The 144,179-nt window shown below is 45.9% G+C and overlaps 1 protein-coding gene across 4 annotated transcripts; it reads left to right on the top strand.

Moving 5' to 3' along the window:
• The first annotated feature begins 36,442 nt into the window (after positions 1–36,442).
• On the top strand, positions 36,443–122,018 carry Bcl9 (BCL9 transcription coactivator). Of its 4 annotated transcripts, none has more exons than XM_036190230.1 (10): positions 36,443–36,721; positions 101,419–101,549; positions 103,535–103,616; positions 108,821–109,133; positions 110,009–110,103; positions 112,551–112,740; positions 113,503–113,602; positions 115,754–117,992; positions 119,144–119,404; positions 120,503–122,018. In XM_036190230.1, the coding sequence occupies exons 4-10, from the start codon at positions 109,081–109,083 to the stop codon at positions 121,618–121,620; spliced, it is 4,056 nt and encodes a 1,351-aa protein (XP_036046123.1). In that variant the 5' UTR covers positions 36,443–36,721; positions 101,419–101,549; positions 103,535–103,616; positions 108,821–109,080; the 3' UTR covers positions 121,621–122,018. The 4 variants fall into 4 exon arrangements, with proteins under 4 accessions (XP_036046123.1, XP_036046122.1, XP_036046120.1 ...); XM_036190229.1 differs by having other exon boundaries at positions 110,009–110,325; positions 120,539–122,018; XM_036190227.1 differs by having other exon boundaries at positions 110,009–110,325.
• The last annotated feature ends 22,161 nt before the right edge of the window (positions 122,019–144,179 follow it).

Below are 144,179 nucleotides of genomic sequence, written 5' to 3'. Positions count from 1 at the left end.
TGTGTTCAATTTCCCTGAATGGGGCTTTTCATCTTTAACATGTCACACTTGGAACTATCGTCTCATTTATACCGGTAGGTCGCACAGAAAAAACGGGCACAGCTAAATTAAGATATAGAAGCAAGGGGGAAATATTTTCTAAAACTAACAAATGTCTGTGTGCTGAGTTTTAAAAAAAAATGGCAGTCTAGGGAGGGAAATGAAGTGGAAAGATGTAGAGAGAGGAAGAAAGGGTGAAATGGGATGGCGAGGCAGTGAGGCAGGGAGACCGAGGAAGACTGTTTGGGGTAACAGGAGAGGTAGAAAAGGAGCTTCTCATGGTCACCATGATGAAAACTTAGACTAGGATGGAGGGGATCGTCAGCCAACATGTCAGCCAGGCGGCAGCATCTGCCCGGTGCCCAGCGTATGCAGAAACGTTGTTGCTGCTAAGAGCTGTAAGGGAAGTAGGGAGGCTATGAAAGACCTACCACCATGAGCTTGAAGACTAGTGGAGACCACTGCAAACAACACCTCGGTGAGCTGACTAGGAAAGCAGAAGCATATTGGATAATGAGAATACCTGGCACCCACACAGGCATCAATACAGCCCTAAGCACGAAAGCTGACTTATGCAATCCAGATAGCACAGGTTTAATATATATACATATACAAATGTCAGAGTTAACACTTCCTGAGTGCTCACTGTGTAGCAGGCCTCGTATGAAGTACTTTATATACATTACGTCTTATATATGGGAAATGTGGATGAGCCTAGAAAGTCTAAACATCAAGTAATACAGCTGTTCATTTTGGTATGGAATGAAATAAATGAACAGAGATGAAGTAGAGGCATTAACAACAGAATCCAGCAGTCTAGAATTTTTCATAACTTAGTTTGTGACTAGCAGCCCATACAGGGTAAGACATGGCTCATTTTCCCAGACTCAAGACTGACTTACGGTGGGCAATGACTCTCTCTCAGTTTTAGGAGAAAATTATTTGTTGCCTGTCATTGACTCTCAATACGCCTTTATTATCCATTGACTTGGTAGTCAGTCCTTTGAAATCCTGCTTTATTTCATTGCTGGGTGGATAATGAGGAAACTCACTGTAGCTCAGGCTACCCTAGAACTTTCTGTGTAGCCCAGGCTGGTCTCAACCTGGTGATGGCCTGCCTGTTCTCACATGCTTAGATTATGAGCTCAAGCTACCATGCCATGGTGTAAAAACTCTTGGGCTTGGTTGTTTTGCAAACATGAGGAACAGAGTTTCAGGTCCCTAGGACCCACAGAAATGCCAGTTGTTTGTAGCAGTCTGCCTGTAATTCCATCCTCAGGAGGTGGAGGCAAAGGGTCTCCCAAGCAAGCTGCCAGCAAGACTACTCATACCCTTGAGCACCGAGTCTGCCTGGGGGACCCTCGATAAATAAGGTGGAAGAACGGTAGAGGATGAGTCCCACCATCAACCTCAGGCCTCCACGTGCATGCACACGCACTCCCAAACATGCAAACGTACACACCACATACATACGTAAAACAAAACAAAACACCCTCCTGTTTAACAGAGAGTTTGAAGGCTTGCAAATATCATCAGAAGGAAGCTTCACAAAGACCAAGGGTCCCCTGTCTTCAGAGAATGGTGAAGGCACCCAGCTGCTCTGAGCAGGTTTTCCAACATCTCCCTTTGGTCTTATTCTAAGACAGAATTAGAGTTGGGAGGGCTTGTCCCCATGGTTCCGTTTCCCATGTGCTGTGGCAGCCAGCCTTACAGCTCCCATCTCCCAGAGAGCGGTCTCCAGGGAGTAGTCCAAGTTTGCAAATAGCGACTTGTAAACGGTATTCTGGACCCATTTTTTTCCCCCAAAAGCTCTCTTCAAAGGCAGACTCACACTGGCCGCTTCCTTCCATTGTCTGCTGTGCTGACAGCACAATCTCACAGTTGTTCCTTGCAGGAAGGAGGCCCTTTCTCTACCACACAAGCCTGCTCTCTACCCTCTGGCTGGGCACACAGTCAACCCCTGGCCTGCAAGCATCCCATCGGAATTGCAGCAGGTAACCCTTGTACACCACAACCTGCATATCAGAATCGATGGTTAAGGCAAGCAATGATGTCCTCTCGCAGATGGGAAGAGGGGAGAGAAACAGGCAGATGAAACAATACTCTTGGGCACATGAAGATTAGCACAGGAGGATGGCTTGAGAGGTTGGTGAGATGACTCGGCTAGCATAGCGCTTGCCGCGCAGACAGCTGAGTTTGGCCCTGCTGCCTGTACACACATACACACAAGCCAGGCGTGGCTGCTGACACCTGTGCCCTTAGCACTGGGGATGTGGGAGCAAGAGGGTTCCTGGGGCTTGCTGGCTAGCCAGTCTAGTTCATTGGAAGAGTTCTAGGTTCAGGGGCAGATCAAGGAAGATGCCTGATGTCAACCTCTGCTCTGCCCCCCACCCCCCATGCATACCTGCAAAAGAAGAGCAGCCCGAGAGAACAGCCTGATGATCATGCTTTAGGCAAACAGTACAGGGCTGAAAGACGATTCCTAACATCCCTGTACTGTCAGCATTGGTTGGGGCCCTAGGGGTCATCTAGTCAGGGATACTTGAAAGTGTGGTCCAAGAAGCAGTGGATCTACCACCGTTTCAGTGTGGGAGGAACTAAATATAGACTCTGAGAATGGGCATTTGCAAACATTCAAATAGAAATGAGATATGGCGGCGGGGTGGGGGCGGGACAGGCAGCTCAGCTGTTAAAGGCACATACTGCTCTTTCAGAGAACTAAAGTTTGGTCTCTAGCACCCACATCAGGCAGCTCACAAACACCTGCAACTCCAGGGGATCTGATGCCTCTGGCATCCTCATGCATTCACACCTGCAATTTAAAATAAAATCAATCTTTTTCTTAAAAAAAAAAAGGAAATATGACATTGCCTCTACATCCAATTTTATGTCTAGTTGATCTAATAAGAAAAAAAATTGAACTCACATTTTGTAAGTCTGTTGGAGCTTTTCCCCTTCATTTTTGTAGTAATTTATTTTTATGTTTTAGAAAGTATCAATCAGTATATGAAAAACTTGAAGTGATAGAATATTTCAAAGCTGGTACTTCCCCACAGACAGACTGAGGAACATTGACCTTGTCCCTTGCTTTCAAACGAGAATCCTTGATCATTAGTGGGTAGCAATGCATCAGTGAGTTGCAAAATTAGGTCAGGCAAGATGGCCCAGTGGGTAAAGCTGCCTGTTAAGCAAGCTGACCTGAGTTCAATCCCTAGAACACATGGTGGAAGGAGAGAACCAATTCCCAAATATTGTCTTCTGACCTCTACACACTAGCTTTGGCACTCACATGACCCCCCTCCCCATGATAAATATTTTTTTATTTATAACGACTTCCAAAATTAATTTTAGTAGATACAAAACTTGAGTAGTAAAAGCTGGGCTTGGTGGTGCACACCTTTAATCCCAACACTCAAGAGGCAGAAGCAGGTGGATCTCTGTGAGTTCAAAGCCAGCCTGGTCTACAGAGTAAGTTCCAGGACAGCCAGAGAAACCCTGTCTTGAAAAACAAACAAACAAACAAATTATGCATTAACAAAAGGACAAAAGAGTATCACTTGTAGTAAACTGAGTCCTGTTTTATTAAACCTTCATTTGGAACAGGGTATGTAACACATGCATAAGCATACTTTGTGTATCTTGGTATATGTAGCAGGAAGGGGGCCTGAGAGCCTCCTGTTTCATTTGTCAAGTTTATCTCTGCTTTCCTAGCCGATGCAGGTAGAAATGTGTGCATCTTTAGGAAACTGTATTCTGTCTGGGGTGTGCTTTATCCACAGTATCTGAGTTAGCTTCCACGCAAGCTATTTTACTACTCCGTAAATTGTAGATCACTGGTAACTTTGCAGAATAATTCTTGTCTGCAGACATGCAAACCATGCTCCTTGTGGTACAGTTACAATCGGCTGCCCCGTGGAAGACTCTAGTTTTACCCTTTTGTGTACATTCATTTCAGTACTTCTGACTGCCAATGAGTCCGTTCCTTGGCTCTTCCTTGAATCAGTTATAGTACCTGCTTAGTTCCCTCATGGATTGAGTTAAATCAATTTTCAGACCTGTTCGTTTAAATCTGTATGAGTTGAGTTTTTTTTTTTTTTTTAATTCCCTTTTAACATAGATGGTGGTGGAGCATTCCAGCATGGGTGGTAGTGTCTGTTCAGACTTAGGTCAAGGGTAATGAAACAGGGCCCTTCACAGAAAGGCAAGCCTAGGGGTTAGCAAACCTGAAGGGCTTCTCTCAGGGTCAACTTTCTGCCTGCTTGTTAAGGAATCAAAAGGAGGGAAGGATGTCATTGGGTAATGACTTGAATTCCTGTTCCATGACAGATCTTTGCTTCTGTGACACTGGCGAGTGCGTATCTCTCTTTTACTACAGTTCAGAAAAATCTGAAGATAGAAACATCAACCACACAAATTAAAAGTACACGTTCTCAGCCACAGCAAGAAAGAGTACCGGCCCAAGGATCAGAGCCTTAAGTGTGGACCCAGCCTGATCCCTAATTAGCAGGACCATCTTTACCAAGTCACTTGGCATCTCTGGGCTCAGATTCTTTCCCTTCACATTTACCTTAAGTCAATACCTTTCTTTCTCTCTCTCTCTTTTTAAAGAAAGCATGCACACAGTCCCAATTTGCAAAGGAAGTCAGACCCTCTGGTCTAGTGAGGCATCTGCTTAGTTTCCACCCTCCCCACTAAGGTGGCCTCCAATTATAAGGACCCCTTGGAATTCTGACAATTCCATGTAACACAGCTTGAGCGGCATAGAACCCACGGCACTCAGCCTCCCCCTGACGTTATGATGTTACAGTCAGGCCTCCTCTTGATGTTATGATGTTACAGTCAATGATTTTGTCTCTGGGTTAAGAGTCATTAAAAAGAAAAGTTCTTTCCAGTTGCACTGAGGCAGGGGGACTTCATGCTCAAGGTAAACCTGGGCTATACAATGAGATCCTGGCTCATCAATTCAAAAACCAAAAAAAGCAAGCAAGACATCCTTTCCCCTTTCCCAGCTGGTCCACCCTTCTCTTCCTTGCCCCTCCCCACCCTGCAGGCTATCTCTATTCATCTCTGATCTTCTGAGTCTTTGTCTACCCTGGGTTCCCTCAATTTCTGTGATTCACAGGATAGCTTCAGTGCAAACATATCCACTGTATTCTAATAATCTAATTATCTGCTTTCTCTAACAAGGCTGAGTTCCCTGGGACAGAGAGGTACATCCCATCACCGCCTTTGCTCTCTGGGTCTAACGCAGCTCCGCTGGTCTTTTCTGAGTTCAGTACACTCTGCATGGATTCTCTCATTCATGCTTCCCTGCTCTGCCCTACTCAGACCTCTGGAACTTTGGGCTCACACACACACAATCCCTTGCCAGACAGTGCTACTCTTGGTACCTCACAGGCTCTTCAACATCAACAGGTCAGAAACCAAAGTCAGTCATCCTCACGTCTTCCTTGCAAAGTCTCAATTTATCCGATGCCAAGACAGAAATCCCTGATGCTTCTCTGCCCCCTATTTCCACCTCAGCCAGTCATCACATCCTTTTAATTCCGCTTCTGACAATCCCTGACTCCGTCTACGGTTTTCCATTTCCGTAACTGTTGCTCAACTTCACATCACATGGATAACATCATTCCGTCGGTGCCCCCGGCATGCCAAGTGTTGCAAAAAACAGCAAAGCCCTCTTGGCCCACTAGCTCCTCTGGTGATCACACCTACTCTAGTTCTGACCTAGCGAGTCTGTTAGTAACCCCATTCACAGTTAGGGAAGCTAAAGTTTAGAGAGAGCTTGCCCAGGCTGGCCAGCCTCGGAGCTGACATTTAGCCTGTATCTCTCTACTGACGACATGGTAGCTCTTAGCGTGACATCACTCTGGGGACATTAACCAGGGCTGCGTCCTTACATCAGCCTTTACTTTTGACTCCTTTCTGCATATGACACCCGGGATTTTTTTTTTCTAATTAAAGTCTTATTTTGTAATGTCCACTTAAAACTCTTCATTATGTTTCCTTTGCTTGGTGATCCAGTGCAAGCCTGTGACTCGGTCCCTCAGCCTTTCGTAACCTTCACAGCATTGGGCCTCCTTTTCCCTGCCACTGCCACCCTTAGCTTCATTATGCAATTTGAGGGTGGTACCTTAGTAGCATCCATCTAGACTTGGATTGGTCCTTTTCCCTCTGCCCGGTGAATCCTTTCCCTCACCTCTTCCCCTAGCCAGTCCCTAATCACATTTCAGTTCTCACCTCCAACGAGCACACAGCGAACCACTCCCATCCCAGAGCACAGTGTGTCTTCAGTCTGAACCGCTATTGCTGGACGCTGTAAATCCCTGTGGGCTTGTCTGTATCTACTTCGGAAAAGCCTCAGGGAGGAGGCTGCCTGATTGATTCAGCGATGCCTTGGGGATACTCAACAGTGATTTATTAGGGGGACACTCAAAGATAGAGCGGGTAGAAGTAAGGGATATAGGAGTGGGCAAGGGTCCAGCCCCATCTTCATCCCAGGAGGGGCTCTCAAGCTCAAATCATCCTAAATGTGACCTAGTTGAAGTCAGAGGAATGACGTTTTGTTTCCTCCAGTTCCAGCCATCGGTCACTGGACTGGCTGCAGGGTGACCTGACAAAGTGAGTGTGGAAGACAGGGAACTCAAGTATCACTTCAGTGGGGACTGAAGAGTTCTTATCTTCAGCAAGCTCTATCGAAGGGAGCTGTTGCAGAATACTACTTTAAGCTATGTTACTGTTGTTTATGATGCATTTGTTTAACTCTGTGAAGCTGTGTTACTGTGCCTGTCTAAAACACCTGATGGTCTAATAAAGAGCTGAATGGACAATAGCAAGGTAGGAGAAAGGGCAGGCGGGGCTGGCAGGCAGAGTGTGTGTGTGTGTGTGTGTGTGTGTGTGTGTGTGTGTGTGTAAATTTGTGAGATCAAGGAAAGAAGGAGCCAGAGAAGGAGGAGGACTCCAGGGGCCAGCCACTCAACTACACAGCATGCCCGCCACAGAGTAAGAGTAAGATTTACAGAAGTAAGAGAGTGGGAAAAGCCCAGAGACAAAAGATAGACAGGATAATTTAAGATAAGAAAAGCTGGCAAGAAACAAGCTAAGCTAAGGCTGGGCGTTTATAATTAAGAATAAGCTTCCATGTGTGATTTATTTGGGAGTTGGGTGGTAGGCCCCCCAAAAGAGCATAAACAACCAACAACAGGGAGCAGCTTAGTGTCCTTAGCGAGCAGAATGGATGCCGCCAGGTAATGGGAATAATCTACACATGGGCAGTCAGAATGCTTTTGGCCACATCACCCTCAATAGATGCCAAAGGAACAAAGAGCATGGATTCTTCATCCACACTCTAGCTCTCCTTTATATCCAGCTTAATGATTTCTCTAGTCGATCAAATTCCCTCATTTTCCCAATCTTGACTTTTTTGGGGGGCCTTTTGATTTTCTTCAACCTTCCCAAACTCTAAACACTTTTGAGGGTTTCCAATCAAGGTGACTCTAACTTCTTATCTCTTATGTTTTGCTAGACAAAGCTGGGCAGTGGTGATGCATGCCTTTAATCCCAGTACTCTGGACACAAAGGCAGGTGGATCTCTGAGTTCAAGGCCAGCCTGGTCTACAAAGCAGGTTCCAGGACAGCCAGGGATACAGAGAGAAATCCTGTCTCAAACCCACCCCTACGCCCACCAAAAAAAAAAAAAAAGAAAGAACTAGATTAACGTGACCATGGTTATTAGCATTTCTACAACATAATTCATTTTTTAAAGATTATTACTATTTTGTATTTGCATGTGTGTGAATCTGTATGTGCATGAATGTATGACCTTGGAATTGGAAAGGGGTATTAGATCCTCTGGAGCTGGGGTTACAGGTGATTGTCAGCCACCCAACAATTGAACTCTGGTCCTTTGGGAGAGCAGTAAATACTCTTGACTGCTGAGCCATCTCAATTCAGTTAAAGATCTGACTAGTCCCAAGCTTTGAAGCTTCTCAGATAGAGTGAGATTGCTGGGGCCAATTCAGATTATTATTATTATTATTATTATTATTATTATTATTATTAAAATTATTATTATTTTGTGTGTGGATGTGGGTGCATGTGTGTCACAGTTTGAGTGAGGAGTTCTGAGGACAACTTGTGAGATTCACTTCTCTCCTTCCACCATCTGGATTCTGGGGCTTAAACTCAGGTTGTCAGACACAGTACCAAGCCTCTTTACACACTAAGCTATCTCCCTGGTCCCATTTTAATCTTTCAAACCATTTGACTAGAACAAATTTCCTCCACCAAAATCTCCATACACTTGGGTCCACACTAAGATATCTTTCAATTCTTCATTAATTTTAGATCCAGGCGTCCTTATTCATGGATTCAACTACTCGTGACTCAAATGTATTCAGAAAAATAACTCTCAGTGCTGAACATGTACAGACTTCCATCAGTATTCCGTAAATAATGTAGCAGAGCATCAACTTGCATCGGATCTACTTTGTATTGGGTGTTACAAAGAATCTAGAGACGAATCAACAAACATAACAGGGTGTGCATACTTCATACACAAATACTATGCTTTAGGTAAGGGCCTTCAAAGATGTTGGCGTCTGAAGGGAGTCCTAGAAGCAACTTCCCTGTGCTGGTTCATATAGGCTGTTAACAGGATGTAGAATCTCCTGGAGCACAAACTTCTAAGCACATCTGTAAGGGCATTATTAGGTTGAATCAATTCCAGGGGGAAGACTCACCCTAAATGCGAGTGGCACCATTCCATGGACTGGAGAGAGTGAGCTGATCAGCAGCACCGATCTCTCTGCCTCGCAACTGCAGATGCAATGTGACCAGAGGCCTCACGAAACTTTCTCTCCACCACAGACATGAGCCAAAATAAACCTTTCTTTTTTTCAAGTTGCGTTTGTGGGGTATCTTGTGGCAACAGTGAGAAAAGTGGCAATTAGCCTGCACCCCTCCAACACCACACAAGCACTGGATACACTTTCCTTTGTCAAACGCTTGCCTGGAAGGGTTGGGGGCCGCTGCTCAGAGTCTTCACTGGGAAGCTCCATGGAGCCACGTGGAGTGAAGGAAATGATTTCACAAGGAGGTTCTCTTCTCCAGTGAGTGTGTGCTCTCAGCTCACTTGTTTCTAACTTTTGTTTTCTGAGACAGAGCTTCAGGTATCTCAGGCTGAAGTCAAGCTTCCTATGTAGCAGAGAATGACCTTGAACTCCCGATCTTACCTCCGGAGTGCTGGGGTTACAGGTGTGCTCCATCTACCTGGCTTATGCAGTGCCAGCATTTGATCTCAGGGCTTCCTGCCTGCTAGGCAAGCGATCTACCAATTTAGCAGCATCCTCAGCTTATTCCCCAGTGACATTTTCTTTTTCTTTTTTTATTTTATTTATTTATTTATTCATTTTTATTTTTTTTCTTTATTATTATGTGTTTTAAATTTTATATATCAGCCATGGGTTCCCCTGTCCTCCCCCCTCCAGCCCCACCCCCACCTTCCCCCCAGGCCCTCCCCTCCATTCCCATCTCCTCCAGGACCAAGGCACCCCTGGGGATTCATTTAAACCTGGTGGATCACTACAGGCAGGTCCAGTCCCCTCCTTCCAGACTGGGCAAAGTGTCCCTGTGTAAGCCCAAGGTTCCAAACAGCCAGCTCATGCACTAAGGACAGATCCTGGTCCCACAGACTGGGTGCCTCCCAAACAGATCAAGCTATTCAATTGTCTCACTTATCCAGAGGGCCTGCTCCAGCTAGGGGCTCCACAGCCTTTGGTTCATAATTCATGTGCTTCCATTCATTTGGCTATTTGTCCCTATGCTTTTTACAATCTTGGATTCAACAATTCATGCTCTTGCAGACCCTCCTCTTTCTCTACAGTTGGACACCTGGAGCTCCACCTGGGGCCTGGCTGAGGATCTCTGCATCCACTTCCATCAGTTATTGGATGAGAGTTCCAAGACAACTGTTAGGGTGTTTAGTCATCTGATCACCAGACTAGGTCAGATCAGGCTTTCTCTCGACCATTGCCAGCAGACTACAGAGGATATATCATTGTGGATTTCTGGGGACCTCTCGAGCACTCTGCCTATTCCTGGTCTCATGTGGTCTTCATTTATCATGATCTGTTATTCCTAGTTCTCCCTTTCTGTTCTTGATCCAGCTGGGATCTCCTGCTCCCCTAAGCTTTCTTTCCCTCAAACCTTGCCCTTCATTACTCCCACTGTCGTCCAGGTTGTTCATGTAGATCTCATCCATTTCTCTGTCATTGTGTGATCCTTGGGTCTTTCCTAGGGTCCTGTTTTCTACATAGCCTCCCTGGAGTTGTGTAGTAGTCTAGTCATCTTTGTTTTACATCTAGTATCCTCCTATGAGTTAGTACTTACCGTGTTTGTCCTTCTGAGTCTGGGTTAGCTCACTCAGGATGATTTTTTCTAGATCCATCCATTTGCCTGCAAACCTCATGATGTCATTGTTTTTCTCTGCTGAGTAGTACTCCAATGTGTATATGTACCATATTTTCTTTATCCATTCTTCAGTTGAAGGGCATCTAGGTTGTTTCCAGGTTCTGGATATTACAAACAAAGCTGATACGAACATAGCTGAGCAAATGCCCTGGTGGTATGATTGAGCATTCCTTGGGTATATGCCCAAGAGTGCTATAGCTGGGTCTTGGGGGAGATGGATTCCCAATTTTCTAAGGAAGCGCCATATTGATTTCCAAAGTGGCTGTACAAGCTTGCATTCCCACCAGCAGTGGAGGAGAGTTCCCCTTGCTCCACATCCTCTCCAGCATAAGCTGTCTTCTGTGCTTTTGATCTTAGCCATTCTGACAGGTGTAAGGTGGTATCTCAGAGTCGTTTTGATTTGCATTTCCCGGATAATTAGGGATGTTGAGCAATTCCTTAAATGTCTTTCAGCCATTTGAACTTCCTCTGTGGAGAATTCTCTGTTTAGTTCTATAGCCCATTTCTTAATTGGACTGTTGGGCATTTTGATGTCTAATTTCTTGAGTTCTTTATATATTCTGGATATCAGCCCTCTGTCAGATGTGGGGTTGGTGAAGACCTTTTCCCATTCTGTAGGCTGTCGCTTTGTCTTGTTGACTGTGTCCTTTGCTCTACAAAAGCTTTTCAGTTTCAACAGGTCCCATTGATTGATTGTTTCTCTCAGTGTCTGTGCTACTAGTGTTATATTTAGAAAGTGATCTCCGGTGCCAACGCGTTCAAGAGTACTTCCTACTTTCTCTACTATCATGTTCAGAGCAGCTGGATTTATGTTGAGGTCTTTGATCCACTTGGATTTAAGTTTTGTGCACAGTGACAGATATGGATCTATTTGCAGCCTTCTACACATTGACATCCAGTTATGCCAGCACCATTTGTTGAAGATGCTTTATTTTTTTCCATTGTACATTTTTGGCTTCTTTGTCAAAAATTATATGTTCATAGGTATGTGGGTTAATGTCAGGCTCTTCAATTCGATTCCATTGGTCCACATGTTGGTTTTTATGCCAGTACCAAGCTGTTTTTATTACAGTAGCTCTATAATAGAGCTTGAGGTTGGGGATTGTGATGCCTCCAGAGGTTGTTTTATTGTACAGGACTCTTTAGGCTATCCTGGGTTTTTTGTTTTTCCATATGAAGTTGAGTACTATTCTTGCCAGATCTGTGAAGAATTGTGTTGGTAATTTGATGGGAATTGTGTTGAATCTGTAGATTGCTTTTGGTAAGATCGCCATTTTTACTATGTTAATCCTGCCTATCCATGAGCATGGGAGATCTTTCCATTTTCTGACATCTTCTTCAATTTCTTTTTTCAGGGACTTAAAGTTCTTGTCATATAGGTCCTTCACATGCTTAGTTAGCATAACCCCAAGGTATTTTATATCACTTGTGGCTATTGTAAAGGGTGATATATCTCTGATTTCCTTCTCAGCCTGTTTGTCTACTGTATATAGAAGGGCTACTGATTTTTTTGAGTTGATCTTGTATCCTGCAATGTTGCTGAAGGTTTTTGATTAGCTGTATCAGTTCCTTGGTTGAATTTTTGGGGTCACTCATGTATACTAACATGTCATCTGCAAATAGGGAGATCTTGACTTCTTCCTTTCCAATTTGTATCCACTTAATCTCTTTATGTTGTCTTATAGCTCTGGCTAGAACTTCAAGTACTATATTTAATAAGTAGGGGGAGAGGGGAGAGAGGCCTTGCCTTGTTCCTGATTTTAGTGGTATTGCTTTGAGTTTCTCTCCATTTAATTTGATGTTGGCTGTTAGCTTGCTGTAGATTGCCTTTATTATGTTTAGGTATGTTGCCTGTATTCCTGATCGCTCCAAGACCTTTATCATGAAGGGGTGTTGGATTTTGTCAAATGCCTTTTCTGCATCTAGTGAGATGATCATGTGGTTTTTTCCTCTGAGATTTTTGTATGGTGTATTACATTGACGGACTTTCGTATGTTGAACCACCCTTGCATCCCTGGGATGAAGCCTACTTGATCATGGTGGATAATTGTTTTGATGTGTTCTTGGAGTCTGTTTGCCAGAATTTTATTGAGTATTTTTGCATCAATGTTCATGAGGGAGATTGGTCTGTAGTTCTCTTTCTTTGTTGCATCTTTGTTTGGTTTAGGAATCAGGGTAATTGTAGCCTCATAGAAGGAGTTTGGTAATATACCTTCTGCTTCTATTGCGTGGAACAATTTAAAGACTATTGGTATTAAGTCTTCTTTGAAGATCTGGTAGAATTCTGCAGTGAAACCATCAGATCCAGGGCTTTTTTTGGTTGGGAGACTTTTAATGACTGATTCTATTTCCTTAGGGGTTATTGGACTATTTAAATGGTTTATCTGGTCTTGATTTAACTTAGGTATGTGGTACCTATCCAGAAAATTATCCATTTCTTTTAGATTTTCCAGTTTTGTGGAGTAGAGGTTTTTGAAGTATGATCTGATGATTCTCTGGATTTCCTCATTGTTGTTATGTCCCCCTTTTCATTTCTGATTTTGTTAATTTGTATGCTTTCTCTCTGTCTTTTGGTTAGTTTGGATAAGGGCTTGTCTATCTTGTTGATCTTCTCAAAGAACCAAGTCTTTGTTTCATTAATCCTTTGTATTGTTCTCTTTATTTCTATTTTATTGATTTCAGCTCTCAATTTGATAATTTCCTGGCATCTGTTCCTCCTGGGATACTTTGCTTCTTCCTGTTCAAGGGCTTTCAGGTGTACTGTCAAGTCACTAGCATGAGATTCCTTAATAGGTGAATTAAGTCCATTGATATTAAGGGATATTAATGACCAGTGATTGTTCGTTCCTGTTGTTATTTTTATTTTTTGGTGGTAGTGTGTGTGTGTACTTCTCTTCTTTGGGGTTTACTGCTGTGGTGTTATCTATTGCCTGTGTTTTCATGGGTGTATCTACCTTCCTTAGGTTGGAATTTTCCTTCTAGTGCTTTCTGTAGGGCTGGGTTTGTGGATAAGTATTGTTTAAATCTGGTTTTGTCTTGGAAGGTCTTGTTCACTCCATCTATAATGATTGAAAGTTTTGCTGGGTATATTAGTCTAGGCTGGCATCCATGGTCTCTTAGTGTCTGCATTATATCTGTCCAGGTCCTTCTGGCTTTCAAAGTCTCCATAGAGAAATCGGGTGTTATTCTGATGGGTTTGCCTTTATAAGTCACTTGGCCTTTTTCCTTTGCTGCCCTTAATATTCTTTCTTTATTCTGTACATTTAGTTGTTTAATTATTATGTGGCGAGGGGACTTTTTGGGGGGGTCTAGTCTGTTTGGTGTTCTATAGGCTTCTTGTATCTTCATAGGCATTTCCTTCTTTAAGTTGGGAAAGTTTTCTTCTATGATCTTGTTAAATATATTTTCTGTGCCTTTGAGTTCATATTCTTCTCCTTCCTCTATCCCTATTATTCGTAGTTTTGGTCTTTTCATGGTGTCCCAAATTTCTTGGACATTTTGGGTCATGATTTTGTTGGTTTTAGTGTTTTCTTTGACTGATGAATCTATTTCTTCTACCGTATCTTCAACACCAGAGATCCTCTCTTCCTTCTCTTGCATTCTGTTGGTTATACTTGCTTCTGAAGTTCCTGTTTGTTTACTCAGATTTTCTATTTCCAACATTCCTTCTGCTGGTGTCTTCTTCATTTTTTCTATTTCCCTCTTCAGGTCTTGGATTGTCTCCCTTGCTTTTTCATGATTTTCATTCAAGGATTTATTGTTTTCTTCTGCTTTAATTGTCCTTTCCTCTAGTTTTTTATAGTGTTCTTCCCATTTTTTGTTTGTCTGTTCCTCTACTTTATTTTTGATTTCTTCTATACAAGGCTCTAGCCTCTTCATGATGTTACTTATAAGATTGTTTTCTTCTTCTTCTTCTTCTTCTTCTTCTTCTTCTTCTTCTTCTTCTTCTTCTTCTTCTTCCATTGCGTGATGTTCAGGTCTAGCTGTTGGAGAAGGGCTAGGTTCTGGTGATGCTATATTGCTCTTTCTTTTGTTGTATGTACTTCTGCCTTGATGTCTACCCATCTCTCCTCTTGTGTTCGTTCTTGGTCTTATCAGTGTACTTGGTCCAGAGAGAGCTGACAGATTTAGGGAGCCTCTCTCTGGTCCAGATGGAAGCTCTGGGCCAGATGGGAACACTGGTCCATATGAGAGTGCTGGCTGGATAGGAGCTGCAGGGCTGGACTCTGAGTCTCGGGAAGTCCCTGGGGTCTCCTTATTTTGTCCAGATGGGAGCTCCTCTTGTCCAGATGGGAGTTCCTCTGGTCTCTGGTCCAGATGGGAGTTTCAGGGCAGAATGGAAGCTTGGGGCTGGTCTCTGATTCTCAGGAATTGGCTGGGGTCTCCAGCAGTTGGGTGTGGAGGCAGGGTGTGGAGACTGCAGTGTCTGCCTGCAGTCTTGGAAAAGGGGAGCCTTCCTGCAGGGCCCGCCAATTGGCAGGAAACTGGGGCCAAGTTGGTCAGGTCCTCCAGAGTGGCCTGTGTCCAGCGGTGGGACCCAGGTGCAGTTGCCTCTCTGACTATAACCCCAGGCACTCCCCAGTGACATTTTCTTTCTGGGGAAAATCCAGATCAACCAGACTCAGTCAATTGTTGAGCCCCTGGGATTGGTTAAGAGCACATTCTGCTCCTCCAGAGGACCAGAGTCCCAGCTTAGGCTGCTCACAACTGCCTGTGACTCCAGCTCCTGAAGAACTGAGGCTCTCTTCTGGCCCACGTGGACACCCCATACATACATACATACATACATACATACATACATACATACATACACACACACACACACACACACACACACACACACACACAGAGAGAGAGAGAGAGAGAGAGAGAGAGAGAGAGAGAGAAAAAGATCTTTAATTTTTCTAAGTTATTTTTTGAAGTTGTAAGGTCGTTGTTGGGTCTTGTTCATCTTTACATAAAACTAGTAATATCTCACACTCAACTGTTACAAGTGTTTTCACATACAGTATCTCATTTGAATCTTGTGTGTGTACACACACACACACACACACACACACACACCGCGCACACACACACACCCTTTATTTAAAATGGAAATTGAATACCTGTTCTCATTTTGCAGAGAAGGAAACAGATGTCTGGAGATCAAGGAACTCCCCTAGGGCTACACAGCTAACAAATGACAGGTCCATCACTTGAACCCAGGATTTCTGATGCCACCTAGGAGGGTGATCTAGAGAGCCCTACTGTACACATGCACCAGACTGTCATGCCATGAGTGCTCATTATCTTTTGTTGAGTTGAATTGCCCATGCCTTGTGTTACTCATGGCCAGTGCCCCCTTCTTTAGTGTAGGGAACAAGGGATAGATGATGGTCTAGGCTGTGTGAGCCACAATGCATTGTTTCAGTGAGGTCAGAGACATTGTTTTAGTTCCCCCCAAAAGTTGCTTTTTTTCTCTGGTAGCAAGCTTGGTTCTGTGACCCAGGCCATCATCTTAATAGCCAGGATAAAGATTGGGGATTGGGCCAAAAAATTTGGAAGGAGCAGGAAAAATGCATCTCCAATTCTTGGGGAAAGGAAAAGAAAATCCTTTTATTCTTGTCAAGAATTAACCTCAGGAGGCCTTAGGTGGACATTTGTGGAACTGAACTCTGTGAGTTAAGTCGATCTGGCCCAGAAAGACTTTGTTTGTTTGTTTGTTCGAGACAGGGTTTCTCTATGTAGCCCTGGCTGCCCTAGAACTCACTCTGTAGCCCAGGCTGGCCTCGAACTCACAGAGATCCGCCTGGCACTGCCTCCCGTGCTGGGAGGATTAAAGGCGTGCGCCACCACTGGGTGCAGAAAGTCTTGTGGGAGGGGATGTGCCCGACTGAAGCTGGAGCTGAGTGTAGAAGAAACAGTGGCTGGGAAGCCCAGTGCAGCAAAGACAAGAGCTGTGAACAGAAGGTATCGGGGTGCGCCTCCTGCTGGAGAACGTAAAGCCCTGGAGAGACAGGAATGTGCCACACCTCTGTCAGCCAAGTTCACATTCAGGACCCCAAACCAAACGCTCCACTGCGTTCTCATCTCCTTTGGCCTGTGGTCCTGATGAAGATGTAGACACCTGAAGACCAAAGAGCTCTTCTCATCTCTAAGAATGCTTATACCACTTCAGTCAGTGAGAGCTGAGTGACACCCCTGCTCTGCACCCTCTCATCTAAATGGCCCTGGGTGCCATTCGTGAAGTCCTTCCTCAGGTGTATGGAGTGAAGCGATTATAATATACCACAGAACCACGCAAAACATGGGAGCTATTTGGTAAGTGTCAGGGTGACTGGATGGTGACGAAGAGTCCTTTGAGGAAGATTTGTGGGAAAGTACTGAAGTGAGCTTTGAACCACGGTAGGCTTTGCATTTGAAGGCAGAGAGAGTGGAAGGAGGTTCCTCTTCCTTCAGGCCGCTTGGATTCACCTTCAGCCACTGCCACATCTACAAGTGAGAACAGAGTCACCACAGGAGCCCTGAGCATCACCCACTTTCTCTTGGGAGCAGCTCTGCCTCTGGGGCCTATGGGCATCTGCTGAGCCCCTCTGCTATATATGCAAGCCTGGAAGGGTTTGGAAATTCACACCCAAAGACAAAAGAGAATCAGCGGGCAGCAGAACTCTATAGATTCATGCTCTATTCTTCCATGCTGTGGGCTGTTGGGTCTAATACACATTCTACAGGACCTTCTCAGAGACTCTGAAGACAGACATCTCCAGGGATGATCAAGATATATAAAGTCATCATAGACCGATTTGCCCTCTTTCTTCTTTGTCCTCACAGATGCAAAGCCCATTCCTACATATGACGTCACCTCCAGAGTTGACCACTTACATGCATGCCTTTGCTCTGAAGGAAGGTGGAGGAATACTAGGAAATAACCTCTGGCTTTTTTCCCAGATCCATGAAGAGTAGCTGTTCCAAAGACAAGAGAAAGTCAAGTGATAGTCACAGGAGAAGGTGCAGGTTCTACCATAATAGGGCTCCCAGGATCTCCTGGGAGTCACAAGAAAGCTCACATCTGTGTGGTGAGGGAAAAGTGCTAATCTCCTCAGACATCTGACAAGTCCCAGGCCTAGGACTGTAGAGGGTGGCATGGGGAGGGAGAGAGGTGGTGGGAGAGGGATGGAGGGAGAGACCAGAGAGATACAGACAGAGATGGGCAGGGCATCTTTAGCCTGCCTTGTGGTGATATATTATGTACCCTAATAAAATTTGCCTAAAGATCAGAGAACAGAGCAGCCACTAGATTAAACACAGAGGCCAAGCAGTGGTGGCACACACACACCTTTAATCCTAGCACTTGGGAGGCAGAGATCGATCCATCTGGATCTCTGTGAGTTCAAAGCTATCCTGGACTACAAGAGATTGACTCAGTCTGGGGGAAAAAAAAAACAACAGAGCCAGGCAAAAGTGGTGGCACACACCTTTAATCCCAGCACTTGGGAATCACATGCCTTTAATCCCAGCATTTGAGATCTCATGCCTTTAATCCCAGTATTTGGGAAGCACACACACACACACACACACACACACACACACACACACACACACACCATTAATCCCAGCACTAGGAAGGAAGTGATGGCTGGGTGGAGAAAGGTATATAAGGCATGAGGAGACAGGAACTGAAGGCTTTTCAGGCTTAGGAAGTCCTAGAGGTGAGATGTGGCTGTGGCTTGTTCCTTTGTCTCCCTGATCTCTCATCATTTATCCCAATATCTGGCTCAGGGTTTGTTTTTGTTTTTGTTTTTGTTTTTGTTTTTGTTTTTGTTTTATTATAAGACCATTTTAGCAATTCATGTTACACTGCCTTCCACATTTTGTGGGCCTCTTGTCCACAACTGTCTTTTCAAGTCCCAATCCTAGTATTTGTTGAGGGATCTACTGCTGACAGCCAAGCTAGACAGACCACTCAGCCCTGTCCTGTCTTCCACAAATGCACCACTAAGAAGGACAAGCAGCCACCTGGCTTGATCCTGCCCACAGGACTATTACTACCCACAGACCTGGTTGAGTTTCACACCACACAAGTGAGATGTGCTCAAAAGAAACTTGGGGATTTCTACGGCAACCACGGGACTATGCGTTTGAGGAAAACTGTGGGCTGAATGCCGAAGAGAGCCAGGCCACTGAACTTAGAGAAAAAGAGAGGTGTGCAAGACATACCTCAGCCCACTGATAGGAGCAGTGCATGAGAGAGGAAGGCAAGACAGAATTTCCCCTGTGGAGAAAACGAAGGCCTTGAATATGGAAAAGAAGGGAGGGTAACTCGGCAGTTTGGGGTGGTTTTAAAAAGTGCTCAGTTGGGCTAGATAGATGGCTCAGTGTTTAAGAGCATTGGCTGCTCTTCCAGAGGACCCAGGTTCAGTTCCCAGCACCCACATGGCAGTTCACAACTGTCTGTAACCCCAGTTCCAGGGGATTTGACACCCTCTCAAAGACATGAATATAGACAAAACACCACATAAAAAATGCACATAACTTTTTTTAAGTGCACAGTTAGCTGGCAGTGATGATACATACCTTTAATCCTAGCACCTGGGTGGTAGAGGCAGGCAGATCTGTGAGTTCAAGGCCAGCCTGATCTATAGAGTAAGTTCTAGAACAGCCAAGGCTACACAGAGAAATCCTTGTTTTAAAAAAAAAAAAAAACATAGATAGATAGATAGATAGATAGATAGATAGATAGATAGATACAAATTAAAAAATGTAAAGTGCTCAGTCATTCAATAATTGGTTAAGCAATCCCCTGGGTCAGTGGTAGTAGACTTGTTCCCCTTGGCAATATTTCTGGTCCTGAGTGTCCTTTTCGGAGTGCAGAGGAAGGCGCTGGAAAAGAGAAAGGATAGAGGATGTGGGAAAGATGGGGTGATGAATGCCATCAGTAATGCGAGGCAGACCCCCACATCAGCACAATTCCCGATTCTGCCTCCAGTGTTCTCACACCTCCCCCCAGGGCCCGTCTTCACAGACAGTAGAGATCTGAGATTCAGAACATTGGCTTTGGGATGTCAGAACCAAGGGGCCCCGGGCCACTGTTTATAGGCTAGCCAATTCCTGTTGGACAAGCACTTCCCTTCTCTCCGTCCTCAGTCTCCTCAGAACTAGAACAGAACACATGAAGGCAAGGGCTTCGTCTATCTGTGGATAAATCAATATGTGTATAAAATCAGAACAGCACTCTCACTGCTCCAAAGGCAAAGAGTTACAGTGCTGAAGAGCGTGGCCCCTGGAACCTGATGCCCTGCGCTGAAGTGGGATTCAGGGACTGTGAGATGGCTCAGTGGTTGAAAGCACTTGCTTGTATCTGCATAACACACAAGTTCAGTCCCTGTCACCTGCAGTGGAAGAGGAGACTCAGCTCCCCCAAACTGCTCCCTTACCTCCACATATACCATGGCACGAGGGAGCCCATACTCACACACACATATAGTATGTTAAATTAAAAAATGGAAAAGCCAGGATTCAGCCACTTCTAGTCTCTTTTACAGGTTAGATAATCTGTTTCCTCATTGGTAAAATGAGGACCATGGCAGCTCACCAAGAGTGCTGTGTGGAGGCTTAAGACACTTTACTATAAACAAAATGCATAAAACTGTAGCTGGGCTGACTGTGGTGGCCCTTCCTGAAAAGCAGAGGCAGGCAGATCTCTGTGAGTTCAAGGTCAGCCTGGTCTGTGCAGAGAGTTCCAGGCCAGTCAGCGCTACACAGTTAAGACCCTGTCTCAAAGCAGCAGCAAGAACAAGGAATAAAAAAATTAAAAAAAAAAAAAATCTGGGGCAGAGAGATGACTCAGAAGTTAAGGGCACCCGAAGCTTTTGCAGAGGACCTGGCTTCAGTTCCCAGCATCACGTGTTGAGTCATAACCCTCAGTCCCAGGAGGTCCAATGCCAACTTCTGGCCCTTTCGGGAACAAGGCATACATGATACACAGGCATACATGCAGGCAAAATACTTACATAAATAAAAATATATACCTTGGTTCGGGAACAAGGCATACTTGATACACAGGCATACATGCAGGCAAAATACATACATGAAAATATGTACCTTGGTATGTATTTTAGCTACTGTTGCTATTAGAGAACTGCTCACCATCTCATGTTTATTCCCAATGTTCTCAACTATTACAGTTTCTCCTACTCTGGTAAACTGTAATGGAGGATTATTAGTTTTCAATAGAGAGAATACTTTTTAGCAGCCACCTCATGACCTGCTGCATGCCAGCTGACACTAAATGCCTGCCATCACCATTATGTGTGAAGTCATTGTGACCTTAGCAGCCCTGTAGGATGATGGCAAAGCCGGAGGTTTGCAGTCCAGCTCAGCTTGGGGCAGGAGCAGGCAATGGGGGGTGGAGAGAAGGAAGGATCCCCGGGAAAACTGCTGCTGGCATGGACTGAATGAGCCGAGAGGGAGCCGAGCTGGCTGTCATGTTCAGCTTAGCCGCAGGCTATAGAAACAGACTTGAGTAAGAGCAAACAGGAAAAAAGCAGTACTGTGAGGCAGGCAGCACACACACTGGCTAGAACCGGTTGTTAATACCCCAGACCAGTTTCTTCTGTACAGATACTTCCGCTCCTGCTCAGAGGGGTAGGTACCATTCTTCAAGAAGTATTTATGATTCTGCTTCGTCTTTGTTTGTTTGTTTGTTTGTTGATTTTTCAGCACTAGCGTGAGGGAAAAGGGAGAGCAGGAGGCTGCTCTTGTTCGTGGGCTCACAGCCTCTTGCTGAGAGAATTCATTAGATACTAAGGCAAGATTGTTTATGATGATACCCTCAAAGAGCCACCTGCAGCACGAGCAGTTAAAGGCAAAGGAAACATCACTTCATTTGTTCATCCTTGTATACATTCATTTACAGACTTGTGTGTGCACATGTATGTGTGTATATGTGTGCACGTGTGTCCGTGTGTGTGTGTGTGTGTCCGTGTGTGTGTGTGTGTGTGTGTGTGTGTGTGTGTGTGTGTATGTGTGTGTGTGTGTGTGTGTGTGTGTGTGTGTGTGTGTGTGTCTACAGAGCAAACCCAGGGCCTTGCACCACTATGCTATAACCCCACTGTCCTAGTTAGGGTTTCTATTGCTTCAGTGAAACACCGTAGGCAAAAAGCAAGTTGGGGAGGAGAGGGTTTATTTGGCTTACACTTCCACATCACTGTTCACCACTGAATAAGTCAGGACAGGAGCTCAAACAGGGCAGGATCCTGGAAGCAGGAGCTGATGCAGAGACCATGGAGAAGTGCTGCTTACTATCTTGTTTCCCCTAGCTTGCTCAGCCTGCTTTCTTACAGAACCCAGAACCACCACTGACCCAGGGATGGCACCCCCACATTGTGCTGGGCCCTCCCCCATTGACCACTAACTGAGAAAGTGCTTTACAGCTGGATCTCATGGAGGCATTAACGGAGGCTCCTTCCTCTCTGATGACTCTAGCTGTGTCAAACTGACACGAAACCAGCCAGGACACCCACATACCCTCTCTTTGCTTTGCTTTGCTTTCTTTCTTTCTTTCTTTTTTTTTTTTTTTTTTTTTGAGATGAGGTTTCATTTTGTGAAGGCTAGCCTTGAATTTGCCGTGTATCTCCAAGTGGCTTTGAATTCACAATCCTCCTGCCTCCACCTCCCAATTGCAGAGATCACAGTTCTGCACACCACACCTGAACAACAACAACAAAACCACCTCATTTAATTACTTGAGCTAAGTAGTGGGGCAGACCTGAGGAGCAGGGTGCTGCATCCCTGCCCTTTGGGAACCTGTCTCCCTGACATTCAGTGAGTCATTCCATGTGAGAACAGCTGTAATGTGGAACAGCATGTGATCACCTTCTATGAGGCCAGAGGCCTGCTTGGTGTTCACATTCGGAGAGTGACCTATCTGAGGAGCATCTCACTATGTATCCCCAACTGGCCTGGAACTCACCTTGTAAACCAGGCTGCATTGGACTCACAGCATCCTCCTGCCTCGGCCTTGGAGAGTTGGGAATAAAGGCAAGTACCACTATGCCCAGCTTGCATTTTCTTAACTAATGGCTGAAGGGAGAGTACTCAGCCCACTGTGGGTGATGTCATTCCTGGGCTAGTAGTGCTGGGCTGTTAAAGAAGGTAGATTGTGGGGCTGGAGAGATGGCTCAGAGGTTAAGAGCACCGACTGTTCTTCCAGAGGTCCTGAGTTCAATTCCCAGGAACCACATGGTGGCTCACAACCATCTGTAATGAGATCTGGCACCCTCTTCCATATACATAATAAATAAATAAGTCTTAAGAAGAAGAAGAAGAAGAAGAAGAAGAAGAAGAAGAAGATAGGTTGAGTAAGCCACTGGGAGCAAACCAGTGAGCAGCATTCCTCCTTGGTCTCTGCCTCAGTTCCTGCTTGAGTTCCTGCCCTGACTTCCCTTCATGGACTACTAACTGTAAGATAAAAAAAAAAAAAAAAAAAAAACTTGGGTTTTTAATTTGTGGGATAAACTCTCTTCCCAGGTTGCTTTAGTTACTGTTTCTCACAACTGTGGGGAGCAATCTAGGACAGCATGCCACTCGGAGAACGATGGCAGAGGATGAAAGAAACCTGAGAAAGTGATCGGAGGTGGGGGAGTAGAGTGGGGGTGGGGGATAGGAGTTAACATCCCGCCAAACACCACCCTGCTGTTAATAAAGATCGTATTTGGAGAACACTGCTTAACAATGTTTAATAAGGTCTGGTGACCTGCAAAGAGGAGAGTGGAACAGGGACACCCATCCAGATACTTCTGTAGTGGTAGATAGTGTACACGCTGGTAGAACCCACAATGCACTGCTCCTTTGGTCCTCACAGGACTCTGTGGCATGGTTCCATTGTGCCCATTTTACAGGTTTGGCAGCCCAGAAACGTTAGCAAACACCAACCTAAGAGATCACATTGAAAACTTGGGTCTTTGCACCCCAAAGCTCCTAAGAGAGAAAAGAATGCCTTCTGCGAGTGTGTTCACACCTTCCCCCATTCCGTAGAGGGAGATGAGATACCGCCCAGGGAATAAGGTGCTAGCAACATCAGAGCCCACAGGTGCAAGAAAGGCTCTGTCTTCAGAGGAGATTCCACAGGAAAACAGGGCTGCACCATCTGAAAGGATTCCTCTGGGCTTTGGAAGGGACTTCCCACAGAGAGCTGTTTCCAGGCACACCACACTGAGCCTTCCTTCCATCGGGTCCCTGCGTAACTTCACTGTCGGGCGCCACATAAAGCCTGCTCCAAAAAAACCATCCTCTGATTCATTCTGAATGAATTCCTGGCATACACTGTCAGAACGTAAAAGGCAGGTGTAGCTCCCCTGATGCTTTGAGTAGGTACTTGTTCAAATCATGTAGGCTCTCTAGGAACAGTTTCTCAAAGGAGGAGCATGTAATTTCTCCTCTGTAGCTGTGGTGAGGGGGTGGATTCTGAGGAGGAAATACTGATGGAGGAGGCAGGGGGAAAGATGCCATCCTGGATCAGATCTGGGGAGATCAAAGGATAGGGGTGAACCTCACTTCTGGAGATGGTTGGCTGGGGGTGGAGGGGTGGGGTGGAAGCCTGTGTGGGGAGGAGAAGCAGTTTCAGATTCCCCAGGGGACAGCTAGGAGTCCAGGCTTCCTGGCCCCCCATCATCCTCTCCAGGGAGCTCCATGTCTGAGGGGCTGCTCCTCTAGCCCCTCATCTCCCCCATCTCCAGCCCTGCAGCACCCCTGCCTTTTTACCCTTCAGGTAGCAAATGCCTTCCAGCCTCTGTGCTGGTTTAGTCTCTGGGTTACCTTCCCGCTGCCTCCTTTCTTCCACCTCACAGATGGATTGCAATCAAACGCAAGTGCCAAATGCCCCAGCAGCCCTGACCTCCAGCGCCCCCCCCCCCCCAGCATCCTTACTGCCTACAAAGGTAGATCTCAAACTTTACCATGCACCAGAATCGCTGGCGGGACGCAATGCTTGTTTGTTTTTTTGTTTAGAGACAGGGTCTCCTGTAGCCCAGGCTAGCCTCAAACTCACCTTGTAACCAAGGATGACCTTGAACTCCTGTCTCCACTTCCCCAGTGCTGGAATTACAGGCCTGTACCACCAAGTCCAGCTTATGCAGTGCTGGGGATGAAGCCCAAGGCTTCCTGCCCGTTAGGCACCCACTCTACCGACTGAGCTGTGCCCACACCCAGCGGAGGGCATCTTAAAAGAGAGCTGGGAAGTCCTCTGAGAATTTACACCGCTGGTAGACCCCAGGTGATGCTCATGATCTGAAGACGCTGGCATGTACTGTGCTCAGCCTTGGTCATGCCCCAGCCTAGGTTGAGACTGCAGCTGAGTGTTCCTGTGAAGCTGTGAGCAGTTTGAAGAAAGCATGGGTCCTAGACTGTGTCCTCCACAGTACCTAGCTTATTCAGACAGGGTGTCCAAATCCCACTGGGTGTGTCAAATAGCACAACAGGCTTATATTGATTTTTAGGTGCCGTTTATGGCGCGAGGCAGTCTGTCTTCAGGAACATTCCACCTTCTGTTCTGTCCTCCAGACCTCAACCAACTTCTGGGCTGTCCAGTCTTTCCTTTTCAATGAACATATGCCTTCCTTAAATCCTGAGACTTCCCCCATCTGTCTATCAACGCTTATAAGTAATTCTTATAAGAAGTTTGGCAGAGGAGAGAGGCAGGGTAATCAGTCCCTGCAGAAGGGTGGAAGGCCCCAGAAGGCCTAGCATTGTATTGAATTAAGAAGAGAAAGAGTTGAGCTCATTTAAATATCCATGGAGAGAAGCCAGGAAGGATGCTAATGTGGGAAAGAGAGACTGAGGCCCCTGAGGCGAGGGAAAGTGGGATCCAGAGTATGGGGGGGGGGGGCTGCCAGAGCAGAAGCATGCGTCCCACTGCAGGTGTAAAGAGAAAAAGATGGGCTTAGATGCAGGAATAATGAGGCTATAGACTTTAGGTGACTCCCAGCTCTAAGTCCACGGAATTAAATTGCCATGGTGTCACTGGCTTAATATGTCACCTCTGCTTGGCAGAGCTCTAAGCCCCAAGAAATGAATCTTCCCTGAGAATCTCTCGGGCTGGAAGACGCCAGCCAGTAGAACGGCAAGGCCTTCCCTGTGGCACACAGTAGAGATGGGAAAGGAAGGATAAATACAGCCAGCTGTGACAGCGGAAGGACCAGAGCAGGGTCACGGAGCTAATAAGTGCTGGGGCCAGATTTAGAGTCTTGCTCGGCTTAACCCTCAAACTCATCCATCTGGCCCATCCGTCCACACTCTCTGACCACCTGAAATTGCAAGGAACAGGTGGAAGGCAGGATTGAGAACAGCTCTTTCCTAACCCTTGGAATTCGAACTTGGAGTGCCGTGCCCACCCCCCATCCACAGACAGTCCAGCCTGTCTCTGGGGGTACCGGAAAGTGGCAAGGATAACAAGAGCTTTAAAATTTGCCAGATGCCTTCTTACCTGAACGGGCATGCAAAGTGCTGGGAAGAGAGCATGAGAACCCAGATCACAAATGGACACCCTCCTCTTCCTCCACTTCTCCTCCTCACTATCATTGTCTTTATTGGGTGTCAGGGACCATTCTGTCTAATAGATATTTAATTTTAATTTTTATGTGGTTGTCCTGACTCTAAAAGTAACAGATGGTCAGTACTCAAAAAGAAAAAAAAAAAAAAACTCTAATAAGAAGCACCTTCCTGTAGTGGGAAGTTTCTCAGGTCCCGCCCACCCCTGAGATCTGGACAATCTCTCACCTGAGAGCCCTCAGCCACTTATAAAATAATCACTCAGAGGCTCATATTAATTACAAGCTGTATGGCCATAGCTCCAGCTTCTTGCTAGCTAGCTCATTCATCTTAAATGAACCCATTCCTATTCATCAATATGTCCCCACATGGCCATAGTGTTACCTACCAGTCTACTGGCATCTTGTTGCTCCTTTGGCGGCGGCTGGTGTCTCTCTCAGCTTCACCCTTCTTCTCTCTGTATCTCTGCTTGGATTTCCTGCCTGGCTGTAAGCTTTCTTGCCATAGGCCAAAACAGCTTTGTTTATTATCCAATGGGAGTCACACATATTCACAGCATACAGAGAGAAATCCCACAGCACATTCCTAACCTAAGCCAAATGTGACATGGCAGGAGAGAAAACACCACACTCAGAACTGGTTGGCATTCTGGCTCCCCTGACCGTAATTGTGTGGTCTTCCCACACGGGGTTCCCATTCCTGTGTTTCCCTGTTGCTAAATGAAGACAGCAGTGGCTTTTTTTCTTTCTAAAGACTTACTTTTATTTTCAAGTTACATGCATGGGTGTATGTCTGTGCTTAGGGTCTATGTGCCCTTGAGGACTCTAGATCCCCTGGAGCTGGAGTTACAGACAGTTGTGAGCCACCCAACTTAGGAAATGAGCTTGGGTTCTCTGCAATGGGAATAACAGTTCTTGGTAATTTTAAGTAAGATGAGCTACATAAATTCCTGGGAATGACACTCTGCACATGGTCAGTAGTCAACATAGGATGGTCACTACTGCTATCATTGCTGGTATTTCACACTGTTCTACATAGCCCGAATCTCAGCAGTGAGTAACCAATGGTAAAAGCTCATGGCACACTTTTTTTCAGGCCACGTGCTGGTTAGTTTTATGTGACCTTGACACAAGCTGCAGGTATCTGAAAGGGAGAAAACTCCATTGAGAAAATGGCCTCCATAGATAAGGCTGTAGGGCATTTTCCTAATTAGTAATTGATGGGAAAGAGCCCAGCCCATTGTGGGTGGTGCCATCCCTGGGCAGGTAGTCCTTGGGTTCAATAAGAAAGCAGGCTGAGCAAGCCATGAGTGGGCAGGCCAGTCAGCAGCACTCCTCCATGGCCTGTGCATCAGCTCCTGCCTCCAGGTTCCTGCTGTGTTGGGGTTCCTGTCTTGACTCCCTTTGATGATGAACTGTGACCTGAAAGCATAAGCTGACTGAACCCTTTCCTCCCTAAGTCTCTTTGGTCATGGTGTTTCATCATAGCAATAGTAACCTGAAGACAGACTAGACTATCACACACACACACACACACACACACACACACACACACACACACACACCACACAAGTATTCACTTGCCAAACATTATGGATTACTCTCAAAATGATCCCATGGGACTGAGGGTATAGCTCTGTGGTACAATGTTTACCTAGAATGTACAAGAACTAAACTCTATCCACAAGTATGGAAAATTAAATAGATAATCCTAGAAATATAGACATGCCGTTTTGTCTTTGCCATACCTGAGATGGCCGCATCTTCACATAACAAATATTTAAAGGGGGCAGCTAAAGGCTGCTAAAGTGTGGAGCATGGATCAGCAGCTTTTTCTCTGAAAAACCAGTCAGGGAGAGTTGAGGCTCTGCAGACCATATGGTCTCTGTTGCAACTACATACCTGTGTGGTTGGCGCTGAAAGACAACCAGAGACCACACTCAGACAAAAGAAAGCAGAGGCATTCCCATCAAACCTTAGTTTGGGAGACTGAAATTTGGGTTTCATATAACTCTCCCATCATGAAACATCATTCCTTTGGCTTTCTTTTTCTTTTACAACCACTACTTAGCAGTGTATAAAATCTCTTTAGTTTTTAGGCTGTACTGTGCAATAGGCATCAGGGTGGATTTGGCCTGTGGCTCACAGGGAGCAAATTGACCTGCCATTCTGGAACCTGGTTGAGGATTAGAGGAGCAAGGGAGGTTCTATACCTCCTCAGTGGGGAGCGCAGGGTCCCCACCTCTCACAAGAGCTGCTGAAACCCCCAGACTCAACTTTTATATCCACTGCTGCAACCTCTGTGAAGGGTTTCCCAGACTTCTCTGAAGAATTAGAAGCTGGTTTCTCCCCATTTCTCTGTACTTTCTGTTCTGGTGCTAGAAATAATTGTTCTCCCAAATTCCTACCAGGCCACGGGCTCTTTGTCTACTGGGGTACTGAGCCACGCATCCGGAAGTGACATGGTACTTGGCTTGGCAACCACCGAGCTTCACCCTCACTCTGGGTGTGAGAGAAAAGATCAAGAGAATCAGACAGATGGTGGAGAGGAAGGAGGACTGTCTTAAGGAATACCTCTCTCTGTCTCTCTGTCTCTGTCTCTGTCTCTGTCTCTCTCTCTCTCTCTCTCTCTCCTGCCCTTTACTGCCCCTTCCCTCTCCCTCCCCATCTCCCTCTTCTTCTCTCTTCCCCTCTCTCCAGGACACCCCCTTAGAACAAAGACTCTACCTTAGTCATGGTAGCCCCGGCAGCAGTATATGATTCGAATATGATATGGTATAATGATTTCGAATAAGAGGGAATGGCAAACATTCAACGAATTAAATTCAAAACAATGCCTTTGGTTCAACTTTTAATGTATCTTTCATCTTTATGAATGATACACATTTCATTGCTGGGCAAAAGATGTGATATCAAAGATATATGTCCTTTTCCTGGCTTCAGACCCTTTTCTATTCGTATTAAACTGTCTTTCGCGGAGATAATTGCATGATTTCCATTTTGGGTGTCCCGAGGTCGAGCAACCTCAGGTCCAGGGGAACTAGGAACACAGTTCGAATACTTTGGGAGCTTTTATTTCCTTGCTGTTTTGTAGGGCAGAGCGACATGACCCCTTGAGCCAGGCTGGGAGGAAATCTTCCTGTAAGTACCCATCTCAGAATGATTTTAGGCTGAACTCAAGACTTTGGCAAACCACTTAGCTGGAGCTCGTGGTCTGGGTAGCTGTATCCAAACAACCCTGAGAGACCTGAAGGGCCCAGATCATCCCGCAGTCCCTTGCCTGTTCGGAGCTACTGTGAGTTCATGCTCACAGTGGCACAGATGGACCAAGAGAGGTATTCTCTGCTCTGGCTGTCTGGGAGAACTGCTGGTGCGTTCCCTCCACAACTCTTGTGCCTCCTCTCCTCTGCCCCCTTGGGGACGTCGCTTTGTTTACCAAAACCAGTCGCTCCCTCTGGTAGCTCTGCCACACCTTTCTGCTCTGCTGAGCTGTGAGCTACCCACAGAAGCAGGTCTCAGGGAAAGGACATTACAAGCCCAGCCCATGGTGAATGTGGTGTGTTCTGCTGTGCCTGCCTTGCCTCAGCTAACAGCAATAACCCTTCCTTGGGGTTTTCCATGTTACTTTTACAGCAGAGAGAAAAGAACAAAATGGCTTGTCTGACCCACCAAAACGCTCGTGGTATTATTTATTGTACATAATAACGTGTTAAGAGCTTCATATTGGGCTACTCCAGACTGTACAACTAGGTCTGGTCTTCCTCGGCAGAGGATTGTATGCATGAAAGCATGCACCTGTCTGGTGATGAAATTTGCAAAACTGCAGATTATCATTAATTCGCCTGCTCAAATAGCATTACCAGCATGAGTCAACTTCATGTGGCTCCGGCAGATCTCTCTGTCCTTCATCAGGGCTTTTGAAAGCCTTCTATAGATCTTTAGTAGGAATTAGAACTTAGCCAGAGCCTACTTGCCCAGAAAGACAGCAAGATAGTAACTGCTTAGAGAAAAATGATGTATCCAACTCTTGGGCTAGCGAACATTTTCCTTTTCTTCTGCCTGTTAACCGTGGTTCTCTAGCTCTTAACAGTCAGGAAGAGGCACACTGCAGCTCGGGTACCCAGACTCCTGGTTCTTCTCCCTTCTACACTGCCACTTAGGATGCTCTTCACTGATGCGTAGCTTAACTGAGAAGAGAAGGCGAAGTAATACTTTGCAAGGCCTAGAACATGAGTTTGAGCCTGGTGGTGATAGTAGTGGCCTTTAATGCCAGCACTCAGGAGGCAGAGGCAGGCAGACCTCTGCGTTCAAGCCCAGCTTGCTCTACAGAGCGAGTTCTAGGACAGCCAGAACGACACAGAGAAACTCTATCTTGATAAAACAGACAAACAAACAAAAAGCAAGACATACCATGAGTTTGGCACCAGGCACTTCCCAGACACTTGAAGTCTGAGAGTTACCTTACCAGGCCTTTCCACAGACTGTTGTTAAACACTGGCATCATTCCTCAAGACATTCAACACAGAAAGTAGTTTCCTTGAATATTCACTCTGCAGACTAGAATTCAAGGTGGGAGCTGAGGTCTCTCCAATCACCTGTGGTCACAGAAATCAATGACAACATAGATGATTCATTATCTCATTCCATCCTTAAAATAATCCCATAAGGAAGGTGCTATTAATATCTTCAATTCACAAATGAAAAACCCAAAGCTCAGAAAGGTTGGGCAGTTACTCCAAAATCACAAACACCAAGTTTCTGAAACAAAACAGTAGACTGTCCTTGTTGGTAGCACTCCTTTTAGAAGGGAGAGTTACAGGCTGGAGAGATGGCTCAGTGGTTAAGAGCACTGGCTATTCTTCCAAAGGTCCTGAGTTCAATTCCCAGCAACCACATGGTGGTTCACAACCATCTGTAATGAGATCTGGTGCCCTCTTCTGGCCTGCAGGCAGAACACTGTATATATAATAATAAATAAATAAATAAATCTAAAAAGAGAGAGTTGCAGTAACTAAAGGAGATAATGCATGCAAAGAATTTGTAGTGCTTATACCTATTATGTAGTGTTCACTTTTGTTTGTTTGTTTAAGACGGAGTCTCACTATGTAACCCTTGTTGACTTGGAACTTGCTCTGTAGACCAGGCTGGCTTCAAATTCACAGAGATCTACCTGTCTCTGTCTACCAGTTCTGGGATTAGAGGAATGCTCCGTCCATGCCAGGACTTACATAGCATTCTTCTTTAATACTATCTGCTAGCATTTGTACAGAGCTGTACCATTTATAAAGACCATTTACACAGTCAACCATTAGAAACTGGCTTAGGAACATGAACACACACACACACACACACACACACACACACGCACGCACGCACGCACGCACGAACGCACACACAGAGGCCAGGGAGATGGCTCAGTAGATGAAGGTACATGACACAAAAGCCTGGAGACCTTGCTGTCCGGACATAGTGGATCACACCTTTGGTCCTAGCATCAGGAGGCAGAGGCAAACAGATCTACATGAGTTTGGGGCCAGCCAGGTCTACAAAGCAAGTTCCAGGACTGCCAGGACTACACAGAGAAACTGTGTTTCTAAAAACAAAAACAAACAAACAAACAAACAAAAAAGCCTGGAGAGCTGAGTTCTATCCCCCAAACCCACCCACTTAAAAGCTGAAGGAGAGAACCAACTCCACCAAGTTGTCCTCTAACTTCCACACACGCTGTGGCATGCACAGCCCCATGAGTACATCTTGTGCACCCATACACACAAACAGGCACACTCTAATAATAAATAAATAATTAAAAACTGCAGCTTGGGTCATTTAGTTTGTAAATACTCTTTTAGTCCAGAATGCAGCAACCATGTCCAGTATTCAATCAGTGTGTATATGTGTGTGTAGGGGGTGGCTGTTTCTGTATAATATATCCATTTATTACTAGGAGACATGGCTATTTTCTTATTATGTGGACTCTAGTCCTGTCTGCCTCTAAATTGTTTCCTTAGCTTGGTAAATCTGGAGACTGTTTGTTGTTGCTAGTTTTCTGCATGTTTCTCTCCTTTTTGTGAGAGAGTTCTCCTTCCAGCGATGAGGGGGTGAAGGAAGCCTCATTTGTCTGACACCCACATTCCTTTCCACAGTTAAATATATGCGGGGAGGCAGATGTCAAATTATGAGTGGGCTTTTTTATTTTTAAAGGTTAATTTATAAGTTGCATATTTGGAAATCTGAGGATTTCCCTGTGTTTTAAGTGGGACTCCAGTCCCACAGTGATCCTGGAGGAACTCATCCTCTAAACCAGATGCAAAAATAGGAAACCAAAAATGGAGGAAGATAAAGCTGGGACTCTCCGCTTCCTGTCAATCAAGGCCCTCAGGGCTGAGCGAAGCTTCCCAAGGCTGCACCAAAGGCTGCACCAGGCACAGAGTTCAATTAACAGCACTGGGGGGGGGGGGGGGGGGGGGGGGTGGAGGTGGGATGACCATGAGTTCAAGGTCAGGGTGCCATCTCTACAGAGCAGGTTCCAAGAGATGCCCCCCACTTGCCCCCACCCTTTCAGTCTAGGTTTGTTGCAAATGAAAGACTGTCTTTACTATCCATAGCTCCTCAAAATTTGTTCCATTACATAGTGTTCTTTATCTCTCTATTGTTTTGAGCAACCCCCACATCAGACCTAGTTTTACACCAGAGGCTTCTAAACTTCCAAACTTCTGCTTGCTTTCCTGTTTTGTTCCTCTAATCTGAATGGCTATTTGTAGGAAAGGAATGAAATAATTCACACTGAAGTATGAACGGCTGACTGGCTTCACTTCCTTCACAGGTATTTGCATTTTAAAAAGACTGTTTTCAATGCAAATGAATTTGTAATTGGTGAGAATCCTCTCTGGTGAAACACAACAAAGTTGCCAATGCCCATTAGGCAGAATGCATCTTTGGAAGAAGCAGCTAAGTAGAGCAGCTGACCAGCCACCAGCTGACCCGGGGGCACTAGCATCCTGTTCTCCTGCCTAAGAGGCTAGCTAGCGCCTTTGCTTTTGCAGGATGCTTAGCATTCCGAGATCTTGTGAAAGACACTTAGGAACATTCGTGAGTTGACCTGGCTCTGCACCCTCTCGGGTTCCCTTTCTCTCTTTGGAGTTGGCAGGGGGAGCCATGGAGCTGGAGGCACTGACACTTGGAGCTGGTGCCTCCACCAACCAGTTCAGACGGGAGGCTCAGCACACTCTGTCCTCTGCCAGGAGGGACTGCGGGAGAAATGGACAATTAAGGTTTTTCCAAGGGTCCTGAAAAACGCTGCAAGATATAAAGGGACCCAAATATTAGGGTCATGATGGTTCTTCTCTCCTGCTCAGCATTGTGGTTTTCACTCCCTGTAGCTGAAGTCCAGTGTGGAGACAGTGGTACTCAAAAGATTACCTGAGCAGCATCTCAGCCACCACTTTCTCTCCCAATGACCTTAACAAGTTACAGAGCCTCCATGCCTCCGCATCTTCATCCCGAAAACAAGCAATGAGAGTTCATACCTTATGGAGTTGTTTCATGTGTGTGCATGTCTGCGGGTATGTGTGCCTATGGTTGTACATGTGTGTATGATGTGTATATATATGTGTGTGTGTTATGTGTATTGTGTGAAGATGTATATATGTGTGTGTGTGTGTGTGTGTGTTCATGTGTATGCATTATGTGTGTGAACATGTTTGTATTGTGCATGTGTGTGCATGTGTTTATAGTGTGTGTGCATGTATATGTGAGTGTGTTACCCGGTGTTATCACCACTTTTGCAGGTGTTTTTACTTTTTTTTAATTTTGAAGATACTTTTTTTGTTTAAAAATGGAAAGCTTTCCTGGTCTTAGGTGGCTTTCTCCATGGCGAGGAAGTCTGCAAACAGTCGCTGAAGGTTAAGGTGACCCTTTGTGCAATTGTTGTCTGGGCAGCCTCACGGCCAGCGGTGAGCAGTGACTCACTGCCACTCTGGTAGGCGGCAGGGTGACTCAGTACCCTGCCTGGTGGGGAGAGGTCAGAAGTTCCCCTGGATTCGAGTTAGAGGATCCAAACCCATGGTCCACAAAGAAACAGCACGCTTCTGTGCACAGCCAGTGGGCTTGGATCCTGGATATGAAGAGCCTTGGAGACTGTGGGCTTCTCCAGTGGGAGCACAGTGTGGCTGGAATGCTGGGCCTTCCGAGTCCCGTATAGCTCGGTTTGAGTTCCACTTCTGCTTTACTCTGGGGCCCCAGACACCCTTCACCTTCTTTAAGTCTCACTTTAAAACATATTTATTTTTATTATTTTAAAATAATGTAATATATGTAGGGGGTGATTTGCATATGTGTGCATGTACCCAAGGAGTCCACAAGAGGGTGTCAGATCCCCTGGAACTGGAGTTACAGACAGTCGTGAGTCGCCATGCAGGTGCTGAGAATAGAACCTTGGTCCTCTGGAAGAATAGCTCTCTCTCTCTCTCTAGCTCCATCTGTTCTCTCTCTCTCTCTCTCTCTCTCTCTCTCTCTCTCTCTCTGTGTGTGTGTGTGTGTGTGTGTGTGTAAATGATATGTTGCCTGGCACAGTAGTACCAACACATAGGAGTCAGAGACAGATGGATCTTTGTGAATTTGAGCCTTGCCTGTTCGGTCTATAAAGCAAGTTCCAGGCTAGCCAGAGCTGCATAGTAAGATTCTGTCTCAAACCAAAACCAAAACACGTATCTGTAAGTGGAAATGGTCTTAATGAAGATGACCTCATGATATAAATGCTTGGGAAAATGTTGAGAATCAGTGCAATTATTATTACTACCACCATCGTGGTTGCAAGTTGGAATTCAAGTACACGGTTCCCAGGTGTATAACAGGACGAAGCTAAGGGGGCAGTGACAGACATGAATGTCTTTGTCACTGTTTCAGGCAGTGACAAAGCCATTTAGCTAGGTTTAAGTGTAAAAAGTCATGGTTATTTTCTTACTGCATGCCTGCCAAGGGAGTAGTGATTTGTGTCCACACAACTTCCATTTTGGAGAAGATTCTGGGGAAAGAATACAAGTGACCTTCATGTAAAAACGGAGCTCACTTTAGCATTTGTGGGGGCTGAGCCTCCATTCAGGTCCTGGCTCACCAGGACAGCCATGTAGGCCTCACTCCGAGAGACACCGATGCTTGCTGGAGATATCAAAGTCCTGTAATCAGCTTGTCCCCTTCCACTGTCCACCAGGCCTCCTGAGCTCATGCCGGCTGCAGATCTCTATGTTTCTTGTTGTCCTCTCTGCTCATGGTTTGGACCTTCCTCTGCCACATCATTCACTCTGTGTTTCTGCCTATGGACTTCCTTTTTTTTTTCTTCTTTTAATTTTTTAAGCAGTCTTAGTCTCTCTCTCTCTCTCACTCTTCCTCCCTCCCTCCCTCCCTCCCTCCCTCCCTCCTCTTGCCTCCACACCAATCACATTCCTACTTCCTTCTAGCCCAGTTCATTATCCTTCCTGGGTCCCCTTCATTCCTAGAAAACAGCTCACCCAGACCCCCCCCCCCATCTCCCTCCAGCTCATGCCCACCTTCCATAAATTCCAGCAGCCTGGCACTAACTTCAGCATCACACTTCCCAGCTCCCAGAGTTTACACTACTTATGCTCCTTGCTGCTGCTCTCGAGGGTCTGGGTTGGGGGCAGGGGCTTAGCTTAAACAAAATATATATTCTGGGTACAAGTTGAACCTACAGTCAAGTTTACTACCACATTTCCACATTTCATGGTTTTATTTTAATCAGTGACTTGGATCTACACTCTGTTACATAGTGAGAGACAACTAGATCCTTCGGGAATAATAGGGAAGAACCAGAAAGAAAAAAAAAAAAAATCCAAAAAGAAACACCTACCCGGGTCCACCCACCGTGTCTCCCCCAACTCCAAGCCCACGGGCCTTGGCCTTTCCCCTTGCCGGGTGGTTTACTGAGCTCTTGCTGAGCTCAGATGGCCTGAGTCTGTCTGTGTGCACACATGTGTGGCCACTGCTGCCTTTCCACAGGCTCACCTCTCTACTGCCATTTTGCTAGGGCACGGGAGGCAGCCCCGTGGGGTCTTACTCCTCCTCTTTCTCTCCCTGCCCCCAACTCAGCCTGGGCTTTTTCCTGTCTCTTAACTCCCCACCAGTGCAGCAGCAACTAGCCGAGCTGCTGGCTGGCGTGTGAGTGAGCGAGCGAGTGTGTGTGTGTGTGTGTGTGTGTGTGTGTGTGTGTGTGTGTGTGTCTACGTGCTCAGCTAGGCCAAGCCTGCGAGCCTGCCTGGCACTGGAGAGTTTTAGTTTGCATTCAGAAGAAAGGAGGAGGGGAGACGAGAGGGAAGGAGGAAAAGGTGGAGGGGGAGGAGTGGGGGGGGGGTGCCGAGAAGGGAGGGAGAAATGTCTTGTTTGTGGCTTGTCAGCAATTGCTTGAGACAAGCTTCCATGTGTGAAAGCTACTTGGCATGAATGCCTGGGCCGTACCAAGTGTCACCGCAGCAAGGGGGGAGACAGAAGAAAAACAGATCAGACCAGAGCAGACAATAGGCCCCTAAAGTCTTCCCCCTAAGTTGCTTTGATGGTGTCCTGGTGTCTTGATACCAGGAGGCCAGGGATTGCTGGAAAAGGGTCTTTTTTGTCTTCATCCACTTCGCTCCAGTTTCTGCAATGATTCTCCAGAATCTCTGCTCCTGAAAAAGGTAAGCTTCTCTAAGGATTCCTTCTTCGGTGGCAAGCTCGCTCGCCTGTGCCTGGAAGTGGGGGTCTCATTCCTGCGCTGCTCAGGAGGAGCGCTTGGGTCCTGAGATTGGAGCTGCTTCTGTGCCCCTGAAGTCTTTGCTTAGGGCTGGGGATGGCCCCTCTTTCCAGGGAACCCCAGTAACACGATCAGTGCCTCTGGGCTGGTTGGGGGGGAGGGGTGGAAGGAGAGGGGTGGGAGGAGGATGGGAGGGTGGAGGGTGGGAGGGAAAAAAGAGAGAAGGAGAGAAGCCTGGAAGAGAGGAAGAGAAGGGCAGAACCCTGTTTCAGAGAAGCCCCAGCCCTGAGCCCAAGGAGGCCTTGCAAGCTCTGCGCTGTGCATTCGCAGGCTGAGCGAGGCTGGCTGGAGCTGTGCTGAGTGACTGCAGAGATTGCATGGCGCTTTGTGTGTGCGAGTATGCCTGTGGGTCTGGGTGTGTGTGTGGACCTCCCCACACACTGCCCTGGAGTGCCTTGTAGCGAAGGGGAGGTACCCCAGTCCTTATCACCCAGCCCAGACTCGGAGGAAGAGAGCGGCATGGCCGGCCAGAAGGGTGAGCGAGAGGACTGCCCCGAGACATCCACAAACTTTTCTAGTTTCAGGGAATTCTCTGCTCCGAGTCACTGTAAAGGAGTTGTTGGGTGCCTCGGCCCTCAGTTTACCCCATCTGTGAAAGCGGGAGAGCTGGCTGGGGATGCTGCACGCCTCCCTAGGGTGAAGCCAAACAGAGCAGCCCACTCCATGTAACTGTGTGGCGAAATCTTCAGGCTGGCCATGCTGTGGAATCACAAAGTGGAAGTGTGACCATTATTCCTGATTATCAGCGTCATGATGATAAAACCGTCGTTAAAGACACCCTGAGACAAACAGACCCGCGAGCCCAGATCAAGTGTCTGACCATTTCTAATGGAACAAAAACCCCTTCCACCTGTTGGCTTCCCTCCTTGCTGTGTCTTTTCCCTAGATTTATTGGCCGATTTGTACAGAGAATAGGGTGGGAGGGGCTGGCTTTCCCCTCTCCTCCTCCTTCGTACATATATATATATATATTTAAAGGTCAATATAAGATTCACAGAGGGAAAACGTGCCTCTTGTTAAAACCCTTTATTCAAGACCTTGTGTTTTCTGGCGCTGGCAGGGTGTGCGTGCTCATTTGTAAACTACCTTGGAGGTTAAAGATTTTTATTGTGGCTTTTAGAGATTAAATGAGATTTATTTACAATTGCCATTTATCAGAAAATAAATATCAGCGTGGAAGGGTCAGAATGTGATGGCTGCTTATTCTCTGGTGGTTTGGTGGCTAAAACCTTTTGCTTTTTAAAGTGGCGTCTGGAGAACTGGGAGGACTGAGATCGGTACCTAATATCCATCCTTCACATGTTTGTTTGAAAGAAAAAAAATGTCTGCTTATGTTTTTCAATTGTGGTTTCCTTTGCACAGTGATGGTATCAAGGCTCTTTGCTATAGCCCTCTTGAAATTCTCAGCGGGGGGCGGGGGTTGGCTTACCTGGTTTTAGGTTTTTTTTGTGACTCTGTCTTACTATTTGTCAGAAAAAAAAATCTATAGAAGCCTGGGCGACTATGACCCCTTCCATTCTAACGCAACTGTTTCTCAGACAGACTGTGATAGCCCGAGATGGAAGCAAGGAGCCACCCCTGGCTAAGAGTATTTATGTTCTTCCCATAGAGGCCTGGAAACGTAGTTGCTGGGTGTGGGAGAAGAAGGAGAGAAAGGCATTGGGGGCCTCCATCTGGCACGAAGGTCCCAGAACTTCTTCATTCTATTTTAATGTTTTACATCTTAAGACTTAATCGTCATCTGCTGTGAAGGCTGAAAAGCGCTTGCTATGATTTGTCTCTGGCAAGCTTCTGGGTCCAGACATCTTTTTCAAATGTTAGCATTTCAGAACTGGGAGGGGAAGAAGGGTTACTTGTCATATTTTAGATGAGGATGCTCGGTGAGGGTGACCGAACCACAGGGTCCCAAGCCCCATGAAGGGTGACGTGCCATCCACTCCAACCTCATCTCCACACTCGATCTTGCACACTCATGAGTAGACGTCTTTTCCAGTGCCACTCAATGCTCTGGGTTCAAGCAGCGCCCTGTGCCAGGTTCATGTCACAAGAGGACACAAACTCAGGAGACATCCATTACGCCCTTGATTTGCATCAGGCGCCGTATTGCGGATGAAGGAAAAGCAAGGTGCCCATCTTCAGGCAGGGTCCAGTCTTATTAATATGGTCCACAGAAACCACAGAGTCACACAAACCACCATGTGGCCATTACAGTGTGTCATAAAACTGTGTAAGTTTCCAGCCTCAACTCTACAACCAAATACAAACCGTCATTCTGTCTTCATGGTTGAGGTCCCATCCCAGTCTCAGAGCCCAAGGATTCTAATGACTGAAGGAAAGGCTCCCCAGCCCCGACCCCACACCCCAGACACCCAGTACAGCAGAGACACACGTAACATCTGCTAACCCTTACATTCGTACTAGTAAATAACTTCACACTTGTTGTGAGCCGGCCCATATAACAGTCATTATCCGGGTAATTCACATTGGCTGTTGTACCCCAGCAGCTTCTGGAGGACTGGAGTTAGCGAGGCCCTTGTCCCCCTTGACTTCTTCCATGGTACTCCTGGGCTGCTACTAAAAAAGATTTAGCTGCAGGAAACGCCACCATCATCACTGTCGTTTTGGAATTCCAAAGACAATATGGCAATCAAATGGTCTTTTTCACCCCCACCCCAGCCCCTCCCCCAGTAGAGCTTTCTAACTGTAAGGCAACATATTATCAAAAACTAGTTGAGCCAATCCCATTTTGGGTCAGGTGATTAAACTCTTACTGATTTGGTGATTTGAGAAGTACCCCGCAATTCCTTGTTGGAGTCTGCCTTGGAGAGAACACACACCCGCGACGCCAGTCTCTTCCAAGGAGGAACTTCGCGCTCCTACCACGGCACGTCTTCTCCGCCGTGCCTCTCTCTAGTACTCAGGGGAGTGTTGCCTTTGGCGCTGTCAATCTTCTCCTGCTTTTTAAAGATTCACTTAATGGTTTAAAAAGAAGACAGACATGCCCCCACACACCTAAATCACAGGGTTGGTGCCTACGCTCCGGGAACCCCCGCACATCGCGTGGTTAAGTCACACCACGGGCGAAATGAGAGTCTTGAATGCACACAGCATTGTCACGCAGTGACGTGCTCTAGCCCACGTCGAAGCAGCAACCTAAGTCAGGAGCTCGTCATGTCTGCCTTTGGAACCTGTGGCGTAGGCCTTCTCTCTGCAGCAGGATGCTCTTGAGTCGATGTCTTTGATCATTTCCGGACATACTCCCCCTTGATGTGTCGCTCACTGTGGTGGTACCTGTAGGGGAGGCAGCTTGAGGTGGCATTGGATAGAGTCACCCAAAGGCAGGAGGGAGTTGAAGGATGAAATAAAACAGGCCCTAGGTGGAGGAAAGATTTAACAGGAAGCCAGAGAGCAGGGATACAGGTCGTCCTTAAGTCCGGGAGAATAAAAGTGAGGGCTGTTGGGACATTTTAAAAGGTCCCGTGTGTGGATACTTGAGTACGCACCTCTAGTTCCACAACAGGCAAACCCACACTGGGCGCAGAGCATTCTCTAAACTCCCTAGTCACAAATGTTGTTTTTGCATGTAGTTTCATAGAAGGAAATGTGTGGTTTTTCTCCCCACAAGAGGTATGATACAAGATATGAAGTGGCAACTTTCATTTCTTTTAAGCTTTGGCATCTTAATGCACACTAAGACCATTGCTTAGTCCTCTCCATTAGCAGCCCTTAGAGTTAAGTACTATTGTTAACATTGGGTTCTAGTTAAGTAAGGTTCTTGACTCATCTAAGGACTCACAGGGCAACCCAGGGTGAGGTGCCTAGCCAATGAAATGGCCCTGTTAGGCCAGCGCTTCTCAACTGTGAGTCGTGACCCCTTTGGGGGTTCGAATGAACCTTTCGCAGGGGTCGTCTAAGATGGTTGGAAAACACGGATATTTACATTTTGATTCATAACAGTAGCAGCATTACAGCTGTGAAGCAGCAATGGAAATAGCTTTACGGTTGGGGGTCACCACAGCAGAAGGAAGTGTGTTAAAGGATTGAAACGTAGGAAGGTTGAGAACCACCGTGTTAGACCATCTCTTCAGGAGATGAGAAACAGAGGACCACACTGTTCAGATCAAAGGCTCTGTGCTGACAGGGCAGAAGTAGCCTTAATTTGAGCATCCCACTCCCTGCCTTTATTTTTTTTTTTCTTTAAACAAAACAAAATTCTAGAGATTTTTAAAAGTCAGTTTTAGATCATTGATCAGAGGAAGGGATTTCCAGTTCTGACTTAACAGTGACATGTTTTCTGTAAAGGACATTGCACCAGCTTTTGGCTTTGTTTTGATGGAATCCCCATTCTCCAGTTCTGGATCCCTGTTGGAGTGAAGGATTTGGAATAAGTCATCCTTCAGGTTCCTTTCAGCTTTGCTAGCCAGTTGTTTTTCTGATTCTGTGAAGAGGCTAATGTGACGCCCAATTCAAGAGCTAATGTTGCCAAATAAGAAATACAGTGGGCTTTGTGGGTATATAGGACAAATCCATACACATATGTACATACATACGAACAGTATTGACATTTTGAAGTGAAAGCACGTTAGGAAAGAGTGGGATTTTAATTTATGGATTGCAAGAGAATTTGCCAGTCAGCATGCAGGCACATGTGCAGGAGACTGAAGAACCATTTTCAAAAGAATAAGCTGTTTTGAATGCTCGTCTTCCTGTATAATAAGTATGAATTTAAAATGGACGGGCACTGGATACATCTCTTAGCTTCACTGTTCTCCTCACACGCTTTCTTGGGGTAACCGCGGTGTTCCATTTTGTATTGTGTTCACATGTTGTTTGGAGGATGCAAAGGACCAGTTTAAGCAACTGTAGTGCTGGTGATCCATGCCATGCATTTCACGCTCTGCTCTTGGGCAGGCCTATGGACAGCCTTTATCATAATGCAACTCACGAAAGGTCTTTTGGGGTACTTGCAGCTAAGTTACAGGTACGTTATGTGTGTGCCTGCATAGACTAGAGACCTAGCTTAGGGTATGAGTAACAGACTGCATGCTGACCGAGACCCAGACAGAAAGGCTGGAGAACAAATGATGTTTCCATTCATCATGTCACCTCTGTGGGTCCTTCCAAGTACTATTCATTTAGAGTTGGATAAACCTTTGAAAGATAGCATTTGAAATTTTTACATGTTAGCTTTTAATGCAATTTTTAGAACCCCAGAGTAAATTCTCCTGCCATGCTTTAGGAATATCATCTTGCTTGTAGCAGAGGAGCCTGTTTCAAGCCTGCGTTGACAGTTAGTAAACCGACGACTCTTTTAATTGGTCTTAATTTTTTTTAATCTGAAAAAAAAAATTAGTGTATAAGCTATAATTACTTTCTAGCTCAGAAAGGGGGTTTTGAAGACCATGTATAATTATGTTTTACTTACTCTTTTATTCTACGTTGTTTAAAATTCGTAACATTGGGTCTCTTGTTTATTTCATAATCATCCTAAAACATAAAAACATACATAATAACAGAAATGTATTAGTGACTTCAGAGATAAGGAAGCTGGGATGGATCTATCAGCAAGCGTTCTAGGCAGCCTGATGGTGCTCTGTAGACATGTGTAGAATGTTTAGCTGTTGATGGATGCTAATATGGTAACAAACAGAAAGCACTATGTATCACTGTTGCTCAGCCTCTTTCTGATGAACCAAGCAGTTACCAAGTGTTTTTATGTTACTCACTTGATAATTAAAAATACCTTGGAGTTTAAAGCTTTGGGAAGCTTTTATAGTTCCACAGGAAAAAAACATAATCACTCTTTTTCCTGAAAAAAAAAAAAAAACAAAAAAAAAAAACCAAACTGCCACGAACGGCATTTGGAAGAAGCCATGTCATCACCAGCTAAGAAGGAATGCTATGTCCCCTGAGGTAGCTGACAGGCTGTCTAGGTAAGCTCGACTTTGTCATGGGTGTTGGCTTGTGCAGTTAGGAGAGAGGTGTTACCGGGGATCTGTGGACACAGGACAAGCTGAATGAATGGTGAGCTTGCTTGCTCTCACAATGGCTGTTTGGTGGTTTCTCTGTATACGATGTACTCAAGTGTCTAAAGACTCAGGACTTGAACTCACATGTCAGGGCCCAGGATCTCTCTGCCTGGACTGTCTTCTGCTTTATCTTTGGCAAACTAGCTCCTGAATCATCATCAGGACTTATCCTGACATTTCTTCTAGCAAAGTTCCTAGACCCAAGCTACTGCCTCCTGTCTGTACTGCCTACGGTGGGTGGGCATGTACTCAGGCAGCCCTGAACTGGATTCACCTGCCTGCTCCTTTAGTCTGTTGTATCCTCAAGAGCTGGGACTATGTTCAGTTCCTGCACTGTAAAGCCCAGGGCAGGGCGGAACAGAAGAGGCAGCAAATCAATGCTGCTGTTGAATGAACAATTTGCGTTGGAAACAGCTTACTAAGGCACCGAGGAGATGCATCCATAGGTAAAGTGCTTGCTGTGAAAGCCTGAGAAGCAAAGGACCCAAGTTCAGATCCCCAGCCCCCAAGTGAAAAGCCAGACATTGTGACGTGTGTCTGTGACTCCAGCACTGGGCTGCGGTGTGGGTGGGAGGGGTGGGGTGTGTGGAGACAGGTAGAGCTCATAGATTCGCTGGCCCAGCAAACTCCAGGTTCATTTTCAGGTTCTGTGTGAGACCCTGCCTCAAAAACTAGGTGGGGAGTGATAAAGGAAGACCCCTGACATCCACTTCTAGCCGCTACATGCATATACATGGGGGAGTACACCCTCCCACACAGGTGCATATATATACACATTCACACGAGGAAGGAAAAGAGAATCGCTTATTAATAACTAGCTCAGTGTGGTGGCGCACGCCTTCAATCCCAGTACTGGAGAGGCAGAGCAGATGGATCTCTGTGAGTTCAAGACCAGCTAGGACTGCATAGTGACACCCTGTCTCAAAGGAAAATAATTTAATAATAATTTAAACAAATAAAAAAGATATAAAACCATGCAGTCTTGTGTATACCACATTAAAAAGGGAAACGTTTTATGTGGTATCCATTCTTTTATAAAAGAATGTTGCAAAGATTGAATTGCTCATTCGTCCTGAAGCATTGGGAATGCCCACAAATCTTTCTTTGTCTTATGCCAGACTGTTTCTCAAGTTTCTCATTCTTGAGCCTTATAATTTCTACTAAGAGTTTATTCTTTATTGTCATCAAAGAATCACAAACGTTCAATGTGTTGGTTACCTTTGCCTGCCTAACTCTTTGTAGGATCATTTATTGACATTTAGGCAGTAGCTAAAGAAGAGATGTTTTCCAAGAAAGGCTGGACAATCAGAAAAAAAAAATAAGGTGAATACCTGGCTTCCAGATACCTGGACCATCATAATGAAGAAGTAATTGTATGCTTTAATTTTCTAAACGTGGATGTAAGTGCAGAACCCTCTGGACAGGGGCTTTTAGCTGCAAAGAACTGACTCATTCAAGTTTCCTCAAGCAAAAGGGCATTCATGGTGAGGATGCTCACAGACAGGGGGGAGTCAGAAGTGATGCCTTTCCAGGATGGTGCCAGCTCCAGGGACAGCCACCCGCCATTCCCAGTGCCCCTGTCACTTTTCTGTCTCCTTTGGCCCCCTGTGGCGTTAGCCTTTTGGCTTTATTACAGGGGCATCTTCTGATTTTGTAACTTTTTGCTGACACCTGACTGTTGCTTGTTAGACTGACCTACACTCCCATGCGCAGCTTCTGCTAGCCCCCTCCGTGGTGTCTCGGTTCAGTCTTCCCTTGTACTTTTCCTTATGGCTGCTTTATTCCCTCCGAGTTCTTTTTGCCCAGTGCACATTCCTGAGAATCCAGTTAGTCTCTTTCATCTTTTCTTGGCTCTCTTATAACCCTTGGTGGAGCTGTGCTAGTAGTTGTTCAGGGTTCGAAGTTCTCACAGTGTATAGAGGAGGGGGAAGCAACGCTGTTTCCGTTTGAGGTAAGCAAGGAGGCCTTTTGGTAGAATCTACGGAAGGGCTCCCTTCCTTCCCGTGTAGCAGGCAACAGCGTATTTGACATATAAGTCCATTATGAGAGTCTAAGTTAAGAATAACCAGGTTATTAAAAATTAAAATGTTTCATCAGTGATAATTAGTATAACTGTGATAAGAAGGTCATGGGACGAATAGCAAATTCATAACCAAGGAAGAAACTGGGAGACAGAAGTGAGTTAGAGCTAGCTAGCGCTTAGATGAATGATATCGTGTTGTATGCTTGTTAAACAACATGAGTAGGTGAGTAGTGAGCATGAACATATGTTGACATGGATCCCAGAGGCTAGTTCACAAAGTAAGCAGAACCCTGGAATTGAAGACCAGGGAAACAAAGAGAAATATTAAACTCCAGAGGGAGTTTGGGCCTGGACTTTCTTCCTGCGTGTTTTTTCCTACCCTTCCCTAGTCCTTACCTTCAGCCTTCTTGATCTGAAGTTCTGAACAACCGGAACTGGACTGCTCATATGACCTTGGACTGTTTATTCTCTCTCCAACTCTCTTTATTCCCTTGTCAAATAGGGACAATAATAATGATCCCAGTACCTTGTAATCTGAATTAAATTAGATGGCACCATATATTTAAAGTGAGTAATATATTACCTGGCATTAATAGGTTCGCATTTGATTGTAGCAATTACTCTAATACCCAGAAAGGAAGGAAACCTTGATGAGATAATATGCTGAGTAAAATTTCACTTGTTACATCATTGATTCCTTAGAGCAATCCTGAGGGACTTATGCTTCTCTTTATGAATGATAAAACAATAACAATGTTGCTGGGAATGTAGCCTAGTGACAGAGCGTTTGTCTAGCATATACAAAGCCCTAACTTTGACCCCTGGCACCTCATCCCCAACTCACAAAAATATAGTGTCAACAAAAGCTCCAAGAGTGAAAGATATGCAAATTGAATATTCATCATGTGCCAAATGGACTAATCATCTCGTAGTTGAGGATGCTGGGGTCCTGGACTGTAACGTGTCCAAGGTCCTAAAACTAGGTAAATGATAGTCACAGCTTCAGTGTATATCTATTTAAACCCAGGCACTCTGACTCCAGAAGTTTCCAAAGTTATGTATAACTGAGTCAAGGTTCAGGCCTTATTAAGAGTGCTAGTTCAATTCACTCCCAGAGATGTCTGCTGGCTGGATGCTAGACTGTGGTAGGCACAACCTGAGTGTGCGCCTGAGTGATACAAAGACAAGGACGGCTTTTGGAATGGGTACAGACTATTTTTAAAAATAATTTAAATATGTCAAAAATAAGGTCTCTAAGATCTGAAGAAATGATTTAACAAACATGTGAAGGATATCTATTGTACCAGGCAATAAAAAAAAAAAATGAGTGTGACATTGTGAGGAATTCAAGACAAGTGGGGCTCGATTCCCCACCCTCTAGGTACTTTCATCCTGGTGAAGGGAGACAGATAATCACACAACTAATTATAAACCATATAGCAATGGATCAAAGAGCTGCAGCAGTCAGGGGAGAGAAAGATTAATTTGGCAGTGATGAACGTGGGAGAGGAACTGGGGAAGGCTTCATGCAAGAGATCACATTTGCAATTGTCCTTTAGGGACAACTGTGGAGGTACCAGAAGCTCCTATAATTTCCTTCTTCTTCACACTAGTGACTTTCTAAAGATAGTATCAAATGGCTAACTTTACATCACAATACAGTAAGCACATAATATGCAAGTGGTGTTTTCAGAGAGTAGGTTCTTTGAGGGAAAATGGAGAAGTATCTACTCTTAATAATCATATGACTGTAGTGGTATTTCCCTGGTCTGCACTTATGCAGTCACCTATTAGTGGGGTCAGAAAATGGAATTTTCCATTCTTTGCTGTCAAGTTTGGGACTCCAAAGCTGTGTGACAGCTGCCCAGGGCCCAAATGGTGTGTCAACCTGTTCTCCATGGCACTAAGGAAGTCCTGGAGAAATCTGGCAAATCATTTATCTCCTCCTTCTCTTTCTCCTTCTCCTCCTCCTCCTCTCCCTCCTCTTCCTCACCCCTCTTTTTCTTCTTCTCCTCCTCCTCTTTTTCTTTTAAGGTTTATTTGTGAGTGTTGTGCTTGCATGCATGTCTATGTGCTGTATGTCTGCCTGGTTCCCTTGGAGGTCAGAAGAAAGTGTTGGATTCTCTGAAACTGGAACTATGGGTGTTTGTGAGCTGCCATGTTGGTGCCGGGAATCAAACTGGGTTCTTCTTCAAGAGCAAGTGCTCTTAACCATTGAGCCATTGCTCCAAGCCCCTAATGATCTGTTCTTTGATTAGAGATTTTAGTCTGTAGTTAGAAATTCTCAGTTTTCATCATTTTTAACCCCAGGTTTTCTGGATTTTTTAAAAAGATAATACTAATTTAAGTTATTCTGTGTTGTCTCTTTAAGTATACTTGTGGTTGCCAAGTATGTTGTGGATGTTCTGATTGTTTTGGGTTGTTGATTGAATTGAGTTGCTACATCCTAATCTAGTTCAAAGCAGCTGCCATATAGACATCTGCTGCATCTAGTCTCAGTTCACTGGCATATTCAGCCTTGTACTATAAGAAAGAAATTCAAGGGAGAGCTCCTGATTGGGTTGGAGGGTCCTCTGTTCGAGTCTCCTCTCCCTGAACTTTTGCTGATGAACATTATGCTCTTTCTTTCTTCCAAAGACCCAACTCAAACACCGTTTTCCTCTATTCCTAGACATAGAGGAGTTGTGGTACCAGCACATCCATGACATCTTCTATTCGCTTTCGAGTGACCATAATATCTTCATGTCTTTACTACTGCAGGTCACTCAGGGACAGCATAGAAGGGGCTGGTGTGCTGGTTAGTTTTTGTCAAGTTGACACGGCTCCAGGAAGAAGGAAACTCAACTGAGAAAATGCCTCCATTGAGTTGTCTGTAGACAAGCCTGTGGAGCTTTTTCTTGATTAATGATTGATGCAGGAAGACACTATGGGCAATGCCATTCCTGGGCAGGTGGTCATGGGTTGCATAAGAAAGCAAACTGCTCAAGTCACAGGGAGCAAGCCATTAAGCAGCGTTTCTCCATGGCTTCCGACTCAGTTCCTATCTCCAGGTTCAACCCTCAGTGATGGACTATGACCTGGGAAATGGATGATAAATAAGCCCTTTCTTCCCCAAGTTACTTTTTGGTCATGGTGTTTATTGCAACAATAGAAAACACAGAAGGATTTTAGGGTCTGTTCTGTGTATCCCACAGACCATTAAAGGATAGCCCTGACTAGCAAATGATGCTCAAAATTGCTTACTGAGCTCAAGCAAATTGAATTTTTTGCCTTTGTGGGCTTGGTTTGGGCGCTGTAAACCAGATGTCTGGGCTTCAATTCTCTTTTAGGGGAAGGAGTATTTTCAGTGAGGCATAGTAGCTCGTGCCTCTATTACCAGCACTTGGAGGCTAAGGCACGGAAGTTACCATGATTTTGAAGCCAACCTGGGATACGTAACAAGTACCAGGCCATCCTGGGCTACAGAGTGAGACCCCAGTTACAAAGAAACAAACAAAAAGAGTCAATGATTTTAGGATAAAAGAGAGAACATGCTATAACCATTCATTGTAGTGATTAATAAGCATCAGTAAAACAGTATGACTTGGTGAAATTGCTTCCTTTGCTTGCTTTTGCAGGCAGAGTGGGAAGGCTTGATAAACTAACTGGCCCCTTCCATCTTTAATATCCATGATTCTTTGAAATTTGATGTAGACAAGTTCAAGCTAATGTGCACCGGAAGGGACAATTGGAGCAGCTCACACTCGCTGATGGGCTCTGAATTACTCTGCTTGTAAGTGCTCAGGAAAAAGATCTCAGATTCATTGTGGATTGCTCAATGGAGACATCTGCTCGCTGTGCAGCGGCAGTCAGAAGAATGAATGAGATATAATAGGCCGTATTAACTTTGAGAATGGAATAAAGAAGAATGCAGAAAATAATATAGTGCACATAATTTGGCATTGACTATTTCTGTAATTACAATAAAACATTTTAATGATATACACTGATGTTATGACTTCACCTTAGAATCAGAATTCAGCATTGGGTCCTTTCATTTCAAAGAAAACAAAGCAGAATTACAGAGGACCCAGAGAAAAACAACAGGCAATCTACAAGACGTGCCAGGGAGTCTCCTGCGTTGAGAAACGGAAAAGACAAGGACATTGTAATTTGGGTAAAGGGGGGGGGCATTGTATAAATTTATTTAAAATTAATGAAAGTTTCAGAAAATTGCTAGAGCTGGCTTCTGATTATCCTTGGTAATGGAGGTCAGAGATAGGCAGGATAATTGAAATCCCCGATTATCTCCAACCTTCATTTTAGACATTAACAGTAGCATCCTGTACTAGCACAGTCTTAGCAAATGAACAAATGGAAGGCCCAACAGCCCAGGGGCTGTGAAGTAGACAGCCCTGAGAAAGACAGCCTGGGGTAGCAGGCTACCCGTGCACTATACCAACAGGAAGCCTGAATTCTGATCCCTGCTCTCTGCCCATCATCTGCACAACCTTGAGTGATGTGCTTAACATCTGTCCCAATGCTGAGGCTTGTTGGAAGAACTAAATGAGCTGGTTGGAAATGCTGGTGAGCTACACCACTCTGTGTTGAGGAGGGCTGTGCCAGCTTCTAATTCAGTGTGCCAGTCTCAGGAGCTGGCATAGTTCCTAGCTCCTAGGTCTTACACTTCATAGCCCCATTCACTCAATATCCTGCTTCTTATGCCCTTGGAAGGAGATTTCAGAAGATGGGTGAAAAATACCCTTCATCTTCAGAAGCATCCTCCAAACTCCTATTCTCTGGACCCTGAGGAACCTGGAGAGAATTTTGCATATGTTTTTATTATTATTATTATTATTATTATTATCATTATTTTATTTTTTATTTATTTATTTTTTTTGCCAGAGCTGAGGACCGAACCCAGGGCCTTGTGCTTGCTAGGCAAGTACTCTACCACTGAGCTAAATCCCCAACCCATGTTTTCCTTTTATTTTGAGATCATCTCACATAATCTTCCCAACAACCCAAGGCAGGAAGCATTATTCTCCTCATCTTTCAAATACAGACACTGAGGTCTAGGTGACTTGCTTTAGAATGGAGAGAAGTTACAGAATAAAGAGGACACCTATGCTGCTGGCCTCTGGGTTGACTTACAGTTTAGCACATGGGGTTATGTGACTCTGACTTCCCTGCTGAAGTCATAGTTTCATAGTTTCCTTGACTCTCCTACTTTGTTCCTCAGTGCCCAGTGCAGGACTCACCTTCCCCTCAAGCCCTGAGCCTTCTCCTCCCTAAAAGACCAGCATGTCTGCCTAGGCACCCCTAGTTGTAGTTCTTAACACATTGTGTTACTAAGTGTAGACAGAAGCGTTCTTGTTCTTCAGCCACTTTTATATAAATACACAGAGACTTATATTAATTATAAATGCTCAGCCAATAGCTCAGGCTTGTTACTAGCTAACTCTTACACTTAAATTAACCCATATTTCTATCTATACTTTGCCACATGGCTAATGGATGGTTGCCTCATTTTCTACATGTCCTGCTTGCTAGGCAGCTGGCTAACATCTCTCCCGACTCTCCTGACTCTGCCCTTTCTTCCTCCCATCATTCTCTCTGTGTCAGGCTGTCTCACCCAGTCTCTTCTTGCCCTGCTATCAGCCATCAGTTTTTTACTAACAATGAGCATAATCCACAGCAGTGTAGAAGTTCCTAAACCCAATTCAAATAATAGTTAGTGATTTACTTACACAAGTTAGTTAAACCTGGAGTCATACAAGACAATGGAACCATTCCTTAAGTCTTTATTTTAACTTAAAACGTCACTTGGGGTTTTGATGTAGGCCAACCCTAATTCTTAATCCTCGTGTAAGTCACAAGAATTGTTTTCTCAATCTTTTTTCTTTCTTTCTTGTTGTCTTCAAAGTGGAGTAATATCTAAAAGACATTTGAGAAGCAATCAAGTTTTTCCAGATGTAATGATGTTTTACAGCTGGCTTTCCCACACTACTAACAGCACACCATTTATTTTTAATTTTGTGTGTGTGTGTGTGTGTGTGTGTGTGTGTGTGTGTGTGTATGTGAGAGAGAGAGAGAGAGAGAGAGAGAGAGAGAGAGAGAGAGAGAGATATGTTGGGAGGGGGTTGTGCACATCAGTACAGGTGTCCCAGGAGACCAGAGGCATCAGATCCCCTGGAACTGGAGTTTCAGGCTGTTGTGAATCATGTGACTTGGGTGCTGGGAACTGAACTCTGGTCCTCTGTAGAGTAGTATGCCCTCTTAACCACTCTTCCACCATGCTAGCCCTTTAGCAACTCACTCTAAATGCCTGACTCATGCTTAGAGTTGAAGACATGCTTTCTTTTTTGCACCTATATTTCATTATTTCAAATACATTTAATTAAACCATATAGCTATAATAATGCAAAGAACCAGTGCAAATAGTCTGTAAACATGGACTTTGGTGAGCAGACAGCTCCTGCCGCACAGGTGTCCCAGGGTAGCCTATTACTAGCAGAGGTGGCTCGGCATGCCTCGGGACTTCGATGTCTATCCATTGAAAGAGGCATTGGAGGCTACAGATGAATCAGTCATGTGTCATCACTTGAGAGTGTCTCTGCTCGGTATGGCTTCTGTCTCATGTATCTACCCTGGAAGCTGAATTCCTTGAAGGTCTAACTTTCATCCCTGTAGTAATTCCCAGAACCTAGTAAAATGATGGCTATATATTGGGCCCTTGCTGAACACTGACTAACCTACTAGCTAATGGGCCAAACCCAAACTCAATTTAGCCACTACATACCGTCTGGTAGTGATCCCAAGCTTCATGCTGCTGTGCAGAAAGAGCCAGCAAATGGATTGCTCATGTTGCTGCGAGATTGGTTCACATATATTTTTAGATAGCTAACTAATGTAAAGCAGATATTAAGTAGTGGATTCTGTGTAATATGTAATTAACCTAGGTAACTCACCAATACAAAATAACAGTGAGACAACACTTGATAACATTTTATAAGGGATTGGGTATGTTCTTACATGGGGAAAAAATCTCTACTTACAACACAGTGATTGGCTACAAAAAAGCCTCTCTGATGATTATGTTCAGGGCCAGCCAGGTCGAGAAAAAAAAATAATCTTCCCTACAGATGCATCCTTGCAGCATCCAGTTTATTATATGCTCCTGTGGCAAAGTGAAGCATCATGAATTGAGCACAGGAGAGAAAAGTCAGACCTGAAGGATATTAAACCTGACAAAGACATTCTATGGTACGTGATTGGTCGGGAAAATGGGGGTAGAGTGTTGGTGATGGCAGACAGAGCCTGTTTCCCAAAATAAAACCAGATAACACATTTCGGCTTGTATTCAACAAATGAGTTTTAATTTGTACCAAAATATACTGAGCGAGCACAGTTGGAACATTACAGAATGTTTACATGACCATAGGAAAAATGAGATGAGAAAGCATATACATAGTACATTTAAGTGTGCATACACACACACATGTCCATGCATGTAGAACAGAATAGAAATGCTTGTAAGATAGATGGATGTGACCTTTCTCATCAATTTTCCATACTAGGGATCTGCAGGCCAGTTTCACTGATTAGTTCTGGAGGACCTGTCTTTCCTTCAACAGGTTGTGAGATGGTTCTCTGGAAAGAGAAAAGTGAAATTAGCATTGTACTGAGCACTCCTTGGGTGCCAGTTGGTATGTTTAACAAGTGGTAGCATATTCCTTTGAATATAAATTGCCATCTTTTTTTTTGAGACAGGGTCTTTCTATGTAGCTGTGGCTGGCCTTGAACTCACAGAAATCCACCTGGTTCTGCCTTACAAGTGCTGAGGTTAGAGGTGTGTACCATCATGCCTGCTGCCACTGAGGTTTTTTTTTGTAAGACCTACCGAGTGTGCTCTTGTGAAAGAAGACCACTACTGACTAAATTACATGTTGTCCACACTGTCCATATTAAAATGTATGATTTTAAATATTAAATGTTGATTTCAGAGCTACTAAAATGTGAAAAATATGCATGTTAAAATGAATGAAATATGATGTTTCATTTAATCCTCCCAACAACTGTAAAGTAGTGATGTATATGGATGAAGAAAGGGAGACTCAGAGATGTCCAGTAGTTTAAAGTCAGACATCAGAGCAGACATCAGAGCCAGGCTGTGTTTGAATCTGTCTCCATGGCCAGTTCTTTATCACAGCCCCATGACACTGACTGAATCACTATTTTCCCAGAGCTCAGAGATATAACAGCAACAAAAACACCCAGTATTCCACCAAGAGCATTGCCTTTTGGATCTAGCTCCCATATATCTTTCCTCTGAGGAAGACTGAGCGACACCTGAGTCGGCCAGGGCTGTCTAGGACTAGACAGGATTCTGAGTTCCTGGGGTCTGCTCTCCTGAGCTTGAACTCCTATGATAACAGGGAGGCCTACAGAGTCTGTGAAGGGACCAGTAGAGACAGAGCCACTTGGGCAGCTCCGTGCCCCTTTTTTTTTCATCTGTCCTCTGGTCCTGGATCTGTTTGTGAGACACAAGGTCAGTTTCATCCGTATTAATATCCCCTGGCCCTTCCCATGTTTGGATATGGGTGTGAGGGTCCCCTTATAACTCTCTGGATGGCGCTCTTGAAGTTCCTCATAGGCCAATATTGCTATCTACATTCCTTGTAAAAAGAGGCGTCAACATTGATGGATGTGCTTCACTGGAATAGAGCACTGTCCTCTCACTTCCTTTGGTACCGATTCTTCCCTTGGTGCAGCTGGGGAGTGTGCTTGTTTTTCCAGCCTCTCCCTGGTGAGCGCTCTCTCTCTCTCTCTCTCTCTCTCTCTCCTCCCTCTGTCTCTCCTCCCCTCTGTTTCTGTCTCCCCCTGTTTGTGTCTGTCTGTCTGTCTGTCTGTCTCTCTCTGTGTCTGTCTCCATATGCCACTATATAGGCAATTTGGACTTTAGTCATTTATTTGTTAGATTGAAGTTTTTTCTGCTCTTTTCAATTTTGAAATTAATTTTGTTAGAATTGATGTTTCATTTATTTTTAATTGTGTGTGCATGCACATTGAGTGTAGGTGCCTAAAGAGGCTAGAGGCTTCTGATCTCCTGGAGCTGGAGTTACAGGTGATTGTAACTCTCGTGTGGGTTCTGGGAATCAAATTCAGGCCCTCTGTAAGAGTCATATGCTCTCTTAACCACTGACCCTAGATTTGACATTTTGAGAGTCATTTGTTTGGGTTTTGCTTGCTTGCTTTTAATAGCCATTCTTCCAAGTTTGTGGAGTTCTTTAAAAACATTTTTACAAAGTTGGGTGGTGGTAGTGTACATCTTTAATCCCAGCACTCAGGAGGCAGAGGCAGGTAGATCTCTGTGAGTTTAAGGCCAGCCTGGTCTACAGAGTGAGTTCCAGGACAGCCAAGGCTACACAGAGAAACCCTGTCTTAAAAAACCAAGACATACATATAGTTTATTTTTATTTTATGTGTATGAGTGTTTTGTCTGTATATATATGTGTGTGTGTACCATATGTGAGCCTGGTCTCCATGGAAACCAGAAGAGGGTGTCAGATCCCCTAGAACTGGAGTTACAGTCAGTTCATGAGCCACCATGTAGTCCTGGGAATCAAACCCAGGTCCTCTGGAATACAAATGCTCTTAACTACTGAGCCATCTCTCCAGCCCCCAGTTTTACAGTGCTCTTAAATGAGAATTTTCTAAAAATTCTGTCAATAGCTTAAGTGTCAGCTTTGTGATGTGATGTTTAGCCAAAGATCCTCCTTGATTTTCATCTTCTAATGACCTACCCAAACATGTCTTTTATAGTTTTAACCAAATCATTGCTTTTTAAATGGAACAGGATGGGCTTAGGAAATAAGAAGAATCTTGTATGTTAACTGACCGGATCACCAGATTCCACTGCCACCCTCACATTCTCTAGCCAGTTTGAAAGAACGACGGTGCTTTCTATCTGTCATGCCACTGTGGCCTGCTTGAAGCCTGCATGCATCAGGTGTGCCTTTCTGACGTAGCTCGTGACAACTCTCTCAGGACACTGATAGCACTTCTGACCCCAGTGCTCACCTTCCTGTTGATCTGAGATATAAAAATAGTAAAACAGTTCTTGAAAAAGATTATTGGGGGTGAGGGGGACTTACTGGGCTATGGAACTGTAGTTGGGTCTGTAAAACCAGGAATTAGGTCAGGTGTGGTGGCACACTCCTTTAGTCCCAACAGTCGGGAGGCAGAAGCAGACAGATCTCTGTAAGTTCAAGGCCAGCCTGGTCTACAGAGTGAGATCTAGGACAGCCTGTGCTACATAGTGAGACCCTGTCTCAAAAAACCAACCAACCAAACAAACAAACAAACAAACAAACAAAAGACAGGAATTAGGACCCTGTGACGAACCTGGTGGAAAGCTGGTTACTAAACTCTTGGAAATAAATATATACTCACATACATACTCAGTGGAACCTTCTAGAAATCAGTCAGGAAGGGTATCTGGGTTTTTTGTTTTGTTTTTTACTCTTTGGCTCTTTGGGGGCCTACCACCCAGCTCCCAAATAAATCACACAGAGACTTAGTCTTACTTATGAATGCCCGGCCTTAGCTTGGCTTGTTTCTGGCCAGCTTTTCTTTTCTCTCTCTCATTCTCTCTCTCTCTCTCTCTCTCTCTCTCTCTCTCTCTCTCTCTCTTTGTTTTGTTTTGTTTTTTAGTTTTTTGAGACAGGGTTTCTCTGTGTAGTTTTAGAGCCTGTCCTGGATCTTCCTCTGTAGCCCAGGCTGGCCTCGAACTCACAGAGATCCACCTGGCTCTGCCTCCTGACTGCTGGGATTAAAGGGGTGTGCCACCGCCTCCAGGCCTACCCAGCTTTTCTTAAATTATCCCATCTACGTTTTGCCTCTGGGCTTTTACCTTTCTCTATTCTATATACTTTTCTTTCCTTCTTATTTGTGGCTGGTTGTGTGGCTGGGGGGCTGGCCCCTGGAGTCCTCTCTCCTCCTCCTTTTCTTTCTTTCTTTCTTTCTTTCTTTCTTTCTTTCTTTCTTTCTTTCTTTCTTTCTTTCTTTCTTTTTTCCTGAGACAGGGTTTCTCTGTGTAGCTTTGCGCCTTTCCTGGAACTCGCTCTGTAGACCAGGCTGGCCTCGAACCTTTCTCCTTTTCTTGCTCCTCCCTCTTTCTTATTCTCTCGTCTGCCAGCCCTGCCTATCCTTTCTCCTGCCTTGCTATTGACTGTTCAGCTCTTTATTAGGCCAATCATTGTTTTAGACAGCCACAGTAACACAGCTTTACAGAGTTAAACAAATGCAACATAAAAAAATGCAACACATCCTTGCATCATTAAAGAAATATTCCTCAGCATAAACAAATGTAACATATCCTAAACTAACATTCCACAACAGGCATCCTTCACTAAGTCATGCTGGTTGAACTGCAAATTTCAGAATAAGACACCAGTATGAAATTAGAGAAGGAAAAATGAATAAGCAAATAAACATCATCTATTTAAACAAGCTTGTTGGTAGGCAAGAGAGATGTAGCATTAGATGGGAGTCCAAGGTAAGACATCTCACACCCAGGAAGCATCACACTATCATAGATCTTCTGGGCTGAGTATTTTAAGCTATTAAAAAGGAGTAATAACAAGGAAGTCTTCATTGGTTCTTTATGATTCTCACACATAATTAATAACAGATGGCTTACAACTAAATAATGTGCTAGAAGTATGTGTGATTTCAATAGCAACAGGGGTATGGACTTCCTGTCTTATTCAGAAATGGAGTCAAGGTCTTTGTACAAAGGAGGGAAGTAAGACTCGTTACTTCCAGAGGGGATGCCCCACCCATCTTCGGCAAGAGAAGCCTTTGCTCTGTGAAGTTCATCGGCACCTCTCTTCCCAAGCAAAGTCACTTAAGACAAATGAACCTCGCAGCTTCATTGATTGAGGGAAACCCCAACACACTAATTCAGTCTTTAAGGGATGCTAATACAAGACTGAAGAGTCAGGGAATCAGCTGAAACTTTTATCCTTTTCTTTTCCTGAAAAGGATCTGCTCAACTCAAAATTAATTGCTGAGGAAAATGGTTTTACATTACTTCCCATAAACCCACCAAATTAGGATCGAAGAACCATGAGTAGCAGGAGCCACAGACACCGGAATCTGTGTCCTAGGGCACTGTGGGCACAGTGTGTAATTCTCTGCAACTCCCAGGTGGCCTTTTCTGACATCCACTCCATGGAAAACAACGGAGAACGATTTCCATGCTTATTTGTGTCTCCCCAGAGCTCTGAAAACCCCATTGCAAAGATTAAAAGGTTAGCCCTTCTCATTCCCTTTTATGATTATTCACAACTTTCTAAGATCACCAAACTGAGCCAAGTGGCCCAAAGATGAATCCTAGGATCTCTTTGTCTATTCGTTCGTGTGTTCGCGGTTCATTCAGCACGTGTTTATCAAGCACCTCCTGCATGCCACGCTCCGCTAGGTACTGACAGGCAGAAAGAGTGACCAAGATTCTGTCCCCGTCCTCAATAAACTGATTTAGGAGGAGAGTAAGACACGCACACAGACAACAATACAACAAATGCTTTAAATAGGTTCAGGTAAAGGAGATCCACATATGATCAGCAAGAGCAGAGACAGTATCCAGGAGAGATGGTGTCACTGGACTCTGGGGAATGCAGAGCATAGGATGCCGACAGATGGAACTGGGGAGGTGTCAGTGCCGAGCCTGCAATTTGCTCAAGTGCAGACAAGCCATGCTGAAGAAGGCCAAGTCGCTACAGGATGCATGCAGAGGAAAGTGGACGAACTGATTTTGGATCTTCTCGGTGGAGGGCTAGAGAATTGCAGTTTGGTTTCCTGGCTGCTGGAGAGCCATCGAAAGTTCTTGAGCAGGAGAGATGACTCAAGCAACCCTTTATTCAAGGGCCGGCATCGGGGTGTTGGCTGCACAGAGCGAAGGCTGAACTCTGGACGCACTGTTGAGACAATTGTTGAGATACCGCAACAGATTGCCCAGGGGAGGGGTGGGGTGAGGTGGGGTGAGGTGGGGTGAGGTGGGGGGGGGGAGGCACAGGCAGCTAACTGGCAGCTTGGGGATGCTCTCAGGAGAATCCAGCCCAGCACTTGTGCATGCACGAGTCCGGACAGAGGGTGGCTGGATTAAGAATAAGCTTTTAAAAAGGCAGAGTAGATCTCATTGTTCTCCTGCTTAATGTCCAAATGGCCCTCACTGCATTTAGAACAAAATCCAAACTCCTTCCCGTGGCCTAACATAAACCCCCCTACTTCCCCACCCCCCCCTCCCACCCACTCCCACCCCTGATGCACAACCTGGTCCAGCTCTGCTCTCACCTCTTCTCTTAACCCCCAGTGCTCCAACTTCGGTCACTTAAGCTTTTCCAGTCCCTCAAACGCACCACATTCATTTCTGCCTCAGGGCCTTTGCATGTCATACTCTCCATGTCCATAGCATTCCGCCCTCAGATCTTCATAGGGCTGGCTCCTCCTAGTCAGGTCTCCACTCTCCACCGAGGCCTTTCCTAAGGCCTCATCTGTCACTCAAGGATACTCCGCCTCATCAGTTCCGTTTCTGTTATTCGTCACAGAACTTACCCTACACAATCTGTAGTAGGTCAGCATTTAAGAGCACTGACTGCTGTTTCAGAGGACTTAGGTTCAATTCCCAGTACCCATGTTCCCGTCCCAAGGAGATCTCACACCCTCTTCTGGCTTCTACAGGCAATGCGTGCATGTGATGGACAGACAGACATGATGCAGCGAAACACTTAGAAATATAAGATGAAAATTAATCTAAAAAACAGAACAAAGCCCATCAAGCATAGCACATGCCAGGTACTTGATAGCTAATCAATGGCTAAACAAGAGGGAGCTGTGTGTCAGGGAGCCCGGCTTGGCATCCGGGTCTAAGGAACATTCAGGTAAACTAGGCAAAAAGTACTTGCATTCCAGAGCTAGAATTTGGGGGGAGGGGGCACAAAGCTTTGACATCGTTGCACAGGAAGATGAAACATCAAGAAAAAGCCACCCACCTGCCCCAGTCAGTGATCCTACCAGCAACTGTTTAGAACCTGCAGGGCATCCATCCACTTTCACCTTCAATATCCAAGCCAAAGAAAGCCCTTTGTCTTGTGGGGATCTTTTCCATACTACCTTGTCTGAAAGTAGTTTCTGCAGGTCCTATTTTGGAATCCGCAAGAATCTGCAGTGCCTAGATGGTGTAAAATATTAATAACTACCACTCACAAACACAGTGTCTCTCCGTTAATGCATCCCATGACCATCTACAATGGAAGAGAAATGATCCTCTGCTTTTGCAGAGGAGGAAACTGAGACTCTGGACATACTAAATCCTTCAAAGCGTGGCCAGTCTGGTGTTCAAGTTCAGCCCCTAGTGGCCCCAGAGCCGTGTGTTTACGACCTTTGCAGCATGCTCAGTGGGGTGGGGGACAGACTTTTCCTTTTGATGAGACTGTGGCTTTTGGAAACAGTCAGAAGCCTTGGGACACAATCTGGTTCTGTGATCTAACAGGAGTCACTGGCTCAACAGCCAGACCCAAGGACGCAGGGGATGCTGGGCTTTTCCACAAACAGCTGCGCGGAGTGCGGAGTGAGAACTTAGTTTTTCACACCTTCTCTCACAAGAGACAAAAACAATTCTTGATTTCTTCAGCCTTCAGTGATCTGTCCCTTGCCTTTCCTCTTGTTTCCCGCTCTTATATTTAAGCATATTTTATAATGTGTTGCCATTTCCACGAAGAAGGGCTGGGCCGGGGGGGGGGGGGGGGGGGGACGACTTGGAAGTCACCTTCTCTGTGAAGGAAACTAGAGAAAAAATGAAGTCTAGAGCTTGGGGCAAAATATTCCTTTCACACTCTTTGAAGTCTGTGGCCACAGGCAAATATGCGAGTCTAGATTTCCTCGTCTGTAAAATGAGAAACCGTTACTTGTTTTCTGCAATGCGGAGCTATGCTGACGCTCAAACCACACCCCAAGAAAGACCTCCGCAGGGCATAAAGTTCTATATGTTTGCAAAGAACCTATTATCCCTGCCTTCATCACAAAATGTGAGTGTCCTCTTTAGAAGACCTAAAACAGTAACTGTGCTCTGTTTGTAAACTACCTAAACCAAACCCATGCCTGCCTGCATTCTTTACTCCAAAATCATTCTCCATCCTTTACCGTCTACTTCGTTCCTGGTCGCCTGGCTTAAATAAAGTCGATGTTTGTCCTGTCCAGTATGGTGGTAGTCGCTGGACCACACAGAGCCACTGAAATGTAAACTAATTAGGAGGAAGTTAGATATTAAAAATCAGTATCTTAGTCACATTGCTTTTATTTTAAATATTGATATAGCCTAATGTAGTCCGTGACTACTGTATTGGACAGTTTATATAGGAAATATGTCCACATTTGTGGAAAATTATATTAAATAGGCCTTCGTGGATTTTTTTCAAATGTCTTTTTTCATGACCTTTTACCTATAGTGAAATTCAACGCACTTGTTACTCAGTTATCAGATGCCTTCTATTTACTCCTAATTAGCCACTTTTCCTCACAAAATCCTGAATAAAAGCAGCTTACGGAAGGGCTGTTTGAGGGGATAAAGTCCACGATAGCAGGGAAGGTACGGCGGCAGGAGAGGCTAGCACAGTAAGTACCTGGGCAGTGAGTGCTGGTCACAGTACACCCGCGTCGAGGAAGCATACACTAAGTGCTTGTGTGGCCTCCTTTCTCCTTTTTATTCTTTCTGGCACCTCAAGGATGGTATCACCCACATTCAGGTTGAGCCTCCCTTTCAATTACTGGCACACCCAGAGAAGCACGTCTTCCAGCCGACGCTAAGTCAGTGGAATTAACCATCATGATCAACCATCAGGACTTCTTTGTTGTTGTTTTTTTAATTTATTGATTTTTATTTTATGTACATTGGTGTTTTGCCAGCATATATGTCTGTGTGAAGGTGTCAGATCCTCTGGAGCTGGAGTTACAGACTGTTGTGAGCTGCCATGTGGGTGCTGGGACCCGAGCCTGAGTCTTGGAAGAGTAGTCAATGCTCTCAACTGCTGAGCCATCTCTCCATCCCCAACCATCAGGACTTCTTAAGACAAAACTACACAGTAACAAGAGTTGGAAGGACATTAGCTTTCATCTCTTTCAACATCCTAACTTTTTTTTAGTTTTTTTGAGACAATGTTTCTCTGTGTAGCTTTGCGCCTTTCCTGGAACTTGCTCTGTAGACCAGGCTGGCCTCGAACTCACAGAGATCCGCCTGCCTCTGCCTCCCAAGTGCTGGGATTAAAGGCGTGCGCCACCACCGCTCGGCCCAACATCCTAAATTTTTAACATGAGAAAAATTGCCCGCTCCATCCCATACTCTCTTCACTGGATCCCACTACTGTTCTTGGTGTCACTGTGGTGGCAGAGGTTTCTGTCCCTCTTACTGGACTTCTAATACCATCTGCTAAGGAGGAAACATCGCCTAAGACACAGCTCGGGCTGCCTGCTTTGCCGGCAGACGTTCTGCCTCTCACCTGGCCGCTGTGGCTGCTGAGCCCATGCTGGAAGGCGAATGTGTACGCACCTGGCATTGGCACCTCTAGAGTCATACATGCCTTGGAAGGCTGGCTGCTTAGGGACTGGAGTATTTGATACCTCAGGACCTGGGATAAAGTCCCCAGACCCAGCTCCATCCCCCGGGATTGGCCTTGCTTCTTTCCATACAGAAGTTTAAATCATGAACTATGGAGTCTTGACGCAAACTGCCAGGGCGTTCAGGATGGGATTGCTGTCCCTCGGGATCACAAGTAGGGTGGATGTAAAAGGCTTTTGTACATAGATCTTGGCACATAGTAGGTACCTGGTGGATTTCATTCTTTTCTCTCTGGCTAGAGCTACCTCTGCCGGGATCCTCACCAACTGCCTAACATTCCTGGATGACCAACACAACACTTGCAATTGGTTTTAGTTGCTAAAACCCCAAATTACTGTTTCTTAAAATTCTTATCCCTTAAAGTAATCTTCACTGAGAATCCACAATCAAATAACCAGTGTACTAACAGCAGTAAAGATCTGAGAGCCAGGCATGATGGCTCTTAAGAGGCAGAAATGGGCAGAGTTCTTTGAATTTGAGGGTAGTCTGGTTTATATAGTGAGCTCCAGAACTACATAGAGATAACTTGCCTCAAAATAAACAAATAAAAATAGAGCGAAATTAAAGTTTATCATGAAGACCTCCAGTGTCTTGTTGGTATAAAAACACATCAAGAGAAAGCAAAGCACAATGTGTTAAGCAGTAAATACGCTGGAAACATCACTGTGTGTTTCCTCTGACCTTCCAACATCCATCTGGACCGAATACCTGTAGGGCCCATCCTTCAGGTGAAACGGATGTTGGGACCTGAGGCAAAGTGACTGGTTACTTGAGGATGGAATATATGTACACGCAGGGCTGAGTCCAGGTTTGGGAGAGCTGGTTTATTCAGTTGGGAGAGGGGACCCCAAAAGAGTCCAACTTCTTTAGGTGTGGTTCCTCAGAAGGAGCCCATGGAGGTGACAGGCTCTGAAGCCTAAGCGCCACTGGTTATTGTCATTTCTATACAAGCCCAACTGTGAGCTTCGTGTTTAAAATGGTGATGGTGTGCATGTGTGATGATTGGGGGGGGGGGGAATCTACACACAGAGGGGGTTTGGATACCCAGGGCGATTGCATCAGATGCCCTATTATCTCATCTATGGATGCTCGTGTGTGTGGGGGGTGGAGGTGGGGTGTTAAATTAGGCCCTGTGGGAAATAGAGGCTGTGAGGTTGGGACGCCCCAAAAGGGGCCAAGAACCTCTTCCTATGTGGGAAGGATTCCCACTTCTGAGCTGATTGCAGTTGTATTTCACGTGGCAAAGGAGTATCATATTCTGGTTTTCCTCCTTTTAATTAAGAATATTTAAAATCTTACTTGTAGATTGTATGTGTGGAGGGGGTGTGTGCACATGAATGCACGTGCCCCAGGGATGAGCTGCAGGATGCAGGTGCTGGGAACCAAACTCTGGTCCTCGGCAGGAGGCCAACCACTGAGCCACCTCTCCACACCCCCCATCCCATTTTTCTCCCCTTTTTTTTTTTTTTTTTTTTTTTTACAAAAAGCCAACTGTTCCTAGCCTCCCCTCTCTTGACACCCACTAACTCCAACAAATGGATTCTCCAAACCCACTGGCTATGGTAATGAGTTCTTATAAAGGTGAATTCATAGACAATATGAAATTTAGGAAATTGTTTTTTGCAGAGAAGTGTTTTGCTGTTGTTTAATGTCCTTAACCAAAGATTATCATTAATGCTCCTACTGCAATAGCAGTAACATCTGTAGGTTTAGGAAGAGGTCTCTACCCTCGCCTGCTTTTCATAAGCATAGATAACTTCCTACATACCCTAATTGAGCTGACATTTCACACATATTTGGTCTATGCCTGAGGGAAATTTAGGAGGGAGAGACAAAATGGAATCCATTCATTTATTTCTAAGTCAAGTAAAAGCCATGTGAAAAATATTTCGCTTGAAAAAAAAAAGATCTGCACAACAATTAATGGTATACATTTTTTTTTTTTTTAACCATCAAGCTTGTCAAATAACTGATCCTCGTATTAATGCCTAACTCTGGGGAAGAAGGAACATGTGTAGGGAAATAATGAAACCAGACGTAGTGTTCCTCCACAATGAAGCCTCTAGCACTTCTTGCCCTGGGAGCCCCTACCTCACTTCACCCCTCCCCAGCCCATCCCCGCAATCTCAGGAGCCAATCTCTTCCCTCCTCTGAATGCTAAGCCTCCTTATCTGCTAAGGTGGTGTTGTTAGTGACCCAGCAGCTCTGTCTGCCTTTCTGCTCAACTGCTGGCTATCTGTTTCAAATTGAAGGTTCCCCTGCAGCTCCGACAACCACACTTTGAAGGTGTGTGCAACTCACAGACGCCCAGAACCATTAGTGGCCTTCTGTGAGCTCCTCTCTGAGGCAGAGCATGCTGGCCCCTTTCCTAAGAAAGCGTTTGCCTATCAAGCTTTAGATATGTTAATAAGTTCACCTCCCCGGCCAGTGCCTTATCTTTGTAGAGAGTCCAGGTTGTTTTCTCAAGGCCTTGCTATTTCTCTACTAGACCTAGGATGGCAATGCTTAAGGGCAAAGCACTGTGGTCAGATCATCTCTGGAGACCCAGGAGAGTCAATTCCCCTAATAACTGTCTTTCTGTGTGGGGGGAAATTAAAGAAGGACTAGCCATAAAGATGATTTCTTTTCATGAATGTGAAGACTCCGTGACATCCTGGGCGATGATGGCTGGTGGAGCCTGTGGCTGGAAAAACCCAGCTAGGACTCAGTTTCAGCAGACCTTTAGTGCTGTGTATGTCTGGTGTTCTGTTCCAGGAGGGGTCTGGCTGGCTGGAGAGACCAACTTGAGAGCCATCATGGCGAGCAGCAACCGAAGCTCGGCAAACCACCCCCAGAGAGTATGTTGAGCGAGAAGAGAAGTCTTAGGGTGGAATTTGGGGGAGTCCTTGATATTTCATTTAAGGCAGAAGCTGAGAAAAAGATGAAGGAGGGAGAAGTATGAAAAGACAGTGTCCCTGGAGTTCTGTCCAGAGGCGTTGCGGAGTCTGTGATGCCAGCCTTGCAGAGAAAGCAGGCGAGACGCGGGCTAGAAGGGACCTCGTAGGTTTGCCCATCTGAAGCCATTTGTGACTTTGGCCAGAGCAGTTTCTACAGAGTAGAGTGGGTGTGCTTTTGTGTGATCATCTTTCAGGTGTAGGGACTACATTTTCCAGTTCTTATGTGTGACGTCCCTGGCTGCCTAGTGGTTAGGACTCAGGGCTCTCAAAGTCTTCCATGTGCACACTACACTTTGCTCCCTTTCCTCATCCCGGCTCTCTGCCTCATCCACATTCTCCTTGAACTCATTACACACTGATTTCTAGTCGGTGACTCCTTGACTTCCCCAAAGGTTTTCCATAGCTTTCACCACTGTCCCATTTCCCTAACACCTTCATGCCTCTCATGAGTACCAGACCCCTTGCAGTTATCCACGGGCACCTCAATCTTGCTCTCCCATGGGCATCTTCAGCCAAAAATAAACAAGCAAAACAAAACCATGAAAAGACGCCTCCTTCGCTTTATTTTAGGTGGGGAGAATCACCACCTGCATTCCCTTCCCAGTTAATTAATCATACCAGCTCTCATGCAGTCCCCCAAGGTAAAACCCTTTTCACTAACTGAATTCTTTCCCCTCTTGATTTCTACATCCAAATACTCTTGAGAAGCTGTTGAAACATCACCTGAGAAACATCTCCAAATTCATCGTGTTCTTTTTCCGTCTAGCACTGCGCGCCTCTTGGAGGACGTATTTCACCTTACTTTTGATCTGTGTGTAATCCTACGACTGTGCCTAGCATCCTTATCAAAAGCTCATCACACGTCGGTTGAAGGAACGCTAAGACCTTTTGCTAGCTGGCTGTCTCTTTGCTTACTGTCCTCTACCTGTGCCTCTGCCATTTTGCTCCCCAGCTGCCTGCCAGCCTTGCTCCTTCACATTCCCGTTGTGGGTGACATGCGACTTTTGCCGAAAGAGGATTAAATGCATTAAACGAACTACTTCCGAATTTTCTCTTCCTTCGTCCTCCAGCAGAGAAAAAACAAACAAACAAACAAACAAAAAAAAAAAAAACAAAACAAAACACTTCTCCGATAAAAATGACTTGTAACCTACTCTTCAGGGGGTGGAAGTGGGGGACAATCCTGGGAGAGCTGTCACTCACTCCTTGGCCAGCACATCATATTCCCAAGGCCAGGCCAAATGGAGCTCAGAATAGCCTAGCATCAGCTGAACAAATGAATAAGTGCATATAAGCAAATGTGGAGATGCTGAGGGGAGTTTGAAAAAGACCCTGTGTCAAAGAAGGGCCAGTGGCCCACCGTCACTGAGGACATTTTAAAGACTGTTTAGGAAGACTCATTTCAACATTGAACCTTCAGATAAAGCTCTTTTCTAGGGAAAGCCCAGCCTATTGGTCCTCAAATGACCGTGATGGCCGTAGATCCTTACTTAAATAATACTGAATCATACTTAATATGTAGATAATACTTAAATAATAGTGGATGATAGTTCTGGGACAGACACGAAGAAACCCGCTCCCCTTGAGACTGGCCACATGGAGACAGGACAGCCAGGACCTGGTTAAGTTAACCAGATTCTCCCTTAGGCATGATATGCTGTGATGCTGAGTATTTCCCCAGCCACCGAGGCCCTCTGCTCCCTGGCAGGTTTTCATGGTATGAGAAGCCAAAGACCTTAGCTATATTAAGGAATCAAAAATGGTACATTAAGCCTCTGTCTGTACACCAGAGAAATGAGAGCTGGGGAAATGGCTTGATGATTCATCTTATAAAAGGTTTCCTAATTTGCCAATGGAGTTATTTATTTATTTTTTCATGCTCTTTAATTAATCACATAGTATATTTTGAGGCCTGTTCTTGAGACAGCTTCCTGCCCTCTTTCCAGATTCCTTAAAAGCATGCTTTTCTAATAAGACAACCCAGGGTGCTCTGTGCCCAGGTACCTCACTTGTCACATTTGTATATGAAGGATGTGGAACCAACCTTAGTGGGCAGAATAAAAGGGGGGACGGGTAAAAATCCTTAGTTCCCATTGGTCTTCACTTGTACAAATCCATCCCCAAGGGGGAAAAAACTCTCCAGAGGCCAGGAAGGTACTTAAGAACAGCATTGTCCCCCAGGTAACCATGCAGCAAAGATTATATATGTGGCATGTGTGTATGCGTGTGAGTGCAGGCACATGTGTGTACCTGTGTATCTGTGGGGTGTTTATATTGAGGGAGTATGCTGTTCTCCATAGACTGGAGCATGTGTCAGACACACAATAAAGATTTCATACTTGATAAATATTGAAGGCTTTACAAAGAGCAAAACTTAAATCCCTTCAGTTACAGGTAGGGATGAGGGCCATCCCTTGCAATGGTGACTTGGAGAATATGCTGAGTGAGGTTCTGCTCCTGGACCTGGCATTTAGGAGCAGTGCAGGCTGTGTTTGATTTTAAGTTATGTATTGAGGTCTCAGCTTTCTTACCTTGGATGGGGAGTGTTGTAAAGACGAAGTTCAAAAGTTCAGGTAGAACAGTCGTCAGTCAAGTCTGTGACAAGTGCTGTCCTTCCTAGGAAGAAGTGACTTCTTCAAGTTGTGCAGCTGGTTAGGGAGCAACCTAAAAAATAGCCAGACTTCCGAACTCAGTGCCACGTGCCTTTTGCTCACTACCACTGCTCTGGGCCAGAAAAGACTGCAGAACACCGTCAGAGTGGAATTTAGTTCAGAACTGGGTATTATAGTGCCCTTGAAGGGGAAGCTTAAAAAAATGATGTTACTCATTGAGAAGTACCATGTACCAAGCATCACCCTCCACTCCTTGCTGGAGATGCTATTCATCCCTTGCCCTGGAAACGCCCCAGGATACTGTTATTATCCCTGTTCTAGAGGGAAAGGGAGGGTTAGGCAGCCAAAGAAATGTGCACAGACCTCAGTTTGTCTGGCTGAGCCCAAGCCTGTGAGTACTCTGCCCTGTGGGGGACAGAGAAGGAATATTGACACAGATTGCCTAGAACTGCAGGTAAATGGGAGCCAGAACAAGGCTGCATCAGATAGCCCTTTGCCGCAGGCACTCTCGTAGTGGCTGCTGTTTTCAACACATTTGTGGAGGCGTATAGTATGCCTGGAGCAGATAGGGCTGGTTTCCCTGGGTAGGAGAAGCTGGGATGATGATAAATGAAGAACCTGTCACCATCTCGCCCAGAATTCCACAGGACAAACTCAGAATGCACCTGGATGTCAAGCAAAGGTGCTTCGTTTCCAGAATGGAAAGCCAAATAGTCCAGGAACGATAAGATCACCCTAGTTTTTCTTATGAACTCCTAGAAGTCATCTTTGTTGGTATAAATGAGATCATTTAGCCTAATTAGTTCCAAGCTTAATTAGCAGTAATTATCCCAACATGGGAGTAATATCCGAGCAGGAAGTGCCGAGTCCTCCATTAGATAGATCTCTAATTGGTGTTACAATATTGTAATTAAAGCGTGTTTGTACGCCTGTGCCGCAGCACGCGATTTGTTTCATGTCTGATTAAACAAGGAGGAACTGCAGCCTTTGAAGGGGCCAGAATTTTAGATCTGATTCATGGGACATATCAACCCTGTGACTAAAGCTGTTTGGGGACCTGCTTTTGTGGTCAAGGTGAGCATCCCTCACAGTCAAGGGCAGGGTAAGGGAAGGATGATTCTCCCATAGTCTGCTCAGCCCTCTCTCTCCCATGATGCAAGTACGGGAAAACGGAAGTATTTGGTTGGAGGGTCACTTTGTGAGCATTGCATTTTTTGGAGAAGATTCTTGATATAATTCAAAGAAGGCTGTACAAAAGTAGTGGGGACAGCGGTCATTTTATTGAGTGTTTACGACAAGCCAGAGCTGTGCTGACTGCTTTAAATTTCAACACTCACTAAAACTTTGGTGGGACCCCCTGAGATAGCTTATTATAATCCCCAATTCAAAACAAGACCGGACCTGAAAGGAGGAAGTGGCTTTCCCAGGTGAATTCTGGGTGATCCCTTCTGGGGATAACCTGAATGTCACCCTCCAAGCTACTTCTGACTCTCAGACCACATTATCCCCCCAATATAGACCAGATTAGCTCACCCATGTAGACCAAGTTAGCTTACCCACGCAGACCAGGTTAGCTCCCAGATACAGAACGAGTTAGCTCACCCATGCAGACCAGGTTAGTTCCCATATTCAGATCAGGTTGGTTCCCAGATACAGAACAAGTTAGCTCACCTATGCAGACCAGATTAGCGCCCCGATACAGACCAAGTTAGTTACTCCATACAAACCAAGTGGATTCCTCCATACAAACCAGTTTAGCTCATCCATGTAAACCAGGCTAGGTCCCCAATAGAGACTAGGTTAGCTAATGCATGCACAGCAGGTTAACTAGGGTTTTTATTGCTATGAAGAGATACCATGACCTCGGCAACTCTTATAAAGAAAACATTAATTTAGATGGTGGCTTATAGTTCAGTTCAGTCCATTAGCATCATGGTGGAGAGCATGGCGATATGCAGGCAGACATGGTGCTGGAGCTGAGAGACCTACACCTTGCAGGCAACAGGAAGTGAACTGAAACACCGGCTGGTATCCTGAACACATATGAGAGCTCAAAGCTCAACCCCACAGTGACACACTTCCTCCAACAAGGCTATCCACTCCAAGAAGCCATACCTCCTAATAGCCACTCTCTATGAGACAATGGGAGCCAACTACATTCAAACTACCACACGGTTAGCTCTTCCATGTGGGACCTTGCAATTCTTTAAAAAATTCTTCTCTATTTTCCCCACAAAACCATGACATTTCTGCTCTATTCCTTCCTCTATGTCCAGAACCTAACTATGTTCTAGCAATATAGTGATTATTGAAAATATGAAAGCCAAATTAATGCCCCCACCCATACTAGTCACCTGCTTTATTAGGTTCAAACCCAGGTTTGGTGGTTTTCTGGTCTGGTTTCCATGCTTCCTTTTGTGGGAAACAAATCTAAGGTGGCATTTCTGGGTAATGCAAGTATAGTAAATATACATCTGGGGCATGGGTGGGAGAGTGGAAGTCTTATCTTTGCAAAATGCCATCTTATAATCTTTTAGTAGACCCCTTAACTTCTCATTTATGTTTATCTGCTTAATGCTTCAATTTATGGTACAATTTAGGGATATTTTTAACCCATATCTAATAATTGGTAATTGAATCTAATAGCCCTGAGAGAATTGGAATAAACCAGATAGAATTGATGTGTCTTTGCACATCCCTGGAGTCGGCAGATTCTTTAAATGTACCTAGCACTCCAAACCCATACTTGAGGCGTCCATAACAATGGTTCTGATACATTTCAAGAATGTTTGGTTATTATGATCAGTGACAAAAAAAAAATCTCAAGCATTTTTTTCTATTTAATTTTGCTAAATATTTAAATAAGTATGTTACCTGATGCATTGTGGAGGAATAAGAGGCAGGCTGGATCAAGATGGAGGCAAATGGCTTTAGAGTTTAGAAGTCACTGCTCTTAATTTTTTAAAAATTAGTGTGTATGCGTGTGTGTGTGTGTGTGTGTGTGTGTGTGTGTGTGTGTGCAGGTGCACATGTGCCATGGCATGTGAGTGAAGGTCAGAAGACAGCTTGCAGGAGCTGATTCTTGCTTTCTCCTTACTAAGTCAAATCTCTTCTCTCTCTGCTGCTGGGCTCTGTATCCCAGGCTAGTTGGTCATGAGCCTCCAGTCAGCTCTGCCATCTCCATCATCCCCATCTCACCACAGAGACACTGGGGTTATGGAGGAGTAGCCGCAACCACACCCAGCCTTTTAAGTGGATCCTGGGACCACATTCAGGCTGTCAGGCTCAACAGTGAGCACCTTTACCTTCCATGCTGGCTCCCTGCCTCCACATTACAGCTGTTTAAATTTGGTCCCCACTTATGTAGGGACAAGGAAGCTCAATGATAATTTTTATTTATTTAAAACATTTTATTTATATATATTTTTTATTATGTGTTGCTCAGGATGCCCCCAAATGGCTAGGACCAGACAATTTTGCTTCAGATTCTCAAGTAAATGGGACTATACTTGTGCACTACTATGCCCATCTAGAACTACATTTTACAAACAATGTATAACTGATATATACATAAAATGGAATGCTATCCAGCTCCAAGGAAAAATTAAATCACAAAATTTTCAGGAAAATTGATGGACTTAAAATGTGTAATATTAAGCAAGGCCACATTAGTTCAGAAAGGAAAAAAAAAAAACATTCATGTTCTGCCTCATGACGGGTCCTAACCTATGTAATACACATGTATATAAGCAAACATACAGGTAGCTGTAATACAACATTTAGGAAGGAAGACAAGAAAGAATAATTTTCAAAAGACAGGAATTGGAGAACTGGCTCAGCAGTTAAGCGCATTGGCTGCTCTTCCAGAGTACTGGGGTTCAATTCCCAGCACACACACAGTACTTCACCACTGTCAGTAACATCAGTTTTAGGAGATCTGATGCCCTCTGCTGGCCTCTGTGGGCACTGCATGCTCCTGCTACACATACATGTAGGTGAACACTCGTACAATTAAAAAAAAAAGGACAAAATGCTTAGTAATGAATTTACATATGCAGTATAATTCCTGGAGGCCATTTGAATGCTCTCTAAGGTATAATACAGTGTCACTACAAAATACCTCCATAAACAGTGATGCCCACATATGATTCCATGAGGGGCTGTTGCCCTGCTGGGAGACCTGGCTTTTCAATCATATTTCACACTGACTATTCCTGCAGGATGCAGCTCTTTGCAAGCACTACTAAACTTACTGCATTTTATTCTTTAAATGTAGATTTTAGCTATTCAAACTATAGCAGGTAAAGACTGTTATAAGTATGCTTAAAATACGTTTGAAAACCCCAGACTATCTGGGAATGCTGATGTGTTGTTCCTGAATCTCAAAGAGTAGCATGCCAGGAATCTGAAAACACCAAGATACTTTTTGTTTTCACTGAACAGTATAATTTTGAGTTGTATTGTTGTTGATGAATAAGCATACTTTTAAATTAAAAAAAAACAAAAACACCACACTTAAATATATAAAGATTAACATCTTCGTAGAGATCTGGAGAGATGGTCAGCAGTTAAGAGCACTGACTGCTCTTCCAGAGGACCTGAGTTCAGGTCCTGGCAGCCATATAGTGGCTCACAACTATCTATAGTGAGATCTGATACTCTCTTCTGGCATGAAGTTGTACATGCAGATAGAACACTCGTGTGTGTGTGTGTGTGTGTGTGTGTGTGTGTGTGTGTGTGTATATACTTATATGTGTGTGTATATACATATATTATATATTAAAATTTAAATTATAAATATGTCATATAATAAATCTTTTAAAAAAGATTTTAAAAACCATCTTAGTAGATATATACTTGCCCAAAGTATTAAACTCACAAGCAAAGTAAAAACCTCTTCCTCCATTACATAAGCAGTTCCCTATAATCTGTATGTATGCTGATTGGTCAGGGCAGTATAGGGTACTGAGCCCTGGGTTTCTCACAAGCAAGCCCATAAGCACTAGCTCACATCCCCAGCCAAATCTAAAGGTGTTAGCTTAGCTGCAGAAGGATCCCAGGACCGCTGCCTGCTTGCTAGATACATACTGGGTCACTGAGCCACAGCCCTGACTTTAGATGAAACCTCATAGTTCACACTGAACTTAGAGGTAAATTAACTCACTCTCTAGTCTGGGCAGAAACAGAGAGTGAGAATGAGAAACTCATTACATAGAAACCAAATTCACAAGAGCTCCTAAAGACAATTTTCTTGCATCAGGACTCCGAACCATGGTGGCCACACTTGGTTTCTAGGGGTGCATTTAGATCCAGTACTAATGAGTAGGAGGTGCTGCTGCATTGTGACAGTGGTGTCATCCAGGGTGGGCTCTGGATCTTCCTGGGGTTTTGTTTTGACTAACTTTGAAAGGGTGGGATCGCTCTTGTAACTTCACTTCCTCCTGGTCTCTCGTCGTTGGAGGAGTGAGGTGAGAAACTGAGGACAAATCTCACAAACTGTTACGCCCAGAGAAACGTGTCTTATTTATACAGAGGGCCTCATCATTGCATCATTTTATGGGGCCAGCACTTGATGGATCTGTAGGAAGCCTGTCTGAGAGCAGAAGTATGCACCAATCTTCCTGCAACTATTACATGAAAATTCGATTGTTGTTTTTGTTTGTTTGTTTGTTTGGTGCCTGAATAACCATGACAGTAAAATAATTAGATTTGCATTTTGCCAAGTGACAAAGTGGGCTAAATTCATGGCAATGTGAGCCTCTTATGACACCCATGGAGCATACTAGCCAAGGTCATTGTTGGCTTATTGTATAGTTATAGTTAGGATTTACTGAGCCCTGCAGATGCCAGCCCTGTAAAGAGCTGGTGTGGTCTGGTGGTCCTAAGTTATTTCTATCTCGCTTTATTTATCAAATAACCTATCTGCTATCTCTGTGGCTTTTGGTTTCACCTGTGGCTCTTCGTGGATGGAATTTGACTCTACAGTCTGATATTTCTTTTGTAACTACGGAAGTCTCTCACAACTGAGCAAAGCGTGATTCCCTTACGGGAAACAAAGGGGGGGGGGTGAATGCAGCAGAATTTTCTGGAAGCATTATCTCAGATTGTTGTAACTTTTAATCTTCATTTTAAATATTCTGTTCCAGTGTGTGCACAAGTTTATTCTGTGTCTTAATTTTGGGCTTAGACAATATAACTGATGACTGGCATAGAGTGGTACTGGCTTCAGCTCTACACTCTGTTTTTAAAAAGGCCAAGGTTTTGCTTTGTTGTGCAGACCTTGATTTCTGTTTTTGTTTTATTGAGTCAGGGTTTCTCTGTGTAGCCCTGACTGTCCTGGAACTCACTTTGTAGATCAGGCTGGCCTCAAACTCAGAGATCCGCCTGACTCTGCCGCCTGAGTCCAGTCCCGAGATTAAAGGCGTGCGCCGCCACTCCTAGCTTTAGATCTCGAACGGCTGTCTAATGCTACTTTTGGAGTTTTCTGATCCTAGCATCTGAGCTTTTTAAAGATATATGTATTGTGTGTGCTCTGTGTGTGTGTGTGTGTGTGTGTGTGTGTGTGTGTTTAAATGTCTTCCTGACTCCAGTTCTAAATATGACTACAACCAGTACAATGAATAAAATCTTAATATCTGTAGGGACCGTCTTACTTTGAGAGTAAATATGCATGTCAAATGGGGGCTTATTGCATTGGCTCATCGTATGTAGTTCCAGGTAGTCCACCATTGGCTGCCTCACACTGCAGAGGTTGAGAATCCACGAGTTGCTCAGTCTACAAGGCTGGATGTCTCAGCAGTCCAGATCAGGTGTTAAAGGCCTGGAGGATTGTTGGTCTTCTGTCTGTACTTCTGTCTGTACTAACTTCTGTCTGAATCCTGAAGAAGTTAATTCTAACATGGATGACAGAGTACTGCGGTGTCAGGATAGATGAATTTGTCGGTGAGAGAGAGGGTGAGTAGGAAAAATACAGTTCCCTTCTTCCATGACCTTTCATGTGAGCTGCCGTCAGTGGCCGCTGCCTGAGTTTAGGGTGGGTCTTCAGGTTTCAAACACACCGATCAAGAAAATCCCTCCTGGAGGTGAGTGACCAGCCACCTGTGTTGTTGGTAATTCCAGATGCAGTCAAGTTGGCAACCAATATCAGCCCCCACAGCCAAGCATTTTTTAAAAGTAAGTTGGGGGGGGGGGGGGCAGGAGAGATGGCTCAACCGTTAAGAGCACTGGCTGTTCTTCCAGAGGTCCTGAGTTCAATTCCCAGCAACCACATGGTGGCTCACAACCATCTGTAAAGAGATCTGGTGCCCTCTTCTGGCCTGCAAGGATACATGCAGACATTACACTGTATATACAATAAATAAATAAAATCTTAAAAAAAAAAAGTAAGTTGGTTCCCCCACATCACACACACCACCACTTTCACTCAAATCAAACTTAAAAAACTTCCCCCACTGAGGACAGTGGTTCTCAACCTTTCTAATGCTGTGACCCTTTAATACAGTTCCACCCCCAACCATAAAATGATCTCGGTGCTACTTCATAACTGTGATTTTGCTACTGTTATGAGTCAGAATGAAAATATCTGATATGCAAACCCTGTGGGGGCCATGACCCAGGAGTTAAGAACTGCTGCCCTAATGCCATTGGTATTCTTTTTTTAGATTAGTTTATTAATTATGTATACAGTGTTCTGCCTGCCTGTATGCCTTCACACCAGAAAAGGATGCCAGATCTCAATATAGATGATTGTGAGTCACCATGTGGTTGCTGGGAATTGAACTCAGGACCTCTGGAAGAGCAGTCAGTGCTCTTAACCACTGAGCCATCTCTCCAGCCCACCGTTTGTATTCTTTCTCTCAAGTTATATTCCCTCCACATTCCTAGACAGTAGTAGTAGTTATTGTTGAACAGAGCCTCTAGGTAGCCCCGGTTGGCCTGGAACTAAGAGATCTGCCTGCGTCTGCCGTCTGAGTTCTGGGATTAAAGGTGTGCACTCTGGGTTTCAGCTCCAACTCTAACTCTGGTTCCAGCTCCGGCTCCAGCTGGTTTTCTCTGCTGTCAGCTCTTCCCTCATGCTGGCTAATGGTTAGTTACTCCCATAGCTGATAAATTGGGACAGCTGTCTTTAGAGCAGGGCCTGGCCATGAGGTCCCCTGGCCTTCCTCCCTTCTGCATCATACGCTTTGGGTATATGAGGCATCCCAAAGATGGCTCTTGAATTGAAGAGAGTGTCTGACAGTCCATACACATCAGTTTCTCGGCCTTTCGCCTGAGGAAATCTTTCCGGAAGAGCTCACTTAGGACTTCACATTCAGCCGTGATTCTGAGAACATGGTTTATGTCACACAGCAAGCATAACTTATTTTCTTATTTGTTCGACTTACTCCTTCTGAAGTATAAGGAAAGGACCAAGACCTGAAATTGGGGAATAATGGTTCCATCTCTGCGAAGTTACTGTGAGTGGGGGATGGCCACTCAACTCCATTAGGTTTTAAATTTTAAAGTTATAATCTGAAAGACAAGGAGGGACAGGGCCGGGAAGGACCAATATGCCTAAGGTCCTCTCTAGACTTGAAAATTCTGATTTTTTTAGTTTAATCCCTAGTACTGCTGGAGGGAAAGTTCTGATTTAGGATATATTGATTCCTTGAAGGGGTCATAAACCTCTCAGAAGCAGATTTCTTTTTCTGCCGGTTGAAGGAGAAATGCTCTTGACATAGATGATGCTTAATAGATTCCTCAGCTCTGACTGCTGTCCTACCCCAGAGGAGGGGCCTCTTACGGGCCTCTCAGATCCAGTCTGGGAAATGCTGGGCAGCGGAGGCCATCTCCCTGTGACCGTGCGCAGGGGCACCCTAAGAGCTTTTTGTCTTTCTAAGTAGTTGTGTTTATGGTTTGTGCTGCCTTCCCCAGTAAGATCATTACCTGGCAAGTAATGAGAGCTGTGTGTGATATGGTGGAAATCCTGTCCCTCGCCTGAGATGGAGAAGTCACGTGACGCTGAGTGGGGCCCATTATCACAACAGCACTCGCAGGAATGCTAAGTCTGGCAGACATTAACTGGAGCTCGGCAGCAGCCGGCAGGAGACAGGCTTGCCACCTTGTCACTTTGGGGTGTTTTCTGATTTTCCTTTCCTTGGCGTGAGCATTGAATTCATTCCTCCTTCTTTCTCTTAGGAAGCAAACACAGCCCGGCCCATTTCCTCCATGCGTCTCTACCTAGAAATCCCGATGTGCTCATTCATTTCAGAGCAGAATGTGTTTCCTCTTTTCACTAAATGATGCACAATCCGCTTATTCATCCTCTTGCCTCTATGCCCCCAGCCTGGGTATTGAAATCACTCGGAAGAAGACGCTCCAGCAGGCAGCTGTGCATAAAATAGATGAGCCAGGAGAACTGCTCAAAACCGCTGCTGTGTGCTGGAGGAGCTTTCCTGGGAGGACCAGACGCGGAGGACTGCCTCCGTTCGCTGGGGGAAGCAAGGGGCAGTAGAGAGGGAAGGAAGCCCAGCTCACATCTCAATGTCTAAAAAGTATAAAAAGCAAACGCTCGGAGGCGCTGGGGAAGAGCTGTGGTTTAGGTTTAAACCGCAAAGGAAATGAAGGACGTTACCACTTTACAGACTGTCCTTTGGCCATCGCTGGGGCTCTGTGAGATTCGGGCTGCCTCTAGGAAAAGCTGCTCACCCCAACCCAGCTCCACAAGCACCAGGTCTGTGGTCTTACAAAGTTTAGACCTGATTTTTAAAGGGTAAACATGTTATAAAGAACATTCGTTTCCACACCTGTTGTCCTAAAAGAGAAATGGAAAGCCTTGGAAGGCTCTGGGAACAAAGTGGAGGGAAGCCCTCTTCCCTGTGACCTCACAGTTGCCCCCTTCATGGGACTCTCCTTTGTGTTCTTAATAGAGACCTTGGGACTGTTTTGACTTAACAAAGGTTATTAGTAGTTCTGGTCCTTTTACTGAGGGTCTATTGTGTGCTGTGAGTTTTTTGTTGTTGCTGTTGTTGTTTTTTTTTTTTTTTTTCTTGTATTACTTCTGAGTAGAAGGTGTTATTACTGTTCCTGTTTTTTATACATGAGAAACTGAAGTGGAAAGAAAGAAAGAAAGAAAGAGAAGGAGGGAGGGAGGGAGGGAGGGAGGGAGGGAGGAAGGAAGGAAGGAAGGAAGGAAGAAACCCAGTAAGTCATCCTATGACCTTGAACTTTGTGCTCCAGGTGTAGTTGATGGTAACACCTTGCCACATTCAAGTCTAGTTTTAGAAGTATTTTCGGGCATCAAGTGTCACATCCTTGAAATTCAGCTTTCAAGTTTGGATAATTACAAAGATGACCAGGGGCTAATTATTGAATCCCTTTAAGCTGCAGGTGGTATGTAATGTCTGCCCGGTGTGACAACCGCTTCAGCCTCTTTATTGGAGACTTTTAGAGCTGAATGAAGTGGAAGATGCACAGGCATCGTGTTGCCTGGTGTGTAGTGAACTCCCCCAAACGATCAATACCCAAACCTTCCCTGCATGCGCGCGGGCTCGCCTCCTGAACAAGTCTGTGAAATGCTAAATTGCTTAGGAGAACCCTCCATTCCCTAAACTGCCCTCTCCACTCCCTGCTGCTCTCACTCTTGAGAAAAAGGTACACACATCAAGGCCTAGAGGACTGTTAGCCACTGGAAGAGAGAAGCCTTGCTTCTCAACAGCAAACCAGAAGAGTCGGCTGTTGGATTCCATTCCTCAGGAGTCCGAAAGGGGGTTATCTGGGTTCTATTGTTCGGGGGTAGGAGGGTAGGAAAAAGAGGCTTCCAAGTCCCCCCAGCCTCCTTGTGCACCAGACCCTGGACCCTCATGAAGCCTTTAGTCTCAGGTTGCTTGTTCTGGATGCCTTCACTGAAGGGCCGGTTGCAGATTCCAGGCCTCAGCTGCTTTTGATCAGGCCACTCACTACCCAACCCCCGCCACCACCACTTCTGGGGTGATTTTGCATGAATTTTAGACCCTGGTGACTTTCAGTTGCCTGGGTCTGGTTTCCATTGCAGTTTTATCAGGATTGTACATCTAGGTTGAAATTGAAAAGCTTTTCTTTTTTCCTTCCCTAAGTATTCTATACCAACTTCTAAATCTGGATGTTTCTCCAGATCTTTTTTTTTTTTAAGCTATAATATTTGTATGCTTTCCTGATCACAAAAGTAGAAGCCATGTACAGTAGAGAATCAGAACAGTAAATAAGTAAGTAATTTGGATTTAAAAAAAAAAAAACTTTTTCAAAAGAATTCCTTTAAAGACTAAAAATACAAATAACTTGAGTTGAAAAGGAGATGGAAGAAAACTACCCTCTCCGAGTACTCCGAGTATGTTTGCAAACTGTCATAGAGAGGTGGATCGATTTTTCTGTCCCGACTTTTTTCAGGTGTTTTTTTGTCCTGAGCATTTTCTTGCATACCATAAAGATTTATATCTGTATAATATTTCATCGTATGAGTGTTCTGAGGTTTAATGGTTCTAGACGCCTTTGGATAACATTCTGACTGCATTTCCTTTTGCCTTGTAAATTTTCCCCAGAAAAAGAATTATTACAGCAATTAGGACAAGGAAGATGAACTTGAACTTTTTGTTTTAAAGGATGTTTGTACCCGATTACTTTATTGCTGACAAGCCTGAGAATGGCCTTTTTTAAAGCCTCTCTTGTAGATATGGCCAACTGTAAGGGCTCAGGTGGCTGCTTTGGTACAGGGGTTGTCAAAAGAAGGCCTGAGGACCAGACCTTCCCGTTTGTGTGTGCACAGCTCCTGAGCTACAGATGTTTTACATGCTTAGTAGCATAAGTACAAAAGGAAAGTAACATTCCAGAACATAAAAGTGATGTGAAATTCACGTCAGAATGTCCACGAATGCAGTGTATTTGAAGCTCAGCCGTATTTCTTTGTTTACATACCATCTTTGGTTGTTTTTGCTACAAAGACTGTGTGACCTGCAAGCCCCAAAATAATTAGTCAGCCCTTTACAGAAAACAGTTTGCTGATTTGTGGCCAAGTCTGCAATCTTCAACACTGCATTTGAAAATGTCCATTTGATAACACACCATTAGGTAGAGTGCCGGCCTTGAATGTGTGCATCCCTGGACACAACCCTTAGCATTGTATAAACTGAGTGTGGAGGCTTCTGCTCCAATCTTGGTGCTCCAGGGGGACAGAAGTAGAAATCGACGTCATCTTCAGGTATACACTGTGTTTGAGGCCATTCTTGCATTACCTGAGATGGTGTCTGAAGAAACCAACAAATATTTACCATGCGTTCACAGTGTGCCAAGCCCTCATGGAAAATAAAACATGGGTACATTTTCTTGATTTTTAGTTACATGCTTTTTTGTAAGTTTAAGTGATATTTTTCTCTCTTAATATTCTGTATGAAATGTTAAAATTAGACTCAGGCCATTTGTATTTTATTTGTATTTTTCATCTTTTTATGAATTCTTTTCTTAAGACTTTAAAAGTTACATGTATTTACTTATTTATTTATTTACTTATTTCTGTGTATGTGTGCATCCTCCCATGTATGTAGGTGCATACATGCCATGGTGTACACGTGGAGGTCAGAGGGCAACTCTTGAAACCTTTAAAATGTGAGGTTCAGAGCCGAAACTCAGGTAGCAGCAAGTGCTTTTACACACTGGGCCATCTCACCAGCCCAGGAGTTCTTTATATACTAAGACATTAATTAATTCTCATTCACGTTTGTCAGAAATGCTTTGTTCTCATCAGGTTATCTCCCTTTTAATTTTGTCATATTTTCATGTACAGAATTTCATATGAAATAAAATCCAATTTTTTTCTTTGAGTTTATTCTAAGACTCTCCATCTATCCCTGTGGCCAAGTTTATATAAATATGTACCTATATCCTCTTCCTTTTATTTTAATGGATTCACTTCTATTACATACTTATGTCTTCAGCTGTGGAATTTTGTGTTGTCTGAGATGAGATCTTAAATTCACTCCTGAACAGGAGAGCAATTGTTCCAATATTATTGTTGAGTCAAAATTTTTCTCCACTGAGACGTCACCTCTGCTAAATTCTTATTGTCCTATGGTATGTTTCTGTTCCACACTCCAATTATCATCAAGTGTGTAAGTGTGTGTGTACATAGTCATTGCTAATTCCTTGTGACAACCACTTTGTTTTTCTTCCTTAGGTCTATACAAGACAGAGGCTCTGGCTAGAACTTTGGATTTATGTTTAGTTTTTCCGTTCCTCCCATGTGGGTGGAATTGACTGTTGTGTGGACGTTGATTCTGATTCGTCCATTGTGATCATGAGTTTTGGCAGCGACATCCCCCCTCTTGGTCAGTAAGTCAGGAATGTAGTATCAGTTTATCCATGAAAAGAACACAAACTATCAGGGGCAGTCCTCCCAACCCAGAGACAGAGCAAGGACCAGATCCCCACATACTTGAACCAAGAGCCACAGGGCTCATTCATAACTACTCCAGGCAATAAAGGCTTATGCTTCGTAACCTCACAGGTTAAAGGTTTTCTGGCCAAATAGTATCAACCAGCATAAAAAGAGCAAATCTCAGGAAGGGGCTCCCAGAAGAGCTGTTACATGGTGCAGAGCCCCTAACCTTCTGTTAGCAGCTCACCCCAACCTGCCCTTGGTTCACAGTGGAGTTATTTCATTTACCAGGTGTGAAAATTGGATTTTACCACAGAGAAGGGGAGTTATTACCTACCAGGTCTGCTCTTCAGGGAAGCGGAGCTTGTGGTGGGATTTATTAGAAGAGCTTTGCTATGCGTGGAACTTATAATTAGAGATGTGTTCCTTCCTTTAAAACTGGATTTGCTGTCTTTGTCCTGATGGCCGTGGATCCTTTTTGGTTTGTGTTTTTTCCTTTCCCTGCATTTCTATCTGGCAGCCATCCCCCCTTGTTGCCTGCGTGCACTCTACCTAGGGTCTGAATATTTTATATGGCACCATTCTGCCAACAGGCGACCTCAGGGGTGTGACAGAGGGCACAGCTTGGAGGTGGGGACTGCCTAATGTGTGTCTGTGACTTTAGTGGCATAACAGGGTACTAAGAAGGGAAGGGATGATAAAGTAATGTCCACGTTAAGTAATTGCTGTATAGTCTAGGACTCAGTTTGATGAAGGTATTAGGGTCACTCTGAGGCCCTCTAATGGGAGAACTCAAATCAGGAGTTTAGATTTAATTACCTGTTGTTAGAGGCTATATAACTCAAAGTTAGTGCCTGGTTAACTACATTTGCTCTTTGAAAAGACACCTTGTTTACTATCTTGGTGAAGGGGTGGCTGGATTTATTATTGTTTAGCATTTCTAGCACACTTCGTTCTTGCTGAGAGCTTTAAACTTATTTATGTGTGTCTATCAGTTGCTCTCTGCAGCATTCCCAAGAGATGAGTGGGTGATACATTTTATCATTGCCGAGTTTTCACAACAAGAAAACAGACCAGGAGCTCTTGGGAAGAAAAAGGGCAACTTACCCGAGTTTACAGCCCACAGCTCCTGCCTGCCCTCTCGTTAGGGGACCCTTAATAAAATGGTAATAAGTTCAACCTGTGTCCAGTGTCCTTGTACCACCTGCGCCCTATCCTGCATCCTACTCTTTACAGTGGGATGCTCACCCCAAGTCAAAATTGTGACTTAGTGGGTTCTCTGTGCTGAACACTTCCTGCCTAACATACAATCTCCCCCCAGCCCCCAAGCATTTTACTCCCCTGCTTTCTTCACAGAAGCCCCAGGTATTCCCAACACCCATCTCAACTCAGTGACTCAGCTTTCCTTCGCTCTTCATTGCCCAGTGAGGCATGGAAAGCCCCTCAGCCTGCTATCTGTTACATCTGCCCTTTCCTTCCCTTCCTCTGCCATTTCCACCGTGAGCTTCCATTATCCTTGTGTGGGTCTGCAGAGTAGCCCTGAGCTCCACACACTGCATCCTAAATTGGCCAGCTCCCTTAAGTCCTGTTCTGGCCCTGATCCTTCTGATCCCCCCCCCCGCACCCCCCCCCCCCGGTGTGTTATAAGTGCACCCTTCCTTTTTGGCCCACCTTTCTTTTCCACACAGAGCAACAAGAATACCAATGGAGTTAGGCAAGCCCACTTTGCCCATAGAGAGCAAAGTGACTCAACCGATCTACTCTGCCGCCCCGCCCCGCCCCGCCCCACGCCCCCAGTCATGAAACGTTCAGGTGGACCACCCAATCTATGTTTTGGGGACCCCACAGTGGTCTGGTTCAGTTTATACCTTATCCCATCAGGCCAGGAAACTCTTCTCCCAACACTGTCCCAACTTGTTGAAATTTTTCTCATGCTAAATTTAAGGACAAATCATTTATCTCCTGCTCCTGTGAGAGCCTTCTCATTGTCTGGGAAGAGAAGGATAAGAAGCACTCCACGTTGGTGTCAGGCCTTTTCTCGGTACAGAGCAGTCCCATCTCTTGTCCGACTCCCCACTAACCGGAAAACCCCCAGCATCCTCAGTACAGGCCCCTTAGTATGCCTTCAGGAACTCCACTGGACTCAGCTCACTTCTTTGACACATTCACCTCTTCTCGGTCCCGGAAGCTCTAAGTCACTCCCGCTGTGTTTCCTGTCCATCCTCAACCCTGGACAGTGAATTTGGAAGGCTTGTATTGTGAGGACCTAGCACAGGCCTAGCGCGGAGTCCAGACTCAGCCCTTCTAGAACACAAACGGAAATGCAAGCCTTGTCTGCTCAGCCATCTCCCGCAGAGCTGACTTCGCTCTTTGCAAGTCTGGGAAAGCAGGTTTTTCTGCTCTCTCTTTTGAACCTGTTTTATTTCCCCTGCTAGACTGCAAACATCCTTGAGGGGAGGAACAGAGGAGGATCGATGGGCTCCCTATCCCCAAGCCTGGCTCCTTCCCGGTGGCCGCAGGTCAATAAAGGCTTGTTTAATTGAATTGTAGGATGCTGCGCTCAGCTAGCTGCTAAACAACCCCATTTAAGGGGTTAACTAACAACACTAAGAGAGGTTCTTCTCCTTCGGGGGCATTTGCATTTTAATGGGAATCTTAAAAACCCAAAGGGAATGTTCTCTAATGGTGGGATCTCAGGCGTTGGGAAAGGCTTTTTTTTTTTTTTCCTTTTTTGGGGGATAGTGGTTCAGGATGGGAACCAGGAAAGGTCCCTCTACCCCAGGGTCATTGAGGGCTTATGTGCAATGGGACCCCAGTCTTGTAAAGCATATGAAAAGAATTATTTTAAGTACATATAATTAAACACATACGATTAAAAACTAGTTATAATGAAATACAATGGTCTAAATAGACAAACAAAATTTGCAATATAATAATATTTATGCTTCTTATTAAGGCATTAATAAAGTCTATGGGCAGGTCCAATAACTACTGTAATATTGTCATAGTGATAACTAGTTATGGAATTTCGATTATCTGTGATTTTATTAGCTAAAAAAAAAATCCTACACTGCTCATACTAACTTGGTCTGTTGTTATTCATCTGGGGTGGGGGTGCAGGGTGCTGGGAATCCAACCCACAGCCTCATGCATGCTTAGCAAGCCCTCTGCCACTGAGCTGCAGACCAAGCTCAGTTACATCTCCATGACCGAAGGAAGTGAGTTGCACAATTCACCTCAAAGTCTCTGAGTTCCTTCTGGTTTCAGAATTCAGCACTGGGACAAACAGCTGTACCCAGGGTGGTACAGCAGGCAGCCATCTTGGCAGCTGAAGAATGAAGGGCCCATCATTCCATGGCTGGGGGGACACTCTAATGCTGGTGTGATTACTAGTTTGAGTCTAAGTGTTTGTATAGTTCTGTTTTTAACACCAACACACAGAGAAAGGATTTCAATCCATTCCAAGTTACTCTGTATAATTGAGAAGTCCAGGCGAATACCATGAAGGCTCCTAGTAACTCAGTTAAAAACTAGGCCTCAGTTCCTGCCTCTTGAAACAAGGGGAACTGCACATACTAGGCCTGGGCCGTCCTCCCCACCACCAGGTGATAACCAAATAAGGACAAAGCCTGGGACTAGTCCAGACTCGCCCAAGAATGGAAAAGCCTTAGCCCACCCCTGCTAGCCCTAACCAATTAGAAATGTACTAATATGATTGCCAGTTTCGTAAGCCAATCCTAGAGAGAACGAGCTCACTGCTTTTAGAATTTGCTTAGTTGTGTATAAAAGAGCCTGCAAGCTTTTCTTGGGGGGGGGGGGTTGTCACCATTTTTGCCTTTGTGTTGAATGCATGGCCCCAGCATGCTGGTACCTTTATTCTTGAGATAGTAAACGTGCTTGCTGATTGCATAGTTGTCTGGTGGTCTTTTACCGGACTTCTCGAAGACCCTAACAATAGGTCTATAAAATAGTCGTACCTCTCCAACATTTACAGACAATTTATCATAAAGATATATTTTAAAACAGTTCTTTGATATACATATAATTTTACCATTTATTAAATATTAAAGCAAATTTGCATACTAATGAGATGGATGTGCTTGCTTATTTTTATATGGAGAATTAAATCCTGATTGAATATTTGATACTGCAGGACGCAGAGCCTCTCTAGCGCTTTTCAGTGTTGGTCAATAGTTTTGATTTTATGATTGTCAATGTTGAGAATATCACATCCTTAAATATTTAGTATATAATGGCAGAAGTATGTTTAAGGCCATTTTGGAAATTCTGTTCTAATCCCAAACCCAAATTTGTTTAATGGCTTTTATAAAACTCAAGCCACTCAGACAGGAGGTTTTTTAGAGAGTGATATACTTGGAGCTCCATGCACAGAAGAAACAAACCTGGCAATGGATCTCTTCAGTTTTACCAGGCGCCCTGACAAGTACTATGCTGTTTAGGAAGAAACCACCTTAGTTACTAAACTGCTACCAGACAGATTACCAAAGAAGACCATCAACTAGAGCCACATTTTTTCCAAATTGTCTTTCCAAGAAAACAGCAAAATCCACTTTTCAAAGTCTGACAGATTTAGTTACTCAAATTAGCTGGGTAGTGGGAGCGCATGCCTTTAATCTAATCCCAGCACTCAGGAGGCAGAGGCAGGAGGCTAGCCTGGTCTACAGAGCAAGTTCCAGGACAAACAACAAACAACAACAAAAAGTTATTAAAACTAAAATACTGAAGGTATAACAGACTCCAAAACAGAATGAAAACACTATGAACATTCACGTCTTTGTATTATACATAAATGACCGTCTCTAAATGTTTCCGTACAAAAGCAACAGATAATCTCTACAGTTCTATCTCTCATGCAAGCAAAACAGATAATATGATTTTACTCAATACATGTGGAATTAAGGGCATGGATAAGAGTTTCTTAAACCAAACACAAAAATACAATACTGCTCCAAGTTACACAAATTTGGTATTTACATGCTGAAGAATGTCAGTAGGAAAATATGAAAAGTCTTTGCTTTCCATAGACCATTATGTTCCTACAAGATCAGAAATCTTGGTGTGTGCAGGAAAAACCATTGCAGTCCATAGATACAATTGTCTCATGAGCTGAGGTATTTCAAGCACCTTTTAGTGGTGTCCTGTGATATGGGCAGGGCAGACTGAGCGTGTGTTGTGCCCAACTTGGGCTTATTATGCATTTAATTTTTGAAGTCCTTTTGATTGTTGTGCATTTAGAAATCTTTCATGGTTGCCATTGTTTTTATGATACCCCTCACCCTGCCACCTTCCAGCTGTGCCACAGCAGGCCACAGCCCACAGTTCAAGCATCCAGGGCTTAAAGGATACAAGTAAAATTTAAGAGGTGCTGGGTACATTGTTAGTAAGATGTTGACATTGTCTTCTTAAAACTCTGTTAAAGATTTATTTATTTATTTATTATCATGTGCATGACTGTGTCTCTGTTTGGTATATGTGTACATGTGTTGCATGTGCCTATGTATTCGTACAGAAACAAAAGAGGGCATTGAGTGTCCTCCTCTGTTGCACACCAGCTATTCCTTTGATGCAGGATACTCTCACTGAACCTGGAGCTTGGGTTTTCTCAGCAATGCTGGAAGACAGCACACCCACTACAGAGCTGAGGTTATAGGCAGCACAGACAACCAGAACACTGGCTTGTTATGTGAATGCTGAGTCTGGACTCTTGGTCCTCATGCATGGGCAGCAAGTTCTCTTACCAACTGAACCCTCTCCCAGCCCTTAAATCGTCTTCAAGGTAGCGACACTGAGGTGTTACCTGTGGCATCGTCTTCTAAGTCTCTTGCATGCCTTTTCTTCTGGAGAGCTCCTCCAGATGTCACCTCTGGTCTCCAGCTTCTGCTGTCACCTCCCAGGGGGTTCTTTTCTTCCATGTCCAATAGTCACTCATAATTCTAAATTTTAACTCTTTTTCTTCCTTCCTAAATCACCTGTACTTTCCTAAAATAGGCCAGTTCCTTGTGCTGTCATGTGTATTCTTTGTAAATTAGCCACCACGGTCATCATGTGGCTCTAGAATTTGCTTCCTATGATCTCCGCCTGTTTTTAGGCAGGGGAGATAGTTCAGTAGGTGATTACATGCCTAGTACACAGGCCCGGGGTTCATCCCCACACGCCCTCCTCCAGATTCCTATTGTGGTCAGTCCCCATCCTCACCCACACTAAATCACTTTCTGCATGAATTCTTTTCTAGGCATGTCATGTAAGTGAAATCAAGTAACGTGCAGGGTTTGGTTTGGGTTTGTTTGGTTTGGGTACCTCACATCTTTCATTTAGCATAGTAGTTTGAAGATACACTTACACTCTAGTGTGTCAGTGGTTCATTTTTTTAACTGATAAGTAGTATTACATTGTACAGATATACCACACTTGGTTTACACACACGTCAACTGAGCATTTAGGTTGTTTCTTCTTTTTTTACTGAGAATAATGCTGCTGTGAGTGCTCACAGGCAAGTCTTTAGTACGAATTTTCACTTCTCCTAGGCAGAAACCTAGAGGTACAATTGTTGGAGCACGTGGAAAACATGGGTTTAACTTTTTTTTTCCAAGACAGGGTTTCTCTGTGTAGCGCTGACAGTCCTGGAACTCACTCTGTAGACTAGGCTGGCTTCAAACTCAGAGATGTGTGCCACCACCACCCAGCCAGGTTTAACTTTCTAAGAAACAAGTGAACTTATATTCAAAGGTGGCTGCATTATTTTACTTTCCTATACAGAAGAAGGAGAGGCCGGGCAGTGGTGGCGCACGCCTTTAATCCCAGCACTCGGGAGGCAGAGGGAGGCGGATCTCTGTGAGTTCGAGGCCAGTCTGGTCTACAGAGCAAATCCAGGAAAGGCGCAAAACTGCACAAACTTTAAAAAAAAAAAAAAAAGGAAAGAGAGCATGAGACCCTTACCAACACTTGGTATTGTCTGCTTTTCATTGTAACCACCCCTATTTGGTATGTGGTGGCATCCCACTGCAGATTGGAGAATTTCTCAACCCTTCCTCTTCTGACCCCAGCACCACCGCTCTCCCAGTTTCTAAGCAAGAAATTCAGTTTATGCCTGTCCTGCCCCTCACCCCACCCCCACTGGTTAGAGCTGCTCTAGCTTTGCTCTCCGCCAGCTCCAAAGAGTCCTCCCTCTCGCGGTCCGCATCATTTCATACTCGGGTATCTCACCCTAGATATATATTTTGGCTGCTTTCCTTGCCAGTTGTTCACTCTGCAAACCTCCCTTCCCAAAGCTGCAGCTTAATAGTTAGAATAGCAACAAGCCAAGAAAGGACAGGTATGGGTGTGACACCAGGGAACTCTGCGCATGCTCGGCAGCAACCCTCCATCATCACGTGAGCTAGTCCTGTAACTTCACAAAGCCCAGTGCCTTCATTAACCTCCCTGAGCCCCCATTTTCTCCCGAGCAAAGTGGGCTAATAATAGAAGCTGAGATATAGAGTTGTTCTCTAATAGAATTAGCTCAGAAAGCGCTTAGCATGATGCCAGGTACACTCAAGCTGGCATTGGCTTAGAGTGCTAATGATTGTATTATTATTGCTTCTTAGGAGCTAGCCATCTCCAGGCCCTGGCACATGGTTTGCATAAGGATCACACGTCTACACGGGTTTCCCTTGCTCAAGGGGAGGCAGCTACAACATGGGTCTTGCCACTAGCCTCACATTAAAGTCTGGACCTCTGCGCTATTTAGCAGCTGTGAGGCCTGAGCAAGTTATTTACCCTTTCCAGATTGGTTTGTTCATCTGTAAAATGGGTACACAATTATAAGTCACAGCCAGAAGGATGCTGTAAGGAGGCTGTTGCACAGTGTTGAGTCAACTGTAACCTTTTCATTTCTTTTTTTTTAAATTAACAATGTATCTTTTTATACGCTTTCCCTAGATTGTTTCTTTTAATTTAATTCTCACTGTATCTTTAAAAAGAGTTTTAATTTTTTTCTTTTATGTGTATGTGTATAAGTCTTTGAGGATGCATGCCCTTGTGTGACGTGCCCTTGGTGGCCAGAAGAATGCATAAGAACTCCTGAAGCTAGCTAGAGTTGCAAGTGGTTGTGAGCTACCTGAAATGGATGCTGAGAGCCAAACCCGGGTCCTCTGCAGCAAGTGCTCCTAACGGCTGAGCCACCTCTGCGGCCCCAATTCCCGTTATATTTACCCAACTGTACTCCCCAGTGACCCTACCAGGTGCCCAGACAGAGGCCACAGTGCAGATAGAGCCAGCTCTGCCTCAAACCGACCCGTTTGAACCTCAGCTCCACTCTGCAGCTGCAGGCTTTAGGACTGTCGCTTACCTCTCTGACTGAGAAAGGTCCTTCTCCCACAAAGCAGTTCTGTGTACTAAATAAGATCATGTAAACTGTTCAGGCTTGGGGTTGGCCCGTGTGACTGCTCTGTAAATGGCAGCTGCCACTCTGATCCTTTCTAATGCACTTTGCCATTCCTGTTTTATGATTCACAGCTGCTGTGTTCTTTTCCGGTGTCTGACACGCACCTTGTCTGTCCCTCCTGGCCGTCCTTGCCTCCTGCGTCCACCAAGTCAGATTCTTACAAGGCCACTTTAACCTCTGGCCCCTCAGGAAACTGTCACTCCTTCCCCCAGACTCTTGACTCATGGTTTGTTTTTCTTGTCTCTGGAAGCCGGTGGTTTTCAGCATGCTTGTAATTCAATTAAGGTCTTAACTGTTATTAAACAGTTTTTATTGTTGCTTCCTCAATTGAACTATAAGATTTCTTCAGCTTCTCTTGCACTCTCCCCCACTCCTGCTTAATTTAGCACAAATGATCAATGATAAAAGATCAAACATGTACAGTAATAAAAATTTAACACAAAGTCATTGGTCATCTGCATAGGGCCCTCAATTCCTATGAATCAAGACTGATCCTGCCCAAAATTGCTTATTCTCAAACAGCACAAAGTGGAAAAAGGGGGTTGATGAAGACTCCCCAAATCAAGGTCAGAGCTGTTTGAGTTGGCAAAGCCTGCCTTTCTGAGCACTAAAGACCCTGTTTTGATTTTCTTCTGACTTCTTTGTGTTTCTCTGTAATTTCAACCCCTTCCTCCAATCCCAGAAAGGCTACCCTCCAAAAGCCCCCAGAGCATCTGCCTGACTTCAATTTCTGAAGAAGGACCTCTTGGTTTCAGAGTTGGCCTTTTCTTTCTTCCCGTAATTTTCTTTTGGTGCAGTCTGCAGCTACAGAGGATATGACTATGGCCAGATAATTTCTTAGAAAACAGCAGGGTTAACCCTTTATTGTGTTTCCCTCAAAGGCTTGGAGAAGTGATAGCTTATATCCAAAGGTATGACTTTCTAATTAAGGAGATCTCAATGAGTGAGATTGTATAAAAGTGTAAAGTGAACATTGTGGGGGATTTCTCAGTGTCCCTAAAATCTCTCCCTCTAGCTTATCCCACTTTGGACAATCTGGAGATAACCAAACATAACAGTAACCAGCATCTATTGGGTAGTTATTTTGTCTTGGCCACTGTTTGTATGTACCCACTCATAATCATTTAGTCCCACAGTGCTTAAGGAGGGAAAATATCATTATTCCATGCCACAAAGTCTGGCCTAGTAAAGTTCTTTTTCTAAGGCCCCAGCTTACTGACGGCAGAGCCGGGGTTCAAATTCAGGCAATCTGACCAAGAGGCTCTCCACCCAGAAGTAGCTCTCACCAGACAGGTACTGGGCACAGCCGAGGGGCACAATTTGTGAGGAGAACCTAGATGTGGTCAGAGCAGACAGGGTGCTGTCCCTCTGCTGTGCAGGACACTGTGTGGAGTGAGGTGCTGGCTCAGCTGCCTGTCTGAACCAACCTGACCTTCAGTTTGCCTCAGATGCCTCTACCTCAATGAAGCAAGGTTGACTTAGCCCTTCCCCCTCAAATAACGGATCTTTTCTGATTGCCATTTTGCTTTTTTGCCTCTGCTCTGCCATTTACTTATCACCTCCTTTCTTGCTTTGTGGCTATTTATATATACTGTCACACAGCTGAGCCCTTGCCCACTGCCACGTCCTCTGCTTAGCTGACTCCTCCGCATTCCTTAAGATTCTGCTTGGATATTTTTGCATTAAGTCTCCTGTCTACCTAGATACATCCCTTTTGCATGCAGTCAGCACCCAGTATTTATCCATATCAGTTATTATAATTGATCATAAATGTTTATTTATCAGTATTCCTAACTAGGTAGGACTCCCCCCCCCCCCCGTTCCCAACATCAGGAATAAAAATGCCTTATATTTCCTTTTCTATTTTGATTTTTTAATATTTTGCACGAGGCACATAATGGGCACTTACTCAACATTTTAATTTTTAAATTCCCTAAGTCTGATGAGCCTCAAACACAGGATTGCACATCTAAATCTTGTGTGTGTGTGTGTGTGTGTGTGTGTGTGTGTGTGTGTTATCTCTATATGCCCTGCATCTAGTAGATGCTTGATAAATGTAGCAATGATAAATGATTCAAAAACAAAATAGACATAAGAGTCTGCTCTGAGGTTTGGGGGTGGGGAAAAGGGACGCACAGTAAGAGCTTGGTGGTATTCAGGGCTGCATATTTAGGCGTGTTTTCAAACTGGTGATCTAAAGAATTGAAATGAGTGAGAAAAAAAGGGTGAGGTGTTACCTGAAGTTTCTTGGCTAAAAAGTGTAGTTCAATATTCAATATTCAGTTCTCATAGCTCCAAAGTCGGTGTTATTGCTGTTACACCATATCGTTAGGCTCTTAGAGTAGATGGGCACCAAAGAACGAAGGTGACCTCAGCAGTGAGACTTGGCTAGAGGAACGGGCACTGTATAAGCTAGAGTAAGTATAGACATCTTTAGAAAGTTCTGTTGGGAAAGAGTATGTGACTGACTGACAAAGGGAGAAACTGGAACCAGAATGTCTGTCAAACAATCCCGACTTGGAAAGAGAAAAAAAAAACAAAACAAAACAATAAATTGGTTAAAGGAGGAATTTATGAACACTGGTGACTAGGAATATATGGAGTAGGGGGGTAGAGCCAGGATTATCCCCAAGGTTTGGAGCCTATGTGAAAACACAGGGAATTGAGAAGGGTGCTGATTTTGAAAGATGGTGCATTCTGTTTTGACCTCTTCATGGAGACATACTGAGCAGCTAAAAATCCAGCATCAAATTCAAGCAAGGCCTGAAGTAGACCCTGGGTTTGCTGGTCCTATGCAAAGAGGAGATGGCCAAGCTGGGGAGAGCAGGAGAGGGAAGAAGACCCAAGAACCAAGGACCGGAGGAAGTGACCGCCATGGGGGCGGGCAGAAGAGCTGAAGTCAGTAAAGAGATAAACCCAGAAGAGCAGCCCCTTGGGAGGTACAAACGGGGCTGAGGTGGGGAAATCGGTGGCGGTGGATTTGGCAGCTGGGGTAGGCTGTAGCAGGAGGCTGTTTCAGTGACCTGGCTGGAGTATCTACAAATGAGGAAACCACTGGCCTTTTGAATGGCTTTGGAGGAAAGAAAGGGGAAGAGGGTATCACTTTAAGATGTTACTGAAGAGATAAAAAGCCAAACAAAAGGCAAACACTTTGCATGGTTCTCCCGAGGTGGGCTGAAACAAGACTGACCTTGCAATGTAGGAGCATACAGATGAAGATTGGACTCCTTCTCAGGAAATGACACCGACGGCGAGGAGGACATATGAAGGGATAATGGGCAATAAGTGATGAAGTTCCCTCTGTGTTTTGCTGTCCGAATTTCATCTGGGATCCGCGTTCTGGCTTCAGAGAGCTCCAGTGCCGACTGGCAGCCCAAATGGAGAAAGGAAGGACAGGCACACACAGGCAGCCGTGACTTCCACTGCTGGGATGGTGGGTGGTCAAGGGTTCAAGGGAGGCTGCTTGGCTAAGGCCAGCAACCTGCATACAATCCACGGCAGTGAAAGCCAAGCCGAAACAGTTGAGTGACAATTCCAGAGACACGGAAAAGAGGTTGCTTGTGTGAAATGGGAAGGGCCCAAGAGCAAAAACTAAACATGCGTAGATAAAGGACAAGATTCCCAAGAAAATGTCTGGAAGGTAATCAAATGAGGTAGTAGAAGCGTCCAGAATCGATGCTTGGGGAAGCAGTTAAAAACAAAAAGGTGAGCTGGGCGGTGGTGGCGCATGCCTTTAATCCCAGCACTAGGGAGGCAGGGGCAGGCGGATCTCTGTGAGTTCGAGGACAGCCTGGTCTACCGAGTGAGTTCCAGGAAAGGTGCAAAGCTACACAGAGAAACCCTGTCTCAAAAAACAAAAACAAAAAACAAAAAGGTGGGATAACAAACTAGTGGAGATTTGTTAGAGGTGTGGGACTCTGAGGACAGGCTTGAGGAACTGGTATGGAAACTGAGGTTGTAGTTCAGTGATAGAGCACCTGCTTGGCATGCGTCAGTGCCGAAATTTAAAACTCAGCAGCGCAGGCATGGCTCAGCAGTTAAGAGCACTGCTGTGCTTCCAAAGGACCTGGGTTCAGTTCCCAGCACCCACACGGTGGCTTAAGATCATATTTAATTCAAGTTCCAGGGGATCCAACTCTCTCTTCTGGCCTCTGAGGGTGCATAGACACACGTGCAGGCTAAATATCCGCACACACAGTTGTTGTTGCTGTTGTTTTTATGTATGAAGATGAGGGGCTTTGGGAAGAAGCGGTTGAAGCACATGGACACTTGTGTTGCCCCTTGTCAGGCTGTGTGGACTATAGTCAGATTGGAAAAGGTGAGGGGGACCATCAGCACCGTGCCAGCCACTTAGAGCTCTGGAACATGGCAGGTTGAATGCCACACAGCTGGATTTTTAGGGAGTAGGATGATGAAGTCGTACAGGTTGGTACATAGAATAAAGCAGGGTGATACTTTCTCAGGGGATCTGCAGGTCACCTCCGAGAGAGCTTTGCGATTAGGATGATTCAACGCCCACTCTCTGCAGAGTGCTGGTGGCTGGCTCCCTGTGAAGGTGCAGGAGGGAAGGGGTTGGGGACACAGACTCCTACTTCATGAAAAAAGACACTTAGCCCTTCATTTTTCAGGCAGGGATGAAGCTCTGAGATTCTTCCATGGACTTCCATGGAGAGCTGTTTCTCCTTCATGGCAGTTTAAGAAGTGGTATCTGCACTACCTCACCATAGCATTGGGCAAGTGACAAGACGCCACTCCAGTCTAACCCTGCATCTCCTGTCCCTGTGACCCTCAGCAGCATTCCCTCAGCATCGGAATTCACTGATTTGCAACAGTGAGGAGGATGGATTGGTCATGATCGTCAAGCCCTACAGGCATGCTGAGGGTCTTGACCATGGCAAGAGCTTAGGAGCTCCTGTAGCCCTGACACTAGCTGGCTGAGTGGCTCAGGCTTTCATAGTTTTAACTCCATGACTCTTAAGGTAACTAATTGCCTGCTCTCTCCTACAGTCACTCATAAATACTGCTGGGAACGAGCAGTTCCTTGTAGCTAGGACAGTGCTGTGGGGCACTGGGTTCAAATCCTAGTCCCTCAGAGTGAGTACAATCTTGGCAAAGCATTACATTTCTGCATCAAAACTGTCATCTGAGAGGCTGGAGAGATGGCTCGGTAGTTAGGAGCACTGCCTTGTTCTCCCAGAGGACCAGGATTCAATCTCTAGCACTCACATGGTGGTTCACCGTCTTTCATGACTCTGGTTCCACGGGATCTGCTAGACACCCTCTTCTGGCCTCTGTAGGCACTGCACACATGGGATACACAGACATACAGGCAAGTAAAATACCCACACATATACAAAAACCATTTTTTAAAATATTTTTAAATAACTTGTTATCTGAGAAACAAATGGATTCTTCTCAGTTATAGTATCTAGGTATGCTTATCAAACCTGAGGAAATGAGAGCATTTGCCCCTCTAACTTGAAACTAGGTGTCTGTGGCCAGGCGATGGTGGAACATACCTTTAATCCAGCACTCAGGAGGCAGAGGCAGGTGGATCTCTGAGTTCAGGGTCAGCCTGGGCTACAGAGCGAGATCCAGGACAGGAAACCCTGTCTCGGAAAAACAAAAACAACAATGAGAAGGAGGAAGAGGAGGAAGAGGAGGAGGAGGAGGAGGAGGAGGAAGAGGAGATAATAGGTGTTCAGAAAGCCCGGAGACAAACTTAAATAAGACCGCAAATGCGTGATCTGTTGAAGAACTAAGAAGTAGCACTTGCATCATTCTGGCTTGGAGGCCACTGTGTGTTTATTGTCCTTATGATTCAGTGCGATTCAGTGAGAAATTTCAAACCCGGGTTCTGAGACACCTTTATTTTTAGCAGTTTTACCATTCGGAGGAAGGAGGCTTTCCGAGAACCACCATGAGACTTTTGTTTACAAGATGCCTTTAGAAGGATTCTCCATTATCCGTCAGTGTTTATGCATATACAGTGTGTCAGCCCCTTCCACACCAAAGGCAAGTCTTTGTCCAGTGAGAGGAGACGTGTGGAGGTTAGGAATCTCAGAGAGCAGATACTTTAGTAAAAGAAACTGTTGAGTGGAATAAATGATATTTTAAGACACATTTCTGTTCTGTGTGCAGTACAGCTGAACTACCATCACTGTGACGCTAACCTTTACATTTCCTGCTTTTTAGCCTGCTGAAGGCGTTGATGCTACTGTTTTTACTCCAGTGTTGTGTCTGTGATCATCTTCATTTTACTTCCGAGTCAGTAAATAGTTTTGAACTTTAACTCATGGCCGCCTGGCAAAAAGCGGTTAAGGCTCTTTTTCTTTTTTTTGAAGTACATTATTGTCATTGTTTCTTGGTTAGCTCGCTGAATAGTAGTGACCTGAACTGAAATACCCTAGTTGTCCTGGCTAGTTTTACATCAACTTGACACAAGCTAGGTTTATCTTAAAGGAGGAAAACTACAATTGAGATAGATCCACTGTAGGGCATTTTCCTAGTCAGTGATTGATGGGGAGAGCCCAGCCCATTGTGGGCGGGGCCACCCCTGCCACTGGTGGTCCTGGGTTCTACAAGAATGTAGGCTGAGCAAGCCAGTAAGCAGCACCCCTCCATGACCTCTGCATCAGTTTCTGCCTCTATGTTCCTGCGTGGTTAGAGTTCCTGACTTCCTTCACTGAACAGTGATGGGCAAGTGGAAGCTGAATAAACCCCCCCTCCCCAGGGTGCTTTGGTCGTGTGTTTCCCTTACTGCAATGGTGACTCTGACTAGGCAAGTACTTTGGCAGTGGTTCTCTTTTAGGGGGTACACTCTGTATGATCTGGGAACTTTTTACTTACATTAGCAACCCCAAACGCCTCTTGCACATTTCTGGTTTGGTTGTCTTTTCTCATATTTATACCCGACCTTCCCTCATTCCTCTTTTTCAGAGGTTCTTAGCTATGCTGAATCTAATTTCTAAAGCCAGATGGTGACAGCTCCCCCCACCCCCATGCTTTTTTAATTTTTTATTTCTTATTTGGATTCCTTCGTTTGCTCTCGGGTTTATATTATTTAGATCTACCTGATTCTTTAAGATGTATAAACTCAGTCTCAATAGAACAAAAAGAGAAAATACCTTGCCATAGTTGTTCAGATTCTAAGCCAGGGAGAAACTGTATGGAAACCCACAGGGCCAGTCACGAGCTTTGAGTAGTTTGGGCACGGAACGGAACTTCGTCTCTTAGGGTTCTTGTTTGTTTGTTTGTTTTGTTTTTGAGACAAGGTTTCTCTGTGTAGTTTTGGTGCCTGTCCTGGAACTCGCTCTGTAAACCAGGCTGGCCTCGAACTCACAGAGATCCGCCTGCCTCTGCCTCCCGAGTGCTGGGACTAAAGGCGTGCGCCACCACTGCCCGGCTTTTAGGGTTCTCTTATACCACCCTTTACAACAGCACTGTTCCTTAAAAAGGACACCATAAGGAAAGTTCCCTATTTTACAGACAGAAAAACTGAGGCACAAATGGCTGTCCTGGTTAAGTCCACAGGCAACAGAAGAATAGATCTGTGCAAGTCTTTTGGCTGTGTTGCTTGCATCCGCTTTCGGGGAGATGATGCGCCTTCTCAGGTAGACAGAATTCATTCAGCTGTGTTAGAAAAGCTTTGGACCAGTGCACATTCGCAGAAACATCTTTAAGATTGACTCTGCAAAGTACAAATTCGAAGATTAGTGGGGTTTTGTAGGGGAGGGCAGACAGGAACGATGGCCGGTCACGGTAGTAAAACCAGCCCCACAAAATAGGACTAACCGGAATCTGAGCGTGAAACCATGATGTGAAAAAGTGTAATCTAATGAGCTCACATCTCACTTCACTGGGGATAGTGCTGAACGTACCGGCTTCGCATTCTCTACAACAAAGCTCTTCGGAAACATGAAGGGAGTGATCCTGTGGCTGGGAGAAAACCTGGGGGGCCAGGGCAGGAGGTGCCCTCTGGGGACCCTAGGTCGTGATGGCCAGGCGGGGCGGGGCGGGGCAGGGCCCGAGGTGTGAAGGAGACCTTGCACGAGCCACGGCGCCTGCACGAGTCTGCTCTGGAGAGCAGGAGAGCAGAGGGAAGAAAGCCTGCCCTGGCCAAGGTAGAGGCACCGAGAGGCGGGCGGGAGGGCTGGCAGAGCCAGGGCGCAATCGCAGCCTCGAGGTGTTGAGGAGGTGGCATGAAGACTGGGGACTAGGCCCGGCCCTGAGCGGCGGGAGAGAGTGAGGGAAGACCGGTTCCTTCAGCAGCTCCAATGAGTTTCTGTCAAAGATGGCCAAATTCCACTCCGCCCTTCCCCCTTCCGCGCCTTTTCTTGTCCCCTCCGGTGGCTCCCAGGACTGCGGGAGGCCGTGGGGAGTCCGGGTGAGTGAGTGAGCGTCGGGAGGAGGGTGAGGGAAGGAAGAGAACCACCCCGCCGCACCACCGGCCCCGCGGGTCCGGCGGGAGGATCTTTTAGTTGAGAAAAGAGGGTTCTGCGGCTTTAAAGCAGGGGGAGTGGGCGTCACCGCGGTGGACCCGGTGACTAGCCGGGGCGGGGCCGGGAGGGCGGGGTTATGCAAAACAGGAGGCGGTGCCGGCAGGGCGGGCCCTCGTGTAGCGCCGGGGCGGGGGCGGGGCTCCCGGGTGGGCGGGGCGAGGGCGGCCTCTCTCGGGCCAGGCGCGGGCGGGGGGCGGAGGCGGCGGCGGGCTGGTACCATCGAGCGCGTTCGGGGAGGGGGACGGGTGCCATTCCCCCGGAGGGGGCGGGCCCTGGCGGCGGCGGGGCCGGGGCCCCATTCCCCGCCGGGCGGGCCGGGGGAGGGGCGCGCCTCCGCTCGCGTCCGAGGCGGGGCCCGCGGTACCTTTCGTGGCGCGGTGCGGCTGGGGGGAGGGCCGAGGGGAGGGGGAAGGGGCGGGCCCGGGAGGGGGAGCCGGAAAGGGGGAGGCGCCGGCGGACAATGGAGCCTATGTGTGCCTGCGGGAGTGGGACGGTGCCGCCGCCGCCACCGCCGCCGCCTGGGGGAGACGCTGCGCCGCCGCTGCCGCTGGCCCCGGCCCCGGCCCCCCGGGGCTGAGAGCAGCCCGGGACCGCAGCCCCCGCCCGCGCCCGCCCCTCCTCGGCCCCGGCCCCCGGTAAGTGGCCCCGGGGAGGGGGAGGGGCGGGCCGGCGCGGCGGGGGCCGGGTCCGCGTGCGCGTGTGGCCGGGGGGCCTCCGGGGGGTCGGGGCGCTGGCTTGGCGAGTTGAAGTCTGGAGGAACCTGTTGGGGAAGGCAGGGAAGCCTCGGGAGCTGTGGGAGAGACCGGGGCATCTCTCGGGGTTTTAGAGGTTGTGTCCCAAAGCTGTGCTGGGAGAGGTTACCTGAGGGGAGAAGACCGTCTCGGGGTCCTGGGATGGAGGGGCGATGGAAAAGGAGAAGGAGCGCGAAATTAGGGGTTTCTGGTTGAGTTTGGTGGGGTCTGTAAGACCCCGGAGATGCGTAGGGGGAAAGGGGACTCCGCAAGCCGGTGACTTGTTGAGGGGTTGGGGGAGGTGAAAGCCTGGAGGAATGTCTGAGTTGTAAAGGGTTCCAGCAGGTGAGTTGGCGACGTCTAGGTCACTGAGGCATTGTGGGGGTCGTAGAACACACCAGTGATTTTCAAAGTGGAGCCCTAGACGCTGGCTGGCCTTTGAAAGTTGCAAGGACTATTAAGATGTCACTGGTAAGTGTTGGGTGAGCTTGGTGAAATGGAGATATCCTAAGAGTTGGTTGTTAGTCCAGAGGGAAGGCAGGCCTGTGATAGTATTGCTGGGGACCGCATGTTAAGGTTGCCAAGGATGAGAAAGAAGTCTTGAATTCTGTCCTCCAAGAGCTTTGGTCTTCTGCGGGAGGTAAGGAAGAGCGTTCTTTTAAGTGCTAAGAGTGATTCCGAGGCTAAGATTGGAGTCGGGTGGGGACTTAATAAAGTCATTACCACAGGGTAGAGAAATGGACGAAAATGTGTGTCCAAGGCAGAACGCAATTGATATAAAGTTAGACTTTAGTTAAGGCAAACACAAGTCAACCCCTGGCACTGACTTCAATGGGAAAATGATGGAGTGGCCGTGTAAAAAGTCAGTTTGATGAGGTATTTGTTAGCATTTGATAGAATTAAATGCTTGTTTGGGCGACAGAGATTTGGGGCTCTTGTGTAGGAACACAGAGTGCTGAATTAGTTAGAGCAGGTAACAAGGGTAAGTAAAATAGCTGAGAAGTGGACCTGAAGGGTGTTGGAGGGTAAAACGGTGTAGAACCTGTGACTGGAGATGGTTCAGTGTGTCTTGTTGATCTGGAAGTTTTTGACTGGACGCTAGCCATCGGGAAGGTTAGCATTGAAGAAATGTTCGTGTGCAAATCTGATAGTCCTGGGGACCAGTAACAAAGTCCTCTTTCTTCCGTGGGTAGAGATGGATTAAGAAGAGGGTCTGTTGGTTAGCTGATACAGACATGCTTTGAGGAATGAGGACTCATTAGCTGTGGGTTTGGATAAGTTGAAGAAATGTGGAGGTGTATGTACGGCATTTGACAGTTTTGTGACCTAGAAGTTTGATATTGAGCCATGACAGTCTTTGTAATCAATGTGCTGAGTATAATAGTTTCAAAATCTATGATAGATGGATAGGAAAGTCATAGGCCTAAAGATGAAAGCAGAAAGTCTGTATAGTTTTCTATTTCTAGGGCATGTACCGTGGAACTGGTTCTTGAGCAAAAGGAATGTTTTGTTCTGGATTCTAGTTAGCCAAGACAAGCAAAAAAGTACTAATATGCATTGGAATTTTTTTTTCTATGGGTTATTTCCCCTTGACCTTCAGAAATGTCTGCTGCTGTAAACCAAAGAAAAATGCTCTACAGTGTGTAGGGGAAAGACCCAGAGCTTTGACAAGCATTGTTAACTGGCTGAATAGTGGATCATGGTGAACTGGTAAAAATCCTTGAACTAGGAATCAAGATGTTCGCTCTCTGGTTGACTGACTTTCAACTTTGAACAGATCTCTGGTTTTCTTGTTTTCCTGCCTGTGGCATGGTGATGCTGCCTGCTCTAACCACTTGGAGCTGCCTTTCAGCCTAGCAAGTTAATGCCTGTCCGAAAAGTTCTTTGAACACCTCTGGATGAGAGATTATGTAGCACAAGATTTTTTTTTTTTTTCTTATCCTATTTTTAACTGTCTCACTAACAGACCAAATTCAACTTTTGTATAATTATGGTAATATGTTTAATCAAAGAACAAAAGGGGACGTTTTGTATACATGTTTTGGTCTGTTGTGTGAATTTAGGGTTTTATATTAATTTTGAAAGATAATACCTCCTTTTAGTGTTCAGTGGCAAGACAGTACTTTTGATGGTAATTGTAAACGTGCAAGCAAAAGTCAGCATGCCGAGTGAGAAAGTAGAATCTCTGGTGTTGGACTAGGCTACAGGAGCTTTGTGTTGTGGCCTAAGGCATATTCCTTGGTTTCTTGGCTAGGCCTCTTCAGCCATGAGATAGTGTGGGTAAAATGCCTTTTCTCTCTGCCTTCAGGAATATGATGACTCTAGGCTTCTTAGTGTTTCTATATCCCAGTACTCTGGCAATCAAGTGATATAGGGTCCCACCTGAGAATGTTTCTTAAAAATGCACGAAATAAAATACATAGAAGAACAAAATGAGTTGTCAAAATGTTCGAGGTGATATGGTAATGTGTCTGCTGCTTTGTAACACACTGAATAATGTCTAATGAGACTGTGATTTTGAGTAGTGATAAGGGAAAAGTATGTGTCATTATGTCAACGTATCTTCAACAACTAATGTGACGTGAAAAATGTGTGGTGGTACTGTTGGTAGCACAGTCACAGTATTGCTAATCCTACCCCCACTGTTGAAGGCTTGCTAACTTCATTACTTAGAGATTAGTCAACATGATGATCTGTGTTATCTAGCCCCTGAAGACTCCAAGCCACTCTCCTCTCCTAGGTCTGTGCACAGACTCCGTGGGAGCCATGAACCGTGGAGTTAAGAACTACCCTAGACCAACTGATTCTGATTTTTTTTAAACTGGGATTTGTGAAAGTTAGCTTAAGGCTGCTTATATTTTGAGCTTTGTGATATTTTTAAGTATCTCCGTCGTGTTAAGAACAAGGACATAGAGACCACATGAAAAGCCAAAGGCCATTTTGCAACCTGTGATGGCCATTCTTGGGAAAAAGGTTAGAAACAAGAATTGGAAGGACATTTTTGTGCCTGGTAGATTTCCCTCTTCCGCGTTCCCTGGCTGCCATGAGCACAGGTAGTTCCCCTGTGGGGTAGATTGGCAGTCTCTTTCTCTGACTTGGATCTAAAGTTTTCTTGGGTTTGCCTTCCTGCCCCATTGCTGACTAATTGCTTTCCTCCGTTTCTTCTTCCAGGTGTCTGTTTGGCCGCGGCCCACTGGGGAATGGGTCGTTTTCCTTAGAGTTAGTGTGAATTTGAGTATGAGCTTTTCCTTCTTTCTTATCGTAGGACTGCACGTGGGACTGACTGGTGTCTCTTTGCTCCGAACTCCCGTGTGGCGGCAGGGTGACAGTTCTCCTCCTCTGTCCGCCCCTCCCTGCCCCAATGTAGAAGACAGGGCAAAGTTGACAACCTGAAAGGTAAAAACCTCCTCATACACTGGAACTTCTGTGAATATGTTGGGTTGTTGTCTCTCTGGGGTTTCTTGTAATGTAAAATTGGACTGTTGCCTATCCTAGAAGTTTCTCAAAAATGAAAGTCATCAAGTCAGATGCAAGTCAAAACAACAGATGCCATTGCCCTGGGTGATCTGGGGCCTTTTGCTTGACTCTCCTCAGAAAGCCGAGGAGAAAGGCAGCCAGTGAGAAGTGGAACGAGGATTTATCATGGCCCTTGGGTTTGCGTGAATGTGGGCTAGGAGTAGCAAGCTCACTGTAATACGTCCATCAACCCTCAGTTGTTGGTTTTTTTCTGGGTACCAGGTGTTGAGATGATGATTGACACTGTCCTCGGGGAGTTCCCTGTCCAACTATAGCAGTGATACTGTTTTCAAAGTGTTAGATAGTGTGAGTAGAGTACTAGGGGCCCTGGATGACATACATGGGTAGCTTGGCAATCTAAGAAAATTTCACAGAAAAGGGATGTAGGTGGCCATTATTCTTAAGGGTGGTAGTTAGAAGTGACTTTGAACACTTGAATTTGGTCAGAATTCTTTAACTTGATATGAATTTCTGTTTTCTTAAACTTTAGTAGCCATTGAAGGACAGTAGATGCATTTTGCCCCATGAATACTCAAACACACACTAATCCCCCGTGTGATGGAGGCTTTCTGCATGTGCCCACCCAACCATCTGTCTTTCTCTGCATCTTGGAGAGAGGTCGGCGCTTCCTCTTGTGTGCTTGAAGAAGCTGTTGCGTTGTTGGCAAGCCAGAAGTTAGATTGAGCTAGGGATGGAATCCTGAGGCCTTTTAGCTCCACATTCTAAGTATGACACCATGCCTTTTATGGAGTAGTGGTCATAGCATAGAAATGAAATTTGTTAAACATGACATAGTTCTAATAAACTTGACTTTGTAGAGCAGGCCAGTGGGAAAGCATCATTGGAAGAATTGAGGTTGGAATTTTGATTCTGAGCTCAGTCAAATTAATTTGTGAATTTACTTAAAACTTTGCTAATCCTGTAGAGTGCACTTTTAAAGATCCCTAAATAATTTGGCTCTAAAGCCTGCTAGAACTTTGCTGCCCTTGCAGTCAGAACACTGTAGCCTCTGCAGTGAGATGGCTCAGCCAGGAAGATACCTGAACCAAGTCTGACAGTCTGAGATGAACCGACAAGACCAGAACCCATATGGTAGAAGTAGAGAACTGACGCCCACAACTTTTCCTTGGACCTCCACACGTGGACCATAGCACACATGTGCACGCATGCACACACATACTACATAAATAAGTGTAATTTCTTTAAACTGTACATTTTTGGCAAAGCATTACAATTCTAGTCTGCAGAGGTTGACATTGGCAATCGTTCACGGGCCCAGCTTCCCTCAGTTCAGCACAGCACTTTGTACACACACACAGTAGGCATGGAATAAAAGCAAGTTTGTCCAGCCCTAAGCTCCTACCAAAGTTTGGAGATGCATTTTCTTGCCAGCTGTTGCCACATAGAGTTGCAGATGTGCAGACGGAGTAGCTGCAAGTGACCCTGAGATTGTAAATTGAGAAGTACCCTTGGTGTTTTGTCTCTGTGCACCTTCACAGTTAACCTTTAATCTCTATACTGGGGAGAAGCGGGAGAAGCAGAAAATGGGAGCTTTCTCTTTCTGCATTAAATGCCTGGAAAATCAACATAGAAACGTTGATTTCATCTGCACTCAGTATCTCTCCAGCCTCTGGAGACAGAATGTGTAGTTGGGAAGGAAAGAAAACCACAAGGGCCTACAAGTTCTATATACATCCTAAACAGTTGGAAGTTGGTTCTGTTTACATGTGAGATGGCACCCTCCTCCTGAATCCTAGAGTAAGTGGGAAGCTTGTTTTTCTCTTGTTATTCCACAATTATCACATCGATATTGTTGATGTTTTCAGGTCTACTTAGGGACTCTCACCCACTTTATTCTCTTCTAGGTGAGGGTCACCTTTGAGGAAGGGACTCCCGACTCCTCACCCCCAGGATGAACTCTGCAGTGTCGTGACCCTTGGGGTTTGGGTGAGTACACTTGGCTGGTAGCATGAAAACTTGTGCCTGGCTTAGGAATGTGATCTTTGCAAAAACCTTTAGCTTTCTTTCAATAGCTGATATTTTTTCCTTCTATCATTCAGCTTTGCCTCCCTCCCCCTCATCTCTGGCAACTGCCATTCTCTTACCTATTTCTGAGTTCAACTTGTTAAATGTGTGTGAAATCATATGGTATTTTGTGCCTGGCTTATTTTATATGTCCTCCAAATTCATCTGTGTTAGATATGACAGGGTTACAATGTTTTTTAAGGCCAAATAGTCCCAGTGGGGGAGAGGGGTTCACCATAGTTTTCAAATCTATTCAGCTATTGATAGCTGCTTAGATGAGTTCAGTGTCTTAGCAATTGTTAACAATCGTGCAGTGAAGACTGGATGTGATGGCTCATGAATTTAATCCCGCACTGGGGAGGCAGAGGCAGAGGCAGGTGGATCTCTCTGAGTTCAGACTAGACTCCATATAGGGAGTTTCAGGCCAGCCAGGGCTACATGGTAATACCCCAGTCTCAAAAATAAATAATAAGTAAATAAATAAATAAATAATAAAAATAAAAATAAGAATTCTGCTGTGATAATACCTCTTGAACATTTCCTTTTCTTGGATAGTAGTTTTGAACCAATACCTAATACTCTGGGCGCCATAGTAAGTGGTAGGAATGGAAGGATGAGTATCGTCAGTCTTGGTCCCTACCTTCTTAGAGCTTGTAGTCTAGTGGAAAAGACGAGTGTTTCACGGGGATCACATAATGACCTCCGCAATTAGGAAACATGGAGGGGATTCTGTGCGGCAAACCCAAGGTGCTCTGAAAACTGATGCAGGAGTTCATGTCGGTGGGTGGTCCTAAGGCAGTGGTTCTCAACCTCCCTAGGGCTTCGACCCTTTAATGCAGTTCCTCATGTTGTGGTGACCCCCTAACCATAAAATGATTTTGCTACTTTATAACCAATTTTGCAACTGTTAGAAAACAATGTAAATATCTGTATTTTCTGACCATCTTAGGTGACCCCTGTGAAAAGGTCCTTGACTACCCCCAAGGAGTCATGACCCATAGGTTGATAACCACTGTTGTAGGGGTCCTTCTCGGGAGAAGAAATGTTTACCTTGTGACTTCATGCGAGGTGAATGGATGAGGAAAACCAGAAGGGAAATAGTTTTGGAAGGAAGACTAAACTAAGGTGAAAGATTCGTGTTCATTCCTGTCAGGTTTGAGCATCAGGGAAGCATCAAGTAGCAGATGTACTTGCAGAGTACAGGCCGGGCCGGCTGTGGGAGTTGTTGGCGTAGCAGGAACTCAGTGAAGGAGAAGAGAACCCAGAGTAGTCTTGTGGGACTTGGAGCGTTAGAGCTGGTTGAGAAGGGCCTCGGGATGCTACACAGGAGGAGTAGCTGGAGAGAGCGAGAGGGAAGTATGGGTTCGAGAAGGAAGGGATTGCTCACAAAACGAGCTCAGGGGTCCAGCCTGTGGCTGTCGGGTTGACCGCGGTGGTGTCTGCGGAGTCCGAGCTTGAGACCCACACAGTGGAAGGGTTTTCCGATTGAACAAAGTCATGTCGTGGTTCAGTAAGGTTTTCGTTTTCGTATTGGGCCACATTTACAGCAGTGTACATGCCTGATAGATGATGGAGTGAGGTGTTAGCCCACTGGCCGGGATGACCCCCACGGAAACAGTGGTCCTGTGATCTGGGCATGGAAGTTCATTCCATATGGTGAGTAGTGAACGGTCAGAGAACATTGTGTCTCATGTCACGTTCCTAGAGAACTTGACTCTAAGGGGAGTATAAGACTAGATTGGGGTTGGGTTTGCTTTATTTATTTTTGTACATTTGTCTCTCCACTCTGTGTGTGGCCATATGTCGCCACGTGTGTGCCATGGCTCATCTGTGGACAACCCTTGGGAGTTGGTTCTCTCTCCTTCCATCTCCATCTCACTGGCCCTTCTTCTTTTTTTCTTTTTTTCTGGTGTTGGAAGGATACTACAGTGGGTTTGAATGCTAATTGGCAATACCTAATGGACTTGGGAGGTAGAAGGGATGGCCAGAGAACAGAATAAGAGCCCTCAGCCAGCAGAATGACCCTAGGCATGAGCCAGACCACCTGTTGGTGGACTGAGCTTTGAGGAAAAGGAACTAGGTTTTGTTCTTTGTTTTGACTATAATGAAGCAGTAAGGGTTGAGTAGTGCTGGGAAAGAGATTTGCAGGGTTAGTGATTGGGATGTCCTACTTGGTAAAATGTCTTCTTCCTGTTAAGTACTAGCCAAGACCACAGGGAGGGATCCCAGTGCTCAGGAACCACAGACAGGGATCCCAGCATTCAGGCCATGGGGGCAGGAGGATTTGTGCAAGTTCTAGGCCAACCAGAGCGACAGAGTGAGACACTGTATTAAAACAAACAAACCAGTAACCCACACCACAACCTAGGCTAGGGGAGAGGGCGGTGGTGGGTAGGCAGCATATGGAGAACGTATGCGGTGGTACCCGCAGAAGGAGCAGTGAGCTGGCTGCAGAGCGGCATTAGTCACGGCGAGTTGGTGAAACGCCGCTGAAGGACTAGCTCCCCTTGCCTGTGCACGGCACTGCAGCTAAGCATACCCACCCCAGAGGCTTGGGCCAGACACCAGCTCCACCGCTAATGGAGCAAACAGCGATTTCTTCACTGTTGAGATAGGGCAGTAATAGCCGTCCATGGGGTTGCTGTGAATGAGCTGGTACGTGTAGGAAGTGCTTAGAACAATGCCTGGGGCTTGGTAAAATCATGTCAGGTTTCTGAAGAAGAGGAGGGAGAAGCAGGGAAGCAGACCGAGGAGTGAGGGGTCTTCCTTTTAGAGGGAAGTCCGTCTCAGGCTGTGAGGATTCTGTGCAAGATCGTTTCCAGTCCGTCACCTGTTGGAGAGCCTTATTCTTTGTTGCTGTCCTAAGACATTTGGTGGGTTTTGCTCAGTGTTTGTACTCTCAGAGGCAGGCTGAAGCTAGGCATGACGTCTTTGAACGCCTCTCTTAGGTTAGGAATTAGACGCCTGGATTCTGTTCACAGCCCTTCCATGAGGCCTCATGTTCCTTTCAACCCTGTTCTGTCTGTCCATCCACAAACTAAGGTTAAGGAAAGTGGGTTAGGAAGGAGAGCCAGGGTCTAAGAGCACTGACCGGCTAGAGAAACCATCTGTGGAAAATACCTGTCGATCAAGGTTGGGCAAATTGTGAGAATTAGAAATTGTATGTAGAAGTACTTTGAAAATAAAAATGTTTTGTGTTCATGGCATTATTATTAGAAATAATCTTTGCTACTAGCTCATCATAAATGCCTGGCAGATTAATGAGGCAGTTTGCTGTTTGTGATGTATTTTGCATTTCTTGGGAAGAAATGTACAGCACAAAGGCCAGGTGCTTGTGTTTTCTGAGGAGCTGGTAAGTCACGGGGGACCCAACTGTATCCTTAGAGCATCATGCTGAGTACTATAGAGAAACCAGAGAACTTACAAGAAGGTTCTTGTCTTCAAAGAGCACAGTCTTCACAGGGAGGAAATATACACAAAGGATTGTCAGTGCCAGTGGCTGAGCACCAGAGTGTGATACAGACAGAAAGTACTGGAAGTTACACTCGGATTATATAGCTGATAACTCCTTTCCTTGGCTGAGGTAAACCTTTGGCCTTGCCCACCCAGGATTCATTTGCTGCTTCTACTTTTCCAATGGTTACTATTTTTGAAAAAGGTAAAAAAATGGTTTGTAAAAAATGGTTTGTGATCTTAACTCGTCACATTTGACAACCGTAGTCCATCCTATGGTTTAAACTGTAAAAGAAAAAAGAAGGAATTAGGGGACAGAATATGACCTTAAATGTAATTAAGATCAACATGTTCTTTAGAATTCTGCTTCTTGAAGTGGATGTAGAACCACTCCAGAATATCTTGCCTAGTTCTCCTTTACTGAAACACGAAAAGATTTGTGTCTGCACTCAAAACTTCATAAATTTCTTTCACTGGCCCAGGTAAAATAGTTGGGACAATTGGGAACCCCTAACTGAAGGGCTTTTGCACTTCGTGTCGTCATACCACCATGACTTAGTTCTAACTAAGGCGCCTCCTGATTCAGTCAAGTCTGAGCCTCTCGCAGTGTGTGTAAGGTGTAACACCTGAGCTCTTTCCAGCACCTTTGACTTTGGTGGCCACTAACCCTTCACCTGACACTCCTCCTTCAGTCCCACACTTGGTCAGCAGGAGAGCAGCCGGTAGAGGAGAGGGGAGAGCAGGTGTGTGGGGGGGGGGGGGGGGCAGGGGGGGAGGTATTACAAAAAGATGCTTATGGAACTCCTGGGAGGGACCCGTGACGTAGAATGTATTCCATGGTTTCCTCCCCCACTGTCTGGGCTTCCCTAAATAAAGGGCTTCTTCGTTTGTTCCATAGCCAGGTTTGGGAATATTTTATTGACCTTTACGCTTCAAATTAGCCTTGCAAATTGGCTCAAAAAATACCTTAGCCTTCAAAGGTTCTCTTTTACCTTCAAACCTGTGGTTCATTGCCATGCTTGCCCGTGTCCCTGTCATTGAGGTGAGAACCCAGGCAGAAAATCTGCATAATTTAATAGAAGGATCATGGAAATCGGGGGCAGAACTGATAGTATTGGTATTAGCTTAATGTTTGTTTCCAGAAGTGTCTCCTTCAGTGCCCCATCACCCTCAAGCCCGCCGCATAAAAGCATTGATAATTTGCTATGAGGTTTGAAATAGGGGTGGGTTTGTTATCCGTCCCTTCCATTGTCTGCCACCACAGCCCAAACACCAGAGGTCAGCGCCCTCTGGTTTAAAGGCATGATTTCAAAGCATGATTTGGAGGAGGAGGAGGAGGAAGACAGCCCAAACCCATTGAGACTTTTATATTCGGAAATAAACACTAGGGAGAATAAATGGCTAAAAATGAAATCCTTTTCTGCCCTTCAAACAAAGGCTGCTTGGATGGGAGCCCTGTGTGCTGATCAGAAATTCTTAGTCCCCTTCAGTTGCTTGGGCATGGGAGCTAGTGGCTGTGACATGGCTGTCACCCTTCCCCTTTATCCAGTGGGAGCTGAAGCATAGCCCAGATGTCTCTCGTTGTGTTGATCCTGTTGAAAGGCGTTTTCTGTCTTTGTTTTCTGTCTTTGTTTTTTCTCTCACCTTTTTCCTTGTGTGTTCTTTTCCTGCAGTGTGCCCTGGAGATGCGAGATCTTCCTTTGGCAGCAGGAGGCACACACTCAGAGAATGCTGGAACTTCAAGGGGGAAGGACCCACTTCCACAGCAGAGAAAAACGAAGAGGAAAAAGGCGAGGCGGCAGCCAGCACTAAGGGACATACCAAGCAAGCCGCGGGCAGCTGCCTCCGCCCCCAGCAGCTCCTTCTGCTGCAGCCCGAGAGGAACTCGGTGAGCCCGTCCCAATTAGTGACCGAAAGCTCAGGATTTCAATCAATGCATTCCAGTAACCCTAAAGTGAGGAGCTCTCCATCAGGAAACACACAGAGGTAAGGGCCTAGGCTGCATCTCTCAGGGATGGCACATGGACACACACACCCATCGGTGTCTCAGTGTAGGATTAGAAGCAGGACAGTCCCAAGTGGAAAGAAAGGGGAAACGTAATGAAGTAGTGACAGCTGGTAGCCAGCCCTGATGCCACCATTCCCATGTCTCCCACCTTTACCATTTCCCGTCCCCTTGCAAAGCACAACCACAAGGACCTTAAGTCCAGCCAGTACCATCCGAGGAAACTGAGGCATAGAGTGATGAGGTCTTAGAACTAGACCACCCAGAGCCTTGGCTGTGTTTCTCAGTTCTTAGGCTGTTATCCAAACGAGTGTTTTCCATCTTCCCTGGGGGCGGCGGTTGGCTCACCCTGCTTAGGTGCTGTGCTGCTTCTGGGAAGGGCCTGGGTGCTGGAGGACTCCCCTGACCCGCTGACACCCAGGGGTTTTCCTTCTGCTCTCCTGGGTCTGCTTGCTTGTTCCAGCAGAGGAGCTAGGCTTTCATTACAGCTGGTCCTCGTCCTCGTCAGCCTAGGGGTGGCAGTAGTTTGATCTTAGCGATGTCTGTTTGTTGACTCTGAGCCAGTCTTAGAGTGAGAGTCGCTTTTCTATGTACATAGAAACGGTTGTCCTTTATTGACAGAAGCCCTAGAGATAGGTCCCCATGTGACTCCAGTGTTCCTAAGCCCTGAAGGCCATTCTGTTTGATCTGTTGATAGCTCCAGGATGGGGGCCAGAGTGGCAGGGACAAGCAAGTGGGCAAGGTGCAGTGTGGGGCGGTTGTTGGCATGCAGGGTCTCCTTAACCCTTTATGGAAACACTGATTTGTGCAGGCCGTGTCTGCCGTCTTACCTCTCTTTCTTGTTTGTCTCTTCCAGTAGCCCTAAGTCAAAGCAGGAGGTGATGGTCCGTCCCCCTACAGTGATGTCCCCATCTGGAAACCCCCAGCTGGATCCCAAATTCTCCAATCAGGGTAAACCGGGGGGCTCAGCCAGCCAATCCCAGCCATCCCCCTGTGACTCCAAGAGTGGGGGCCATACCCCTAAAGCCCTCCCTGGCCCAGGTGGGAGCATGGGGCTGAAGAATGGGGCTGGAAATGGTGCCAAGGGCAAGGGGAAAAGGGAGCGAAGTGTTTCCGCCGACTCCTTTGATCAGAGAGACCCTGGGACTGCAAACGATGACTCTGACATTAAAGGTATGTCTATAAGCTCTTTGAGACTCAGAGGGAAGTAGCTGTTCCCTGGGGAAGGCTTCTGACATTTCCTAGAGGCCAGAGGCTGCTGTCACTCAAGTGGGAGAGTAGGTGGCAGATTCAGGAACCGTCACACTTAGGAGAGACCATTGCTTTCATTCTCTCCTCATTAGAGAAGAGTCTAGAACAGCTCGTTGAGGAGTTCTTGCTCTCGAAGGTGCATGCAGTTGGATCAGGTGTTTCACGGTCCTAGGCCACGTTCATAAGCACATTTCTGGCCTCTGTGACATTGTCCTTGAGTCAATGGTAGCTGCAGCTCTGCCTGTGGCCCACGCTGGAGCAGGTTCCCTGGCATTCCCTCCTCTTGGAGAAATCCTCCACGACTTGGGTTTGGTGTTTGCTGGTTGCCACTTTGCCAGACTCGTAGACACAAGGGGAAGCCTTAATGGCCCTGGCGCTGGTCCAGAGCCGTCCACAGCTGATTTCAGTGTGGCAGGAATGAGTGGTTACCAGATGTGGTAGAAGTTTGGCAGGCGCCACACTGTAATGAGCCAGGAAACGGTATTGGTGTGGGGCTTTAGGCTTTTTCCTTCCTACAGTAAAGCTTTAAAAAAAAAATCTTAGGAGGAGGCCAGACTGGGAAGTTACTTTTAAGAAGTGAAAGTGAGATTTCCCCAGCCCCAAATGAAAGTGAAAACCTGAGTAATGCTGCCTCCCTCTCTTCCTTTTCCCTTCCTTCCTGAAGTGTTCTTGGGAGTCCTGTTAACAAATCCCAGCACTCTCCTGTCACTGGGGTGCAGTCAGCAGGACAATAGTTGTCACCCTTAAGAGTTTGAGTGCACCTAGAAGCCAGTTGTTAGACCATCAGTCTGAGTGTGACAGATGCCAAAATACCAGAAGGGGGCTATGAGTTGGATTAATAGGGGCATCCTGTCATGTCTTAAGTTTCAGAAAGGGTGCCAGGAAGGAAGAGCATTTATGCTGATATGTGTGCTATAGACATACATAGGCTACTATGTACACTACAGACATGCTACTATGTACACTATAGACATGCTAATATGTGCACTATAGACATAGGCTAATATATGCACTATAGACATGCTAATTTGTACACTGTAGACATAGGCTGATATGTGCACTGTAGACATAGGCTAATATGTATACTATAGACATGCTAATATGTGCACTGTAGACATAGGCTAATATGTATACTATAGACATGCTAATATTTGCACTGTAGACATAGGCTAATATGTGCACTGTAGACATAGGCAAATATGTATACTATAGACATGCTAATATGTGCACTGTAGACATGCTAATATGTGCACTATAGACATAGGCTAATATGTGCACTGTAGACATAGGCTAATATGTGCACTGTAGACATAGGCTAATATGTGCACTATAGACATAGGCTAATATGTGCACTATAGACATAGGCTAATATGTGCACTATAGACATAGGCTAATATGTGCACTGTAGACATAGGCTAATATGTATACATAGACATGCTAATATGTGCACTGTAGACATGCTAATATGTGCACTATAGACATAGGCTAATATGTGCACTGTAGACATAGGCTAATATGTATACATAGACATGCTAATATGTGCACTATAGACATAGGCTAATATGTGCACTGTAGACATAGGCTAATATGTATACATAGACATGCTAATATGTGCACTATAGACATAGGCTAATATGTGCACTGTAGACATAGGCTAATGTGTATACATAGACATGCTAATATGTGCACTGTAGACATGCTAATATGTGCACTATAGACATAGGCTAATATGTGCACTGTAGACATGCTAATATGTGTACTACAGACATAGGCTAATATGTGTACTACAAACATGTTAATATGTGTACTACTGACATAGGCTAATATGTGTACTACAGACACATGCTAATATGTGTACTGTAGACATGCTAATATGTGTACTATAGACAAAGGCTAATAAGTGTACTACAGACATACTACTATGTACACTGTAGACAGAAGAGAGGACAGGAGGAGTGCTGTAGAGTGAGTTGTTTAGGGGAAAAGTATTTGAGATACACGAGTAGGAGAGATGTTCTGTCTTAGCAAGGAACTTGCTCTTGAAGTTTTCCAGGTGGATTTGTGTTGTGATGCTATAAATACTGACGGGAAGGCTGGGGGCGGGGCAGTTCATTCTCTGTATGACAGCGAGTCTTTCCTTCATTTAGAATGTAATTCTGCAGACCACATCAAGTCCCAGGATTCCCAGCATACACCACACCCCATGACTCCATCAACTGCTACAGCCCCCAGGTCTTCCACTCCCTCTCATGGCCAAACTGCTGCCCCAGAACCCATACCTGCTCAGAAGACTCCAGCCAAAGTGGTGTATGTGTTCTCTACTGACATGGCAAATAAGTAAGTCAGTGGCTGCATCTCAGTGTTGAGCATGCCTTGTGTGTTTTGAGACCAGAGTTCTTACTCTACTGCTCCCTGCTGACCGTGCTTTCTTGGCTGTGCTGAGAGAATGGTGGGACTACGTGAACATGGATTGAGTGCACAATATACACTTTTCTGTGATTTGTGTGTTCTTCAAAAAAAAAAAAATTCCACAAACAGAAAATGTCTATGCTAGAATAATAAGAAAATCTAAGGAGAACACTCTCCGAATTTGGCACAAGTAGCTCCTGTGAACAGTTTCAAGTGCTTGATGACGCAGTGAGACTTAGTTTACTTACCAAGAATACTTTTACACACTTCACCCGCCTCCTCTCACACGGTACAGTGTGGACCTTCACAGTCCTCTGCTCTCTCTGGGTGTTTGGGATGCCATGTTGGCCCTTCCATGTTGGTGTCTGAATGAGGATTTTCTGTAAAACACCTGAGTGGATTGGACTGAATCGAAGCTGTTCAGCTTCTTAGTGGTTTTTGTTGTTCTTGTTTTTGAAGCGCCTCTGTGGCAGTTTGCTTGTGGCCGCTTCTGACTTCAGATATTTGATGGTAAATGATAAGCATAAATAATGAGGTGTGTTTCCTTTGATTTCTGCTCATTCAACATTCCTAGTGGTTCTGCAGATGCCGTCCAGAGCCCTGGAAGCCCAGACCAGGGTTAGTGTGTCTAGGATCGCAGCTCCCGGAAGAGCAGCAAGTGCTAGTCCATTGTCTCTTGTGTCCCCGCAGGGCTGCAGAAGCTGTGCTGAAGGGCCAGGTCGAAACTATCGTCTCTTTCCACATCCAGAACATCTCCAATGGCAAGACAGAGAGGAGCCCAGCCCCCCTGGTATGTTGTTTACAATTGGAGTCATGCCATCATGGTTCTGCAGTGCCTGGAAAGAGATGCTAAATTAATTAACTGTAGGATCTTAGGCTTACCATCTGACTAGTCTCTTCTACCAGAATGAAGAACATGGTAGAAAGTGACAGCTCAACCTAATGGCACCCTAAGCAGAGTCTGGTGACTCTCCAAATGATTCTTACTTGTTTCAAATCAAGGCCCATTGAGTGCTTTTTCTTTTTCTTTTTTTTTTTTTTAAATATTTTGTGTGTATGAATGTTTGCCGGCATATATGTCTGTGTACCATGTGCCTGCTTGGTACGTGAAGAGGTGGAGAATCTCCATGTGGATACTGGGAATCAAAACCAGGTCCTTTCCAAGAACAAGAAGTACTCTTAACCACTGAGCCAGCTGCTTTTTAATTGCTTCATATTTTCAAAATTATAGTAAGTCTGTTTCCTGCCTGGATCTTAAGCACCCAGTATAAACTACATTAGAGAAAAAATATACAATGTTTCTGGTAATCATATATGGTTCCATGTAAAATCAAAACCTATATGTCGTGTACCAGATCCTGGTGTCGGGTTGAGATTTCAAAGTTCTAGACACAGTCTCTGCTTTCAAAGAGCATCAAGTCCAGTCCTGGGATGAGTCGTAGACATGAAAAAAAGGTGAATGACAGTAATGATCAGTTATAATTCAAGATAAAAATAGATAGCATCTTGTCTAGTTTGTGTATCAAAGAGGGCTCCATCTCCAGGATACAGCAGCACTTGGGCTCAGAAAAGGTACCTCACACTGCGCATGCCCCTCTACTATTTCGTGGTGGAGGATGGGTAAAAATCCCTCGTCCTGGAGCACACTGGGAATGTTGCAGTCAGCCCACTGCTTTATTGACTTAATGACAGTTCCTAATACAGCTGTCACCCACCTCCACTGGTACTCAAATGACATTGGAATAGGAGTTGAGGAGGGATTGGCAGACTGGATGGCCTCCTCTGCTGTGGTTGTTTTATGAAATCAGTACCCACCTACAGCAGACTCATCCAAACTGGCAGCAAAACCAAACCTGAAATAGCAACTAAGCAAAGGTGCCCTCCACTGAGGAATGAGACATGGAACATGCTTTTCATAATTCAGAGACATACACATTCAGATCACAAATAAACACACCATCGACACTTGTAAATATGCATTTGTGTATGAAACAAACTTCATATGCATAGCTACACATGAAGATTCATGTTCACATTTACACACAAACATTCCAGCTCAGTTGGGAGTGAGAAAGTGGACATCTTCCAGAGTGTCCATGTTGTCAGTGAGCATGCTTTTATCTAGAATGTCGTGTAGCAGTGGCCCTTAATAAATGATAAGCAGTCATCCAACCTGTTAAATAGGGCAGCCTTGTTGATAGGAAAAAACAGATCCAGAGACACTGTGTGCTAGATAGTCTCAGGTTTCTCTACAGACACTTCCTGCCTGCAGATTATCTTACTACAGCCAATAATATATAAACTCTTATCAAATATGGAATCAGTGATCACAAACTGAAAACAGAAACCAGAGACACCAGGCCATGGAAACTCCAGGAGGAAGTGAACTGGTTGTCACTCTGCCCAAGGAGACGCTGATGTGGAGCAGCCCTCCCCACTGCTCTGGCCTCGTTGAGCACAAAGCCACAAGTGACTTTCAGTTTCTCTTTCAGTTGGAAACATTAGGCCTTTTGATTGATATTGAGAAGTCTGTATAACCAGGGAAAAGGGAAAAGGTGTTGGACATAACCACTCACATACCAAGAAATGAATCTTTCCCTAAGTCAAAAGCACATGATAGACATGGGATCTCAAACTTGTTCCTCAAAATAGATACCCAGAGGTATTCAGTAGAGTAGCTCTTGCCTGGCACATGTGTGACGTTATCAAAGCCTAATTTTCAGGAAGGGAAAGAGGGTGCTATTTAGCATAAGGTTTAGGAAGGAGAAAAAAAGAAACAAAGATGTTTCCATGTCCAAAAATGGGTTATCCATGAGCAGTTTGAAAGGCATTATCAATACGGGGTTATGTTATTGGGACACAACTTCTATATCTTATTTCTGTAATCGTCCTTCTGCTCAGTTCACCACTATGTAATACAAAGCATCTGATCTGTCTTCAGAACACACAGATGCCCACCCTTCGGAATGATCCCAAACCTCTACCCCAGCAGCCTCCAGCTGCCGCCAGCCAGGACCAGAACTCTTCACAGAATGCCAGACTGCAGCCAACTCCGCCCATTCAGGCACCAGCACCCAAGCCTGCTGCAGCCCCGCGTCCCCTGGACCAAGACAGTCCTGGGGTAGAAAATAAACTGATTCCTTCTGGGGGCAGCCCTGCCAGCTCCACTCCACTGCCCCCGGATGGTACTGGGCCAAACTCGACACCCAACAACCGAGCAGTGACCCCTGTCTCCCAGGGGAGCAATAGCTCTTCAGCAGATCCCAAAGCCCCCCCACCTCCACCAGTGTCCAGTGGTGAGCCCCCGACGCTGGGAGAGAACCCTGACGGCCTGTCTCAGGAGCAGCTGGAGCACCGGGAACGCTCCTTACAGACGCTGAGAGATATCCAGCGTATGCTTTTCCCTGATGAGAAAGAATTCACAGCAGGACAAACGGGGGGTCCCCAGCCGAACACCGGTGTTTTAGATGGACCTCAGAAAAAAACAGAAGGGCCAATGCAGGCCATGATGTCTCAATCCCAAAGCCTAGGTAAGGGACCTGGGCCCCGGACAGATGTGGGAGCTCCATTTGTCCCGCAAGGACATAGAGATGTGCCCTTTTCTCCCGATGAAATGGTTCCACCTTCTATGAACTCCCAGCCTGGGCCCATTGGCCCCGACCACCTGGACCATATGACTCCTGAGCAGATAGCATGGCTGAAGCTGCAGCAGGAGTTTTATGAAGAGAAGAGGAGGAAGCAGGAGCAGGTGGTTGTCCAGCAGTGCTCACTCCAGGACATGATGGTCCATCAGCATGGGCCCCGGGGAGTGGTCCGAGGGCCTCCCCCTCCATACCAGATGGCCCCTAGTGAAGGCTGGGCACCTGGGGCAGAGCCATTTCCTGATGGTATCAACATTTCACATTCTCTGCCCCCAAGGGGCATGGCTCCCCACCCCAACATGCCAGGGAGTCAGATGCGCCTTCCTGGGTTTGCAGGAATGATCAATTCTGAAATGGAGGGGCCAAATGTGCCCAACCCAGCATCCAGACCAGGTCTTTCTGGAGTCAGTTGGCCAGACGATGTGCCAAAAATCCCAGATGGTCGAAATTTCCCTCCTGCCCAGGGTGTCTTCAGTGGTCCTGGCCGAGGGGAACGGTTCCCAAACCCCCAGGGCTTGTCCGAAGAGATGTTTCAACAGCAACTGGCAGAGAAGCAGCTGGCTCTCCCCCCAGGGATGAGCATGGAGGGCATCAGGCCCGGCATGGAGATGAACAGGATAATTCCAGGCACCCAGCGCCACATGGAGCCAGGAAGTCACCCCATTTTCCCACGGATACCAGTTGAAGGTCCTCTGAGCCCTTCTAGGGGTGACTTTCCAAAAGGAATGCCTCCGCAGATAGGCCCTGGTCGGGAACTGGAGTTTGGGATGGTTCCTGGTGGGATGAAGGGAGATGTCAGTCTAAATGTCAACATGGGATCCAGCTCTCAGATGATACCTCAGAAGATGAGAGAGGCTGGGGCAGGCCCTGAGGACATGATGAAATTACGCCCTGGTAGCTCAGACATGCTGCCTGCCCAGCAGAAAATGGTGCCTCTCCCATTTGGTGAGCACCCTCAGCAGGAGTATGGTGTGGGCCCCAGGCCATTCCTTCCCATGTCTCAGGGTCCAGGCAGCAGCAGTGGCTTGCGGAATCTCAGAGAACCAATTGGGCCCGACCAAAGGACTAACAGCCGGCTCAGTCATATGCCATCACTACCTCTCAACCCTTCCGGTAACCCCACTAGCCTCAACACAGCTCCTGCAGTTCAGCGTGGCCTGGGGCGGAAGCCTTTGGATATATCTGTGGCAGGCAGCCAGGTGCATTCTCCAGGCATGAACCCCCTGAAATCTCCTACAATGCACCAAGTCCAGTCTCCGATGCTGGGCTCACCCTCGGGGAACCTCAAGTCCCCTCAGACTCCGTCACAGCTGGCAGGCATGCTGGCAGGCCCAGCTGCTGCCGCCTCCATTAAGTCCCCTCCTGTGTTGGGGTCTGCTGCTGCTTCGCCTGTTCACCTCAAGTCTCCATCACTTCCTGCCCCATCACCTGGATGGACCTCCTCTCCCAAACCTCCCCTTCAGAGTCCTGGGATCCCTCCAAACCATAAAACGCCCCTCACCATGGCCTCCCCAGCCATGCTGGGAAGTGTAGAGTCAGGTGAGTGTGCCTACCTCCTCACCCTTGTAGCTAGAGGTTGCTAGAACCCGAGTTTGTGTTTTAAGAAAACTTAGGTCTTCATGGTATAGTCAAAGGTCCCCTTTGTCAAAATGTGTTGTAAGTGCATGATTGTCAGTTCTTCATGGAGTTATTCACAGGCGTCCGTTCCTGGCAAAGAGTGTGTGAGGGACTGTCGAGAGACATGAAAACAGTACTTGTGTTGGTTCCCGGAGTAATTTACGTTTTCGCCTGAGTGCATGATGATGAAATGGAAGGTTAACAGTGGTTAAGTGCCCTGCCCACGGTGCTGCAGCCACTCACTTCAGGGGTGCTGTCCAGTCGAAAGAGTGAATATAAGCCCAACCAGAGTGAGGGGCGCTGCTCTAAGACCTAGCGGGTCTTGTGAGTGTATCAGCTGCAGAGATGGCACGGCTCCTTGGTGACCTGTAATCACATCAGCTACAGTTTGTTACAGTGTTTTCTTCCCAGGAGAGGCTCTGGCTGATGAGGATGTTTCCAAATGGGACCCAGGCGGTCAGTCAAGTAGCCCTGGGGTGTTAACTACTAGGTTGGTGCCATCTCCACTTGAGGAACACTAGAATCAGAGTAAGGCAGGCGATTTACCCTAGAAAGCTAAACTCTCTCCCTATGGGAGCAGTTCACTAGCGCAGTCGGGTGGAACAGCCAGCCACCTCAGACATGTTTGTCGGGAAAATTAATAAGAGTCCGTGCAGAGTGCTGAGGTTAGTACCTGAGGTTAGAGTACAATCCCATCTCCTAGGCATGCAAATACCTGAGTTGAATTCTGAATTCTGATTGGCCAGGGAAAGAGATCCACTTGTTTCACATCCGTCACGAAACATTTGTCTGAGGGTGTCTTTTTCCCCAAGCTTTAACTAATATTTCTAGCACATTGCTGGCATGTTTGTCTTCACATCTGCTGATCCATCACCTCCACATCACACTGTGGTCTCCCTCTGTACACAGAGCTTGACTGGAAGACTGATGATTCCTGCCCTGGCTCTAATAACGCTGCCCTGTTCATCTGTCTTGTTTCCAGCCCTGCTGGGTCCCAGCCGTAGCACCCAGCACCCTTCAAGAAGCATCTAATTCCATGCCAACTTTTGCCTTACTTTGCTTTGTTCTCTTAGGTGGCCCCCCGCCTCCTACAGCCAGCCAGCCTGCCTCTGTGAACATCCCAGGAAGTCTTCCCTCTAGCACACCTTACACCATGCCTCCAGAGCCAACCCTGTCCCAGAACCCACTCTCGATTATGATGTCGAGAATGTCCAAGTTTGCAATGCCCAGTTCCACCCCATTATACCACGATGCCATCAAGACCGTGGCCAGCTCTGATGATGACTCCCCTCCAGCTCGTTCACCCAACTTGCCATCAATGAATAATATGCCAGGTAAGACATAGAGCTGGAGCTGGTCCTAGGTAAAGCGGCAGCTTCTTCAAGTGTTTACTCGGCAGCTGAACACCTGCATAGATGGAAGTCTTAACAAGTTGAAAAGTGCGCCCTCTCAATTTCTGTAAAGCTGCTGGGTCAGTGTGGTTCTGAGCTTGTCTGAGGAAAGGTGGGTGTGGCCTGTTGTAGTGGTGATCTGGTATGGGGTGCATTTTGGTTTGGGTTCTGCAGCAGTACCAAAGAGCCTGCCTCTTCACTGTCTTTCATTTCCAAGTTTCCAGGCTGTTTTTCTGGGATGGCAGCTTCAGCTCCCAGGTTCTCCCTCCCATGTGCTCTCCTGCCAAGCCTCGCTAAGAGGAAGTGACCTGGAATGGTGACTCTGAGCAGCAGGGAAGCCATGACTTTTTAGCCACAAGTATCTGGTTCCACTTTCATCCTGATTGTTAGGCATGCTGTTTGTTCATTGGTAATCGTAATGATTCAGGTTAGGACACGCTCTGAGACTGTCACAAGCATCACCACTATCGTACTTGGTTTTAGTTCTGTAGAGAACAAATCCTTACGGCCCCTCAGTCTGCAGCAGTGTTCCTTGTCCGTAAGTTACTGTTTCTTCAACCGTTTATAACCTGGGGCTCTAATACCCTCTTTACAAAATAATACTAAATTCCAACTGAAAAAAAAAAAAAGACCGTTTGGTTTCCTTCTTGATATTTACGTTACTTGAACTTAGAGACTGATGAGTCCTTTCTCCAAAACGGCCTGCACTTGACCCTCCCAGCCAGACTTTCCTTCTGTGTGAACTGGCTCCAGTGAAGAAGACCACGCTCATTTGAAAGTTAACTTAGACCTTTTCAGAGAGTATGTCTTCCATGCTGTCTTAACATACAGTTAAAGACTTAATCATGTGTTGCCCATTTCCCAGTGCTACTGGTCTGTGGGCCTCCAAGTGTGGTACCAACTTTTGGTGACAGGGATTCTGTATTTTCCTGGCACAATGAACATTTGATACATAATAATTTTTTTGTTAATGTGATTTGTTAGAGTTTTTGTGAGTTGCTTTTGGTTGAGTTGATTCCTTTGGTATCTTTATTTTTCTAGGAATGGGCATTAATACACAGAATCCTCGAATTTCAGGTCCAAACCCCGTGGTTCCGATGCCAACCCTCAGCCCGATGGGAATGACCCAGCCACTTTCTCACTCCAATCAGATGCCCTCTCCTAATGCCATGGGACCCAGCATACCTCCTCATGGGGTCCCAATGGGGCCTGGCTTGATGTCACACAATCCTATCATGGGGCATGGGTCCCAGGAGCCTCCAATGGTACCTCAAGGACGGATGGGCTTCCCCCAGGGCTTCCCTCCAGTACAGTCTCCTCCTCAGCAGGTTCCATTTCCTCACAATGGCCCCACTGGGGGACAAGGCAACTTCCCAGGAGGGATAGGATTCCCAGGAGAAGGCCCGCTTGGTCGCCCCAGCAACCTGCCCCAAAGTACAGCAGATGCAGCACTTTGCAAGCCTGGAGGCCCAGGGGCTCCTGACTCCTTCACTGTCCTGGGGAACAGCATGCCCTCGGTGTTTACAGACCCAGATCTGCAGGAGGTAATCCGACCTGGAGCCACCGGAATACCTGAGTTTGATCTCTCCCGCATTATCCCTTCAGAGAAACCCAGCCAGACACTGCAGTATTTCCCTCGAGGGGAAGTCCCGGGGCGCAAACAGCCCCAGGGGCCTGGACCTGGGTTTTCACACATGCAGGGCATGATGAGTGACCAAGCCCCTAGAATGGGACTAGCGTTACCTGGCATGGGAGGCCCCGGGCCAGTAGGAACTCCAGACATTCCTCTTGGTACATCTCCATCCATGCCAGGCCACAACCCAATGAGACCACCAGCCTTTCTCCAGCAAGGCATGATGGGACCTCATCACCGGATGATGTCACCAGCACAATCTACAATGCCCGGCCAGGCCACCCTGATGACAAATCCAGCTGCTGCTGTGGGCATGATTCCTGGCAAGGATCGGGGGCCCGCTGGGCTTTATACCCACCCAGGGCCTGTGGGTTCTCCAGGCATGATGATGTCCATGCAAGGCATGATGGGACCCCAACAGAACATCATGATCCCACCACAGATGAGGCCTCGAGGAATGGCTGCTGATGTGGGTATGGGTGGATTTAGCCAAGGACCTGGCAACCCAGGAAACATGATGTTTTAAGCTGCTACGATTGGATGTGCTGATCCTTGTCAACATGAGATTCCAGGTCCTGTGAGCTGCTCTGATGGAGTTCCAGGAGTCCTCACTGTTGGTCACGCAATAGAAGAGCAACCTGGGGCTGCTTTGGGGGGAAGAGGGAACCGAGAATGTATGGATTTACCGGAAAACAAATTATTCATTTAATCAACAGGTGTGTTTTTTTTAAGATTTATTTTTTAAAAATTATTTTTGTGGACTTGGGGATCCCGTGATGGCACCTGCTTTGGGGAGTCTGTGGCCGTCTTGGAGAAATGCCATCAGTCATGTGTTGCTCCATTCTCGTGTGTTTACGTCTTCAGACTGGCTTCTCCCAGAATTCTTTTCTGTTCTTGACTTTTGATTTGGGCTTTATTTTTTTGGTGTGTGTGTGTGTGTGTGTGTGTGTGTGTGTGTGTGTGTGTGTGTGTGTACACTGTACTATATTGTAAAAGGGATTTTAGCAGAGACTTTAGTCTTTGGGGCAAGAGGAGAACAGGAGTACTGGGCTGTTTACTTTAGATGGAAAATCCATCTTCAGACCTTGGACTATTTTCTTTCAACTCCAGTGTATAGAAAAACCAAACTACGACCTCAGAGCAGAGTATTAATGAAAAGCACAAAAAAAAAGAACTACGTTCAGCGCGGGGTGGGGGGAGGGGGGAGTTTTCTTTTTAAAAAATACTGATGCTTGGGCCCTCTGTTCTTCAGTTCCCTGCCTCTCCCGGTATACAGACCCACCCTCACGGTTCTCTCCCCTCCTCTCCATTCCTCAGTTCCTTGGTTAAGTGTGTTTCCTTCCCTGGGACCCTGCTGGTGACCCTTGGCTTCTCCCTCTCCTCTTCCCTTGGCAGCTGCAATACCCAGGTCCTCTGGGGGGACACTCTAGGAGGCCTGGCCTCTGCCTCCGATGCCCTCTGCCCGTCTCCCTTCAGCCTTCCCCCTCCCCGCTGTGCTCTCCCTGCCCACCTTGTTTCTTGTTCTCCTTGTCTTAGGAATTCCCAAGTGAACTTTATTGATGTGGGATGGAACCAATGCTAAAAGCTATCCAGGACTCTGTTTTGTTTTCAGTTCTGTGTTCCTTCCCTTTCCTCCCTCTTCCCATGCGTGAAACGTTCTGTGTAATCTTCATTAAATTTGGTACAAAACCACTTGCCAGAGCTGTGGTGTCAGAAAAATAAATATATTGTTTCTTACAAAACTGAACTGCTTGTTTGTGCATTTGGATTCCTGTTTTCCTTTAGTATGAGACATATTGGTTGCCGTATGACCAGAGTTCTCATGTTGGAGTCAGCGGTAGAGATGGGCAAGAGGAAGAAGAGGAACAGGACCTCTCAGGAGTACACCTTGCTGTCAACGACCGTTCCTTGTGGAGGTTTCACCTGTTCGGTTCTCAGGAAATCCAGTCAGAGCCGAAGAGCAACCCTGTCCTCACAGCTGACCTTTCCCTCTAGAAATGAGAACTGGTCCTCACTAGGGTCCTGGGTGAGGGCTAGCAAACCGGTGTAGATCAGTTAGGAAGGCCAAGGTATATCTTTAGTTATTAAATAAGCCCTGAGCCCTCCGTGGATCTCCCTGAGGTAAAATATCTCCACACCTACACATCCTGTGTTTGGCTGTCCACAAGATAGGCGGTCCCTTCTGCCCACCCTCCTCTCCATCCTGCCCTGGGCACTTCTGCTGACCACACTCGGTCTATTCACACCCCACTTCCCGCCACACAGGCCTGGCACGTCAGGGTATATCCTGCAAGGTGCACTTGGAACTCAGTGTTAGATTCCTGTGCATAATTTTGTTCTGGTGTGTGTTTCTTTCAAGTTGTAAGCACTTGGAGCGCAGTGAGTGGGCGTCTGTGTGTGTGTTCTTAGGTAAGAGAAGCTGAGCCAGGAGCAGCAGGTGCCGAGTTAGCTGCCGCCAGACCTGTACAAATTAGACTTCGCTGGTGTTTCACACTCTGTTGGCGGTGAATGCTGCTCTCTCTGACAAGAGCTTCGTCTTTCCAGTGTCTGTCTGCTCAGTAACACAGGAGCCCCAAACAACAAAAAGGATGTGAACTTTGGGAAGTCCACACTGCCAGTCTCCTCAGTGTGTACTTTCCTTTGGGTTTTTGTTTTGTTTTGTTTTGTTTTTGTGTTGTTTATTTTATTTATTTTTGAGACAGGGTTTCTCCGTGTAGTTTTGGTGCCTGTCCTGGACCTCACTCTGTAGACCACCAGCCTGGCCTCAAAATTACACAGATCCACCTGGCTCTGCCTCCGAGTGCTGGGATTAAAGGCATGCACCACCACAGTCCAGCTTTTCCTTTGGTTTTTAAGAGGACCTATGAAATATGTCATAACCATCTTTACAGGTGGGGCAATTGAACCCAGAAGTTTAGGAAGTGACCTAGCCTGATCTATTCTGTTGGTGTTGGATAATATATTTTATGTTGTAGAGACACTAGGCTAGGAAAGTGATTGTGACTTGTGACCTCAGCTGCTCTTGTTTCTGGCCCTGAATTATATAATGGAGCACTGGGTAATAAGCCTGGGGACCAGGAGATAAAACACTGGTCAGCTGGTCTGGCTGGGGCACCAGCCACCCCTTACTGCATAGTCTGGTATGGAAGTCCCTCATGGAATTTGGTTCCATGGCTACTCTCCCAAGCAGGGGGTTGATCTAAAAGCAGATGTTCACTTGGAGGGGCAGCAAGAGATGGGTCGATAGGTGTGGAGGCAGCCACAGCCTGCTGGGAGATGGTGGGTGTGGCACTCCCCTCTTGCAGCCCCCTACTGGAGAACTTGGAGTGGTGCAGGTCAGCATCCCCATTTCAAACGTTGAGTTCCAGAAGAAAAAACCTTGTAACTCTTTCTTCCTGTTCCTCATCAGTATCCCCCAGCCACACTTCATCACAACTGTCTTTGATAAGCCAAGTTTACCTGGGGTTAGGTGTGATTTCTAACGTATTAGGATTATTATAAAAGCACACTTTTGAGAGATTGAATGTGGGTGCGTGGAAAACTTAACAATGCAGGGTTTTTAAAAAAGCAGTGGTAGGTTGGGGATTTAGCTCAGTGGTAGAGCGCTTGCCAAGGCCCTGGGTTCGGTCCTCAGCTTTAAAAAAAAAAAAAAAAAAAGCAGTGGCAAAGGTGTAATAATGGGGGAGATATCACGTTAGCATCTTAATCTAGAGGCCCGGTGTCTCCATTTTCCCCTGGGCTCCACATATTATTGAGCTGACCGTGGCTGTTGTGGCTAAGTGAAGTAACAGCGCTCCATGGCGATGCTGAGGCCTGCTCTCTTGATTCTTAGCCAGCAGCTCGGGGCACCCTGGGAAAGATGGCTGCTGTGTTCCATTTGAACTCTTATCCGTGTTAGTCCTTTCTTTTTCCTTTTCTTAATGCTTTTAAAGTGCTCAAAGGAGAAGGGAGGCAGCCTGAACCCGACGGCTTATTTACTTGGCCAACACAGGCAGAGCACCTACTGTGTGTCAAGAATTGCGCGGACTCCAGGATAAAGAAACAGTGTAAATTTGTTACCAGACAGCACGGTGACTCTGCAGAGAAGGTGCAGACAAAAAAGGAACAAGCGGCTGGAAAGGAAGTGTCTTCAAAGGAAAGGTGATCTTTGAACCGACTGCGGTGGAGGGAGGTTTCCTGGAAGACTTGGGTGGAGAAGGCAAGCAGCAAGGGACTATTGGAAGGAAGGCGACCCGGGGAAACGCTCAGGGAGGAGGGCTGGATCCTGCAGCCCCTGGTGTGGCCCTCTAGGACTTGGAACATAAAGTCTTAAGCAAGGAGGGCTTGGCGGTATTGCTCCAAAGTTAATCGACTTCACAAGGCTGGGGTTTGACGCCCAGCACCATACCTAAGTCTTAGGCAAGGAAATCAGGTGAGTGGATTGGCTTAGGAAGAATATAAAGCTGGGTGTGGGAGACGGGATGCTGCTACAAAATCCTTAAGTTAATCTCTTCTACTTCAAAAAAAAAAAAGTCCTATTTCCCCAGTTCTTCAGCCTTCTTGTCCCTTTCTGCTTTTAGCTTTTCTGTAATTTTTTTTTCAAAGTCATAAACTTGTATTTTTAAGAAAAGTAATGTGGAATCTTAACATGTTTACAGCAGCTCATTAATACACAAAATCCAGCGTGTAGACACTTTGTTGTTGTTGTTGTTGTTTTGTTTTTCGGGACAGGGTTTCTCTGTGTAGCTTTGTGCCTTTCCTGGAACTCGCTTTGGAGACCAGCCTTTAATCCCAGCACTCGGGAGGCAGAGCCAGGCAGATCTCTGTGTAGACACTTCTTGTTGGAGGGAGCTAGACGGAGAAATAATGTGGCGAGGGAGATGCACTGTAAGGATCATAATGAATAGCACCCCTCCGCCTAACACGCCTGTCGGGGCTCCTGTCAGACAGGACTGTTTCCCGCCCTCTGGGTGGGCGACCACATTTGGCTTTCTGGCTGCGCCTAATTGTGCTTGGCAACTGACAGGCACAGCTAGCGAAGGTAAGCAGATCTGTGAGCCTCGATGGCTCAGAAGTGACTGCCTCGCGAATATTGAAAGCATGGAAAAACTCAGTATTTCACCAAACACGAAAGAACAGGTGTCTCTTGCAAAATATTCCTCCAAGGCCCCCAAGCAATTCCGAGATGTCCCCACAGTGTCAAAGCTGAGGTTAGAGGCCGGCTGGGAAAGGACAGTGCTGCTCTTAGCTGGCTTGCCCAGGCTGGTGCTGGTGGGGGAGGGGACGACTGGACCTTCCCACCACGTGCTTTTGTGTCGCTCTGTGAGGATTTTAAAAAGCTTTGCTCAGAAACAGTCCCCTGTAATAGCTGCACCAGCTTAGCCTTTTGCTTGCTCCAGCAGCCGGAGTGCAGGTGGGGCACCCAACTTAGAAATCTCTCTGTTATCCAGTGTTCAATTAATTAGTGTGAATTTACGTTTGCAAGATTTCGTTTATTTATTTACCACAGCAGAAGCTCTTTCTGTTAAGGTCTCTGGGGAGCCTGTGTTTATTTCTCTTCTTTACCACGCTTCCAGGGACTTTCATTTTTCTCGCTTTCCGCAGAAGCGCCTCAGCTACCTGGGGAGTGGCTTCCCCTGGAGACTCCTACCCAGCCCCACAAATCCGCCTGTGATCTCGGTGCTTGCTTTCCCCCGCTGTGCTCCGAGGGCCTTGGAAGTCTTAACTGTAGGATGCAGCGTTATCAGACTGGGCCCAGTCCCCGGCTGGAGCCTGACTCATCATCCCTGCTGTCTTCACTAAACACAGATTTGGTCACAAGGCATTGGAGGTTGCTGCGACTTATTTTGTTTTCAACCACGGAAGGCCTCCTAGGTTTGTGTAAAGTTGTGTATAATAGCTGTCAGTAGTTGAGCGACTCAAAAGTTTTATCCATTGGCCTGGAGAGAGGACTCAGCAGTTAAGAGCGTGGAGGACAGGAGTTCAGTTTTCAGCACCCAGGTCAGGTGACTCGCAAGCACCTATAGCTCCTCGCAGCTGCGCGTTGCCCTCCACACGTACCCCACATAATTCAAAGTATTTTTTTTAAGTTTTATACAAGCATGCAGGTTTATTTATACAACCACGTAAATAACCATGTTTATTAACTCTTTGAGACATCATGCCATGTATTTTGAACAGACTTGCCTCCCACATGGTAGGAGAACCAACTTCTCAGCCCTCCTCTGACCTCCACATGCACACCGTGGGATATGTGCACACTAGTGTTCCCAGTCCATATTGAAAAGGTTGCCTGCATTAGGTAGTGAGGACAGCGTGGACATTAGAACATGATCAGTCCCTTTCTGCCACATTAACCTTGCCCTTTCCTTAGCCATCCCGTCAGCAAACAGTCTAGGACAGTTCTAGGCTCTTCTTGCTCTTCTAGTTTGTCCAGTCATGATCAGTAAACACCTTCTGTGTGCTCATAACCATAGAGCTTTCACCCTCTCCGCGCGGCGTGAGTTCTGGACACACAAGTCACCTTGACACCTTAAACAACCATTTCAATTCCCCATGACGCCATGCACCAGCACAGTGAACAGCATGTCTTTCCACTGAGTTCTCATGTAGGAGACACTCTTTTTTTAAAGTTTTGTTTTTCAATTCTTTGAGACTATCATGTCTCTATATAAAATGTATATATATAATGTATATAAAATATATCATGTATTTTGACATATTCACCTCCCCATCTCCATCCCATAACCACTCTCTCATCCTTCCCCTCCTGGGTTTAAGGTTCTTTTCTTTCTTTTTTTTTTTCCCTTCTCCTTTCAAGTCCAGTTTGTACTGCCCAGCCAGTTTGGGAGTGGGGCCTGCCCTCGTGTGTGATTGACCTGGGGGTGGGGGGATGGTGATGTCATTAAAAACTGACTCCCCCTTTCCCAGAAGCTATCAAATCCGCTAACTCTCAGCAGGCATTGCTGACCCCTCCCCGCAGGCTGGGCTTGTGTCTGGTTGGAACTGTACAGGTCTTAGACATGTTGTCACAATCACTATGAGTTCACGTATGTAACGTCCCTGTTGTGTCTGAAAAAATACTTTTTCCTTGATGTCACTGGCCACCTCTGTCTGGTTTTTATCATCTTTCTACCCCTTTTTCCTCGAGGATCCTGAGGAGGGGTGTGATATGTATGTCCCATTTAGGGTTGAATCCTCCACAGTCTCTTAATCTCTGTACACTGACCACTTGGGGTGGTCTCTGTTTTAATTGCCATCTACTACAAGGAAAAGCTTTTCTGGTGAGGCCTGGGAGATGCTCAGATCTATAGGTACAGTAATAAGTATTAGGAGTTGTTTTAAGGGTTGGGGATTTAGTTCAGTGGTAGAGCACTTGCCTAGCAAGCACAAGGGCCCTGGGTTCGATCCTCAGCTCCAAAAAAAAGGAGTTGTTTTACTACTCTGTCCATTTAGCACAAAATAGTGTTGGACTCTCCCCTAGGGCCTAGGGTTCTTGGATGCACGCCGTGGCTGCACCGATGCGCATCTTACCGGGTCGGTTGCAGTTTGCAGGGTTCACTGCTTGGTGAGAAGGAGGCTCACTTTTCTCCTCCAGCAGTATGAACAGCACCTTCCAGCACCATGAAGGCTGGCCAGTGAGGGTGACGCTTCCAGGTGGGTGCCAGCTTGGTTTTTAGGTGCTATTTTTTTTTTTTTTTTCAGAGCTAAGGAACGAACCCAGGGCCTTGCACTTGCAAGGCAAGTGCTCTACCACTGAGCTAAATCCCCAACCCTTAGGTGCTATTCTTAATCCTTTGCTCTTAACAAACTGTCAGCATATCCTCTTGTTTTTGTTTCCAAAATGTGTCCTAAATTCAGCCACTTCCCTCCCATCACGTTTGTGCCCATTGCCAACTGTCACGTGGTGCTAGTTTCTTTTTCTTGTAATTTTAAAGAAGTTAGTATTTTGTATGTGTATGTGTGTGCGTGTGTAATGTGGGGAGCTGGAGAGCATGGCATGCATGCATGTAGAAAGCAGAGCACAGCTTTGTGAAGTCAGTCCTCTCCTACCTTTACGTGGGTTCTGGGGATCAGACCAGTCACCAGGCTTATACAGCAAAGCACCTTTACCTGCTAAATCATCTCGCCATTTCCTCTGCTGGAATCTTAACGTCTACTTCCACCTGTCTTTCTAGTCAGGGTACTTTCCACATTGGAGAGAGAGACACACAGACAGATACACACAAGACACAGACACAGACACACACACACACACACCACAATTCAGTATCAGCAATAACTTATTGGAGTCACTTTATGAAGTCAGGGGCCTGTGTTTTCTTGCTCCTCTCTTGTTCACTAGCATCTAACATCTGGTATCTGCCCTTGACAAAAGGTCAGTAAACATTTGCTAAATGGCCCAGAGGACAGAAAGATCAGTGTGAGCACAGGTAGCTAAGAAGGATTTCATGGTGGTTGTGATACATGAAGTGGAGCCTGAATGGGAAAAGAAGTGGGAACAGACAGGTGAAGACACCCCAGCTGACATCAAAGGGAACAGCTTAAGTACAACAAATCCGTTGAGTCATAGACTATGGAACTGAAAAGATGGAAGGAAGAACAGCCAGCTTCAGGAGCCAAGAGAAGGGATTTCAGCTGGATGTGGGAACCAGCTGGGATGCACTCTTCTGTCTCTACCAAGGCAGTGGGGTGGTGCATTTATAAAAACGAGTCTGGCAGGTACCTGCAGAGTGAACGGAGAAGGCAAAACTGAAGACAGGAATTGCCTATAACCACGTGTTTGGCCTTTTAGTGCTGGGAGGTGAGGCTGCTGGCAGTGGGGTGGAGAGAAAAGGGTGAACATGTCTTGAGGGAAGAGCTCCAAGACTTCATTAGATACTGGGAAAAAAGAAGAGTCAGACTCGATCCTGTAGCTTTGCAACTGAGCGACTGAAAGAAGAGGGATTGAACTGCTGCTCTGCAGTGGTCTGGGCCTCCAATAAAGCCATACAGCAACACGGGCTGCTCCATAAAGGCCACCAGTTCCAACAGATGTTTAGAAATCCGAGCCACATAATGAATTAGGCCTCTGTGGTGGTTTAAATGAAATTAGCCTCCACAGGCTCATACGTAGTGGCACTATTAGGAGGTATGGCCTTGTTGGAGTCTGTCACTGGGGGTGGGTTTTGAGGTTTCAAATGCTCAAGCCAGGCCCAGTGTCACTCTCTCTACCTGCTGCCTTCCAATCTAGATGTAGAACTCTCAGCTCCTTCTCCAGCACCATGTCTGCCTGTGTGCTGCCATGTCCCACCATGATAATGGACTAAACCTCTGAACCTATCAGCCACCCCCAATTAAATGCTTTCCTTCATAAGAGTTGCCATGGTTATGGTGTCTTTCCACAACAGCAGAAACCCTAACTAAGACAGCCTCTTTTGGCTTTTTTTTGCCTTAAAAGTGGGTCCCAATTCTGCACTTAGGAATAAATACAGAACAAGGATGGTCTTTATTTCACATGTCAGCCTCTAGATAGTTAAAATGACCTGATTTCCTCCTAGTTGTCTCTGTCCCATAAACTTCCCTCGTGTATCAGTTGAAACCAGTGAGGCCTGCCTTTATCTCCCTGGGTCCCTCACACTTGACCCTCATCCGTTTATACGCACCCTGAAGGAAGTGTTCCGGGCTGGTCCAATCCCCATGTCATGTACCAGTTATCCCAACTCATCTCAAGCTTCATTTTGATCTCCTGTTTCTTAGTCTCAATGATATTGGAAACTGATCCTAATATTCTTTATGTTGATTCCTTGTAATTTCATATTGAAGAAGCAGGCAGATCTATGTGAGTTTCAGGCCAGCCTGGTGTACAAAGTGAGTTCCAGGACAGAGCGGGCTACAATGAAACCTGTCTCAAAAGACCAAATTTATATATATATAAATAAATATTTATATATAATATATATATATACTTATATATGTGTGTGTATATTTATATACACACATATATTAACTATGTATAAATAAAACTATGCAGGTTTTATTTATATATGTTAATATATATTGTTGAAAGTGAAGCTGTTCTGATTTTCCTGCAAGTGGTGGAAAGACCCAGAATGATCCTGGTATTTTGAGGCTTTTTTTCCCACCCATATTTGGTTTGGTAGTGAAAAACAAATGCACCGCCCATGGTTTCCCATTTTAACCATTTAGGTGCACATATAGGTGCATCGAGTACATTCGAGTCACTGCATCCATGACCACCATCCACCTCCAGGGATTCTCCAGGATCAAAACTGAAGCTGTGTGTTAAACAACTGCCCATTCCTGTTCCTTGGACTCTGGCAACTACCTCCGACTTTGATTTAGAAACTCCCCATAAGTGGAGTCATATAATATTTGTAATTCTGTGACTGGCCTGTACCACTTAGCATGCTTTAAGGCTCATCCATACTGTAGATGTGTCCAAATTATGTATCCCTTTTATGGAATGGAATGATACTCCATTATATATGATATGTCATATTTTGTATATCCACTCATTGTTCATTTTTTAAGATTTATTTTTTATAAATGATGAAATGACCTAGAATGACCCCAGTGCTCTTTTTTCCCATACTTAGAGCTAATCTTTACATTGACATCGATTCAGTCATTTATCCAAATTTTCAATGTACTTGCATAATAATTATAAGTTTACCTATTATCTAGTTCACATTACCCATTTTCCCATCAAATAATTCATTCTCTCTGTCTCTCTTTGTCTCTGTTTCTGTATGTCTTTGTGTCTCTGTGTCTCTCTCAGACAAGGTTTTGCTATGTAGGCCAGGTCGGTCTAGAGCTTTCAATCCTGTGTCACTGTCCCCAAGTGCTAGAATCACAGATGTACATTACTACACCTAGCTCTATTTTTTCTTCCTTCCTTTCTTCTTTCCTTTTTTCTTCCTTCTTTCCTTCCTTCCTCCCTTTTAATTTATGAGTATGGGGGGGGGGTGCCTGCAGAGGCCAGAAAAAGGCATTGTATCCCTTGGAGTTATAGGCCGTTGTGAACTGACCTATAGGACGTTGGAAACCTAACTCAGGTCCTCTGGAGTGGGAATGCTTGTAACCATTGAACCATCTCTCCAGCCCCAGGATTTTAATCAGTACCTACAAGGCTAGGAATTCATGCAGCAGTGAACTGGCCAGAGATGGTCCTACCCTACTCCCCACAAAACCCAGAGTCTAGCAGAGAAGTCAAAGTGTTACAAGCTCAGGTGTAATGTGAAAGAAGCTGCTGTCGTCTAAGCCAGGTAACCGAACAGTTACGATTGTAGCAAATTCCCCGGGAACCTTCCATCTGTCGGCAAGGAAATCATTCAAGTGCCGTTTCCAGAGGTGATTACTGCTGTCATTCCTGAATGTCCACAGCCTTCTGTTTCTGGAAACCAAGGCATCACCAGTCTTAGATTCTGCAGTCCACGGTGGATTTTAAAAACTGAAGCCACAGCTGGGTGATGGTGTCGCACGCCTTTGATCCCAGCATTCTGGAGGCAGAGGCAGGCGGGTCTCTGTGAGTTCCGGGACAGTCAGAACTGTTACACAAAGAAACCCTGTCTCAGGGAAAGAACAGAACAGAACAAAACAAAACTGAAGCCTCCTTAGCCTTTGTGTTTTCATTCTCTGAGACAAGACCTAAGGGTCTCCTGGTTTTTCATGAGTTGCTGTCTGACCCAACTTGGGTGAGTTCTCTATCTGCCTTGGGTCATCAGATGGGAAGAGCTAAACTCACTGAAAGCAGCCCGTGCTCTGCCCTTATGTTCCTCTTAACAATGCCCATGTGGCCGTTCAGCCTGAAGACAACGTCCTTATTTCGGGTAGATTTATTATGAAAGGAAAGGATTTGAAATCATGCTGGTTCATGCTGTGTCGACTTGACACAAACTAGGGTCATCTGGGGAGGTGGTAGCCTCAGCTGAGGAAAACGCTTCCATTGGATTGGCCTAGAGGCAAGTCTGTGGAAATGGTCTTGATAAATGATGGATGTGGGAGGGCCAAGCCCACTGTGGGTGGTACCACTTCTGGTCAGGTGATCCTGGGTGGCATAAGAAAGGTAGCTGGATGTGACCCTGAAGAATAAGCCAGTAAGCAGCACCCCTCCATGGCTTCTGCATCAGCTCCTGCCTCCAGGTTTCTGCCCTGACTTTCTTCAATAACGACCTTAAGCTATAAAATTAAAAAACCCTTTCTTTCACAGATTGCCTTTGGTCATAGTGTTTATCACAGCAGGTGAAAGAAAACCAGGACCTGCATTAACTGGCTTTCCTGGGGACTGAACCTGGGGCCTAGCACATACTATGGCAAGCACTCTATCAACTGAATATACCCCCTGACCCCAGTCCTTGACTTTTGAGGTAGGATCTTGTGGTGGATGTACCCTGAGCTTGCCTGAAATTTACAGCCCTGCCTCAGCTTCCCAAGGGCTGAGATTATAGTATGCACCGTTGCTATGGCTCCTCTCTTAGACCTTTCCACTGTATACCGGGTCTGCTTTTACCTCACACTACACCCCTCCCCCAGCATAAAACCCCTTCGTTTTCCTGCCTGACTCTACCTAGGTTTATGGCTTTGTCATCCTTAAAAGTGCAAGAATCTGGGGAGAGGCACTGAGCGGGGCCGAAGTGGCGTGCGGTGATGTGTCATCTATGTGTAGACAACAGAAGGTGGGGGACAGCGAGAGTTGCAGATCTGGACGACCTGTGCAGATATGGACCCGCTGCGTGAGCGTGGGAGAAGAGGAAGCCAGGCAGAGGCTGAGAACTAAGTCTTGCAAGTTTGGCAGTCTGGAATGGGAGGGGTGGGTGGTGTGGGAGGCTCCAGCAGAAGGAACTCAAACTCACAGGAAGACATGAAAATGATCCCACCCACCTCCACCTCTGGACAGGCAAGGGAAAGGCAATTCAGGTGGAAAGGAGCCAGCCATGAAAGCTAAGAAAGCACTAAGTTACAGAAAGCCCAACGGTGGGCACCGTGGCTTCAAGAAGTAGAAGAGGCGTCACGGGGCCAGTGCCCTCAGGAGTCAAAGAGGGGCACTAGCAGTTGTGGTGGTATTGTGTTCTCCCGAAATAGTGTGCCCGCTAATAAACTTATCTGGGGTCAGAGAACAGGATGGCCACAATATTAAACATAGAGGATAGGTAGTGGTAGCACATGCCTTTAATTCTAGCATTCCAGAGGCAGAGATCTACCTGGATCTCTGAGTTCAAGGCCACACTGGAAACAGCCAGGCATGGTGACACACGCCTTTAATCCCAAGAAGTGAGCCATTAATCCCAGGGAGTGATGGCAAAAACAGAAAGATATATAAGGCGTGAAGACCAGAAACTCATTTGGCTGGTTTAGCATTTGGCTGGTTAAGCTTTTAGGCTCCGGAGCAGCACAGTTCAGCTGAGTTTCATTCTGGATGAGGACTCAGAGGCTTCCTGTCTGAGGAAACAGGATCAGCTGAGGAACTGGCGAGGTGAGGTAGCTGTGGCTTGTTCTGTCTCTCTGATCTTCCAGCATTCACCCCAATAACTGACCTCCAGTTTGATTTTATTAACAAGTACCTTTAAAATTCCTGCTACAAGCCGTGGTTCTTGAACATGATGGCTGCACTGCTCTCCCAGAGAGCAGTTATGGTCAAGCAGAAGAAATGGAAGCACGTGCCTGCGTGTGCATGAGTGTATGCACGAATGTGTGGACATGCTCTGCACATTATGTAGACTAGTAGGTTTGGCGGTCAGCACTAGGCAACAGAAGGAGAGAAAGAAAGGAAAACAGAAGTAGGCAAAGAGTGAGGCGACAGAAATACCGTTTGAAGACAGAAAAGGAGGAGCCCACTGAGTGAGAGAGATTGGATAAGAGAATCCTGCCATCCTTGGCAGAGAAGTCACAAGACCCAGGGAAGGAATCTGGGTGTAGGGTGGAAGATGCCAGACAGCAAAAAGGAGCAGGTGCCACTTGAGGTAAAGGAGGCAAAGCCAAGGGAAAGCCCATCCAGAGGACAGAGTGGAGGGAGGTGTGGGGAAAACCCAGCCTGCACTGACGACGTCAGATGGAATCACAAGCCTGTGCCTGCCTCCCTGGGTGCTTGATGGCAAAGATATTTTGTGAAATTGATGTCAGATAGCGCAGGTGCATGGGCTCTGTGAGAGTTTATCTGAGCATTTCTGAGTCACCTCAGAGCTCTTAATGCCAAGACAAGATCTGAAGTGGCTGCAAGAGTGAGTTCAAAGACTCACAATGCACCCCTTGTCTCTTACACACACACACACACACACACACACACACACACACACACACACACACCCCTACAGTCCACTTCTGCTTTGTGAGAACCGCTCTCTGGGACAGCAAGGCATCTATCATTTTCATGCTGAGCCTCCTGGTGGCCATCTACCTCGTGATGGGACCTAGAGGTGACAAATGGCTCAGCATTCCTGACAAACCCAGCATGGAGAAGCTGGGACACCTGGAGAATCAGGTCAGATTGCTCAACATCTGCCCTAAAAGGGCTCTGGACCACTCGAAGGACAAATGAAGGTCAACTGAGCAGCCTGGGCAGAAGGCTGCAATTTAAGATCTTGGGAGAAAAACAGTGGTAGACAAAGAAAACATCCGTTCCGATCTTAGTAAACTGAGCAAGAACATGCTGCCTGATAATGGTATTTCCCAAGCTGCTTTGACCTTAGGAGCCTGCTGGAGAGGGGACAGTCACTTATGTAAACTGTGTGAAAATGTGCTAGAGAAAAACATACCTTTTTTTTTTAAGCAAATGATATAACCATATTAGCTATTTGGTCAGAGAAATATGTCTGCACATAGAATAAAAGTGAGTTTTTCTAAGCACTTAAATGCAGTTATTTTTAAAGTTTTTAAATAGAGGCAGGGTGAAGGAGAAACAACACACCCCACTGAGAGTCACCTCCCCTGACACCTTCACGTTGCCCTTAGTGACACCTAGTTCTGTAGTCCACATTCAGTCCCAGCCCTCAGGTTCTTGCTGGAGCCAAATTGCATCTCTTTTTTCAGAGGCCTGATTTCAAAGGCTTCTTGCTGCTCCAGATGCTGAGAGATAGTACTACAAGACCTCGAAGAAAGAAAGAGGCATCAGAGCAGACATTCCAAGGTAGGTCGGTGGGAAGTGACCAAACGTGTATCCCCAGGCTACTGTTTACTCCCTGCGGGTCCCAAAGCCCCGCCAGCCCCAAGTGGGGCTGCAGAGGCACTGTTTGTAGGGTCAGAGCAGGGTCACTGGATTCTCAAGCAGGTCTCTGTTCCCTCTTTAATGTTTAGAATCATCAGATTAGAGGCCCAAACCTTGTTCCCGACCACATGAAAAGCAAAATGAAGCCTGTGACTCAGACCGTCCAGGAGGATGAAGGACGCCATGAAATCTCAGAACCACAGACTCTCAGAGTAAGCAGACTCTGGCCAGGGTGTGACTCTGGCTACATGCCAGCATAAGCTCACAGTCCTCCAGGGACACCACCCTCTGAGGTGGCCCAATTCATCCATGCACAGCTCTGATTATTTCAAAGATTTCCTTTCTACTGAACTCAAGTCTTTCTATCCTGTAACTTGTAGGTGCTTGTCTGAGTGTGTCCTCCAGGCCCACATAAATCACACATTTGATATGTTCGGTACACCCAGGTCCCTTTGATTCTTTCCTGCTGATGGCAGTTCTCTAGTTGATTAATTTGTCTAGCCCCGCTCTTAACCTGGCTCTCAGATCTAAGCAGAGTTCTCTGGCCATGTGGCATGCTGTGCAGGGTAGAGCAGGACCATCATGCTCTTTGTTCCTGGTACCAGGGTGACCACTGTACTTTAGAATTCTGAGGACCACGTCACACTGAACATGTTGCTCAGAAAAACCTCAGTCAACTATGAGCAACTGATTTTGAGGACGGAAATAGAGTCCTAGGATCCAACAATGGAGTTCACATGAACACGCTGATACACTGGTCACTCTCGAAGATCCCTCCCAGGAATGTCTTTGGTAAATATGATTACTTCAAACTCTACTAAGTTGCATTTTATGCTAATCATTGAAAAAAAAAAACCATGTACAATGGGGTAGAGGCCTAAGAAATAATGTTTTCACTGCTCCAAATCACAAGACTACTGGAATAATTGCTTGAAGCATTAAATTCATTCCGATTACATACTGAGCCCCCACTCTGCTCCAGCTCATGATCTATGTACATTATAGATCAGTATAGTCGACATTATAGGCAGTGTAGTTGACAGCACACAGCAATAGCAAACCTATGCAAGCATTTATGGAGTGTTGCCTGTGTGACAGGCATTGTTTTAAAGCTCTTTGTGTTTATTCTTTATAAAACCTCGTGTGGCAAATGCCACAATGGTCCCTGGTTGTAGATAAAGTTCACAGAAGCACAGAAAAGTGAACTCATTTTCTCTAGGTCACATGGATCCTTAAGGCCACTGTACATTTAGAATTCTGAGGATCATGCCACAGAACTGATTCCCACTGAACGGACTGCTCCCTAAAACTTTTATCCAACTGGGTAGCCGACTTAGGCAGTCTGGCTCCAGAGCCTGGACAACTAGCCGCCCCTGACACATCTGTGAAAATAAGTATAAGCACACACTCATAGACACACACGCAAATGCTATCACATTCAAGAAAGGAATTTCTGGCCAGGCGGTGGCGCATTTAATCCCAGCACTCGGGAGGCAGAGCAGGGCGAATCTCTGTGAGTTCTACAGCTTGGTCTACAGAGCAAGATCCAGGACAGGTGTCAAAGCTACACAGAGAAACCCTGTCTCAAAAAAAAAAAAAAAAAAAAAAACAAAAAAGAAAAGAAAAGAAAAAAGAAGGAAGGAATTTCTTTTCTTTTCTTTTCTTTTTTTTAATTTTTGAGATCACTAGGTAATTACGACAGCTCTCTCTTCCCTTCCCTCTCTCCAAGCTCTCCCATATACCCTCCTCCACTCTCCTTCAAATTCATTGCCTCCTTTTTTATTAATTGTTATTGCATGGTTATATGTATATGTATACACATATATATTCCTAAATATAACCTACTTGGTCTGTATGTTTTCAGCTCAGGACTGACCACTAAATACCAGACCACCGATTGGTGTGTACTTCTCTGGGGAAGGTCTGAAAGGAGACTCTTTCAGATGGGGTCTGGGTGACAGGAAGACAACTTTTCATGGTCTTGGAAAGGAAGAGAGTATGGTAAGGGATGAGGCTGGGCAGGGGCTTCATACACTAGGGATTTGGGTTTCAGTAACTCAACCAGTTCAGAACATGATGAACTGCTCCAGCATCCGGCTCATTTATACCTACCTTGTCCACAAGTACACCATGAACGCTTGTACCATGAAAGACTTGCTGATTCTCCTATAAGACCCAAGAATATCCCTCACACTCCAAGCAACGCCCTGCAGTCCTCGATACCAGGGTTCCCATCCAGCAAGGCACACTGGACCACGACTCAGAACCCATGAACTCCCCACCCTACTCTGTGATCTTAGCCCAGCTACAGCCCATCTTATTTTTCATTTCCATGGGATTTGCCGTTGCTGCCTAATGGTACCTTACTTCTAGAGCTGAGCCGCCGGGACTCAGGAGCACTCGCTCCTTTGGGTGCCCCCTCCCTCACACCTCTCACCCTTCTCCCTGTGAGGCCCACATGAAGCTGTGTCACCTTGGTGCGATGGCTCCGGTTCCTAACGGTGCCTTCCCTGCTCTTTCGGCTCTCAGAAGCCCTGCTGGTCTGACCCCATCAAGTTCTACTTACCCGAGTGTTATCCAGCCCTCCCCTTAATTACACACTCAATCAGTTCCTCCCTAGCTCAACAATTTGTGGTCTCTGAGCATCCCCAGCTGCTCTCCAGACGTGGCTCCCTGGCTGAGCCTTGGCAGCCTCTGAAGCCCTGACTGGGTTTTTGAGGCCGCAATGCCAGAATTGAAAGCCTTGCTGCTATTTCACACCTTATTTCCTTCCAAATTAATTCTCTGATGAATACTGTCCTTTCCAGTGACTCAGTGTAGGCCAATTCCTGACATCTTTCCCGTACCTTTGAGACTTTTAGTCTCTCTCAAATCCTGATTTCTCTCTGAGAAACCTTCCCCGGGGGTGGGTATGGGGGAAGCCCTGTTTGCCTATCAAAATATAGAAACCAATTCTACCAATACCACCCAGCCTCAGCATATGTCTGCTGGTGTGATTAGACCATATCTCTAATATCAAATTATGTATTTGCCTTCTCCAAAACCAGTGCCATGTGGAGCAATTCAATGTCTGGGCATATAGTAGCTGCCAAGTTCTGGGTTCCTTCAACCCCCAGTTCAAGAAGCTATGGATTCCAAATTTGTATTTAAGCAACTAAAACATTGCAAATACTTCCGCGCTAATTCTGCTTAACACCTCCCCACCGCACCCAGCCCTCGGCAGACAGCAGCATCACCCTTACAACACACAACAGAAACTCTGCAGTGATTAGAGAGTTGCCCAAGGTCCCAGGACCCAGGAAAGTGGCAAGGCTGGATCAGGTCCCTGTCAACTCCAAGCAAGGTAGGTGTGCGGCTCCTGCAGTCCTAGAGCACCATGACGGCTAATCACAGAAATCCTACCTCCTAGGAGTATTCCGGCCGGCACCGAGCTCCAGCTGCCCACAGTGACCTGAAGACTCTGAAGACCAGGGAGGGGCACACAGACTTCTCTGGAACAATCCAAGCGAGGCCTGATGGTCATATAGCACTTTTCCTCTTAGGAAGAGGGTCACGTACCTAACCTATGTGACCCGAGAGGGAAAGGCCACGTTAGAGCCGCTACTACAAGTGAAGACATACAAATATTTTTGTTTGTATACACACAGCTGTGGTGCTAGGGATCAAACCCCAGGCCTTGTATATGCTAAGCACATGCTCCGCCAGTGAGCCACACTCCAGCTCAATGCAGTTTAGCAGCAGGAGGTTAATCGACTTGTCCAACATTATCCAGCAATACAGGCAGAGAGGAGGGCTATCACCCCACTAGTCAGGACTCCAAGGTCAGCCCCTCCAGTTCTCAGGCCTCAGTTTAGGCTTCGCTTCAGAAGTGTTGATTGTACCCCTACTACTTGGAGAAAGGAGGAGGGCAGCTTTTTGTAACTAGGTTCTCAGAGGCTAGTGGGGCAGTCAGGCTTGCAGAGCCCCTTGGCCACTAGAGGGCAGGGCCTGAACAGAGCACAAAGGCAGTTCCCCAGAGATCCCACCCCCTCCCTGCCGGCTGAAAAGGGACTCATACATCCCCAGGACACACCACGCTAGCAGCTCTCCCACCCCACCCCCAACCCCAGCATGCCGCAAACACAGCCGTAGACCCTTTACTTTTGCAAACCCTTATTCCCACAGGCCTCTTTTGGGGCTCCTGAGGTGTCCAAAAAGTGCCCCACAAAGGACTCTAGCTTAGTAGGGTGCCAAGTACCATTTAAAAGGACTTGAGTTTCTTAGGACCCCAACAGGCTTGGTGCCTGGTCCTGGTGCCTTGAGGACAGCAGTGGGTAAGAGGGGGACCCTGCTCCCTCTCTCTGGCTTAGGTTTCTGTTCCCTCATCTTCCTAAAAGTTCCCTTTCTGCTTCCTAAGAGAAACTGCTAAGGAGAATCTGCACACAGCAAAAGCAGAGACTGGGTTTATCTAATGTCAGTTATCCCATTCCATTGACCGGCAGAACAGAGATCAATAAGACAAGCCTTGACTGAGGCTCTCAGAAAGTTCTAGCAGCTAGGTCTCAGGTGGAGTTACAGCCTTCCAGCTCAAGCTGAACTGAGGGAGGAGGCAGGGAGAGCTGGAAGAGCGAAAGCCTGGGGAGACCCTTTACTTCACTTGCCGCCCTTGAGCAAACATCTCTAGGAGTTCTTTAGCAGAGTTCTTGCACCCCCAGAGTTAGGGCTAGGAGCAGAGGAGAAGCTATGAAGTACCTTCCACCCATCCTTCTCCTCCCACGAGGAGGCCAAATTGTCTGGTGGGCAAATAGTAACGCCCCTGTCTCGATAGAAAAACACAAGTTCACAGAAGTTACATGACTTGCCCTCAGTCACACCAGAGCTGAGGGAGGAAGTCGGGCTATGAATACAGCCTAGGGCTGTCACAGGGAGGGCACTGCTGGCAGAGGGCTGGTGGGACTCAGGAGAGGTAAGCCTCACAGGCAAAAATGTAGTGGGAAGCCGGGAGACAGAGAGAGAAAACATGTGGGGGCCTTTCTGCTTGCTCAGTCTATCCTCACAACTGAGGCATAGTTATGAGGAATAAATAGCAATCATGCACCTCTACTGCCATTTTACACGAAGGGAAAAAAACGAACAAACAAAAGGAAGGGTCTTTGGAAATTTGAACCCAGGGACAGCCTTGGCGTTTTCCTTTGCTCTAGGCTTCCTCCTAGTGGTGAACAGGGGAGCGTGTACACAAGGAGACGGTTCTCACTTTCCTGGAGGGCCAGGTCATCTTTGCTGATGTCCAAGTCCTACCAATTCCTGCACTACAATAACTTACCAGACCCAGAATGAATGACCAGCTTCCTACGTGGAAGTGACCAACAGAAACGGATTAGCAAGGATCGGAAGACAAAGGTGACCTGTGTCCAGTGTGCCAAGGTAAAGAAAGAGGCCAGAGAAGTGGAATTTCCTTTTCTTAAAATACAGTTCTCAGGGCTGAAAGGATGACTTGCATGGGATGGGGGAGGTTGGAAGGTAAAGGCACTTGCTGCCAAGCTTGATAGCATGAGTTCGATTCCCACATGGTGGAAGGAGAGAGCCCATTCCAGCAAGTAGTCCTCTGATCTCCATATGCACAGTGTCATATTCCCTAACCCTTGCACACAAAATAGATAAATGGCCAGGGAGGTATGTGAGGAACAAGGCTGAAAAGGTAAGGCTTCAGAGGATGAAGGGAAGCAAATGTGTGAACCACTAGGCTGTCAGGAAAGTAGTGACAGAGAAGGGAACCGCCACTCAAACACTGAAATATCTGAGCATGTGTTGGATACCATTCTGCTGCTGAAGACACATTAATGGATGAGATGATCAAGTCTGCCTTCACAGAGCTTACAGTCTAGTCGAGATAAGCAAATAAATGTAAAGCTCTGTAGTGGCAGGCGCTGATAAATACTGTAGGGGGCGGTATTTTTGAGTGCCGCCATAACAAAAATGACCACAGGCTGCAACAGAAATTCAATTCCTTAGTACTGGTGCAAGTCCAAGGTGAGGAGTGTGGCAGGGTTGGTCTCTTGAGGCCTCTCTCCTTAGCTCAGAGCAGCATTATAGTGTGGTCCCATGGAATCCCCTCTGCTCAGTGCCCCAATTTCCTCTTCCTATAAGGACAAAGTCATTTTGGGTCAGGACTCACCTCATTGACCTTGATGGCGTCTGACCTTGATGATGTCTGAAAGACGAAGTTCTAGAACTTCAGCATAGGAATATTTGGAGGACCTAAGCAGCTCATGCCACAAAGTGGCGGGCCATAACAAAGGTTCAAAGTAGAGAGGCAAAGGAGCTGGTATGTTATTTGCATGGGATACTGTGGGGAGTTCTCCTGAGAAGACAGTGAACAGAGATCTGAATGAGGAGTCAGATCTGACCACCCAGCTCTCAGGATGAACACTCCGGGAAGAGACTAGCCTGTGCCAAGTTCCTGTAGCAAGGACACGGCTCTGGGCTTCTTGGCACACTCATTTCCAAGAGTAGCAAGACAGGGCAGGGGTGGGGACAGATAGAGGTCAAAGGGCACAGACTTGAAGGTAGGAGGAATAAGTCATAGTGATCTGCTCAGTGTGGTAACCATGATTAAAAATGTGTTGCTAGTCTATTGGCGCTTTTGTAACAGAATACCACAAATGGGGGGATTTTAAAAGAAAGAGGTTCATCATATAGTCCTAGAGGATGAGCCATCTAAGATCAAGATACCAGCCAGTAAGAGCCTGGCTCTCTGCTTCTAAGATGGCGACATGTGCATCCTTGAGAGAAGGAAAATCATGTGACAGGAGAGGAGACAGAACTGTCCCGAAAGTCCTTCCTCAGTGGCACTCATTCACCCATGAAACAGAGCTGCTATGACCTGAACACCTGCTTTTAGACCACAGGCCCCAATACTTTTACCTAGGGTGTAGGTTTCCACATAAAATTTGTACAGGAAAATATATCCAAACCATGGCAACTCAAGTATAGATTTTAGTTTTCAGCATGTATAAAAAGTGACCAAGGTGGTTATGTTAATTAGCTTAATTTAATCATCTCATACATAGATACACACCAAATAGTATATTTTGCTTTATAAATATAGACAATCATTACTCATCAATTACAAATGAAGTCAAACGTTACTATTTGGGGGGAAAAGAATGAGCAAGAAGACAAGGCATTCCAGGGTCTCGAGGACATGACGGTGACTGGCACTTACTTTGGGATGGGACCAGAGAAATCGGGGCAAAAGAGAATGGGGATTGCTTTTAAAAGCAGCACCTGTGTTGGGACAGACTGGGGAAGAAGGGTGGAGAGGTGGGACTGGGTAGGAGGCCTTTTCAGGAATCCAGGTCGGTGGTGATGAGGGAACTAGTCTTAGGAAGGGGTCAGTTTTGGGGACCGTTGGAAGACAGATTCAGCAGAATTCGCTGATGATGCAGTGGCCATAGGCTATGGGGGGTGGGGAGGGGACTCAAGGTGACCCAAAGGTCTTGGCCCAAGCAACTGAGTGAACGGTGGTTTCACTAGATAGATGAGGGTATTGTGGGATGTGAGATGGAAAAAGGGGGGGGGGGCTCAGAGGTGATGGTTTATTGTGGGCCATGGAATATCTTTAATATCTAAACTGAGGGACTACTGAGTAAAAAGAAGTGCAACCACAGAATAATTTCATTGTACAGTTGATATTTAAAATTACAGAGGGGATGGGGATTTAGCTCAGTGGTAGAGCGCTTGCCTAGCAAGCGCAAGGCTCTGGGTTCGGTCCTCAGCTCTGAAAAATAAAATAAAATTACAGAACTACTTGGGGGTAAGCGCAGGAGGAGAGGTGGGGAAAAAGGCCTCCAAACTAAGTTCAGGACCCTCCAACACTTGGAGATCGGGGAAGGGAGGATTCAGCAAAAACAGACAAGTTGAGG

Source organism: Onychomys torridus, chromosome 6 (genome assembly GCF_903995425.1).
Source record: "Onychomys torridus chromosome 6, mOncTor1.1, whole genome shotgun sequence".
In the NCBI taxonomy this organism is placed as follows: domain Eukaryota; kingdom Metazoa; phylum Chordata; class Mammalia; order Rodentia; family Cricetidae; genus Onychomys; species Onychomys torridus.
Note: the sequence above shows the minus strand (reverse complement) of the source record. Positions and strands in the feature narration are given on the sequence as shown.

Bases quoted from the DNA above. Each gene is read 5' to 3' on its own strand.
- Bcl9 (XM_036190227.1), top strand. From the start codon at position 109,081: ATGCATTCCAGTAACCCTAAAGTGAGGAGCTCTCCATCAGGAAACACA. The intron at 109,134-110,008 runs GTAAGGGCCTAG...TGTCTCTTCCAG, and splicing joins CCATCAGGAAACACACAGAG to TAGCCCTAAGTCAAAGCAGG. The intron at 117,993-119,143 runs GTGAGTGTGCCT...TTGTTCTCTTAG, and splicing joins GCTGGGAAGTGTAGAGTCAG to GTGGCCCCCCGCCTCCTACA.